Below are 144,179 nucleotides of genomic sequence, written 5' to 3' on the forward strand. Positions count from 1 at the left end.
TTCTACATCGTCAATGGAGTCCATATTTCCCCTGCTCGTAACTGTTTCTCCTCCATCTCTTCCCTTTCTTTTATCATTTCCTTTATTTAATGTGGGCGTGTGTATTCGTTCTCCCTGCCTGCGTCCAGGGAGGTCTCTAAGCCTGCCTGCATAGGGTGTCAGTTCGTGTGGGAAGGGCGCGAGTTTAGATGGGCATGTTGCACGTAATGAACGTGAGGTAGTGGAGCATGTGGGATGGGATGGTGACGGTGTGGCCGCACGTGTCTGCCTTTCCGCTATCCCTTGCTCTTCCTCCTCACTTCCCTCCAGTTCTTCCTTTCTCCTGCAGATCCATGGTGATTCTCCGTTTGTCCGGGTGATGTATAATTTATCTAAGCTTTCCCTTTCACTGTCTCTCCCTTCCTTCTCTATCCCTTCTCCTTCCTCACTGCAAAAGTCCTCCATTAATGGCAACCCCAAATCTGTCTTTTTCCCCTTAATCGTTACTGTTTTTAAGTCTATTAGATCCGTTCCTCACTTATCTTCATTGCCAATCGCTCCCCTTTGTGCTTAGGTTGTTGCTACTTCTGTGTCTCTGTATACATACCTCCTTACTTCACTCCCCCCTCTCCTTTCTTCTCTTTCCCCTTCATTTTTCTCTGGTATTTCTCTACCAATTTCCTCTCTTTTCCTTTTTAATTCTTCCATTACTTCAATACTCATCTTTTCCATTATCCTTTCTTCTTCTTTCTTCTTTTCCCATCTCGCTCTTTCCTGCTCTAATATACCTTCTATCATCCTTCCTTCTTTGTATTTCCTTGTCGTTTCTGATAGTAATCTCCTTCTCCATATTTCCATTTCCTTTTCTTTCTCTTCTTCTTCCCTTTTCTTGTCACGCAGTGCCGCTCTCGATACCCTTTCTGCTACTGCCTTCACCCTTTCTGCTTCTCTCTTTTTCTCCTCAGTTCGTTCCCTCATTCTGTCCAACTCATCCTTGCTTTCTTTCCTTTCCCGTGCTCTCTCTCTTTCCTCTCTCTCGAGCTGCTTGATCAGTGTATTCTGCTCATCCCTTAATTCTGCTAATCGTTCTTCCAAAATCTCTTCCTTTTGTCGTAACAGCTCCTCCCCCTTTCTTTTCCCCTCTTCCCTTTTCCTTTCGCTCTTCCTGGTGTTGTCCTCGTCCATTTTCCTTACTACCTCCCCCTCTTCTTCTGTTAATGAACCTCATAATTTTAATAATACCTGCGCAGCTACCCAGTCATCCTGTCCTATTCTTGCGATTTGCTCTTTGCCAATCCCCCCTTCCCCTGCAGGTATTTTCGTGCGAGCTGGTCCCGTCGTGCTACTCTGCTCCCTTTCTGTGTGGCTACCTGTGGCTGTATATGGTGGCGGGCTGTATGCCGGGTTCGAGTACCCCTCAGCCGCCCTTAATTGAACCATGTCTCGTAGTTCTGTTAAAGGATATAACCCCCCTTCCTCCTTTTTCACTACCTTCGCTAGGGGTATATCGTCGCTCTGTTCCTTTTTTATTTCCTTTTCTTTTATGTTGTTACTCTTTTCTCCTCCCTCTTCTCCGTTCCCCGTGTTCTGTGTGCCTTCACTCTCTTTGTCCCCGTTCTCTCCTTCCTTCTTAATCTTCTCTTCCGTTGGTTCCCCCATAATAAACATTCCGTTTGGTCCTGGTCGGGACCCTTGGAACATCCTCCATAAGTTAAACACCTCTACGTGGTGCATCAACTTCTTCCCCTTGTATGTGTTATGCAGATGGTTTAATAGTGAATGTTGGGTATATGGATCGAAACTGCCATTAGGCGGCCATGGTGTCGTCATTTTGTTGTCCGTCCCCTGTGTCCATTCTATGCTATACTTGATCAGTTTCTCCCTATGGGGTGACAGTGTTTTACATATGTGCTGTAGTGGGGTAGTGAGGGTGTTCCCCCACCCTCCCGATCCTGCCCCGTATGACATAGTAGCACTTCACTTGTTATCCTTCCCCTATTTGGTAGTGGTTATCTTACTAACAGTTTACACTATACAGCCTTAGATCTTTACCTGGCCCCGTAAGTTTGGGGACTTGCGATAGTCTGCTAAGGAAAATTAGTAAAGTATAGCATTTACATTTGTATATTCTTTTCTTTCTTTTTTTCCTTTACCGAACACCTTTACAGCCCCCTGCGGCCGAGGCGCACGTAGTCCCCTGCGGCTGCGTGCCCCTTGTGACGTTCTTATACAGCCGTCCCACTTTCTTATACCCCTCCTCCTCTTTCTTCACTTACTGTGGTCGGCGTTCTCCGTGCGCATCCACGTCCCCCTTTTCACCCTCCCCCAATCTACTTGTTACCGTTTATCTCCATCTCCACTCCCTTACCATAATTCTCTCCCCACCACTCTCCAAAACAAAAAAATGCCTCGTGTTCGAGATGTCCTATGAAAGCCCTACTGGTGACGTCACCGATCTCTTCAAACTACTGGTAAGTTCTTCATATGTTTTTTAAAAGTTCAAAATACGCTTGCAATCTACCCCCGTTAACCCCACAGCTGTCCTCCTGTCACGCCTGGAACAAGGTAATCAACAATATAATCGGACTGCGCACACTGCGTCGCCTCGCGTGTGATACGCCCCTCGACAGGAGGGCTTAACCAGTCAATTATCTTCCGTATTGGGCAACCAGCTAGCTACCGCCTACAGGGAAACGTCATCTATCTATCGAGTTTCCTGCTCGATCAATAGGGATCCTCATCTACTCATTGATCAATAATTACCAAATCGTAGGAAACCGTACACACACACACACCCTTACACGTGGTCGCGATCTAGGCCAATCAGTGTCTACGAGTGGTCGCACGTGATGTTTTCGTGCTCCGCCCCCTTTTCTCCCGTAACATAGCGGACTGCTCTCGCACTTGTCCAGCTACCATTCATTGCACCGTCAACACTAATTTATCAAACCTTCGCCGCGCGCCTGTGCAACACCTCCCGTCTCCCGTATTCAGTTCCTCCCCCCTCCCTCACAATTTCACATTGCTTGTTGGGCGTGGCATACTCATCAAATTCTCTTGATGCGGGGCCGCTCGACTGCGTGCACCCCTCCAAGCGGCTCGCCGCCTCCCCTCGTCTGGACCACGTCTGGACACTTGCCAACCGCGGGCGGGATACTTCTCAACCGGCTCCCGAAGGCCAATATCCGGATTGCGCTGTCCGGTCTTCTCCCAGTTCCGCGATGGTCCTGCAGTCCTCAAAAGGGGGCAGCGGCAGAGGGGGCCGCGCCGCCGGGCCTCCTCGCAACGGGAGCACTCGGAAAAATGAAAATAAAATCAGATCTTAAACAGATCTCAGCAGTGCCTCCAACTTGTCGGGGGGAAATTCTCCCGGGGTCGGCTGGGCCGTCCGCGGACCTCCGGGATGGGAGGCCCCAACCCCTCCCGTATATCCCAAAAAATGAGTATGAGACACACGCAAGAAGCAAGGTGATTCTGCTGTTTATTAAACAAAACGGCAGGGATGGGTCAAGGATCGTACGCGTCCGTCCTGACACTCTCTCTCATTGTGGGGCTCGCAGGCCCTTTTTACCTTAGTATGACGCGCTACTTGCGTCACCTGGGAAAGTTAGCAAAAAACCTATCGCCACTCTGGATTGGTTCCTCGAGTGGTAGGGTTAGTATAGCATACGTATAGAGAGCGATATTAGTGGTTGAGGGTTAGTCAGGTGGTATACTTGGGTTGTCCCTTCAATTCAATACATGAAAATTGTTACATGAAGACCCCTGAGGATTGGCTAATGTTAATGGCGTCAGTGATAAGAGCCCCATGTTCTGATTGGTCCATTCGCGAGCCCCCCAGTCTGGGACCATCGCTGTTCCCAGCTCGCGGTGCACCTGTCATTTGCAACAATGTTTCACTATGGGTATGTGCAGACAATGTGAAGATTTATTCATATGCTGGAAGGCCGACTACTCCCACCGCCGCAGATGTCCATTGAGTCGCTTAATTGTATCTGCCTGTGTCTTGAAACGGGGGATCCAGGCGCCTCCCTTCTCCTGGGCCTGGCTTAATTTGTGGGTGTGACCTTGGCGTCGGCTTGCGGCATGCAAGTTTGCAACATTGTGCCCTTGACTGTCTGCTCTCGCCGGGCTCATTCTGCAGGGTCAGCAAGTGTACTCTTGCTCATTCAATGTTCATGGAAGTTCTTGCTTGCGGCCTACTTGGGCCTGGTGCATGGGTGGAACCATTTGATACACAGCGCTTTAGGTTATGGTATCATATTGCTTTATCCCCAGTATCAGGTCTTCGTTATATTTCTCATTGTAATACATGGGTTTAGGAGAAGCGTGAGCAAGCGTTTTGGATGAGTTCATTGTGCGTCTTGCGTTTCTGCATTTTGAAAATCCTATGTGAAAAATAATAAAGATGCGCGTCGGTGGGTGTGTCCGTCACCTACGTCATAGCACTGAATATGTTCTTTGTGTGAATTGGTGTGGGAGTGTCCAGTGTGCATGTTTGCACGGTGTGCTGACCGTAGGCTGGGTCGTCATGGCATCTCTAACGATGTGTTGATTTAGTGTTGGATGGTTCAGTCGAGTCCATCCATGCCGCAGGTGTCGGCATGGGCAGGGCAGGCGGGTGGGCACATCCGTATGTTCCTGTACCAGGGTATTTGGTCGTCTGGTAGATGGGCAAACTCCTCTCGTGGCGGGTGCCTAGGCCGTGATCCTCTGGGCCAGTGGTGTGAGGGGATTGGTGGGAGCCTTTTGTTCCATTCTCCCACTTCATCATTATCATTTGGCCTTGGACGGCTGTTTGCCTTTACAGTAATTTGGTAATATTGGCCTATACACACTGTTATTAATGATACATACAGTCATCCATTCTTGTATGAAATGTATATCACATTACAGTGATATCATAACCATAGTTTTTTCATAGTGTACTTAGGACCAATACTAATTGATGCCACTTCATGTTTTGTGAAGGGGTGAAAGGTCATGTTCCATTGCCTCCCCTGAAGTCATTTCAGGGTGGAGTCAAATGACATCACTTCCTGTGATGTCATCAGAGTTCAACAGTTGTTTGATGTCACTTCCACTACCCCTCGAATTTTGGTGAAATTACATCCCTGGTGTTTTGCGGACTCAAGTTCATTTATTCTACAAAGTCTGCAGTTACGACTCTCCGTAGTCACAGCCAATCCGGCTCCAATTACCTTCCATACATCCACCAAATTTAATTTTCAGCTCAATTGAATGCAAATAAGAGTTTGGAAAGGCTATGAGATAATTTGCCATTCTTAGTTATGGTTCTTGATTTACCATATACGTGCTACTGCTGCTCTTTGTCACCAAGTCCGCCTAGTTTTGTTCACAATCCCAGTCCTGCATTTTCATTGTCACGAGATTGTTTTATTTCAGACTTGTCTTGTTGTTTGTGGTGATGTTCATTTTTTTGTTTCCAACGTGTTTCTTCTTCAGCAATTTGTGTGCTATCGCTTGCCAGCTTAGGATGTCTCGTAGCTTCTCTATAGATCTTAGTATGAAGAGAGTCTTCTTCCTAGCGAGCCAGTTTGTTTTGATATAATATATTGCAAGTTTAACACAATGTATGAATTCCACCCGTGTTATTGTCCCCAGACGGAGCAGTGATTTCAAGCAGGCGGCTTCCATCTTATTGATAAAAGTGTTTTGGTTTTTGCATGCCTCTATGCCATACATTAATTTAGGCACGATCTGCGACTTCTATATGGTGGTAGAGTAACCACCATGTTTGTTCAGCAGTCGGCGGGTCGCACCTAGAATAGCATTTTCCAGCGTCGGCAAGTGTGCTGAAGGAGTCATTTGTTCTGTAGGTCGTTGATCAAGTTTTCATTTTATTGCAGATTTAGTGGTGCCTTTCTTGCTGTTATTAAATTTCATGATCTTTGTTTTTGTGGTGTTAATCCTGAGGTTAAAATTGATGGCATAAGTGGAAAGTTGCGCTATCCAACTCGATAGGCCTTTCGGAGCATTCATGAAGGCCATTAACATGTGAATAGAGCTGACCTGGGGACAATGAAAGTGGTATGAGGCAGAACTGGGGCAATGAGAATGTCGTAGGGTTGGAGGTTTGTTATATTTCATGTGTTTCCCAATAGAACTGTTCAGACTTCTGGTGTCTTTTTTTTCTTTAAATACCAACTGCAGGATATTAACAATTTGTAACACAAATTCTTGAGGATGTCCCCTTCTGAACCCTGTGAATCACTGATGTTTGCTTTCTGATGAAACTGGGAACAACATTTGCCCAAATCATCAGCCACCACTGCCAGAAGTCTCATCCAAAGGATGCAGTCTTCAACAGAGAGGGTCAGACATCTTGCAAACCTAAACATGACATGTTCACAGTCAGGTGAAAATGTCCTGCACTTACCTCCAGGCCTACACACTCTGCCTGCATTACTGCGCTCGTAATACGTTCCATGAGAGTGGTACCCAACCTACACTTAACCCTGGCCCCTGCTGGACTGTGGGCACTTGTCCCCCTCCCTCACACTTCTGTCTGATCACTGCACAACATTGAATGCTCTAGGCTTAGCATGTTTGTCTGCCCTGTCTTCAGCTATCTCCCCTCCTCAGCTCTGCTGTCCTGCAATGCATAGGCGCATTGGTGAACAACCCTTTTGTCTTGTATGCTCCTCTGCCTCCCACCACCTCTTCATCCCGGCTCCCACTCTGTGCCATGCACTTATACTAGTAGAAATGCCCCTGCCTAGTATGCTAGTTATTGCTGTAAGATCATTCGGAATCTTCAAAGCCTAAGAATGATGATGATGTCTCTGTGTTCCCTTCCCGCTTTGAAGCGCTTCACTTGTGTATAAGCACTTTACAAGTAAACTATTACAATAAAGATTACAATTAGAAGTCCAAGGGTATTCCATTACATATGTGCAGGAGGATGGTGGCACTAGCATATTTCTATCACGGAGAGTCACGCAGTGGAAAGTAAAATGCATAATGCAGGTGCTGGCTTCAGAAGTGGGCCCACATTGTGATACTATGTAGTGCTCCAATGCTGCCAAGACATCACATTGGTAAATTTATAGAGATGTGATGTTAAACAAGATCTGGGATGATGTCCATAAGCAGTAAGTACACAAATAAAAAGAAACAAGCTCCAACAAACATTAAACATCATAGCAACATATGTTTGTATCGCATCTGTAGATGTGGTCGCGTCACCAAACGCTTAAAGTACATTCGTCCTTTCATCACTGCTGAAAACTGTGCGTTGCAATCCACTGCTCTCGTTAATTCGAGACTTTACTATTGCAATAGTCTGCTGGCGGGTACCACAGCTCTTAACATTCTGGCCCTGCAAGTCACCCAAAATAATGCGGTCCGAGCCACTTTGGGTCTCTCTCGACGCGCTCACGTTTCCATCGATAGAAAAGTATAGCATTGGCTTCCTGTTAAGCAAAGGATTTCTCACAAAATTCTTACATTGACTTTGAAATGTCACTCTCAATCATGCCCGGTTTACCTCTGAGATTGAGTAAAGCCTAATCCCAATATCAGGAACCTTTGTTCCTCTATGGCACCTACCTTCTTCCACCCAAGATTTAAACTTGCCCATTTTGGAGGTACCGCATTTGACGTTCAGGCACCCTTTTTGTGAAATTCTCTTCCTGCCTCTATGCGTCTAACCAGAAATCTCATCTCTTTCAAGAAAGTAATTAAAACTCATCTTGTCAACCTTAGTCCAGAATAATCTAGTCATCTCTACTGTTGACTGCTCTGGTTATGAATCGCTTTCCCATGATTTTTTGTTGTTTGTCATGTCACGTTTTCTGTGCGCTCTAAGGCCCACGGTAATGTGGCGCTTTATAAAAATTAAAATAAATGTATAAATAAATTAATAAACTGGGGAAATGAGTTACATGGAGCCAACATGGATCCACTGATCGTTGCATGGGACAGAACATGGTGCAAACATAGGGGCAGTGTGAGTGACATGAGGCAAAGATGGTGCAATAACAGTGACATTAGGGTGAATCATGAGGTAATGGGACCAGGCAATTGAAGCGTTGGAATATTTAATGTGTTTCCCAATAGAACCGTTCAGGCATCTGGTGTCTTTTTTTTTTAATACCAACTGCAGGATATTAACAATTTTTAAAACAAATTCTTGAGGATGTCCCCTTGAACTCTGTGAGTCACTGTTATTTGCTTTCTGATGAAACTGGGAACAACATTTGCCCAAATCATCAGCCACCACTGCCAGAAGTCTCATCCAAAGGATGCAGTCTTCAACAGAGAGGGTCAGCCATCTTGCAAACCTAAACATGACATCTTCACAGTCAGGTGAACATGTCCTGCACTTACCCCCAGGCCTACACACTCTGCCTGCATTACTGCGCTCGTAATACGTTCCATGAGAGTGGTACCCACCCTACACTTAACCCTGGCCCCTGCTGGACTGGGTGCACTTGTCCCCCTCCGTCACACTTCTGTCTGATCACTGCACAACATTGAATGCTCTAGGCTTAGCATGTTTGTCTGTCCTGTCTACCCCTATCGCCACTCCTCAGCCCTGCTGTCCTGCCTGCATAGGCGCATTGATGAACAACTCTTTTGTCTTGTATGCTCCTCTCCCTCCCACCCCTTCTTTTCTCCCCCAGACTCTGTGTCATGCACTTATACTAGTAGAAATGCCCTGGCCTAGTATGTTAGTTACTGCTGTTAGATCATTCGGAATCTTCAAGGACTAAGAATGACAACCATAACCCCTAGTTCCCGTCTAGCCCTGAAGCGCTTTGAAGCACTTCACTTGTGTATAAGCACTTTACAAATAAACAAATACAATAACAATTACAATTACTGGTCCAAGGGTGTTCCTTTGCAGAGCCCAGTGGTTCATGTGCAGGAGGTTGGTAGCACTAGCATATTCCTATAACAGAGGGTCACACAGTGGAAAGTAAAATGCATAATGCAGGTCCTAGCTTCAGTAGTGGACCCACATTGTGATGCTATTTAGGGCTCCAATGCTGCCAAGGCATCACATTGGTAAAAGTATAGAGATGTTAAACAAGGTCCTGGATGATATCCATAAGCAGTAAGTAAAAAACTAGTTCCAACAAACATTAAATGGCATAGTGTATCACATATGCAGATGAGGTGACGGCAGAAAAGCTGGTGCTGCATCAATACTGGTATGAGACCTGGAGGTTGGCATGGGAACTGTTGTAGGATAGTCTTCAGGTGCCCACCACCACTTCAAAGCTACATAGTTTGATCTGACAATCATACATTAAGAAGACTTGGACACCATATAGTGGTTCTTAATTGAAATAAGGCTTATGAAACCTCTGGCTCTGCCCAATTTAGCTCATGGCTCAACACAAATATGAACCTCCATATTCGGAATTTGTATAGGGTCCCAAAGAACATGACACCAGACAGTAATGGTTTTTGGACCTGTCCCGCACACAAATCAGAGTCACTGAATCACTCAGCAAAATACAGTGTGCTCTGGGAGGTTCGAAGTCCCTAACAGGACCAAACGACTTTGACATTCTCTTATGAGAACATTTTTAGTTTGTAGGTGCAGTGATAACAGTGTACACACACAGTTTGCGCATTCGTATACATTTTGGAGATTTTGGATGAGGTTGGCGATCTCTCTGAAAAGTGCATTAGATTTGGGAGCTTTTTGGTCTTTACATGCATCTTTCATCTGTTTGTGTATTTATTAGAACCCCTTGTCATTTTTCCTCTTTATGCTTAGTTTCTTCACCCCAGAATAGTTGTTTGTGTGTGTTTCCCCCTGATCCTTTTCCTTTGTGTAACCCTCAAAAAAGGTATCTGTGTATCTGAGAACCCTGTGTACATCTATGTGTGTTCCTTAGTAATTAGTCAGTTTTCTTTGTTTTTATTTGATATTGTGTTAGTCATTGCAAGAAGAATGGAATTCAAATGATGAAGCTTGGCAGGGATTTGGAGAAGAAAGAGGTTGGCTTCTTGCTAGGTCGATGTCTCAGTCGAGAATGGAGTTTCAGACACCCACAGCCATAGTGGATGTTTCCTAAGGCAGGTGTGCATTTATGAGACGGCACAGAAAGAGGAGCGGTGGGAAGACTGTTGGATTGTTTACCACTACCAATGGGGAGGAAACGGAAGAGGTCGGGTTAGCAACAACAGAAAGCTTGCCATTTGCACAAAAGGAGATGGCAGAGTGGGGAGTGGAGGAGGCAGGGCTGGAGAAAGGAGTCCTTAAGCCAGACGTGTTGAATATGACTAGAGAAGTCTGAAAGTTAATACTTGAATTAATGGAGGAAAGGGCCACTGTAATTTCAGAACCATTGGAGTAATTGCTGGTAATGCATTAAACAACTTTTCTTATTGTAGGGGAGATGGGTGAATTCATGCTCCCAAATGCTCACTTAACAAGAAATAATATAGCAGACCAAAGTACACGAAGAACCAGCTTTAATCACTTCAACTGGTAGAAGGTATAAGACATTCTCAAAAAACCTTTGTTACATCAAGTGTTAGAAACCAAAAACAATACATTGGCATCATTTGGCTTGTTGATTGGATGTTAGGAAGCAAACGCCTATATTATTCTATATGTTATAAATGCTCATTGGTCAGACCCTAATCTCTGGATCCGCCCATAGCCCTTCCCTCTAAATGAGACGTCACTTCATATACATCATCGGCGCAATTTTGATTGGCTGGCACCACAATGTGCTGACACTATTACAAAACCAGTGCACTATACGGCCTCGGATGTTGCATTTGTTCAGAACAACCCAAATATATTTCTATGTGCAGGGCGAGATGAAAACATTGCAGTGCATCTCGCTTTCTCAAGCCAGTTCCCCAATCTTCTCAGAAAGTTTGCTAACCTTGGACAGTTCATCATGTCCTCCCTCAGGGCACACTCTCTTACTGGCTGGTGCACAATACAATTGAATACAAATTGTTACTTTATCAGACTGCAGGGCCAAGGTGCAAGGCCCACTTTTTCCATTAATTCATCTTTACACAGTGTCCTTGTGCACACTAAACCTTTTCTACCACTCAGGGTCTCTGTGTATTCATCTTGCTTTTTGGCTATGCTACTGTGTGCACCTAGCAATCAAAGCTTTGTGTGTTGTACTCTGCCATCAACAGAAACAAACTAATTGTTGCATACCTAGGCTGAAACCGGGGAAGGCCAATTCATGCAGTTTTAGTTCCCTATCACGTCCTCCCTCTTTTATCAACTTTGGCATCGTCAGTCCTCCAAACACTGTTGTGGACCAGAAAAATCTCTATTCAGCAATTTAACCTCCAGCGGTGTGTGTTTTAGCTACGAATAATGTAGGGCCTTGCTTATTCAAAATGGCAGTCCTCTTGTCATGTGCAATATCCTCGTATGTACCCTACCTCGCTATGCCTGCTGCCATTTACCACGTTCCGTCACTGTGTATTCAGCAACCTAACCTTTGCATTCATTTAACCCTATCCTACTTGTGTTATATTTCGTGAAATAATCATGGCAGCCACAACAAACTATTTCAGCTTCCTTATTCTAAATGTCTTTTCTCGTTTGGGGACTGCCAGGGGTGTGGCCTTGTGCGTCACTGGTCGTATCTACACCATTGCATGGGTGAGGGTGCAGCAGAGGAGCTGCGTTGCCTGGAGCCAGAAGAGGAGAGGGTGTACATGGTGGTGCATGAGGAGATAGAAGTGGAAGTCCAGGAAGTGGATGAGACACCTGTGGGCCCCCAGCAGATGCCTGCAGCTCATTTAAATGAGTGTCAGTGTAATTAAATGAGTGTCAGTGTAGAGCTTGGTATATTGGTCCACCATTTATTAATGCAACTATTCTTTTGGCATTTGCAAATTAAATTCAAACAGTAAACAACATAGGTTTACAATGGGGAGTTCTACCAGGGAGGATAAGCTTGTCTTGGAAATAAATATATGCCAAGAAGCACAGGTTTGAAACCTGGTCACCTGCTTAGAGGCCAGAGTCCTCAATAGATTGAGATCCGGAATGGGGTGATGTGAAGGCATTTATTGGTGCCAGAGATCAGCTGTGTTGCTGGATGTTGTATTGTATTTACAGGGGAGGTAAGTCAGGAGGGCATCTGCATAATCTAGTCTGAATGTAACAATATCTTGGCAACAGGACAAAGGTTGAACTCTGGAATCAGTTGTTTACCGTTATTCAGAATGCAGAGTTAGAATTAGGTCCTTTTGCCACATTTTATTTCAGCTGAGGGTGCACTCGTAATTGTCAAAGGGAAACAACGTTTCCCTTTGACAGTAGTTCCCTAGCTGTGCAGGCTCAATGAGCCATGCAAGGCTGGGGGCGTTTTGCTTCCCCAGACTTACATGCCTCATTGGAAATGCTGGCTGGGGAATTGCATGTCTGAATGTGTAAGGGGGCTCTCCTACGCCTCCTCGCACATACAGACAGAGCAGGCTGGAATTGGGCTTCTCTACACCCACACTCAAGCCCTGCAGAAACCAGGAAGTTTCCCGATTCCTGTTCATGCTAGCAGGGTCCTGAGCACTGAGGAGGAAAGACCTGCAACAGAAGGTATGGTTTGTTTATGTTCATCTTTATGGATGCGTGCATGCTTGTTTTGTTAAGTGAATTATAGTATGATGCTGGTGTGAATGGGAGTGTGATTGCTGTGTGCATGTTGTGTAAATGTGATTGATTGATTGATTGATTGATTGATTGATTTGCTGTTTATAATGCGCCTATACATGCGTGTTTCAAGGCGCAGGAATGTTCATTTATTTATTATTTGAATATGTGTATGGATGCGTGTATGCTTGAGCTATGAGTGAGTGCATGATGGGTGCTCGTTTGACTGAGACAGAGCACTTGCATTGTGTATGTTGTCTAAATGTGTGTGTTTGTATGTTCATTTATTTATTTAAATATGTGCATGGATGCGTGTACGCTTGTGTTATGATTCAGTGCATGATGGATGTTGGTGTGAATTAAACAGAGAGTGCTTGCTGTGTTTAAGTTGTGTAAATTTGTGTGTTTGTATGTTCATTTATTTATTATTTAAATATCTCTATGGATGCATGTATGCTTGTGTTACGAGTAAGTGCATAATGGGTGCTCGTGTGAATGAGACAGCGAGTGCTTGTTGTGTGTATGTTGCTTAAGTGTCTGTGTGTGTGTGTGTGTGTGTGTGTGTGTGTGTGAGAACAGGCATGGTATTTTTTTTCCATCGAAATCTATGATGGATGTTTAGTAAAAAATACCATTCCCGCAACTAGTGCCCCCCAGCGCCTCGCATACACACAATCACATTCTGATGGTAAGTGGTAGTCTGATGACGGGCAAAGCCGCAGGTGATTTTCGTTAGGCAGCACGGTCAAAGTCCAACAATCTTGGCTAAGGTGCAGGTTGGAGACTTCGAGGGCGAGATAATCACTATCCGAAAGAAGCCCGGAATGTCCAGGAAGAGGAAGAGATCCATGACCCTGCGGAAAGCCGGTAGAGGAGCGTAGCAGCAGGAGCAGGAAAAGAAAAGCTAAGAGCGGAAAAGAAAAGCAAAGAAATGTCGGAAGATGCGGCAGATAGCAAGAGTAACAAGCTGCAAACAGGACGAGAGAGTAAGTAGTAGAAATCAGGAGAGGAACAAAGCGGAAACAAAGCAGAGGAAGAAACACGGAAAGCAATGCACAGAGGGACCTTGCAATACTGTGAAAGATACGGGTAGAAGATGCGGTAGGCAAAAGAGGAAAACTAGCTTTAGAACCCAAAGCTAGGTAGCGACGGGGTTGCAACGCGAAAACGAAAGTAGGATGCAGACCTAAGTACCCGTGAGCAAGGGGAAAGACAAAAAGACTAGCCCGATGAGCGAAGCTGCATGAACAATGCAATGGAACAAGCTAATGGCGGCGAAGTCTCCACCTGTTCCATAAGCACCAGGGAGGCAGGCGGGTGACACACTGGGCCTCAGGGGGCGAGCATGGTAGTTTTTCCTTGGCATCTATGCCCAATAAATATGCCATGCCTGTACACTCGGACCCCAGCTTCTGACACCCATCTGCCCTCTGGGCCACCTAGTGCCTCGCAATGAAACATAATCACATTCATCATTAATGTGATTATGTCTGAGTGCAATGTTATCAGGTAATATTATCCCCATATATATGGTCGCCGTACATAATATCGCCGGGAAAAGGTTGTGGCAATATTATATATGTTCCATGCAATAATGTCACCACAAATAACGACAATTTCTCGGCGATATTTTTGCATGCCGATATTTTTGTGGGGACATTATTACATGGAACCAGTGCAAAGCGCTGATGCACCGTGGAGCACGCTTGTCATTTTTTTACTAGGCATCGTTGATAAAGCTAGCATGATAAATGTTACTATATAGCTAGACCTGCATTTTAATGCAGCCAGCCTAGCCATTTCGTTTTGTGGCATGACATTTTGTATTGGGCATCTTTGTTAAAGCAAGCATGACAAGTGTTAATATGTAGCAACATTGGCATTTGTATGCAACCAGTTTAGCCATTTCTTACTGAGGCATGACATTTTGTATTGGCCGTCTTTGATAAAGCAAGCAGGATCAGTGGTATTATTCTTACCAGTTTTATTAGTTGAAGCCTTGATGTGGAGAAGAATACTTTGCCCCGCACCCCCCCACGCGGCAGGCAATTATTCAGTATGAATTGGGTGTAACCTCCCTCAAGGAGCGAGCATTTTGGAAATATCTATCTCTTTATGGGAAAATGCTGATACTGGTATCCAATTCATTGTGGTGCGATTTTGCAAAAGCATGCAATGAGGGGGGTATTCGTGCAATGCGTGAAATCAAAAGCATCACACACCTGCTTTTGAAGGAATTGGGATATACTGCGGGTGATTTGATGGGCAATCCTGATCAAATGAAGAAAGATCCACATGCCTTAGATTGGGCAAATACAGTGCATGAATTTCATGCCGAGGCCATTTAAAATATTACTATTACAAAATGGGAATTTTGGCTCCATATTTAGCAATATAGGCCAGCATATCCACGCATTCCATTTTTATGAGATTTCTTCTGAATGTATTGTGTAATAAGGACATTATTTTGAGATTTACTCAGGTTGAGTTGGAAGCTGTCAACTGTAGATTCTGTAGCCAATCCAATGAAACCTGTTGGCATTTCCTTTTGGATTGTGGAACTCTGGAAACAAAAAGAGTAAGAGCACTTTTTATTTTTAAGAAGATTCAGTTTTTAGCGAGTAATCAATTATGGAACTATTGTTTTCCAGTCTCAACCAAATCAATTGTGAACGCAGTGTGTATATTCTTTGAATCACTTCTTCAATGTAATGAATCCGAGTAATATTATTTTGATTTATATGTGGTAGTAAGGAACGAGATTATTTAAGTTTTGGTTATGCATTTTTTTACTTAGAAAATGAATGTTGTGGATGAAATGTTTTACTATGGATTTGTTAAAGGTTGTATTAAGTTTTAACCAATAAAACAAAACAAAAAAATAAATTATTCTTACTGTGGCATGGCATTCTGTGTAAGGCATCTTAGGTAAAACAAGCATAGGTGTTAAAATGTAGCTAGACTGGCATTTCATTGCAGCCAGTCTAGTCTTTTATTATTGTGATGTGACATTTTGTATTGGACATCTTTGGTAAAGCAAGCATGATAAGTGCTATTATGAAGCAAGACCATCACGTTTATGCAACCAGTCTAGCCATTTCTTATTGTGGTATGGCATTTTGTATTGGCATCTTTGATGAAGCAAACACGATACATGTTATTATGTAGCTCAACTGGCATTTTAGTACAGCCAGTTAGGACATGTTTTCATACTTCGGCATGCATTTTTAATGGTAAAGCCAATTGGAGTATGTTCTTACATGGTGATACTGCCATATATATTTGCAGAACAAACTTCAATACTACCATTATGTGCAAAGCAAACTTGAATATGTTCTTATATGGGAATACTACGGTATAATGGTGCAGTCAGCATGGAAATGTATGGGCACAGCCAGTGTGAACATGTTTTATACTGGCACATATTGTGCAAAAGGCATCATGAAAATGTATTGGAGAAATGCTCTAGTGCACTGTTGGTGACTTGCATCTATTGGATTTCTTCAGGAGTTACCATACAAAACCAAATGCAAACTGTTAGGCTTTTTACCCAATTTTTCTAAAAATAAGTGTGCTGTAAAATGCACCATTTTAACCCAATATTTTAAAAACATTCTAGAGGGAAGAACCCTCCCAAACCTCACTTTATTGGTGCGGGCTCCCTCGCTATAATCGGTTACTGTGGCATATCTGGGACATATGTTTACGCCTCACCAGTTAAAGAATTCACCAGCCGCCACTGCAGGTGAGTCAAACCTTTTTTACATTGCTCGAGCCAGAAATCAAGTCGAGGGCTTCAAAACGTGACCTTCGCTATTCAGAGGTGCATCCATTTGGAACTCTTTCCCAACACCTTTGGAACTTCTTCAACCTGCTCCTTTTCCACCACAACTTCAAGCCCTGGATTGTGACCCATGCACTTCACTAATCGCCCTTGTCCTTCCTTGTTTACATTCAACAAGGTGCAATGAAGTGTGTCTTGCAAAATCCCCAAATATATAAATAATGCAACAAGAACCAAATGCAAATGAATTTATTATTTGTGTCTAGTCAGAAATTGCAGACAGGTTAAGCCACAGGTTTACAAGGTAAAATATACACGAATTAATCATCAAGCCAGTCAGAATTGGATTATTTGCAGGGGAGACATGGATATTAGTAGTCCTACCGACTGATGAAAACACAACACAGATAATTTGAATCTGGCAAATTCAGTAGAGTTTAGCACCTTTTTCAGAAGTGTTTCATTTATTTCTAGAACATGGTATTATGAAGGATTCTTCCAGGAAGAGGCGTGCCTGATGTTCCCTTTGTGTTGCAGTGCAATGCAGAGTAGACACTATCTTCAAGGCACATATGTAAAAGTGGTCGACATTTTCTTCACAGGCTCGATTTTGAAATGTGTTTCAAGCAGTTTCCATGGGCACGTTCGCCTCCAACTAAAAGAAAAAAGAAACACAAATATCTGATGCAAACATGGCAACATGATCTGTTGACAAGTTAAAGGCATTTACTGAATGGAAAACAGGCTTTGTTTAACCTATGCAGATTTCGGTTTAATAAATACCTCTAAACAAAATGGCTTCAATCTGTTAATAAAATGTCTTCCCCCACTTCCTAGGATACAGCACCTGCATCAGCAGTGTATCCGGCATTCTATTAACAAATGGGCATCAGGCCCAGGTGAGTGAGTCTTTTCATGCACATCCGAAGGTGTCATTTAAAGTCGGACCAACTGCCCAATTAACAAAATAATGCCACCAAGAGATATACACATAATTCCGCGTGCATGTTAATACTCGAGGTGAATGTGAAAGTTTACACAAGTGTGGGTACAGTATTTGCGGGACCACGAGGCCCCACCTCAGACATTGTGGTTAACATTGACACTGCACACATGTCCTGGCTCTTGCATCTGTGATAGGGTCTGCACACATGCAGAGCATGCATGGATTTTCAAGCAGGCCAGGTACTCTCTCACGAGGGTTTTGGTGCAGTTCATTATCCAGGCCTCTCTGGGTCATGCTGTGGATGTGCACGGAACACCCACCTCCCGTCCATAGGCATAGATTCAGTTAACACTGAGTGCTTGTTTGATATTATAAGGAGACAGTCCGGGTTACCTCGCAGTTCTTCGTTCTTAGTGGTGGTCAGCCGACACGTGTTTTCACCTCTAGGGGTCTTCATCAAGGCAAAGGAAGGGTTGTTGTCCCGGGTCCAGTCCCCTTGGGGTTGGAGCGTTCAATTTTGTCCCAATATTGGGTCTTGGGTTGTCTGAGGCTGCTGTAAACAATCGCGAAGGAGCAATTCTGCAATGCCTCAGACAACTCAAGGACTAACATTGGGACACAAATTGAACACTCCAACCCCAAGGGGACTTGACGTGGGGCAACAACCCCACTTCCCACAACTCTTCCTTTGCCTTGATGACGGCACCTCGAGGTCGAAACAAGTGTCGGCTGATCACCACTAGACTATGAGTCTACACTGCAAACAATAGAGATCTCACTGAAAAATACTGCATTGAGTGTGGGAATCAATTTATACATAGGATTCTCTAAAAATGAAGAACAGCGAGTTAACCAGGACTGTCTCCCAATAACATCCTATAGGTGTGGGTCCACCTCTACCAACCTGTGACCTTGCACAGACGAATCCAGACTATAAAACTAATAAACACAGCCCAGTACAGGGGTGTTCAAAACTAGAGCCCACCTCCTCTCTATCTTGTTTTATGTGATATTATATGGCATTTATAACACACCTGTACACAAGTGTTTCTAGGCGCAACAAGACAGATAGGGAGAAACAAAGGGAGGACAAAACAACAATCTTACTAGGCCTTGTGTCATTCAGATCACACAAGTACAGGGATGACTCCTCGGTCAACCCAATCATGTTAATGGGCTGAGGACATGTCCTCATTGTCCGAGCGCAACACCACCATGCGATTAAACAACAACCGGAGGTGTGCATTTGTTGTTAGGGGTGGGGTGGCCCCAGTGGTAATACTAAAATGCAGCACGTAAAAATAAACGTCACTTTGGTGCCCTTATGCATCGTGGTGTTAAATGACTGTCTAGGTGTTGTTAGGACCCGGTCCTTTTTCATCTGGATGCTCCTGACAGAATGGGAAATGCGACATCTTGCCAGCTCTTTTAGGAGATACCGGAGGTGCCACCTGCCACCTCCAATGTGTTTGCGATAGGGAAGCTGAACTCACCATGGAGTCCTTCCTGCTTTGTACACTCGCAAAGAGCAGATAGACTCCATGGGGATGTATGTCATGCCAGCCACAATACACGTATATGGAGACAATCATCAGGAACTTGTTTCCTGGTTGGGCAATAAGAGGCTTGGTAATCCAGGAACCACGAAGATGCCTATTGTTTAATACCACCCCAACCCAAAAGTAATCAAAATACCCTGTAGAGTACTGCAGATCTGAATTCTGTAAAGTAGATGCCATCTGCTCCAGCAGATTATACAGCTTGATTAAAATGGGCAAATATGTGCCATGTGTGTAGGGGCAGCAGCTCTGTTAACACATCTACTTGTCCTTCGCTATGTTGTCACCTCATTTTTTTCTTTCTCTCTACACTTGCATGATTAATATTATTTTTCCATTCACTGTTCCCTTCCCCATTCTATTTCACCATCTATGAATTCTCAGAGGGCATGTTGTGTGCTGTCATCGCTGGAAATTTCAAGTGTTCACTACTTTTTGTTCAATTTCCCTTTAAAAGAATTGGCGAGAAATGAACACATGTTTTATGACAACAGTCTGTAGGAATGCAATTTGAAATCTTCTAGGCAGACTGCAAAGAGTGTGAAGTCAGAGCTAGCCAAGGGCCATCAACATAGGAAAAGGTGATTGCAAGCAGTGGGAGTCTTTAGATTGAATCGGAATGGTGGCTGTTTACACTCTGTGGGCCTGATTCTCACGGCGCAGCATTGGAGCACATGGGCAGATGCCATGAGCCTCTCAGATTCACGAAGATTACAACTGGCGCAAATCTGGAGATGCTTAGAGCACCTTTGAGCTACTCGCATGATTCAGACAGATTTGCTGCAGATCATCCCAGAGATGCTCCAGGAATCTCCAGAGTTCCTGCATGTTTAGCCTTAGTGACTTGTGTTTGTGGTCGCGGGAAGCTCTGTGGTGCTCATTGGAATCTCTGATCTGAAACAGGGCAAAAAGCTTTGAGAATCTGGCCCTATGCATCTAAACTAACGTGAGCACATCAGGAGCCGAAACATACATTCAGTACATGTTCTTTACCTTATCGTCATCCATCCAGCAAGCCCCTGATCATTTTTTCTTCTGAAAGAAACACGAATCTTGATTGAGCACACGTCATTTATTTTCTGTATACATGTGCGTCTTTAGTTCTACTTTTGAAAACTAATCAAATATGTTGCATTCACTCCCTAAGCATTTGTAAAGCAACTGCGACATATATGCATGAAATCCACCTCTTTAAGTACATTCCCAACGTATTTAATTATTTATGTATTACATTTATTGACAGCGCCTAGACCGGGATGTATCACAATGCTGTTGCAGAATTATTAAGCACAGACACAAACAAATGAGGAATACAAAGGCCCTGCACCATCTGCAATCAGATGACTGCTTTGTTTTATGCTATTGGGTTTGTGTAAGGTGCTAACCAAGGGCAGGGCAGTTGCCCAACCGAAGGTACGTGTGATATGCATTGCCTAGCTAGTGCATGTTCGCAATTACCTCTATAATATTTCTTGCATCAATGCAGCACTGTTGGGCAACCAGGTGGCAATGTACAACATGATGGCAACGGTGTGAGAAGGCAGCCTGGTAGCTGGGGAGGAGGCACAGAAAAGAAAACTCAGAATATGCTCCACTAGCTTCAATTTTCTGCGAAATGTTGCATGCTCTCAGAGTGAGTAAGAATGAACAACCATAAATGTTTCTCCATAGGAAACATACACATCATGGCAATGGCAAACGGTTGCCTGCCACAAGCGAGAGTGAGGAACCTGATCTATGTCTTTTCATGTGTGGTGTGCACTTTTCAGAGGCGTTGCTAGGGGGAGGGGGACTGAGGGAGCTATAGCCCCGGGTCTTTTGGTTGTAGCCCCGGATAGGAGCTCAGGGGTTACAACCAAAATGCTACCTAGCCCCGAGTCCCGCCAGTCCCGACATTAGCTTAGCCACTGATCTTTTCCAGACCTAGCAACACCCAAGGCTATTTTCATTATGTGTCTTTTCATCAATGTGTTCATTTGTTTTAATCTGGAGAGGATACACTGTGTTGATTTGACTTCGAGTGAACAGTCACCAATGAAGCACTCGTTTAGGATTTGGCTGTGAAAAAAACAAGTCAGAGAGAAACGTCACTACCAGCACCAGTATTCCTTGGCATCGTCATTGAAGTGGAGACAAAATGTAATTCTGGGATTTGTTAAACCGGTGACATCATTATCATTCTACAAGAATACTCAAGACCGACCACGCAGAACAGACCCAATGGAAGACGAGAGAGCCACACCCCTTTAACACGTGTACTCAGAACAATCACCAGCACAGGCTGGAGCTGGTGCACCTTGAAAGACTTATAACATGATGCATGGAAAGCTACAAGAGCCTTTGTATTTGTGACCCCTGTAATAGTAATGTCAATAGTCGTTCCAGAATGTTTAGGGGAATGGAACATTGGACAGCAGACAAAACATTCTTGGCTTATGACCAATGTGTGTTGTTTTAACAAAGAGGCAATTGTCTTTTCAATCCCGCGAGAAAGAGTAATTCTTTGTGCAGTGCCCTGTGAGGTGAAGGGCACTCTCTTTGGAATTACAGAACATACAAACCGTTCCTTTTTATAACGAGGGGTGAAGTCACAAAGACATTAGTAGGAGTATCTGTGAGTCGTTCCTCTTAAGAGACTATTCGATTCGCAAAGAACCTACCAGGTGTAACTTTGTCTCACTCCTGACTTAATTATAATCTTTCCAGAACTAAGTCAGAAGTTAGCCAGAATTACTCCTGGTAATTTCTTTATCAATTGAATAGCCCATGTCACCAATATCAAGCCAAGAGTAAACTCAAGTTACTACTGATTACTTATCTGCGACTCAGCCACTGAAAGTGCAGGCACTATTTCACGAGCATTGCAGTCAGAATGCAGATTAATCGAATGAGCATGGGTGCATGGCCCATGCAAGAAAAGAGAGATCCTGTTTGGCCTGAGGCATCTTCCCATCAAGTAAATTGCACTCTGGCATGTCACGACGTGTGGAAGAAGAACATTCCAGCAACTCCTCAGCGGTAATGTTGGACTCAGCACATAGGATCTGAAATAACAGACTTGATCATGAGGCATCACTAACACCCTATTTTAGACTGGGCCAGTAATTTGGGAACTTCCCAACAGTGCGAGTGCAATGAACACTGGGGCAGCCATTTTCCAAGAGCAAAAGCATATTCGTTCAATGCATTTTGCATCGGGGTAATGTTTGCCCTAGTCATTGTTCTTCGCCCGGTGCAAAAATGCATTGAAAGACTATGGGCCTCATTACGAGTCCGGCAGTAACGAGGCGGTAAAACTGCCTTGTTACCGCCGACTCGTATTACCATTCCGCCTCCGTGATTCCCGGAATTACTGGGGCATTACAACCCCGGTTTCCCGGGAATCACGGAGGCGGAATGGTGTTAATCTCCATTCCCATTGAGTCCTATGGGACTCAATGGGAATGGGGATCATGGAAACACCGGCAGCATCTCGTAATGCTGCCGGTGTTTCCTCGTCTGCCTGCAGTCGGGCGGTGTTAAACCCGCCAGGTCAAACCTGGCGGGAACATCACCTCCCGCCTGCAGGAGTCGGGATCAGGCGGTCCGGAAACAACGGTGGCAGCAGGTTTACCGCCACCGTTATTTCCGGACCGCCTGATTTGTAATGAGGCCCTATGTTTTTTTGCAGTAGAGCAAATCTTGGCCTAGTACTAATTACACGTGCAGCAGTGAAAGGTTTCGGATACACTGCAGGTGTTTCTGCAACAGAAGGGGGGAGAATGTGCAGATCCACTGATCCTTTCCCTGCATCAGTGAACATGGAACCTGTCTTTTGGGCAGTACAGAGCGTTGATGTCCTGCTGGGCTCCAGTCTTCCTCCACATCTGCTAATAATGATGCACAGCACAGGGCTCAGGAGTTATGCTGCTGCTTCATTATTGCTCACTATCCAGTACATTATAAGGACTACTCATCTTGGTCAATTCTTGACATATCCTATTTCATCCTCTCCCATGGTTTTTCTTGTCCAATGCTGATCACAGCTCTCGGGAGTATAGCTCAGGGGCAAAGTGCTCACCTTGGAAACAAGAGGCCATGTATCAAAATAGCAAGATGACACGGAGCAACACAGGTTTGATCCCTGGGTCCGCGCTTAGAAACCTCTGGGTATTAAGAGCGTTATAAATAACCTATCATATCATATCCCAAATAGAGGGCCAGTCCTATACGTCATCTTCCCAGCTCAGACCAACATCTCTCTCTTGTTCAGGATCTTCCATTTCATTTTGCATCTACTTTCAATTAAACATTCAGAGCATCTCCCTTGGTGTTCCTATTTTCACAGTTCATGTGAGTCCACCGCTGGCATCTTGGGATCTCCTTCAGCAGGGAGCAACTGTACCCTGCTGAAGGAGATGGAAGAGTGATGTATGCACATTAGTGACACATGATTCTTCAAGAATGATTAGTTTCTGGGGATGATGCGCTCTGGAGTTTCTGCCCTGACCAGTGTCCCTTTCACACGAGTTGTCTTCAGCGGGTTAGGATGAAATGGGGTGTCCAACTTGCGTGTGTGGTACTGTTTCACCAGCATGCGGGTGACCCTCTTCTAATGCCAGTCTTTTCCACTCTGCCCCGTTTCTTATTTTCTTCCCAGTCTTGCCTTCACATCCTCATGACTGTGTTGTATCTCTGGTCACCGACTTGGTATTCACATTCTGAGCTTCTAGCCTAACATGAGCTCGGATGACCACCTGTCTGCAAAGCTGGGGTTACCATTCCTATATGCTTGCAGCATGGCACACCCCATTGCACCATCTTCTTGATGTGCTCATTAAGCATTCAGATGGGTATGATCTTGATGCGTATGCTTCTCGTTTATCTTGCAGTCTGCACACGTGCACCCGTTAAAAGGTGCCCTTTGGCTGACCCCGTGGTCTTTGTAATTTACCATGCTGAACAAGCATCATGTATAAGGGAATCACCACTGTTGATGATGTCTGTGTTACAGTGAAAAATCTGGAGTACTCCTCCATCAGTAGAGGTAAATATTTGCAGAACGTCGAGGAACCAAAGATGTTTCATGTCGTACTCAGCAAGACCACCTCAAGCAGATCATTCGAAGAGGTCTCTGATTATCCTTTCTGCTGGTGCACTTACACAAGTGGCATGCTACTACCATTCTGTCAATCATGTGATCCAGTGTTGGGACCCTCGTGGTATCACTTATCTGTTTTGTTTTGCTAGTACTCTACTATGCCCATAATAGGTGATGTCAACCATCCTTCGGCACAATGTCTTGGGTATCACAATGTTTGAGTCACTGGGTAGTATTTATTGTTCATCTCTGTGGGTGTGCTTTGTACATTTTTAATGCTCACTTCTTCCTCAACCTCTGCGTCCTGACCTTGTGGCAAATCATTTTACTGTGGGGTCACTGCCTAGCTGTTTAACCACCTACACTTAAATGGTAATTGCACATGCTCAGTGCAACATTGAGTGTATGTATTCTTCTTCTAGTGTTGTCCATTTGGTGTTAAAGGGTGTCTTGACATGGATCTATTCTCTTGGATCTATTCTCTGCCTGGTTTCTGAAATATTTTAAAGTCATACTCAAGTAGCCATAGCCCCCATCCCTTGATCCGGGTGGCATCTCAGACTATGGGTTTCCGTATATAGAGAGAAAAGCCTGCTCATCAGTCACTGCGATGAACGGCTTTCGATACAGCAACATATGGTGGTGCTCACATGACAGCATAACAGCTTGGTTCTCCATTTGCGATTGCAAATATGCTCACACTGTGTCTGTCAGAGTCATGACCGGAATATATAAAGGGCGCCTGGCGGAATCCTGATATGCCCAGGAGGGTACCTGTGTACAAAATGCTAAAAATCAGGGTGAGAGATCCGTAGACAGCTGTCTAGTTTTGAAGCTATTTTATTTTGCCTCCAAAATGATTTTGCACAGATAGATAACTTTAAACATTTACAAGGCTTTCGATAAGCACAAATGTTTTTTGGACAGATGTTTGTTTTACTGGGGAAATACAGGTGAGCATCGTCCTCTTCTCTTGTCGAGGAACAATTTCCACAGTGATGCACGAGTATGCAGTAAAGGTAAGTAGTGACATAGAATGTTTTACAGGGTGCAGCCCAGGACTGTGGTAGGTCCAGGGGTACTAAATACAGTAGTCTACACAACACTATCTACAAACACATATACACAGGAGTTGTGCCACAAGACATTGACGCAGAAGTGTTTCGGCCAAACAGGGCTGGGTGAGAGCCCAAGGTGGTGGTGGCCTTCATCAGGATAATCACTGGTGGTGGTGCTGTCCGTTAGGGTAATCTGTGGCGGGAAGGGATAGCTCTAGATCTTTGACCAACTCAGAACAGATGCTGCTACAAAGAGGACTATCTTTTGTCCCAGCCACCAAAGCAGATCCTTTCAAAACCGAGGCAGAACTCAGAAGATTCTTTCGTACCCTCAGATTGAAATATTTTTTCGAAGTATACCTCCCGAACAAACCGAACTCAGAAGACACTGGTGCCGAAAACATCGAAAGGAGCCAAGATAACACTACAGGACTCAAACCTAAGTCCAGTTTTGTACCTCCTCCACACACTATCCCCAGTTAATTTGACACTTTCGAAAAGCTGATTACCACCACAATTAACACAGGCCTAACTAAAAATAACTTTTATCAAGAAAATCTCAGCATAGAAGAAAGAAAATCCCTGGGTGACTTGAACCTAGACCGATCTATCACAATCAAACCAGCAGACAAAGGTGGGGGTATTGTCTGCATGAACACCACAGACTACAACAAGGAATGCTTGCGCCTATTGGCCGATACCATATCATACAAGAAGTTAAATAGAGATCCCACCAAAAGACTACAAGAGGAGATCCGAGCCTCACAAAACACGCAGAAGACCAAAGTTGGATATGCGAGGACGAGCGCCATTTCCTCAATAAAACCCACCCAAGGATACCAGCGTTCTATATCTTCCCCAAGATCCATAAACACGCTACTCAACCGCCCGGGCGCCCCATTGTCTCAGCCTGTGACTCACATTTGGAACCTTTGTCACTATACACAGACTTTTTTATGAAACCATTCATCGGCCAGATGAAGTCGTACATCAAAGACAGCACCAACACCATTAAAGTCCTACAGAATTTAAACCTCTCCTGTAACACCATCTTGGCTACCATGGACGTAGAGGCACTCTATACCTCAATCCCCCAACAGGATTGGCTGGAAGCATTGACCATCTGCCTCAACAGAAGAACTGATACCACATCTACTCCCACAAACTTCATCTTGGAGTGTATTAGACTAGCTATGACCGAGAATTTTTTCCTCTTCAAACACCAGATTTGCCAGCAGATAAAAGGCATCAGCATGGGGGCTACTTTTGCCCCTGACGTTGCTAATTTATATATGGCTCAGTACGAGGACGACCATATATACAACGAGGACATCTTGCTATGGTGATGATACATCGATGATGTTCTCCTAGTGTGGGAAGGCAGCAAAGAGCTTTTGCTTGAGTTCCACGGATGGCTCAACCACAGACACTCTCATATAAAGTTCACCATCGAATGGGATTGTCAAGCTGTGGATTTTCTGGACCTTCACATCTACCACTCTGGGAGCTCAATAAAAATAGAATTATTCAGGAAACCCACAGATAGAAACACCTTGCTTAATTTTTCCAGCTTCCATCCCGAAGGATTGAAATACAACTTACCATACGGACAATTTCTCTGTATACGCAGGAACTGCACAGAAAAAGCAAAGTTTGACCATCACGCTAAACAATTCCAGACACGCCTAAGTGAACAAGGTTACCCCAAGAAATCCATCAAAATGGCTCGGAAAAGGGAAGCCAACACCGATTGCACCATTTGCTTGACTGCGATCACCAAGGACCCCATGGACCCGACGGTCTGTGTCACCACATTCAACCCCATCAGTAACGTGGTTAAGACCACTATAAACAAACATTGGCACCTGATAAAAAACAAAGGCACTCTAGACAAGAAACCTCTTTTCGCTTTCTAAAAGAATAGGAACCTTAGAGACACCCTGGTGCACACGTTCCTGGAACCAGAAAAACAACAACCTACTCTATGGGGCTTACCGCCCATAGTAGGACACAACTCGTGTGGTAAGTTTGTCACATGTCTCTACACTAAGACCAGCAAGACCTTCACCCACAAAAATGTTATCTGGACAATGCGAAATTACACAGATTGCGAGAGCAAAAACGTCATCTATGTGATAAAATGTCCCTGCGACCTCATCTACATTGGGAAAACCCTCAGACCCATAAAGCAAAGGAAAAGCAAACATCGATCTTGTATCAAGAACTCCATACAAGACAAACCGTTAGTGGAACATTTCAGCAAAAAAGGCCACACAAATGAGCAACTGACGTGGACTATCCTGCAACAACTCGAACAACAAAAAAGAGGAGGCGACATCAATCTAGCCCTCACCAGGCTCGAACAAAAATGGGTCCACAGATTGGACACAGTGAGAAGTGGCCTAAACATCACCGTAGAGTGGAAACATTTCTGGGACAGATCCACTCCTTACCTAGAGCTCTACAGTTGCATTAGACTCCCAATTGGGTCACCAAGCACACGTGACAGCTTTAGCAGTGCTCCGGCTTACGCCATCATGTGGCCCATACACACTAGTTATAACATGCACCACTAATGCCGCCTGCTTATGGTACATTCATTCTGATCTCTGGCACTGATATACCTTGCAAAGATAAACTGCACATTTATATGTCACTGATCGATTATACGCTATATGTGTTTTAGTCATTGACTTTTCTCATCTTTATTTATCCCAGAACAATGGCATGATCACCACCCAGTGACATCATGGTGTTCCTCTGAGTTATGTTTTGTTTGCAACATATGTATTGAAAACTGTTTTACCACCATAGGGTGTATATCCGTATTTTCAACCTTGTCACCATCAATCAGCTCGGATGTCACCCCCCACAGCACCCACTTGTGTTTGCCGCCTATTTTGTCCACCCACATGCTTCTGTTATCCATCATTGAAGCGTTGTTGCCATTCGGATGAGCCACCTACATACGAGATGTATGTACACATGATGTAGAAAGTCTATCCCTTTCCTCTCTCACTACTTTCCTGTGCTAAAAAAGTTAGGTGCACATCCATTGGTGGTCGGATTTCTACTTTAATGTTCCCGCCTCCAATGTTTGTGTCTTATCATTAAAAATAATTCTGATTCGGCCAATTGGTCGATAGATGGTTAAAAAATATATATATATAAGTGCTCTGCTTTTTGTATGTGAATGGGGTACTCAGATTTATATTCATTTGTATATTTAGTCCAGCCCTTTGATCATATATATAATGGGTCTTGGAGTCTGGGTCATCGGTCCAAGACTACTTATTGAACGTTCAACATTCAGTGCCCAACTAACAAAATGCCATTGGCCGAACACCCTCAACCAATTACCATGGGTGTCACTCACACCCGAGTCACACACTCATCCCAGCACCCAGCCGGCACCCCATTGGCTGGCTGTCTCACTGGGTAAGTGCTTTTAACAAATGGCAACTGCACTACTCGGCAGTATCCATTTCCGCGAGGAGTGCAGTTGCCATTTAGAGGCACTGGTAAATCTCGTTGCTACTCTTGCCTTTTTTGGTTGTTTTCTCAACCTAGCAGATGGTCCAAGCACCTCCAGCTCGCCCCACTTGCCTCACCGGCATTTTCTTAAACAGCTCGAGTGTTTCCTGACGCTTTTCTATGTATTTCCAGCACGATAGTGCGGCCGCGCACCGATGCAGCAACCGTGTCAAGTAAATGCTGTAGTTTTAAGATCACGTTGTTGGCAGCATGCCATACTTCCACACTCACCTGGCATAGAATTTTTAGATGCTATGTCATTACTTGACAGCCCCTGTACGGGCATACACCACGGCGTCACGGGAGTCCCCGGTTGACCGCCATTACACGAGACACGGGCACAATACCCCCACGTGTAACTGCCTCTCCCACCACGCTTACGCTGTGAGCGTTTTTAACCACCTTGCAACACCTCGTTCTAAAACACTTTAGACTATAGCAAGCGGCACCTCTCAGCTTTTAGTTCACCTCCGCTGTCAGGCTTGTTTCCTGCAGTCGGCAGGGTAGTCTCACAGTCAGCCCTAATAATAGCAGGTTGTGACCTTTTTCACCGCGCTAAGTAGACACCCACACCATTGATGTCCCTAGTTCGTGGTCTAACACACACCACCCCCGCACATTCCCACGCTGGATGTGCTTTGGACCATGCTTTGTACAGACAGGGTCCCCCCAGAGTGTGAAGATAACGGTTAGTGTATTTCAGGCTCTAATCAGCCTTTATTCATTTACATTTTGAACTAATCATTGATTTCCTCAGATCCTTACAGCTATCCCTTCCCCCACAGATTACCCTAATGTACAGCACAAATACCAGTGATTATCCTGATGAAGGCCACCACCACCTCAGACTCTCACCCAGCTCCGTTTTGACAAAACACTTCTGTGTCGATGTCTTGTGGCACAACTCCTGTGTATATGTCTTTGTAGATAGTGTTGTGTACACGACTGTGTTTAGTACCCCCGGACCTACCACAGTCCTGGGCGGCACCCCGTAAAAAATTCTACGTCACTACTTACCTGTACTGCATACTCGTGCATCACTGTGGAAATTGTTCCTTGACAAGAGAAGAGGACGATACTCACCTGTATTTCCCCTGTAAAACAAACTTCTGTCCAAAAAACCTTTGTGCTTATCGAAAGCCTTGTACATGTTTAAAGGTATCTATCTGTGCAAAATCGTTTTGGAAGCAAAATAAAATAGCTTCAAAACTAGACAGCTGTCTACGGATCTCTCACCCTGATTTTTAGCATTTTGTACACAGAATCATGACCGGCACATTAAAGCATTTTCCTTTTAGAGTCTCTCCCTGAAGTGTCTTCTAACAGTAATGTTCCAGAGCCACAGGCCTGGCATCGTAAGCCATGTGTTGAGCAGAGACTACACAACACTTATCTGCTTGGTATCAGGTAACCCACCTTTTGGGATAGGTCTGTACTACACAAGTTGTTAGTGTGAGTGAGCAGCCAGGCCTATCTCAAGAGGGGTAAATGTGAGCTGTAGAGCTGTACAAATGAAATCCATAAAAACAAGTAACCAAGTAACACTTACACTCAAGGTTTTTCTTATAAATAGTTATTTATTTAATTAAGATACATTTTTTTAATAATCATTCTTTAAAATGGCAATTCATTGTAACAATGAAAATATATTTTAAAATCACTTGTCAGAATCAAAACAAGTTAGTGGATAATCTTTGGCTATGCTTCTTATACAATTCCCGCACCGTGAGGTGACTTCAGTCATAAGGACAGTAACAGCATTTATATATCACACTAGTTATTACACTAGTAATACTTAGCAGATTCTGAGGCTGCAGAAAGGAAAGGTTAGGTAAGGAAAAATGTTAGACATTTTCTCAGAAGATGTGAGGACAGCTTAATCCTCCAATGAAGTCTATATAAGCCTTTCCCAGCAGTAACAGTTTACAACAAGCTATGACCTATGAGGGACAAACAGTATCAAAGTCAATGGACGAGAAGAGTCAATTGGAACACAGTCTATGGAGCTGAGGCACTTCTTAGGTCAAAGTCTTGAACAAAGTTAGAGAGATTGTTAAAAAAAATCACTTGTAGGGTCACAAGCTGTTAAGCCTGTGAAAAGAGATTTGGAATCAACTCTAAAAGGTAAGCCAATGCAATCCCCAACTGAGAGGAGAACAGCTAAAAGGCAATACGGTAAGTACCCCAAGCCTATACAGTACCTCTGGTTTGAAGAAGAGTGGGCCAGCTGGATTCCGCCTTGCTACACCAGTGCAGACCCTAGTTCCTGAGCCTCAGTCATGGGGACAAGAGGGAGGACATCTGGAGGGCTCCTGCGGTGGTACTAGGGAGGTCATTGACAGCTACGGCTCTTTTTGGTTCAGCGGCACTTAGTGGATTCAGCGCTTAGCAAACAGCACCGTTGCTGATTTTGGAGACCGGTTGGACTCTCTTCGCTCCCTCGGTCCCGCACTCTGGTGAGGGGACTCTGGATCTGGAGGACCTGCTTCTGGGTGGTCCTTAGGAGTCTCCTGGAGCTTCTAGCTGGATTTGTTCCACAGCAGACGTTGCACTCAACTACGGACACTCGACCCCTGGTATTGGGTTCTTACAGCAACGAAGAAGCACAGCCAATTGGGGATGGTGGTCCTGTGGAGTTTTTATCAGGGTTAGTTGGTCCCACTAACCCACATGGAGAAGTCATTACGGAGAAGCATCTCTGTCAAGGTGAAAAAGGAGTTCAGCACAGCAGCGGGGATTCACCAGGGAATTCAAAGGTCCAGGAGGTTGCAGCAAGCTTTTTTCACGGTTTCTTCCTTGGGTGTTTCTCCCACTGGTAGACTCTGCCTGGTGTCCCAAAACCCTTGCCTTTTAAGCAGGTTTCTCCCATTCATGCACAGATTAGGCTGTCAATCACACAGCAGGGTGGCTGTCCTGAAAGGATAGCTAGTCAGCCAATCAGGACAATTTGCATTCAGGCATTTCTAGAGACAAAAGACAGGGGAGATTCGGGACCATCCCTCACATCCTGTCCTTCCAGACACACTGGAGCCAGAGGTGTGCTTCAGGGCTGAAGCCCGCCAAAGGCAAGACAAACAAAGGGTTCAAACTGTCTCAAAACACAGAGTAAAAGCCAAGAAAGACCTCACAAACAGAAAATGGCGAAAAAAGAATACAGGGGACATTTTGACAAAATGGTCACCCATGGGTGAGGTACTGCAGCTGAGGGTTCAGCCTGTGGTAGAAAAGCACAATGATAGGAAAAAGTAAACCACTGCCACCAGCCATCTAAAGTAGTGAGGCTAAAAATGTTACATGATAATGTAGGATACGGGCCTACTAGGTAACCCCACAGCACTCCCCATAAGATGTTGTGTGCTGGACCTAAGTAAAGTCATTTTCACTTTACTATTCTTGGGAACAGTAGTACACACAAGAAAAGGTATTTAAACCTTATGAGAAATCAGTGGCATTGCACTGAAGGTGCTCTGTGTCTCCAGGCAAAAAGCAGATGCCTGTGGAGTTTGTCAGACTCCAAATACAGTGAAAAGAAAAAATCCAAATCAGGTAAAAACACATGAGAGAGTGAGAAAAAAGGTCTCGCTCCAGGGTTCAAATTAAAAAGTCCTAAATCCAGCAAAAGAGGTGGGGGTCTCCCTAACAGCTACCTAACGATGGTGTAAAACTAGAGCAAATCTGCAGAAGCCTGCTTCATTTCAGAGATGCTATAACGCAATACACAACGATTAGCTAATGGGCATCTCGGAGATGCTTTGGGCATCAGAATCCACTCCAGTTTTAGGCTTTGCAAATCAGATATGTAACAACACATACAAACAAATAAAACAGGTTTCCCACGGGCATCTACTGATTTCCTGCAGTGAAAATCTTTGCAAATTATGCAGGTAATTTACCTATATGGCATGCGTCCCTTTAGGCGATATTGCTAAAAAGCCACAACATCCACACATAAATGACTTAGCAAAATGCACTTACCCCAAGTAGTTTAGCAAGCTGTGGAAAAACACAAGATAGATTAGTTTTGTACACAAAGACATTGCATCAATGTTTGGAGCATGTAACTCATCTAACAATGTATTTAATTTAGGATCACTACTCAAAATGTATATTTTGACAGTCACAACCAGGTTGCGCTGCTGCTAATACCTCAGCGGGGCAACTTCCTGGGATAAGCTAAGCATGCCAGTACATCGTGTGTGTGTCACAGAGCCAGAGCTAGTAGGGCTCCTGGTGATCGATCGAGTGCTTTCGAGTGCATAGAGGGGGCCTCAGTATAAAATTAAATGAGCAGCTAGAATAGCATTGAGGGCATTTCATGATGCATGTGGAAAATCTCTTTGATTCACACACAATGTAGGGATTGTCTTGCAATGTATTCTGTTCTTCCACTTTTTGAAACGTGAGCCCAAAATCTGTGGATTGTTGAAATCACCCTCTTTGCCTATGCAGCATGAACGAGTTGAAAGGAGTGGCCAAGAAGAGGCAATGCACCTTAGGGACACCCCTACATTTGGGGCAAGTCACTCAGAATCATTGGCAGTTTACAAAACAGGAGCACATGTATTGCATCTGTTTTCCAATGCCACAAAAGTGGCAGTTACAATCAGTGGTATGTCAGGTATTGAAATGAGGCAAATAGGGAAAGGATTTGTGATGGCTGTTCTGCAGATTCCCAAAGAAGTTACTACAAATAACGCCTGTAGATGAACATTTCATTTACAAAGAAGTTACTGTGAGTAACTCTGAACTGACTTACTTATAACTTACTATCAGTAATTCTGACTTATTCCTGATGTATAAGGAGTATGTCAGTAGTACTCTAGAGGTATTCATTGTAGCTTTGTGAATTGAATACCCTTCTCCAACAGTAGCTCATAGTTTCTCATAGTAATGTATTTTGAGCTGATTTGCTACGAAGTTACTTAGAGTTACTCTGACATGCATCCAGTAACTGGGACTTGCTCATGACATACTCATAACTCGGACTTACTTACGGCTCACTTGGATAAAGTATCTTAGGAGTAAGTCAAAGTTATTCATACTAACCTCCTTGTGAATCTAATAACGCTGTGCATGTTTAAGCCCAGATAGAGTCATAGTTACTTGTAGTAACTTAAAGGGATGGTCTAGTAAAAATTTGTATTTAAAAAATAGAAAGGCCACATAAAAAAAAAAATACTAGCATCCTCCGTTTTAAAACTTCCTATGTAAAATTTTGAGCTATTCAAGCTCAAAATTCGAAAAAGCAAGCACAGGGGCGCAGCCATTTTGTGAAATGGAGGCCCTCCTGTGCTGGCTTTTGCTTTTGCGGCACTAATGAAGGAAAAGCCAGCCAGCTGTAGTAAACAAAGTCTACCGCTGGGTGGCTTTCCCTTCATTAGTGCCGGGACTCGGAGGACGCGGACCGGAGACCAGAGCAGGAAAGCTGCAGCTGAATCTCAGTAAGTGCTATTTTTTTTTTTTACAAAAAATAAGCACTAGCTGCGTTTTTTTTTCTAAGTTTTCCGGGATGGAGGAGCTTGGAAAACTTAGAAATAAAACCGCAGCTTTAAAAACGTTGTATTTATGTTTGCAGTCACTTTTGAAGCGACCGCAAACATAAATACAACGTTATTGTGTTGGAAAACGCTGCGGTTTTTCTTTCCAAGTTTCTCAGGCTCCTCCGGCTTGGAGGAGCCTGAGAAACCTGGAAAGAAAAACCGCAGCGTTTTCCAACACAACCACGTTGTGTCTGCCTGGCAGATTCAGGCAGACACAACGCGGCATTGCGGAAAACAACCGCGTTGTGTCTGCCTGACTCTGCTTTTCCATTTGGGGCTCTCGGGCTCCCCACGGGGAGCCCGAGAGCCCCAAATGGGAAATCAGCTGCAGGTAGAAACACTATGCGGCATGTAAACATAACTGCGTGTGTTTCTGCCTGCTGTGGCTTTCACTTTGGATCTCCGGTGCTCCCCTGGGGGAGCACCGGAGACCCAAAGTGATAGCCAAAGCAGGCAGAAACACACGCGGTTGTGTTGGAAAACGCTGCGTTTTTTCTTTCCAAGTTTCTCAGGCTCCTCCGAGCCGGAGGAGCCTGAGAAACTTGGAAAGAAAAACCGCAGCGTTTTCCAACACAATAACGTTGTATTTATGTTTGCGGTCGCTTCAAAAGCGACCGCAAGCATAAATACAACGTTTTTAAAGCTGCAGTTTTATTTCTAAGTTTTCCGGGCTCCTCCAGCCCGGAAAACTTAGAAAAAAAACCGCAGCTAGTGCTTATTTTTTGTAAAAAAAATAAATAGCACTTACCGAGATTCAGCTGCAGCTTTCCTGCTCTGGTCTCCGGTCCGCGTCCTCCGAGTCCCGGCACTAATGAAGGGAAAGCCACCCAGCGGTAGACTTTGTTTACTACAGCTGGCTGGCTTTTCCTTCATTAGTGCAGCAAAAGCAAAAGCCAGCACAGGAGGGCCTCCATTTCACAAAATGGCTGCGCCCCTGTGCTTGCTTTTTCGAATTTTGAGCTTGAATAGCTCACAATTTTACATAGGAAGTTTTAAAACGGAGGATGCTAGTATTTTTTTTTATGTGGCCTATCTATTTTTTAAATAACATTTTTTACTAGACCATCCCTTTAATTTGTAATCATTCAAGCAACCTGGGAATTTGGGCGAGCTATTGGAACGGCTGTGGTTTCTGCCAGTTCATTGGGGTCGTGTTTCTCATTTTCAGGGATAATGTTTCCTCTCCCCAAAACAGGGAGCGTCATAGAGTTTTAGAAGAGGAGAAAGCCCCGCGTGTGCATGCCCACATCCCAATGCACAGACACTTATGATGCTTTTTGCATACTTTCTAGTTCCATTTGTTTAGGTTCAAACAATTATGCATGCAGTTATCTATGTATACAACGGTTTGATTCTTGCAAATAAATAGCATGTTTTTTTAGAAAAGAATTGGACTCACCGCTGCTTGATTAAAGTTTGCAGGAAATGCCTAGAATTAACAAAAGAACATGTCGAGTTTAGTATTTGATGGCGTATAAGCACTAGCGTGAACTAGTAGATTGGTGCTAATTTGCATTGCAAACCTGTCCATTAATTATAAATTGGACTGTCTGTGTAATACTTTTGAAAAGCAAATATTTTGATCATGATAGATAGTGTATCGAATACCACATTAAGTCATACATGAACACACTATAGCACATTAACCTATCATATCATGTAAACTCATATTTTAAAATTATAAGTGGAGAAAACCCAAAATAACCAATCACGGAACTTCACGTGAAGACCTCATACTTTAAATACACCTCTCTTCAACTTCATCCCTACACTGCCTTGAACTACTGTATTTGCTCCTAACATGGAATGTTTTTTGCTTCTATTTTTACAATCATCTTTACTTTTTTTGCATCTTTGTTTTTGTGAACACTTTCTTTATGCTAAAGAAAATGTTAAACCTAATTTATTTTAAAAAGCAACGATATACAAAAGTATTTTCTTTTTTTGATTTGCAATACAAATGGCAGAATAAATAAAGTGTCCTTACAGCTACTCCTTGGTTTGCAGTTGCTGGTAGCCCCTAAAATAAAAGCAAGCAGTTGCATTAAATATTGCCAATATATTGTGCTACAACATAACTGTATGAATTAGATGCTGCCACCAACATCATTTGAAAACAGTAAACGCTTTGTTAGCCAGCTCCCTTGATCAGATCAATGGTGCCTAAACAGGCCAGATAATCGAATGTCTGTTATGAAGATGCTAGAGAGCCAGAGCCGAACATGTGGTTAACAATGCTTCCAGGGCCGAGATTGTCTAATCTTTGCCCTTGTGGAAAACATACAGAGCAAATGAATGGAGCACCAATTCTGCTAGTGGTATAACCGGGAATGGAACAAATCAAGGTTTTTGAGAAAAAACCTTGTATGTTTTTCCCCAAAGTGCATTATCTACGCATGTTCTCACTAGGGAAAAGATGAAGCAGACTGTTTCTTTTTCGTATCCTTTGCTGTGTAACATGAAAGGGAATGTAGTAAAAACATGTCTTTACATGTTACACAGCAAACATAGCACAAACAGGAGTTCTACTTAATTTTGCAACAGTGCAAATGTTTTTTGTTTTTTGATATTGTGGATTTGGAAAAAAACTTCACAAACACTTCATTTAGTATTACCCTAGGAAACAACATCAAGAATGGCGTGAATACAGTTTGAATCTATGCACACTGGAGTCGAGTTGTTCTTGGGCATTACCAGGGGCTCCAAGACAGGGTATGTCCTTCTTGCTCTGTGCTCCCACTCCAGGGAGCTTGGCTGGGAGCCTAAAGGGGATTCTTCACCTCCAATGAGGATCCTGTTTGTAGAGCATCAGACAGAGGGGCAGGACTTGGTCTTAACAGCAGTCACATAAACTGTTCCCTTGGGATTTTAAGGGGGGCCTTGGAAGTTTTCTATCTTCACCTAATTGTTGGAGAAATTTGGAACGGACTGCACTCCCAATAGAGATTCATTTACTTATTTTTGCCTTCTCTAAACTCCAATGATTATTCAAGGAAGGAGTGGGAGACCCCTTCCTTGTATAGGCAAACTGACTCTAGGTATTGGACAACAGCAAGCCTGCAGTAAGGGGTCCAATTCCTGTTACTGTAAAAAGCGACAATAACCTTATTACATTATGTCCAGAGTGCCATATCCTGCAGGAAATGTAGGGTACAGGAAGAGAAAGAGCCCCAACAGAAAGGTTTAAGTCCACCTTTCCCTCCCAGGCTACTTTAACTCCACCCGTTGCCCATGCCTGATGACTTCAGAGGCCCTCTCTAGTGCAGCACCCTGGTGTGAGGATAGATTGTTTTGTGAGGGATCCTTTGAGGTGGCTTTCCCAGGATAACTCCTGGTGAGAGCTCCTTTTGCCAGAGGGGAGGTGTTACCCGTCATCAAAGGAAGATAGCATCCCGGCTATTGTCACAATGGGAGCCATGGAAGCATCCAGCCTAAACATGAATATACATTCCTATACAGATGCTTAACATCACTGACTTGTCAGGGTTGACACTTTTATGATATCAAATGTGCTGTGTCTTTTAATAAATGTGTGCTCTTACTGGTCACCATACCATATAAGTAATGACGTATTATTTTAGATTATCCTGCCATCAGACCGATAAGTCAACTACAATTACAATTTAGTTCAGAGGTGCTGTCAAAATGTTATCTCTGGCTGCAATTACTTTGGCCCACAGCAGCTGTCAGGGATACACATGTGACCTTTGAACCTTCCTTGTGCCCCTGGACAGTAAGGGCTACATGAGTCAGGAGACTGATGCAGCAGAGGTACATGGATGCACCATGTTTTTGGTATGGATCTTTATGAGATAGACCCTGTTTCAACAGAATCCCCACATCATTTTATATTAATAGAAAATCAAACAAGCTAGGGCGTTAACACCCCCTAAGCACAGTACATTGATTTTGGGCTGAATCAAATGTATTGTTTCAGTCAGCGTCAAATCATCTGCAATTTGTGTTTCAGAGTTATACCATTAAGTGTGTCTAGGTTTAGTGAATGATGATGCCCTTTTCTGTACATAATATTTGGGAGACATTAATGTAGCTATACATGCCTAAACCTTACTTCCTCTTTACAAACATCACATCTTGCTGCAATCAAAAATGCAAATGTAGTTACGCTATTAGAGCTAAATAGAGCAGGCACAGCGCATCCTGCTCAGCTCCTACGACCTGCTTTTGTACCTCACAATCTCATGGGCAGAGATGATGCATACAACAAAAGAATCAAGAACATGGGAGAGGAGTTATAAAAAAAGAAATGGGAGAGAAGCAAAACACCATGAATGGAGAAATAATTAGACATAATTTGGAAAATAGGAAAAAGAAAGGAAAACATGAAAAGAAAAACACATTGAAAAGAGACAATAGCAAAGATATTCAGTGCTATAAAAAGGTACGTTGAAATGAAGAGCAAGAAAATACAAAGGGAAACAAAACTGTTAAGGAGGACTACACAAATGTATGGAAGAGAACCATGGATTTGGGAGCGAAAGGGATGACACCCAGGAATTGAAAGAAATAAAACAAACTTAGCTTTACACAAAAGGGGTATGAAAAATGCCTTTTGGAGGGAGCTTCTTAGTGACATGCAATATCCTCAGATATAGTTATACAATTGACCGTGTTTGATCTAATTCATAATACATGACTTCCCTACCAAAATCATGAGTTCATGATTATACTATACTGCCAGAAGTGGGGTGAGACGTTGCTGGATTTCTTAAGTCACAGCATCCTCTCTACAGTGCAAAAAATGGATCACCCTTCAAAATATCTTTAAACAATGACCTGGTTTTGTTGGAATAATATGCCATGATCTATTTGTAACATAACACTTATACAGAATTACGATAGATTGCTGTTACACAATGCTCTTACCAGTAATTGAGCTAAAGCAGTCTGCAAGGCCTACAAAAGAGAAAGAGCATGCCTATTAGTGTGCAAAGACATCATTATAGACACCAGCATGCACAATCCACATAATGTGCAATAACATGAGATTACAGTGGAGTTAGGACCCAGAACATTTTTCTAGCTCTCTACAATCAGGTACATAAGGAAATAATCAGAGAGAGCAATTGTCAGGGTTTTTAGAGTGTGTTTACTATTTCTTGCATGTGTCTGGTTCTCCCAGTCTTCCACATGAGTTATATTACTTTATTTCTCGTTCCTGATTCTATGTTCACCAATGAAGGAGGAGAATGCACACAGTTCACCGTTGTGTCTTTAATAAAACTGGGCACGTGTTCTCAAATAGAAAGCATAATTTCCACTTGAAACTGGACTCTATCCATAAAGCAAGCATCTCTGGCAAAATAAAGGAATTACTCACAAGAATTATCAGGCAAGTAAACAAGCTCTATTTACCCAACATCACCCATTGCACAAGCACAACAATGTTTTCTTCTGTTAGTGACACACAAATAAGTGTTGTGAACAGAAAATTCAGTTGCTTTCAGTGGTAGCACGTGTTTGTTGAACCAACTTCACTGTTCATGCGTAGAAGTGAGGCTAAGAATGCACAGACAAAGAGAAATGGTAGAAAGTGATTCTGCAACCTTAAGAAATACAAAGTGGCCTTACCGCTGCTTGCCCGAGGGCACCCTGGGGCGCCTGAAAGAGAAAACGGACACTTCTTACCTTACATAATATTACAAATGATGGTAAAACAAAGGAGGGCCATAGAATAATGGAAATGGAGAACATACGACGAATACGGGTGAACGAGATGTATCGCCCCCTTAAATGCTAAAGGCGTGTATGTGTATCCTGAATTCCCATAAGGAATCCTTTTAGGCTTCGCCCACTCCCGCAATTGAACAAAAAATTTGAGAACTTGGTTGTTGGTGCTAACATCCAGACTTGGACTGGCCTATAGGGCAATAGGCCCATTGCCGAACCAAAAAAAACTGGCGTAGCCCAGTTTTTTGGGTCTAAGTGGGCCATTTTTTGGCCAATGTGGGCCAGTTAGATGAGTTACTTCACTATGCGGCTAGTAGTTTTGGCCAGTGTTGCTGAATACATATTCTTTAAAAATGCACAATTTGCATCACATTTTATCAAGCTCTTCCCCCTTGGTTACTATTCAAACAGTGTCACAAAAGGAATGAATAACCATTTGCAACTGTGGACCACTTTTTCATTGGTGCCCGAGACAATTTTATGGCCCAGACCGACCCTGCTAACATCATATAACATATAACATTTCTATATGCGATCCATGAAACTGCAAACCAAGGAATCCCAAAGTGGTCTTACCCCTGCTTGACCAAGAGGACCCTGGAGCCCCTGAAAGAGAAAACGGACAACAGTTACCTTGCATGTAAAAGCTATGCTAAAACAAAGGAGAGCAAGGTAATGGGGCAAGCACATTACAAGTAAGAGATAGCAAAGTATGCTACCGGTAGGGTCCTTTATGGGTTTGCTGTTCTGAATGGAGACAAACAACGTTCCAAGAAACTCACTCGTATTCAATGGATTTATTCAATATCAGGAGTATACGGTAGAATATTAAAATCTACATTAGTCCAATTAACATAAGCGTTTTAAAATCGTAATTCTAAATCCTTTCAAGTCATTTTATCAAAAAGACATATTAAAAAACCTGGAGGTGATTAATTATAATAAAAACACATTTTGTAGAATCTTTGCTACAATCTTTTGAATTAATATTAAGAACTTGTTGCAGTATTTATGGATGTGGGCACCAAAGCATTATGTCGCTCTCTCAACTATAAAGCACCTCCTTGGAGTACAATGAAAGAACTTCTATTGGGTGATTGTTGGCAAAGACTGTTACAGAGCATAGAATCTAAGCAAAGTTCATCCATTGATACTTAGCACTTTCTGGGCCCATTTACCTGTTCTTGGGTGGATGGCCCCCGGGAGAGTCTCAGGGATATTTCTCCGCTGTGAAAGGGACAGTGAGCTAAAGACTTGGTTGAGACTCTCCCGAGGGCCATCCACCCAAGAACAGGTCAATGGGCTGTGTTTGTGCCGGTAGAGGGACTCCCAGAACCCCCCTTGTTTTGCATATTAAGTAGCTTTGGGTTTCATCCTAAATTACCAGGGGAATCCAGACATCAACCCCTTGCCCACTGTTCTTACAGAGGCACAGCTGCACCTCACTGATGAGGCCTGACTAGGCTGAAACCCATGTCTGAGGTTGTTGTTGGTACTCTTGTTCAGAGGAGAATTGCCTAGCATTTCGGTGCTGGACTGCCCGATGGCAGGACAAAGACTGATTTGCAGGGATATTTCTCCTCTGTGAAAGGGACAGTGAGCTAAAGACTTGGTTGAGGCTCTCCCGGGGGCCATCCACCTAAGAACAGGTCAATGGGCTGTGTTTGTGCCAGTAGAGGGACTCCCAGAACCCCCCTTGTTTTGCATATTAAGTAGCTTTGGCTTTCACCCTAAGTTACCATGGTAATCCACACGTGTACCACCATGGTAATCCACACGTTTACCCCTTGCTCACTGTTCTTAGAGAGGCACAGCTCACCTCACTGATGAGGCCTGACTAGGCTGAAACACGTGTCTGGGGTTGCTGTTGGTACTTTTGTTCAGAGGAGAATTGCCTAGCATTTTGTTGCTGGATTGCCCCTGGGCAGGACAAAGACTGATATGCAGGGATATTTCTCCTCTGTGAAAGGGACAGTGAGCTGAAGACTTGGTTGAGACTCTCTCGGGGGCCATCCACCTAAGAACAGGTCAATGGGTTGTGTTCGTGCTGCTAGAGGGACTCCCAGAACCCCCCCAGTTTTGCATATTAAGTAGCTTTGGGTTTCACCCTAAGTTACCATGGGAATCCAGACGTGGACCCCTTGCTCACTGTTCTTAGAGAGACACAGCTCCACCTCCCTGATGAGGCCCGGCCAGGCCGAAACACGTGTCTGGGGTTGCTGTTGGTACACTTGTTTAGAGGAGAATTGCCTAGCATTTGTTGGCTGGACTGCCCCAGGGCAGGACAAAGACTGATATGCAGGGATGTTTCTCCTCTGTGAAAGGGACAGTGAGCTAAAGACTCGGTTGAGACTCTCTCGGGGGCCATCCACCCAAGAACAGGTCAATGGGCTGTGTTTGTGCCGGTAGAGAGACTCCCAGAACCCCCCTTGCTTTGAATTCAGGATTAAGTCTCAGCAAGTGTCACAATTTATTGTGGACTGCGGGCTGAACATGATTTCAACACAGTGAATAGGTGGAAGGAGTTGCCCAACATCTTGATAAAGGTGTTGATGTTTTGTATGACCTGAAAAAATTGTAAGCTAAGGAATGTTGAGTATAAAAAGAAACAGAACAAATAGTGGAAAAGTCTAACGAAATAAAAGTGCAAAATAGGGATTGAATTTCTGAAATCTAGAGAATGTCCAGCAGAACAGAAACTAAAGAAAGCTTTGGAAAGGCAACAGCATCCAAAAATAAAGGCAGTGTGCTTATTTAGCTGCTGTTGAGCGAGGACAACTTATGGGAAAAAAGTCAAACTAATGCAGTATCGAACACAACCTACAGATTCTCAAAGCCGCCGTTCAAAAGAGTAACTCTACGGTTGATTGCACAGTGGTTTTTGTGTGAAGGGATGATCTACTACATCTCCAACACTACGTTGATGCTGAGATTCCCCATACTTGCCCCAGGGAGAAGGCATTCCATCGAGGTCATGAGGTCATTATTGCATACTCGGATGTAGTGGGGATCACAGGTAGAGGCATCAGTCAGTCAAAACAATACAAGGCCTCAAGTCATTAGTACAGTGGAGGCCCTGCTTTATGTTTACTATAAATGCTTTGGCCATCCAGTGCATCATAGATGGATCATGGTATTCAGTCGGGTTTATGATCTCTGCCACAAATAATCAGCTCATAGGGTTCCCAGCCACCGTCAAAGGGACAGATGCACAGCTCGCTGGTGGTGAAAGCACAGGTATTGCCCTTTCCCGTACAGCGGGTGGAGTGGTGACACGCCCCCTAGAAAGTGGATGTGCACTGTGCATGCCTATGACATGGAATGGCAGTGACCATTAGCAAATGCAATGGTTTTTCCATCAGGCTCTTCACAAAGGCACTAACCAACCATAAGAGGCATCGAAACCATGTTGTTCTTCTCATGGTCAGCTTGAAATGACAGGATCCAAATTCACCGGATATGAAATAGCTTCATTGGCTACCAATGAAGCAGTGTATCTGGTTGAGCTGCGTGGAAACCCTGTTCTCTCTTTTCCTGCTTTAGCCGTATGCTGAGGAACCATGCCGGCCAAGGGACCACTGCAGTCTGTCCAGGTCTTTGGACGAAAGAAAACTGCTACTGCTGTTGCTCACTGCAAGAGGGGGAATGGTCTAATTAAAGTAAATGGAAGACCTCTGGAAATGATTAAACCTAGGACTCTTCAGTACAAACTTCTTGAGCCTGTACTTCTCGTGGGCAAGGAACGTTTCGCTGGGGTTGACATCAGAGTTAGAGTGAAGGGTGGCGGTCATGTTGCACAAGTCTACGCTATACGCCAGTCTATTTCAAAGGCGCTTGTGGCTTACTATCAAAAGTATGTTGATGAAGCATCCAAAAAATAAATCAAGGATATTCTAATCCAGTATGACCGGACCCTGCTTGTGGCAGATCCTCGTCAGCGCAAGTCCAAGAAATTTAGTGGACCTGGAGCACGTGCTCGCTACCAGAAATCCTACCGTTAAATGTTTTACAATTGAAATAAATCTGAAGTATGAATTACAACAAAAAAAAGAAGCAGTGTATCTACTTCAAGATCTTCTTCCTTGCAAACCAAGCCATCCACTGAACCGCCCTTAGATAATTACACCAACTCTTGCTGCCCTCTGCACCTCCACCTCAACCGAAAGTCCTCAATTTACCCAATCAAGCATTTATTTCAAAGCATCTAAGGCAATTAATCAGCTGTGCTACCTGTTTAGTTAATGCATATTAACAATGCAAACACATACTTTTTTGATTTAATAGGGACATTTTCCACTAAGTAGCGACGTACCCATAAAATAACTTAAACATGTTCTTACCATTGCTTGAGCAAGATTTGCTGGGTTGGCCTGAAAGGAAACATTACAGTGGTTTAATATAAGGCTACAGAGTGATCAAACAGGAAATAAGTGTGATGGAGGTGTGGATCATAGGTACTTGATGTCCATGCCCAATTTTGATCGGCAGTCATGTTTGATAAAGGCAAGTGTATTACAATTAGACCTATGAGCAGAAAATCTGTGACTTTGTGTTGTTCGACAACAATATGGACACCTGGTCATTAACACAAGTAGGAGAAAAAAATGTAATCTTATTAATGGTGTGCCTGTTGATCTGAAAACACATTATTGTTTTCGTTGCGTGTACATTTATAAGGAAACATTGGTTTCTGCACTGATTCATAATACTATATTTGTTTTTAAGGGCGTATCAAGATATCTTTAAAGACAAAATTCAAATAGGCACAAACCATGCCTAGTCAAACTCTCAAAGCCAAGTGTTAGAAAAAAGACTTACTGCTAATTGACCACATGCTGCTTGAATTCCCTGCAAGACAAAACACCAATGACAAATGATCATAATGTGGATTTGTATGTATTCAATTATACAGTAGTTCGATCTGAAGCCTTCTGCTTTGTGTGACTATGCATAGGATGTATTATTTTGTTGCATAAAAAACAATATAGAGTATAGTAATAATAGAGCGCAAGGTGAGATGTTCATGAGAATCAGTCTTGGGTGGTGTGGGCATTGGTTGTAGCGGATGGAATAGTGTTCATGGGAATCATAGCCTTGGGTGGTGTGGGTATTGGTTGTAGCAGATGGAATAGTGTTCATGGGAATTGTAGCCTTGGGTGGTGTGGGTATTGGTTGTAGCGGATGGGACAGTGTTCATGGGAATTGTAGCCTTGGGTGGTGTGGACATTGGTTGTAGCGGATGGAATAGTGTTCATGGGAATCATAGCTTTGGGTGGTGTGAGTATTGGTTGTAGCAGATGGAATAGTGTTCATGGGAATTGTAGCCTTGGGTGGTGTGGGTATTGGTTGTAGCAGATGGGACAGTGTTCATGGAATTTGTAGCCTTGGGTGGTGTGGATATTGGTTGTAGCGGATGGAATAGTGTTCGTGGGAATCGTAGCCTTGGGTAGGGTGGCCATTGGTTGTAGAGGATGGAATAGTGTTTATGGGAATCGTAGCCTTGGGTGGTATGGGCGTTGGTTGTAGCGGATGGAAAAGCTTTCATTGGAATCATAGCCTTGGGTGGTGTGGGCATTGGTTGTAGTGGATGGAATAGTGGTCATGGGAATCGTAACCTTGTGTGGTGTGGGCGTTGGTTGTAGCGGATGAAATAGTGTTCTTGGAAATCGTAGCCTTAGGAAGTGTGGGTATTGGTTGTGGTGGAGTGTACAGTGTTAATTGGAATCACAATGTTAGATGGGTGGACATTGGTTGCAGCAGCTGGAGTAGTGTTCATGGAAATTACAGTCTTGTATGGTTTGGGCATTGGTTGTAGTGGATGGTATAGTGTTCATGAGAATCATAGCGTTGTGTGGTGTGGGGGTTGGTTGTAGTGGATGGAATAGTGTTAATGGGAATTGTAACCTTGGGTGGTGTGGATATTGGTTGTAGTGGAGTGTACAGTGTTAATGGGAATCACCGTCTTGGATGGAGCGGTCACTAGTTTCAGCAGCTGGAGTAGTGTTCATGGAAATCACAGTATTGTATGGTTTGGGCATTGGCTGTAGCAGATAGTACAGTGTTTATGGGAATCATAGTCTTGGATGGTTTGGGCATTGGGCATGGTTTGGGCATTGGTTGTAGCGGAAGGAACAGTGTTCTTGGGAATCACAGTCTTGGATGGTGGGGGCACTGGTTATAGTGGATGGAGCAATGTTCATGAATATTGTAGTCTTATATGGTATGTGCATTGGTTGCAGTGTTCACGAGAATCCTGCATTGTCCATTTCTACGCTGGATCTTAAATCAATTCTGTTAATTGGTTTACCATTTCATTTTCAGTCTGTCTGGTTTCTTCTTGTTCTTGCTCTGGCTGTTCTGTTTCTGTGCTATTTTGCCATCACATATCTCGATGTACCATCTCATTAAATAATTATAAAGCACTATTGATTGAAAGCGCTATGAAAGCAGCATTCAATAAACAATCAATCATCGTAGCATTCGCTGGTTTGGGAATTGGTTGTAGCGGATGGAACCCTGATGCAATATCGGTTCAGTAAGAATTAGCAGCAGTAGCATTCCCATCAGGCCAGATGAATTTAAGTTGCAAGCACTTCTTAAAGGTGCTTCACATGATACAACACTCTCTTTAGATATGAGTTTGCTAATTTCTCTTCAGCCTATCTGGACATTTCTTAGAAAACGCGTTAGAAGCCCGAGGGAGTGATCTTTGTACCTTGACATAATGATCTTGGTGTGAATTGAGGCATAGCCGACAGAGGGAGGCCAAATACTTTAACTTCCTGATCTCCATGGCAGGTCACATGACCCTGGGCCTGCAAGTGTGAGTGAATGGCCATTCAGGTGTTGTTGTATTGCCTAATGGGTCTACATGAGCGTGACACCCTGAAAAAGATGAAACACTCGAGCGACCTCACTGTACCTCAGGGCCGAAATGATGTTATAGGGACAAAGCAGCAATAACAGCAGCCATTTATTGTTCTACAAATGAAAAGTCACCCCAATCGTGACAATTGTTTAGAATTCCTTTCAAAGGGATTCACTTGTAAAAGAGGATATCAGCTTCTTTAAATGGTGGAGTCTAGGATAAAAGGCATCATATCTATAAATGTAGCTTTAAGACTTAAAAATACAGAAATAAATTCTCAGGGCAACAATAATTTTTAAAAAGTATGTCGCAATCCCATTGAAAACTGCTTTGACAATCAGGCCAAATGACTTGAAATACCATACTTTTGGTGTAGGTAATACAATCCTGCAAGATTCCTTTGCCTTCTCTTGCTACGTTGCGAGCCCTGTGGACATGTCTCTAGCACCTGGGTTATAATGTTCAGGGCCTTTTCTGCACCAGAAATGTAAAGAAAAAAAAAAGATCAATTTGCAGGGCTAGCAGCAAAATGAACTATTTGTTTTTCATTAACAAGCAGTTCTTTCACTCGCAGTTGAAATTCTATTTCCTTTGTCTAGTATTTAAATCTTTATATGGCCTTGCCCCTGATTATCTTGCCTCACTTCTTTCATTTTAATCTCCGTCTCATCCTCTCCGCTCTGCTGGACTCTTCTTACTTACTGTTCCACGTGCCCTCTCCACTAGAACCTTCTTCCATTATCCCTCTGATGCATCACCTCTTACTCTCTGTTTCGCTCCTCCCTTAAATCTTACCCACTACAGTCTCCTGTCTGATTCCTATTGGCTAATTTTGAACATAATTCTTTATACTGATTTTAATGTACTGTTGATGCTCTCTTTGTGAAGCGCTTTGGTAAAAAGCGCTACATAAATATCAATACAATACAAATAAAATACAAATACAAACAAATAAATACTCTGTCAAACATTTACCATAGGGGTGAGTGTTTCTTCCTCATGTGCAGTGCTCACAAGAACTCATTGCATTATCCTGTGTGCATGTTACTCATGTATTTTGTGCCGGGGATAATAGTATGTTTTTATCCGTGCTTGACATGTGACTACCTTTGCCCTGGCTGACAGACCTCTGCAAGGTTAAATGACTGCCATGAACTTTCCTTATTGAAAAATAACCAGCCTAAATTTCTTACATGGGAGACTTTTCGGGTAGGACAGAAGGCTACATCATACACACCTAAAAGTGATTGATTTTATGGCCATTTCAGAGGTATACGCATGCCACGACCTCTTCATGTTATTATATTGCACACCTCAAAAGTGCTCAAAGATACTCAATGTAGCACATTTCAGTAGGGAGTGTGATCCATTAAAATTCTAACATGTGATAAACATGTGATAAACTCAGACTAAGATCATGCAGAGGTGTAGGTCTGATAGGGTTGACATGAAGTCTCAAAAATAATACTGCAACCATACTCACGTTATCAGCACTAAAACTAAAGAAAAGGATGTGTCGTTTTCCCCAGTTTTCAAGCACAGGACTCGCAGGCTACACTCAGAATATTGCTGAAGGTACATTAACCAGAGATGCGTTCCTGCTGGTGTTCAATTTGCTGTCTTATCTGGTCAAAGCATATAAATACACAGCATTCTTTTTCTACTGGCTAGCTCCTCATCCAGTCTTACGTGTCGCCTCCCTTTGTTGCACCGCTCCGCTCCCTCCCGGAGGCCTTATGTCCCTTTGAAGTTATCCTTTGAACAATGTACCATGGCACCTTAATCAGAACTCAAGATGATCCAACCCAAACAACCCCTGGAAATGTGGTGGTATACGATCTGTCCGCAAACAATTTGTTCGCGGGCAGACTGCCTGCATTAAAACTGTTCGGCCCCCGTTTTTACCGTTCATTGGAAACGGGGCTGGAGCAATTTGCATTCCCCGCCTCCATTGTTAAGGAAAGCGGGGGGCACCTCTGCAACCACCTAGGCCGCAGATACTTGAACATGAGGAGCGGGAGACACCCCCGCAACCCCAGCTTCTCATGTTCAAGTAATAAGGTCAAAAAGAAACACGGTCAAAAGTAAGACCTACAATTAGGCACAAATGATTACGGAAATGTTTGGCTCTTACGCAGGATTCAGGCTGCAAGAAAAGATTGTAGGGGTCTGCTAACCAAACCCATATCTGATATGGAGAACTAGAGTTGCCCTCAAACTACTTCTTAAAACAGGTGCCCAGTCATAAAAGGCTGGTATATAGTCTTCGCCAAGCACTGTGAATAGTTTAGATCGCATGTTAACATTTCAAATACATATAACTGTACTTATTGTAAAATATAATTTTCAACAAAAGCAACAGAAAAAAAGAATGTAAATGATTATCTTACGGCTGCTTGTGGTAGGTTAGCTGGCTGCCCCTGAAATGAGCGTAAAGAATACCGCTGTTACATGATGCTATGGCTAAATTAATTACGATAGACATTCGATTAACATTTTGTTTTCCAACTTTCTATTGTTTTTATGATAAACATTATGACTATATATCCAAATGGTGCAATCAATCAATGAATGCAAAACTCATACTTGCTCAAAATATGCTAAACAATACTACTAATATTCTTCACCGTGCAACCCGTATTACGACAGTATATCCGACGAGAAGCATTCATTTGTAAGGAATGATAATGGATTGAACCAAATCATGGCACATGTGTTTGCATAGAAACTAAAATTAATGTATAACTACATTTCCCTGAAGTATCAAGATATCCAGAAAAATGTCTCTATCACTCAAATAACAGGTCAAGCATGCATAGCTTTAGTTCATGGAGTATAAATAAGGGGTAAAATGTCTTACTGCTGCTTGACCACACATTGCAAGTAGTCCCTAGAAGAGAAGACAAAAGTAATTAATTAAAATATTGAATACAATAATCTCTGAGGTGGCCTGTAGATAGTCTGGGCCTGATTCACAAAGCGTTTTTCAGTTGGATGTTCCAGTTAAAAAAGGCGTTGTGAATCAGGCCCTCAATGGTTTAAAAACAACACCACCCACCTAATACAGAAGGCAGTTGTAAAATATCCTTCAATGCAGGACAATGGCACATCTATTAATTAGGTGCTTTGTATTGTGCGACCTACATGCATAGATAGATGCTGCAGAGAGCACACATGTCACACATCTGAAATACATTCTGGGTGCATGCAGCTCTGTGTATGGAGCACCCTGGGGACTGATTTATAAATATCACTAGCTTCAAATCAGTGCAACTGGTTCCTTTTGTTTCGTTACTTGATCAAGAAGTGGGATGGAAAGCTGAACAACTGATGACATTCTGATCGTGTTTTCCTTGACCAGACATTATGTGTAAGTGGGTCGGTGCCTTCTATCCTCTTGAAGAGTTACCCCTCAATAGATATTCAGTATATCCACAGTGAACCCCAAAAGACAATTTTAAAAATAGAGAGCTAAAGTGAAGAAAATGTGCACATTTTTTCGATCTTCTGAAAGTCCAACTGGAGGTTACTGTTCAGCAAACCCAGCCCTTGCTGAAGGTAATACCAAAGTAAGTGCAATAACTTTGTTTTCTAATTTAAACAAACACACGTGCTGTTAAGTCGTTTTAATAAGATGTGAAAGAGCAGTAAACACTATTAGCACATGGGAATCGTTATTGACCTCCTCGCAGCCAACCAGAATGTTTACAGCACAGTAAATAACTATGGGTATTTACTCCATTCTGAACATTCTTCAGAAGCAGACAGGGAAACAATGGAATTTCCCGACAAGATTTAGTTTCAACAAATCAATTCCTCTCTAGGGGGACCTTTTGTTGCTCCAACATGCTACTTAACACACAAAAGGGAAAGAGAAACCATTGGATATTGCGTTCACTTTCTTATAGAGAAACAGTTTACATTTACATGACACCTAATGCAGGCACATGTTAAACCAGTTCAAGTTCAACCAAGTTGCAATTAGAATTCTTATTTTATAATGTAAACCATGTCTTACTAACTCAGTCTGCCTGTTTACTTTATTCACTCTTAAAGCACTTTGTTTAACATAACCACGAAAACTCCAAAGCCTGCATTGCTTCTACCACCATGTAACAATAGGCTTATAGACCTTACTATGGATATTGAAATGCAACCAAGGTATGGCCAAGGACTCTCAGCGTATCAAGCTGTATTCAAAATGGTTTGATTAATTCATCATCTGTCCAGTTCTAGATTTAATAGTGATTAATCACCCCTCACTTACTTAAGTGACCTTAGCTACTTCCAGTAACAATGGCATTTCGAAGTGAATAAATTCAGCAAGGATGCTTATGATCTGATACAAGAATCAGGCCTGCATGCCCAGTTATCCACACAAATAACTATTCAAGAAACCATTACGGATTGTATTCTGTGGTAAAAGCCTGCGTTCGGTGCAACCTAATAGCTGCAAGCCCCTCGCTCTGCAGCCTTTCTACAGATTGTCCCCCCCAGCTGCAAAGCACCCCATGAACATCTGTGATTCAAAGGTAAGGTTTTAAAGGAATTTTTCAAATGAAAATTAAGCAATTAAAATTACCTATAGCATCTGTGATGCCACTAAGCTCTGCTGATGACCCTTCTCCATGTTGTTTATAACCCCACAAACATCAGTGAAAACAGTCCACACCAGAGAGGTGCAATATCCCTGGCACCTAAGGAAAATGTATTTATCGTATGTATGAAAAAATATTTTACACCTGTGTCTTCAAACCATGGGAGCTAATGTTCATAACAATCACCAGGGCCATGCCATGCTCATCATGTTAAATTGGAAAGACAGCGAGGGAGCCCTGATGGGGCCGGATCCTCCCTCGCATTGAAGCTAAGCAGCGTTGGTCCCGGTTACTACATGGATGGGAAACTGTCCACAGTCCTGAAATGTGTGTGCCTTCCTAGTTTTAAATATCTCATTACACAAGGCATCCACATATTTTTTTTAAAACCGTGCTACTGTCAGTTCTTGAAAGTTTTGCACTCAGGGACAATTTTGGGGCGTTTGCTGATTTGCATTCTTGTATTTTTAGTCTGCCAGTCAATGGGCCGCGGGTAATGGCACAATTGTACAATTCTTTCCTAACATAGTTCAATAAGCATTTATATATTTTGGTGAGACTTTGGAATGTGTACTTGTCAAGTTATCTTTATAAAGCAGATTATTTTTGAAAGTCAGACCTGACAGTGAGGTGGGGAAATGCTGACAGGGCAAGTAAGTCACGAGTATTTGCCCAAGATGTGGCAAGAGAGTTTGTAATCCTGGACACTGTTGTAGTTATTCTCCCCTTATTGTGGCTGCTTTTCAGGGCACAAATAAAGGACACATGTCGGTGAATAGCATTACTTTTTTTAAGCATGCAGACGCAACACATGGGTGTTTTTGAAGTTGCCAAGCTTGCTCAAGTATTTGGCAACTAGGATTTTAATCAGGTTCATGTTCCCAGTGCAGACGCTTACCCCCAAGACCACAGCACTTGTTTCATATTGGGATTTTGTTTTACATGGAATATTACACTACAGATTGGTGGGTTTAATAGGTGAGCACTTTTTATACTTTTCCAGCAAATTTATTGGAACATTTTCTCTCTACGGTTATTTTTCTGGTGTTCACTGCTTTTTGTAAAAAAGTCCAAAGCTATTTTGTTGTGCGCAATTTCTTCTAAGAGGAAGGACAATCGGTCTACATTTGTAGATTTCACTTTAAGATATATGTTCACTTACTGTACGTATATTCATGGGTGCCTGTTTTTGCTATTAGGGCAAAAGTACCTAGGCATATGTTATTCTTTCAGCTGGTCATTTCTTTTCCCATGTCCATGCTGCTTGAATGTGGTTACTTGGGGTTGTGCAATGACAACAGTCAACAAGAGACCAGCCATAAAACAAGGGGCTTGAAGCACACTGCTTAACCAAAGTGTGTGGTCAATGGCAAATCATTTAATCTCACTGCACATTGCTAAAAACATTGTGAGTTCTCAAAGAATGCAATCTTTTATACATAACAATACTACTGTAAAATAGGACAAAATCAGTTTCTGATTGATGAACATCTTTGAGCGATGGGTTGCAAGTGTTTTAAAATATGGGGTGGCCGTACCCACCGGCCGAGGCCGAAGACCATGGCTAGTGGTTTTGAAGTGTTCAGCAGTGCTCACCAGCCATGGACAAAGGCCAAGCCTAGTGGTCTCGTAGAGTTTAAAAATGGACAGTCGGACTGACTATGTCCAAAGACCATGCTAGTGGTCTAAAAGCATTCTAAGCATCTATGGAATACCAATACCCTTGAAATTCAAGGAAAAAACTTTAGTTGCTGGGACATTAAGTTGAGAACTTAACGCAACAAAACCCCTGAAATTCAACTAAAGCCACCATAACTTTGCAACCCGTGTTGCACAGCCTATGACCACAATGATGACACAGATCACATCACTGATGACATCACTAATCACATGTTGTATGAGAACACTGATGACATTAGAAATCACATCAATGATGCCATCACTGGTGACAAAACTAATTACATTGTACTTAACTGATTACATCAATAATGGAATTGCACATAATATCATTTCATTAATAAGTTAGCACATGAAAACTTTGATTACCTTAATAACAATTTAAGCCGTGGACTTGGCCATGACAAAGTCTGGGGTCACTGGCCAGCAACAAAGCAATAGCTAGTGGTTTGTCAGTGTTCAAAAATACCAATGTGCATGGTTAAAAGCCCTGCCTAGTAGCACATCACTGTTTTAAAATATAAAGTGGGCAACGTTGAAAGCTGTAGTCAGTGCCGATGTCAGTGGTATTCATGCAGTAACTGGGACCAACCCTGCTTAGCTTCAAAGCGAGGAAGGATCCTGCCCTCTCTGTCATGAATCTACTTGTTTTATGGCAAATATCTTAATTTTTGTCATAAATGAACTTGTTTTGTCATGCACAGTTTTATTTTGTCATGAATACATTTGATTTGATTTTTCATTTTGACACACATCAAGGATTTTTTTGTCATCGCAATCATCGCATTGATGTTTTAACACATGAATACGTTTGTGCATGAATTGTTAATTCAAATTAATTCGTGTAGACCTACTTAATTGCTTTATGATTCACAAATGATTAATGCATTTGTTGTTTGTCATTAATTAATTCGTTTTCCATGCAATTCTTAACTGGCTTCTATGTATAAAAGAAACATTTTTCTTGGGTGACTATTTTTACAAATGTGGATATTTTGTAATTTAGGTAAACATTACTCTGTTCCCAAAGATAACCTTTTGCACATTTTATAGACGGCAAGTGTCCAGTCAGAACGGTAAGAGATACACTGAAGTGGTTTGTCATTTGTGAAGTTTGTCGTTGAGGAAAACTGTTGACATATTTCTATCATGCATGACTATTCTTACCCCTGAAAGCAATTTGGGCATGGCTTGATGGTGTAGCCTTGTCAGGGTAATCTGAATCAGATGCGAGAGGAACCTGCATTTACACACAGACATGATTGTAACAGCAATGCTACTGAAAAGGTACCGCAATGGAATCGACAGACAAATCTTCCTTGTCAATGTATACACAGGTGCTCAAGTGTAAAATGATGTCAGTGTTAACTTCAACAACTTGCAAAATATATGAGGTTTGCATGGAGCTCATTCTTCCAATTCAAGTGTACACTCTTTTGGAATACCCCACTGAATGTCTAGTTTTGTCATAATGAAAAAAAAAGGCTTTATCATGTGTCTTAACTTACTGGTTCCTCAGTATACATTTTTTTTTAAATAACTCAAAATCTGTTTTATTTAAATATTATGTTTTACTGGTGAATAGAGGCCAGTTCCCCCATACTCGCAGGAGGATAGCTTAGGAGCAACGTGCTCGCCTTGGAAGCAAGACGACACAGAGCAACACAGGTTTGATCCCTGGGTCCACGCTTAGAAATCTCTGGGTATTAAGCGCGTTATCAATACCCAATCATATCATATCATATCATATCATACTCGTGTATTCATTGTGTTCATAGAGTCTACATTGATGGCTGTGTTATAGGGCAAATAATATGTATAATTACAGTTCAGAATGTACATTGCAGATTGAACATTACAACTATCCATTTAAGGATATCATCCGTGATATCAGAAAACATTGTGACCTTACCGCTGCTTGAGCTAAAGTTGCTTGCTGACCCTAAAACAAAAGATTGAATTCATGAGTCAAGCTTAAATCAGCAACATTGTTATATTCAGACATGTGATGGGATGCACAAACAAAATGTGTATTATTCTTACCCCAGCTTGACCAAAAGGAAATAGACCCTAAAAGGAATACATATCATTTAATATTGGAAACAGCCCAAATGCGTGTATGACAAATTGCAGGCCATGCATGGATAGGGAGAAGAAACCATTCTAATTCAACAGTGTCTAATCATCTTTGAACATTAATAACATAATATAAGAACACCATACCACACCAGGGCTTTTCTTCATGATGTGCTCAGCTCTGAAGGAATTCTAGAAATTACAATTCACAAAATCCCACATATCACTGCTTCTGCCCCTCTGTCTCGAGGGCAGATGTCCTCATAAGGCATGTATGAACAACCACGTAAATCAATGTATAGAACTAGTTGTGTTATTTCACATGTCCTGGTGGATTGGGAAAAGGTCTTAAGAGTAGTCATTGATTTACATGTCATTTTCAAATAAATGCGTGCGTGTTTGCGTTTGAATAACGAGAAGACGACACTTATGTTAACTATTTAATGGGGACGACTCCATGTTGTGGAGTACTTAACAAAGTCTACGTTGGAGGTTAAACAAATATAATGGGGCCACAATTTCGAACAATGGCATTCATCAAAGCATTTGCATGTTTATTTAATCTAAAACAATAAAAACAACTGTACTTTTAGGACGATGTGCAGCATACGCTAATTTTCATTCAAAGGTTTCATAGATTATGGCAATTCGTTCGTTTGACGAACTTGCAATACACCCAAAGAGTACTCTCATTTTTTTCTGAGCTCACTTGCTACCTTCATAGAAACATTTATGATGTGTTATCTAATTCAAAATGTGATTGAAACAAGTAACTTACTGGAAATTAATCGAAGGGGAATGGTAAGGCCTGCATCAAAGAAGAATCATATTACAATCAATATTTTTGACCAATTACACTTTGAATAAGTATTGACTTATATTGTGCAGCTACAACAAGAATATCTAGTACAGTGATGTTCTGTAACTTTTGTATGCTAGTAGCTTACACACAGGCAGTAACATTATTTTGTATATATATTTTATACAAAGTAAATGTGAAATAAATGATATCCTTGTGCTAATATTGATAATGTTATATTTTATATTTGTTTTATGAGTAGGAAACTGAAATGATCACTGGTAACACTTTTTAACATTTTAGAGTGAACGGATTTTCAGAAATTCTTCTTTAGTAAAGAAAAAATATATATTTGAAAACCTAAATTCAATACATTCATGGAATATAGATGAGGGCAAACATCACACGTAAATGAGGAATGGTGCCATAGGGAGTGAGAAAAGGAACACCCCTTGTACAATATGTTTAATAGTTTATGCCCTTTTGGATCCAATGTATAATGTTTTTGCCTAGTATTCATCAGTTTTCATGTTCTTACTGTAACAATATGACTAGCCATAGCACGATTTGTGGGGATATGAAATAATTAATACTATTGCATTTAGTGGAACGCACATTGTGGGTATGATTGAACAGTGGAAATGGGCTTACTTCCTCTGTGCACATGTCTTTTGTTATAAGATTGTGCCACAGGGTCTTACACATGCCTTACATGTGTTGGGCCTGATTCAAAAATGTAAATATATATATATATTTAACTGTGTGCCATTTGCATGCAAGAAATAGAAAACACATCATTCTGAGAGTGAAATGATTTTGTACTGGCAGATTTCTATTGCTTGCAGCATGTGCAGCCTGTAAGCAAATAGACTTTATGAAACCGGGTCACCCAGTATGCAGGCACTGAGTAAAGAGGGCTGCATGAGAAGAACCACTTCAAAATGCAATCCAATTCTTAAGATCATGGGTTTTGATTTGCACCTCTTTTACATACTCTGTAGCATCACGGAACCAGGGAAATGTGCAATGCAGTCTGGGAACTCAACAGCCCTCTACAGCCCTCTGACAGCATTCATTTTCAAAGGACCAACATATACCTGCCTTGAAAAATCCAACATCTGGTCGTGTCCCCAGCCTTCTTTCCCTGCTGAGCTGATGTTTTTATGGAACAAGACTCAGCAATTTACCAAAGGAACTATAATACATTTTGCATCCTGAATAAGAGACACCGTGGGTTCTTGGTGTAGAAGTTTTTTTTTATTTTTTTTTATTTGTCTATGGTTCAAGTACAAGTGTAGAACCTTTACAAAATAATATACTAAAAACAAAATAAAAAATTACATTCACATTTGTTGTCATCTTACAATAAAAATACATTTTTGCTATCCTTAACATTTTTGACATCTGTGTCTCATGATTAAGAAGTTATTTTTCAATAGACTTGCACAGACTGACCAACTCAAAAACAAGAGGTTTGTGCACACCCTGCATCATCCGTGCCAAAAGAAATTGCAGGCATTCCTCGAAGTCGATGTTAACAAATGTCATCAAGCGATTAGAACCTATAGATTTAAAATGAGGACACTATCGAGAATTAGATGTTTCAAAGTTTCCAAGCGCTTATTACATCCAGGAAAGTGACAGTTAGTCCGTGGAGCGCCATTACTATTCCAATGCACAGTTCTTTCTCTGGTGTGGTACAAATTCATTGTAAACCATATATAGGCTTTCCTGGAATTATTACACGGAAACAGGGTAACATGATTGAATCTCGGTAAGCGAGGTTTGAGAAACATTCCATACTCTCTCGCAATTTGTAAAACGATATCCTTTCTATTGTCAATCGCCAATCTTGTTCAAATTCCATGGTGGATTGATATCGAACAAAGGATGCCAAATTAGTGGAGTCTATCAATTCATGAAGATCTACGTATAGAGAATTTTTTGGCAGGAAATGAATTTTTTCATATCTACACAATTGGCACCATTTCCAGCATCCGGATAGGGCCACAAGTCCAAACTCATGTCTGATTATTGCATTAGGAACTGACATTGGTAATTGCATCGCACTTTTGATCTTCGAACCCTGAATTCTATCTAGTATATCACTCATGTCTCAAAGACATGAGTGTGGGCCACAGCAAATTTTTCAAACAAAGAGAGTTTCTTTTGCAATCCCGCAGGTGTAGGATCAAAAATAACAATATCGTCTGCAAATGCCATCCATTTAATGCATAATGAGCCAACCTTTACTGCAAATAAATTGTTACATTCCCATTCTTTATCTAAATTTGCAAGGTAAAGATTAAAGAATGTGGCCGCAAGATTGCAACCTTGCTTAAGCCCAATCAAGGTTTTAATTGGATCGGTAGTTTGTCCATCCACTGAGATCTTAATCCTATATTAAGTGTTAGTATGAAGTTTGATAAACCAAAAGAGTAAAACAGATGGAATTCCCATAGTTCGCATCTTGTTCCACAGAAAGTTTCGGATAACATTATCAAACGCTGACATCATGTCTAACATAGCTACATAGACAGATTGAGCATTCCCTCCTCTTGTGCCCTCTATCATGTGAGCCATAATAGCAGCATTCGAGGAAGAACTCATTCCTCTCCTGAAGCCTGTTTGATATCTTGAATACAGATCCTTATCTGCTTTGAATTTTTCTAATTCATGTAGGAGAAGAATAGAGAACAACTTCGCGTCAGTGTCAATCAATGAAATAGGTCTGTAATTCTGGGGAAGCGCAGGATTACCCTTTTTAAATATAGGTACTATGTTCGCAGTGGTCCATGAAGATGGAATAGTTCCGGTATTAATAATGGATTCAAATTTAATTTTCAAGAATTCAGCCCAAATTCTGGGTCAGCTTTGTAAAGACACGGGGGGAGGCCATCTGAGCCAGCAGATTTAGAAAAATAAAGTTTCGAAATAGTCCATCTAATGTCTGTCAAAGACCATTCCAAGCGAGCAATCTTGCTATAGCAAAACTCAAAATCTGGTACAGCTTCAAAGTTGGCTGGCATCTGATATTTGGCTGTAATATAAGCTCCCCATTCTTGATTGGATATGCAATTATGCGTTACCAATATCGAGGACTTGTCACCACTTCTAAGTGCGCGCCAAATCACTCTGGTATCATGGGATGCTAATGCTTTTATGAGTTTGCAATTTTCCCTATTGTAATTTAGAATACGAGCATGCCTAAGATCTTGCTTATAGGATTTCAATAGTTGGAGACGCTTCTTTTGATAATGTAGCGCTCCCATTGAAGTTATTTTGAGTTGTCTTAAAGCCTTATTTTTCTCCCTTTTTCAAATTTTGCATGTAGCATCAAACGGATGCAGATGTTCTACCTTAGTATATTTTCTACTAAAGTGAGTGAGGGCTTTCTTAAACAGTTCCATAAGGGACTGAGTGATTAATGTTAAATTGATGGTATTCGAGTAAATAAGAGCGTGTGCCTCTGGCGACACATATTCAACAAATTTCAGGCACAGGCTTTGATTCCATCTAATAGACATTGATGGGCGATCACTCTCTACCAGAGTCAAAGCTGGTTCAATGGTTAATAGTTTGCATTCCATATTGAACATGCAAGAAATTCGAGCATGATCACTACCTGAGATTTGAAAGGTCTGTAAAAATGAAGTAAGGACTGTAAGCTTCCTCGTTGTAAATATAAAATCAGTAGTTGAAGTCTTACTTCCACGTGACCAAGAAATGTGTTGTTTACCATCCCCATTTAATATCATGTCCATGTCCCAATCACCAAATTTCGAGCCCCTTCCATACGATAGTGCAGAGGATTTGACAAAACCATGCCTGCTAGGGTCCCCACAATCACAATTGAAGTCCCCGCCAAGAATAATTTCTAATGACAGATGATTCTTGGCTATATTTGATAAACTATCATCAAGTTCTTCTAATATTACATCAATAGCTACTGCAGCTGGATTCCAATATAATGATAATATTAAGATGAGTGGAATGGTCTTCAAGTGGGTTTTTACTAATACACCCAGTACACTTGGATATTCCCATATCCATCTTGATTTTAGATTGACGGAATTATTCATTGCAATTGCAAGGCCCCCACTCGGGCGACCTTGTTGCGACCTCTTTGCAGGTGCGCAATATGTAGTGTAACCTGGAATAGTACGAATATTCATCTGCATTGTTTCCTGTAAAATCAAGGTGGTTGGTTCATCCCCAGGCAGTAGCAATGAGCGCCATGACATGAGATTAGAAAAACCACATGTATTCCATGAAAGAACTTTAAAAAGAGTTTTATCAGGGAGCTATGGCTTCACATGCTGTTTAGTTGACCCCAAAATAGCATTAAACAATGGTTCCAGCCATGGCAAAGCAGTTGACCTTGCTACCTGCGTTAATAATGCTTGCATATCAGGTTCAACATTAGAATTAGATGTCTGCATAATCTCATCAGATGGCAGTGTCTTGATAAGCATTGGATCTACATATGCTAGAAAGTCATCTGCTGTGGATTCCAATTCAAAAGTGAAGAGCCTACATCCGTTATTTTTTATCTCTTCACGATTAAACCAGAGGAATTTTAAGATAGTCTCTGAACTAAAATAACAGACAGCCCTATGATTGTTAGTCTGGGCTATTGACACTCTCAGAATATCCTCTGACTGAAACATTCTCATTTGGGGGATGCGAGCGGAAAGAGCCAAAATGAAGGAACGGTTAATACGCTTTCCATCGATGATGGTTGCATCCCCTTCAAAACCAACCAGGTAACTCCTTTCATTCATTTTATTTGCAGGTATCTGACTGTTCTCACCATTTCGAGGATGTAAACTTGAACCTGTGGGGCATGTATAGACAAAGTAGGATAAATAGGCTGTTGATTATTTGATAGGCCCCCACTATGGGCATATCCCTGAGTTTCCCGGGGCCCCTTGTCAGTGTTCTCAGCAATATTCCTTGCCAGACTGGGGTGCGATATACTTTCCATCTCTTCCACCTCCACTGGAATAAAAGTTAATAACTGCGTCAATGTTTCAGCATTGAGTGTACGATCTTGGAGAGCTTTAAGTAGATCACGAAAAATCTTAACAGCGTCCATATTACTTTTTTCAGGCAAGGCTCTGCTTAGGGCAGGGCCATGTATCGAAATGCGATTAGTAGCAAGAATCCTTTTAAGATCCTCCTTTTCAATGGAGGTTTTCATTTTGGAAGAGATGGTAGATTTCTTCACCGCATCCAAGTCTGGCATGCGTGACTTTTCACTAGCACCAGGAAATGCGACATGGTCAGATTCTTCTTTTGGAGGTGGAGCTTCTACTAATGTAGTTTTGCCCATATCATTAAAAATATTTGGTACATTATCGTTGTTACACATCGTTATTGTCAGCGGGAATTCTAAGCTCTGTGATGCCTGAGAGCAAGCAGCACTATATGATTTTGCCAGAGGCAGATGTGTAATCATAGTAGAAGTTTCAACAGAATGTTCATGTATAAATACCTTCCTAGCCGTACATCTTCTTCCTAAAATAGGAAAGTAACTGTTTAAATTGGGTTTTGGACCTGGATCAATAGTCGTAGTTATTTTAATCCCTTTGTTCCCTGCTTCTTTAGTTCTTGTTTCAGCATTGACCAGAGAGGTGCTCCTTGATGTATCACTAGGCTTGGAGTCAAAGCCTATCCCCTTTGTTATTTCCCTACATGTATTAGAGGGGAACTCTGCCTTTCCAGTTCCTAATAAAGTTTTTTTTTTCAGGTTTAGCATTGGTGTAAGTGCTTCCTGGCTTTCCCTAGATAACTGCTGAACATCATGCCTTCTTCATCAGAGACAACCATCACCTCTTCATGGTCTATAGTACGTGCAGGGTCAGGTAAAGATGGTAGCAAATTATTATCTAACTTATCACTTAACGTCTTGACCATAGCTTCTTTGCACCTTTTCAGGAATATTTTCGTTGCTCTCAAGTGTGCTCTTTTTACACAACGTGACATAAAAGACAAATTCTCTTCAATATGAGAGTCACCCTGATCCTTCTGCTGTTGCTCATTGATTATTTTCACAAGTGTTGAGGGGCTGTCCGGCGAGACCTCCTGTTGAGGCATCGAGGCAATGTGTGTGGAAATCATCAAATTCACTGCATCAACAGATGCTTTCAGGTCATTGATTTCCTGAGAACAATTACAGCTTTGACTAACAGGAATTGTAGTTGGATGCAAAAGAGACATATCTCCTTTAGCTATTACATTGTTAAATTGATTGTGTTTTTGGACTGCTCCGGAAGCACGGGCATTGCCTGACTATTAATAGCTCTTATTGTATCGGCAGCAATAATAAACCCTTCTATCTTGTCCATTTGAGAACATAGGTGCTGGAGTGTCATTTTAACATTTTCTAACTCTAGATGTGTCAAATCGTGTCCTTTATCCAGTAGATCAAGTATTTTAATGATCACTGGGAAGGTGCACGGAGATTAAGTAATTTTTTCCATATGTCGCGAATTTACTTCTGATAGATCTAATTGGGTAGGTCTAATAGATACATCAGTTGGTTCGGGTGAGTAAGATAGGCAAGGTGGTACCGTTTCATGGTTAATATCTCAGTGTCCGTCTATATCATATTCATTGGTAGGGCTTAAATCGCCTATCATACATGAAGTTGTCGCATGCTGTTTTTTTAATGGAGTACAGACAAGCGGTGTTAGCGTGCTTATAGCTCGAGATATTCATTCGTCAAGAGCCACCATATTTTCCGTAGTGCAATTATAAAGTTCATTAGAGGATTGATTAGTCAATAGAGATGGTAAGCAAGCCTCATGCCCCAACTCTGAATGCTGTCTTATTGGACTATGCATTGTCTTATGGCTAGAAAAGAGTGCCGGGGAGATGGTGGAAATGGGCTCATTTCAGTAGCGTGTATCGTCACAGCATGGGGTGCTGAGTTCGACTGATAATTAGGTTCCCCAATAATACTTGAAGTTACTACTTCCAACGTAGTAGGTTCAATATAAGATGTTCGACCTTTGCAAACCATCGCATCGATGCCAGTGGATGTCAGGGGGGGTGTATTGGAAAGCAAGGCTTATTCAGTGCATTTACTACGCAATCCCCCAGCCATATCTCTAATAGGCTACTGTGATTTTCTCTATGTGCCACACCCTCTATAGTTTTTTGGCGTCAATGAAACGGTGTATGAAAGATCAGTGATTTAATTGAGATATCTCACATAGTTTGCTCAAGGTCTCAAACGCGGACTATATATGCTTTCCACAAAACATTACAACATTGCAACCCCAGTCTCCTGCTCACCGCGCACCGCACAGCAAACAGCCAACAGTACTTCCGTACTTTCACAGGTGCGTGCGCATGGTGCGCAGGGGGCTGAGTTTTTAATTCCTCACAGAGTCGGGATGCAGTCGTCACTTGAGCGCGAGCTCGAATCTCTAAGATAGAAACAAAGGGCGGACTTTAGTGGGCGCGCTGATAAGGGAGTGTCGCAGGCAAACAACTAACACAACTTACACGGCTTGCACAATGCACCCGCTGGCCAACCTTAAAGGGTGCCGATATTAGCACAACAAAGTTCTAAGCATTCTTAGGCAATTACTTTTCTTAAAGGTCCAGTGCACTTCTCTCCCAAAACCTTCCACAGCCAATAGTACTTCCGTACTTCCACAGGTGCGTGCGCAGGGTGCGCAGGGGGCTGAGTATTTAACTCCTCACAGAGGCGGGATGCAGTCGTCACGTGAGCGCGAGCTCGAGTCTTTTTCTTAAAGGTACAGTGCACTTCTCTCCCAAAAACAGTGCAGCCTTAAAAACCATCCTCCGGTTCCAATTTCAATCGAAAATAGCAGAGTCCTTCCACAGCCAACAGTACTTCCGTACTTCCACAGGTGCCCGCGATGGTGTAGAATTGACAACATCCCACCAGAATTACACCACTGACATCACCTTATCATGCACATGTATAATATATGAGGATGGTCTGAGAGCTGAAATGTCTGTTCTATCTTGAGAATGAGCCAGTTATAGGGGGTATAATGATTTGATACAAGATCTAATTCGGTACTGTTCACATGATAATGTGCTAAGATTTTATAAACGATAGTATTAAATATTAGCACCCGGGGCAGGTGTCACAGCCAATCAGGTTGCACAGAACCTGGTCTAAACCTTACGGCATAAGCCTGCATTTTGAGTGAACTGACAGCTGCTTGTGTCCACCACGGTTGCTCCCACCACTGCCATCTCGCTTCTTCCTCCCCACGCCTCCCCACCCTCTCCACCGCCCCTTACCTGAAGGGGTTGTGACATCACAACACTGCAATGCCACTCCTCTCATGTCCACTGGCCTACCATATATATGTAAGAGGGTTTCCGATCTGAGCTTCACTTTCATTTCTATGTCAGCCATGTTAGGTTGTATTTCTTTGAAACCATTAAATATTTAGCTATTAGCACACCGGAAAGTAAACCCAGGCTGCTAATAGCAATAGTCAAGGGCTTCCATGGCTATGCTGGGTGGTTAAGTCCCAGGGCACTGCATTATCTCGGGCTGTAAGCCGTAACCCAGTACCACCCAAGAAACCCGTGATGATGACTATATTAACAACTAGGGTGGGTGCGCAACCTATCAAGTTGCTCAGAATGCACGCACAATCTCACGTCACGATCAAAGCATGCATTCTGCATAGGCTTCTTGGACAAGCTCACCATCTTTCTTCCCCGTCACATCTCTCACCAGCTCCACCTCCACACCCTTCTATCTTCAACACAAGACCTCAGGCCGCCATGAAAATGAAAAAGGGGCACCACACAAAGTCATGCCTTACATTTCCATGATGGCCATAATGGATGAATATTTGTTTCTAACAATAATTGACGGTTAGCGCGCAACTCATTCTTCCAAACAAATACATTGATGTCAGCACCCCATGATGCAAGTCACGATGCTATTAACAGTCATCACTGTCCCACAGGCTTCACCGCCCAGTAAATGCACCAAAGGCCAGTGCTAAAAAGACCTTGCTCCACTTAGGCTCATAACTGGGCAGCAGGCCCATTATCAGACTCTAAAGCAAATGCAGGGAGTGGAGGAGGAGAGGGGGGCGGGGGGTAATTCCGTTTAACTAAAGTATTGAATAATACGCGAAAACCCCAGCCTATAATGCTCCATTTCCAGCTACACCAATCTCGTCATGAAATGGTAGGAGTGGGTCCTGCGCATCATGCGAAAGCAATGGAATAGAAACAATATACCTTAACTACTTTGCAACAGCCCCCATGAAAGAGGACAATATCTTCGAACACATTACACTCAAATGCTTCAAAAAACGCATGCTTGTGCAGGTCGTTCTGCTGTGTTTGCATTTTCTGAAATACCTGCTTACACTTGGCTTGACCAGAGAGAAGCAACTGTGGATTGCTGTGCTTTACTTTTCAATAGCTGGCTTAATCATCATTTTATACAACGGTGCTGTCATGATTGGAAAGCAAAATATATTTACCTGAGCTGGACCACCAGGAACAGGAACAGGGACGGGGATAAGAATCTAGAGAAAATAGAAACTGAACCTTATAATGTGCCCTTTAAGATGTTTACCTCATCTGCCTATGTATGTATCTTTGTACTGTAAGCATCGGGTCACGCCTGTCTATCGATAGCTGCATGTATCAAAAGTTTAGCCCGTCTATTACTTAATCTGTTGGACGGTCCACCCTCATGATCCTTCTCCTGTGTTATATGTGAGGTTTGTAAGATTTCATTAAGTGCAATCAGTAATGTCATTATCAATATTGTTAATGGGCCACTGGGAAATCTACCCAGGATTGTCATCCTTGCACTGAATGTTTGATACACTTTCAACAGAATCCCCTGTCAATGTATGTTCTTCTTTTCCATCACTGTGGTGATCTCAGGAGACCATACCTATCCAGGTCCTTAGCCAGAACAGTATAACATCAGCTTCCATTGGCTGTCCAGCAACCCGTGCATTGGAAGATGAGGGACTGAAGTGTAGGGTAGCAACATGTAAATGGCGGCTAGGTGCATGCTGAAGCCGAGTTCAAGGTGCAGAGGTAAATGAGGGGAAAGTAGTGTGTGATGAGTTCACTAATGTTTAGGACATTGCTGTGCTTAGGATTGGTGCTTTAGTAATGAAGTGAATATGGAAATGTGTCTGTGTGCTTTCACTGGAAATTTTAAATTGGCTTAAATAATTCATTGTATGTAATAACAATATATGTTTGTTCTAATTGCTGCATTTTCAGGATAATGCAATGTTTACTACTCTTGAGTTCTTATATGTCTAATGTATTTTACCAATCCAAAAGCAATGCCAGGAAATAAATCGGATTGATTGATATTGTTACGTTGATCATTACTATGCATGATGTGTACATATATTTGTACAAACAATGTTTGATTTGAACAATAATATCATTTATTAATTCATAGCTTATGCCCTATTTGAAGCCATCAATGACTCAATCAAGACTGTTATTTGATGATGTCACGTTTAATATCAAACATGGTAACAGCAGAACATTATAGTGCACATTCGGATGGCTGTGATGCTTAATAATTGATATATAATGGTATTGGTGTTGACACAAACAGAGCTATTGATGATACTATGTTATAGTATTGCAGCATTTGTAATGTCACAGTTAATGCCATATATGCTATCTGTATCAACCCACTGGAGGAGTAAGATTCATAAAATGAATTTGAGAACATTTGAGAACATTCTAGTACAATTTATAATGTTTAAATACCCCATTGGCGAGGTTTCAAACAAGTTACCGACTGGGAAAAGGGTATTTACATTTGGAATGTATAAAACTATGTCTGAAAACGTTTTCATGGGAAATGTCATTGGTTTGTTAAACCAATCACACATTCAAAGTATGTTCATTTGTATTGCTAGCAACTTGCAAACACAATAGGGTGTTGACCAATGGCCGCTGTCATAGATACCCTCAAGAACACATACTCTGAGATTGAGTTCAAAGGTTTTTATTATTTTATTTTCTACTGGCCTGATAGCCGGCCCCCTTTCTCTAACCTAGGGATGGGATAGCCCACCTTAACTTGGGCTTCCCTGAATCCCCAGATTGGTTCTAGTGAGCGGTCACCCCTACTTTCTAATTGTGTCTATCTTATTGTGGTGCCTTATCTGTCTAGCCTCCCTAAGGGGACAATCTAAGATTCATATCAAGGATTTCCCCTAGAGATGATTAAGGGTCATGCCTTTCAGACACCCCAGTCTTCTTTATCTTCTTTGCTCTTTATGTCATCTCCCCCAATCTCTCTCTCACACACTCTCTTTCTTCTCATACACACCTCTGCCCAACTCACTCTCTCAACTCTATCTCCCTGATTCTAACTCTTCGGGCTCTCTGATGCTCTCTCTCCACAGCCTACTTCCAACCTTGGATTTCCTCTCCCCTTTTTTGCACTAATCCTACTCTCCTATACACTAATTCTCCCCATTCTCCACTCAACTACTACCCTCCCCTTTGGACTACACTATGCCTCTCTCAACTCCACTCTTACTACTACCACACCTCCCTCCACTACTACTCATTCTCTCTACCTTCACTCTCTGAGTCACCCTTTCATCCACTCCCTAAATTCCCACTACCACTCTCACTACTCTTACACACCTTCACCGCAGAGCACCACTATCTCTCACCAGCCGCTACCTCACCTTTTCTAGAAATCACCTCCACATTTCTCCACACCATACTTCCTACTTCTGTCCTCTTAGTCCACCACCTCTGTCTCCTCTGACCTCATTCAAACAACCTGCACCAGCCTTGGTTTTTATCCCCCCCCCCATACTTCTCTCATTTGTCTGCACCCCTGGTTCCCCAGCAAATTGTTCCCTATCTCCCTCACCCGGGAGTGTTCACAGACTGGTGAAGACATAAAAAGCTACTTAGACCCACCCCTTATGTTCTTGTGGGTCTGCTGATTTGTGTCAATGGCGTCCTGTGTTGAATAATTTACAAGTGTGTGCCATGCAGCCGCTGAGCTGCTAATCTACAATTGAGCAGCCTGCTCTGAACAATGTCCAAGTTCATGTCATGGCACCAGTAATCCACATGGAGCCTCTATATGGGTAATCTGCTTGTAAACAAGTCTGTATATGCTGACAGTGCATAATGATCAATGCTGCCGCTTACTATATTTGTTAAATGTGCTACATAGTGGTTCTCTCTCTCTCTCTGGCTCTGGTGGAAAGACGCTGGCAGGAGGAATCTCTCTGGATACACCTGTGGACTGCCTTGTTGCAGGTGATCCATCAGGAATGCTTTAAAATGTGGCTTTCAACAAGTACAAGAAGGTGATCTGCCTGCATTTTCGTACAGAGCTATAGGGTGATGAAGTACTATTATTGATCAAACAAGCACAGCATGAATGGATACGGACGTGGTCCCTTCAAACTGCCACTTTCACCCTCTGAGGTAGAAATGGCTTTGGTTTCCACCCTGGTAGGCCTCCCACCCATGCTGAGAGCGGTCATCATCCAATCCTGATAGGGTTAGATCACTGACCATGTCACACTGCTCTGTTGGTTCAGGGCTGCAGCTCAATCTGCTTTTTAGCGTAGTTTTGCAACAAATGAACAATACTTATCACTAAATGTTGAGCGTGCTTTCGAAAAAGAGAAATGTTATATTTTTCTGACTGTGACGCATGGTAGTGGCTCCAGTTTTGTGGCATATAGAGTGCAGAATGCATAGTGACACACACTGTGAAATGGGCTCATTAGGTGTAAAGAGGTTTTAATTGAGTTTAGAAGGCACAACCAACTGGGATTCCCTTTGTAAATATGGTGATCAATTCATTATTAATAGAATTGCACTGCAGCCTGTATTCATTTGTATGCCATACTAACATTAGTAAGCTTTTACTCAGTTTTAAACTATTGTTACATTTTTGCTACATATTAAGGATGCATTTAATACAATATTATGAAGTTATACTGAACAAAGATAAACTATCCACTCATGACTATTTGCAAAGCTGCCATGGTGGTTAGTTTACATATCATTTAGTTAATTGCTAACAGCAAACTTTTTATTGTATATGTAAGCATCTGTTTTTAATGCTTTTTCTCTTTAAACTCTGACATAATGCCTCAAGCATGAAATAAATGATCTAACAAAAAATGTCCTGGAGTGAGTACAGAGGACCCAAGTGCATTAAAGTTCGATGTAGCGTTTCACATTGTATGATGTTAGATATATCAAATGATGTCAGATATACTATACCTACATTGACCCTGTATAAGAGGTCTTCAATGACAATTTAGAACATAAAAGTAGAATCAAATTTCACAGCAAACATGAAAAAACTCTGATAATGTGCCTTTCTTTTTTGTGCAAAGCAAATATGTGCATTGGTGTTTGATCAAAAGGAAACACATTATTGCATTCCAAATGTATTCAACAAGAACGCAAACCGCATGAAGTAACAGTAAATCAATATTACCTTGAAAAAAGAAAGACAGCGAGAAAGAGAACAAGTAAAAGAGGGGGAGAAACGAACAGATCAAAAGTGAAAATCGTTAAAACTACCGCATATATCATCATATCTATTCAGTTGTTGTTTGATTTGGAAAGTCTCTCTCTCTCTCTCTCCCTATCTCTCTGTTGGAGAGAAGCATCAAACTATGCAGCCAATCATCCACAGTAGGACACATGTCGCTCTTCCACAACCTCAGAATGTGTTTTTTAGCCATCAAGAGAGAGAGCTCTATACACCCAAAAGTTCTCACTAACAGGCACATCAATAATGGGAGGGAACAGACCCAGCACACAGACCACTGGTGTACTGAGGAGGGAGGGACCTAACAAAAGGTCATGCGCAGCAAAAGTTCAACTCGGATCGGTCGGACCCTTGGGCATTGCCAAAACATGTGTAAAGTAGTACCCACAACACCTCTGAAGTTCGAGCAAGTTTTGTCTTGGATAGTTTACAGGACCACATCCTCCAATGGGACCGATATATGTAATGGTTAATCCTCTGTTGTGTGTAACAGAGATCTAAGTCAATCTTATACCTTGCTGGTCATGCACGTACCTGGTTATATTCCATACCCGACATTGTATAGCCAAGGCATAAGTCCAAATTATTCCTACCACGTTGAGAGGCTAGGCTGGATCCAGAAGGAGCAAGAAGCTTGTAAACCGATGAGGCAGAGAGCAGCATGCTTCCAGGCAATAACAAGATCGTGGGTAAACCATGCAAGCTAGCATGAGTGGGACATAAAAATACATCAAAGACCTCCCTAAGCACAGGATAATGGCAACTTTCAGATTGTCTCTGCGTATACTTAAAATGCAAGCTCTCAAAGCTAAGCATATTCTGACCATCATGAAATTGCGAAAACTTCCAAATGCCAGCCATTTGCCACAAGACCTGAGAAAGGATTACAGAGAAATTAGTCCCTACAAAGCAAGTATGTATCCCCCCAAGTTTCATTATACTTTTTCCAAACACGTAAAGCATGCCTACGGTGGAGTCAATCCAATCGGAAGCCTTTTTTCCATGTAAAGCAGACAATCAGTTGGAGTCGGGGAAACCGACTCCTTCTCAATGAGGACCCAGTTCAGACAGTCAACATTTCCTGATAGAAGCCAGTAGTGCAGTATACATAGCGTAAAGGCAGCTTGCTGTTTCCTCAATCTGGGATAACTGAAGCCCCTAAAATGCAACGGTTTGTGAAGAACATCCATCGAGATCTTTGACCTGCCCGCTCACCCCACACAAACCTGTTGAAAGACTTATATATCTCTGCAGCTAGTTTCTCTGAATGAGGAAGGGGAAGCATGCTAAACACATATAGTATCTTTGGAAGCAGTGACATCTTGATCACACTGATCTTACACCAGGGTGTTAAATTCAACCTTTCCCACTTCCAACACAGTTCATCTATTTGTGCAAGTTCAATGCTAATAGTGTCCATGAGAAGTCTATTGGTATCTCTGGGGGCATCTGGATACCCAGATACTTAAAACCACTGGCAGCCCACACATCACGATCCACATCAAACAAGTCTCTGTGGCATGAGAACGAAATTGGAAAGATTGATGTCTTGGAGACATTAACTTTATATTCCGAAACGCTGGCAGACAAATGTAAAGAAGACATTAATGCCCGAAAGGAGCGCTCTGGGTCCGAGATCATTACCAGAAGGTCATCAGCATAGATGAGCACATTCGAGGTACAGTTTCCAAGTACCCTTTATGTCTGTATGCATCCTAAGTGCAATAGCTAACGGTTCTATGAATAAATCAAACAGTAAAGGTGACAAAGGGTACGCGTACCCCTCTGAATGTCAAAGAACTAACACGTATAGCCATGCACAGACGTCGCCGCTCTGGCACCTTTATAGAACACTCTAAAGAGCTGCATTAATCGTGGGGCACAATTCGCCTTAAGTAGTACATGAAGTAGTACAGGACGGGGGGATAACCAGTTCACTCTATCAAAAGCTTTCTATGCATCAATGCTTTCAGCCGCATAAGCATCCACAGAGTTCTTCCTAAAATGATTCACATTCAGCAGCTCGCTCAGATTGTCCTAGTTGTTCCTACCACTCATGAATCAAGTTCTACAATCAGAGTGATTTCTCCAGTTTGCAATTACTTTAATATGATATTATATGATATGATATGGCATTTATAACGTCCCTGTACACAAGTGTTTCTAGGCACTACAAGACAAGGGAGGGAAGACATAGGAAGGACAAGACAAACAATCCTACTAGACCTTGTGTCATTCAGATTGTGCAAGTGCAACACTAGAAGTGCAAGGGGAAAAAGATGGGAAAGTGCAAGGGAGAGGAAAGGGGGAAGAGCGATCATAACAGCGTGGCTCTAAGTAAGGGTTGCCAGGGCAGCAAAGCTCTGGGTAAGTGCAAGGGGGCATGGAGGTTGTAGAGGTCACAGTTACAGCCACTAAGTGTGTGGTAGGCCAGGAGGCAGAGCAAGGGAACACTGGTCATGGAGGAGCCTGGTACCCTGGTACCCAGTGAGACCCTCAGGGAACCAGGCAAACCAGGCAAACCAGTTGGAGCCACAGACAGGTATGTTTGCATGGGAGCGAGAGAGAGAAGGCAGAGGAGAAAAGGAGGGTCGTGAGCTGCTTCCGGAACTTCAGGTGGTCCCGCTCAAGTCTGAGAGGGGCAGGGAGGCCGTTCCAGAGAGAGTCACCTGCAGAGAAGAGAGATCCACCCCCACTCTCTGCCTGGAGAAGCATCTGACCCTCAGAGAGTTTAAGTTAGTTGAGCGAAGGGCTCTCGAATTAAGGTATTTCAGAAGAGAGAGTTGGATGTAGTGCGGGTCCCGGGCCAGAGAGAGTCGAAGATGATGTCAATGTTTTTTGTCTGAAAGGGAGGCGAGGGTAGAGGGCCCAGGAGGGCAGCCAGGGTGAGAGAGGGAAAGCAGGAGCAGGGGTCTCAATGAGAAGGATCTCTGTCTTACTGGCATTAAGGCAAAGATCGTTGGAGGCACACAAATCCTGAATAGCGGAAAGACAGTCAGGAATGAGCGAAGGAGGAGAGGAGGCAGAGGGCAGCCTGAAAGACAGCTCAGTGACAACCACATAACACTGAAAGTGTGATGAGAGGTGGAGATCAGGTGGGCCAAAGGGGGCAGATAGACATTGAAGAGCCATGGTGAGACGATAGAGCCCGGGGGGATACCACATGTGTAGAGAGAGAAGGTCCCAAGTTTGACCTTGTAATGATGGTCCAGGAAGAAGGAGGTCAGCCACGCCAAGGCCTGATCCATGATGCCCAAGTTCACCTGGAGACAGTTGATTAGGGTGACATGATTGACCTTGTCGAAAGCAGAGGGAAGATCAACGAGGTTGAGGACAGAGGGAGAGCTGGAGTAGAGGTTAGAGAGCAGATCTTCACGGGTGTTCAGGAGAGCAGTTTCCTTGCCACTGGTTTCTCTGAAGCCAGACTGGTGGTCATGGAGGCAACCAACAGATTTAGTGTGAAGGGTAAACTGGAAGATGGCCAGCTGTCCCATGAGTTTGCCCAGGAAAGGAGTGATAGAAATTGGGAGATAGTTTTCCAGACATGTAGAATTGGCAGAAGGCCTTATTAGGAGGGGGTGCACAAGGGAGTGCTTGAGGAGAGAGGGGAAAGATCCAATGGCAAAAGAATGATTGCAGAAATCGGCCAATGCTGCAGAGAGGGTGGCAATATGGTCCTTGATGGTTCTGGAGAAGCAAGGGAGCACCTGTTTGCATGACACTTTAATAGATCGGACTTGTCTAGAGACACCATCAGGTTTTGTCAGAGTGTAGAAGGAAAAAGGTAGAGCAGAGAGCGAGGCAGCCAGCAGGGGGGCAGGGGGGGGGGTCTGAGAGAGGCAGGGGGAGAGGAAGAGGAAAGCAAGGATAGGATGTCCTGAGTTTTAGTGGTACTGGGATGAGAAAGATGCCTGCAGGGGGCTCTGAGGGTCAGGCATGTCTCTTTAATGATGGTCAGTCAAGTCTAATTATGAAAAAGAACAAATATATTTATGAGTCCACACCTAAAACCTGTCAAGAGGTTTTAGGTGTATAAAGGGAGACCCCTGAACAGCAGGAAGACCTGTGTGGGAGAGACAAGCAGGGGATATGTGACGTGAGGAGACAGCCGTGGTGGGCCCTCAAAGAGGCAGGATGCTGGCCGATCCCGGAAGGACTTGTGGAGCCCCAGGCAAGTTAAGCCATTAGGCTACCACAGGAGTGGGGTCCTCAGTGTTGGGAAGTGTATTGCTGATCATGTGGGCAAACAGGAAAGAAGAAGTGGCACTGTCTGCGTTCCTACCGGGGAAGCAAAGCCACCAGCGTTTGCGGGCAAACACCTCAAGTGCAAGTGAGGCCTGCATAGGATGGCCCACTGACAAAAGAAGCAGAACGAAAGGCAACTGAAGCTGCCCGAACAGGATGCTGAGAACCGGTTAGTGTCAGGGAGCTAATTCGAAGCTGGGTTGCCTCGAGAAGGCTATGCATAGGTAACAAACTGCTGTATAACGCTTATTGAATGCCAAGCGGAATGAAAACTCAAAACAAAGCTAAAATATGCATACCAAACACCGAACTGAATGAAAGCTCGAAATAAAGCTGACATGTGCATATTGAATACCTAACTGAATGAAAACTTGAACCAACGCTGACAACTGGAAATAAAACCAAGTTATGCATATTGAATATGGGCAACGCTAATAATTGATGAAAAACAAAAGGGATAGTGCCGAATTGAAAATAATCTGCATAAAAGAGCTCACGTGTGAAAAAGTGTAACAGAAAGATGGGTCATGAACCAGACCACCACAACACAGTGAACTTAATGAATGGGTACAGTACTAAGAAAAAGCTAAAGACTGGCAAAGAGATGTGTAACACATAATGGCAAAGCCAAGAGGCTGACAGAGAGAAGCCAGGAGAGTGTGAACCTGAATTTAAAGACAATATGCCGACAAAGAGAAGCCAAGGGAAGGTGAATTTGGACACAGTGATAAATACAGAAGAACATGTGTGGGCTGAAGAGCCTAGGGTTCCTGGTTGCACGACCTGTAATGGGTGGACTGTGTGATCTGACAACTGCGGCTAGACCAGTGACCCCTGAAGTGTGCAAGCCAATGACATTGTGAAATTTACCAAGAAGGAGCATTACAAGTAAGCTGGTGACGCAGAAGAAGGGCCAAGTTGGCCTGGATTTGTGTTGAACTTTGAAAGACTGAAACAAAAATCAGTTGTTGCATTGAAGTCTTGGGGAAGGGAACCCTGACACTTGAGGAACTACAAATGCTGTCTTGAGGATGGATCCTGAAGACCCCTTTCTTTTGAACTGTATTGCTTGGAATTTGGGGAAGGGAACACCAATGATTGTGTGGAACTGTATTGCTTTGAACTTGAGAAAGGTATTCTTGAGATTTTCGTGGAACTTTCTTGAACTTGGCAAAGAGGACCTGAAAAGGAGACTAAGAGCTGGGGGAAACTCAGAGTTTTTGTTGAAAACCTTTTCTTTGATTATTGACATGCCGACTCGTTGTTTAGCTTTAGTTGTGAGGGCAGCTGTGTGTTTTGGACACCGACAGACTTTCAAGTTGAACTCTTTGATTCAGACTTTCATTAGTATTGTCGCGGCAGGGAAATCAGACCTTAGCATAGGGTATGTTAGGCCTTCTACCATCCTGACTGAATTGAATAAATCATTCTGTTTTGAACTTTGAATGTATTGGATGTGCCTTGCTTTATGATGCCTTCACAATGCCCATATGCTCCAATCAAAAGGTTGGCATGACAATACTTCTCTGAGGATCCCTAATTAGGGTGACACCAGGTATGTAGTTGTCTTGAGAGCCTTGCAAGATGTCTGTCTTGGGTTGGTTTACCTATGCATAAATGAGCACTGCCCTCTAGGAAAAGGGACATGTCCTGGAAGAAAAAGCTTACATTTAGGCTAATATGCATACTTACAATGCCTTGGTGAGATGACTCAGAATTGGAGGTGAACTTCCACCGATGGCTATTAGGTAGTGTTGTAAAATGTGTGACTTGGCAAAAAATTGACTCTCCTACTTAAAGATACACAACAGGTACATGTACTACTTTACCTGAGAGCTGTCTTGAATTAGTTGAGTCTATATCTGAAGAAATATTGGGCATCATTACCAGTTGAGCATTGTGAGTAAAAATGGCAGTAAAGTGGAAGTGATTCTATTAAGTCACTTAACTGCAATGATGAACTTCGGGTTTGTAAGTGAAGTGAAGAGTTTACCTCTGGCATGTAGCTGGGGGTAAACCCTCCCCTTCACCTCCAAGAATCATTAAATATGCAGTAGTAGATTCATGGGTAACCGTCAAATCTGCCAAAATCCCCATGGAGTCCCATTGAATTAACTCCACATCTATCCCACTCCTAATCTCACAGTAAATGTTTAGCTTCGAGTGGTAGTAACAAAATACAAGTTTGGCAGTAATTATGATGAATTAACAGCAAACCATGTGCAATGAGACCCATTGTCTCAAAATATGAAATTGCACTGTGCTTCAGATAAGGATGGTGAAGCAAACATTGCTGTTCCTTAGCGGATGCATTTTATAAACCCACTTGTGGGAGAAATCAGATATGAAGCATTTCAAGAACCTTTGAAAGTGATGTTTGCATGGATGTAGTAGTAGGTCTTAGTTTGATGGTTTGACACTCATCTTGTCTCCATGAAGCTCCGCTGATGCCTTTCAGGAGCATTTAGAACCCTGGTGAGAAAAAAGTCCTAGGGGGGAATTCCAATAGGGGTCAATTGGAGAGAGGGAGCGAAAAAATAAGGAGCCATGAACTTGGAGGCATGTTTGCGTTGTGTAGTATGCTACATACTCCTTGAATAAATGCACACTACAAGGTAAGATTTGGCTCCAGAATTGCTTTGTCACCGTGAGTACATCCCTGCATGCGCTACATTACGCAATAGAATTTTGGGATGAGTTGGCCAGGCCCTGGTCCCTCTGTGCCTACCCCTCCCTCAGGCCTTATATGGGGTGTTGCATCCCCCCACCATTATTGGTGATACTTCTACAATAAACTACGCTTCATGCACAATATTTCTTCTGGGACCACATCCCACATCGAGCTCGCTACACGACTCCAATGTCGTTTCCTTTTCTCTAAAAGGCATGTGAGATCACGGTTATGGCATGCTATCTATTTTGAAAACAAGCCAACATAGAAATACAAAAGAAGCACATTTTACTTTGTGGTGTGAAATACCAAACGTTGCACTGGAGTGTCAAATTGCCCCTCGCTCACACTACTGCCTCAAGACCTGTGACGGCATACACATCACACGCACAGAGGATGAAACTAGTGAGGGCGCTAACACTCTGCAGAGGAGAAACATCCCAAGTGGCGCCTCATGGCATGGATGCAGAGTGCTCAGGAATGCAGCCAGTAAATGGAAGTGCTCACCCCACAAGGTGTCCATTGACAAGGCTGCAGAGCATGCAGGAAAGCAGTCAGCAAAAAGAAGTCCTTCCATTCATGAAGAACTTGGAAGACAGAAGTGGGTGGAGCACACATGGGACAACCCCACCCCTGTAGAACTTAAAAAAGAAAAAGGGGACTTCAACAGCAGAAGCTATGGAGGTACTGACAACTTATTTCGGAAAGAAATGTCAGGACAGGCACTATGTACTCTACTCAAATTAGAAAATGCAGAACAAATGACGATACTGCTATCACTATTTTAGTTCAGCATTATCTTTTCTTTTTTTTTTTTTTTTTGTTGAAAACTACAGTTTTAACATATAGAGAGAACTTTTGTTTCAAATGGTCACTTCGAAGATTCAGACAAAACAAAACAACGTCCCAAAGATTCATCACAATTAGTTCAAGGTTCAGAAATGTCTTTGAAGTGATTAATTTGAATTTTCTAGAACTAAAACTAGCACGATTCTTCCTTCGTGAGTAGACTGAGGTCGACAGAAGGAAAATACGAGGATAAAGAGCAAAATTCAGATGCAACATAAACAAGCTTAGTCTCAAACTGCCAACAGACCAATTTCTAATCTATCAAAAGCCTAAGTACAAATGCTCTCAACAAGTCAAGTCAGAAAGTGACGAAGACACGTCACAAGCCCTCGTGGGGCACGCCTAACTTGCAAGCACGGTTAGCATGGAGACTGAAGCAATATATTTAAGTAATTTACGATGGCACATACGTGTTTAACGTTATTGCCACTGGAAATTAGTCGCCACCAAGCCTCCATATCTCCATCTAAAGGCGCAAATTGGCTCAGATGCTTTGAGCGTAAGTCGCAGGTGGCTAGACAATCAAGAATTAGATGTTTTAAGGTTTCAGTGGACCCTCGACAAAAACGGCATAAATTGTCCTTCAGCGAGACATCCTTTCTTTGCCATAGAATTTCCTTTGTTCTCAAAATATTTAAACGAAATCTTAGGAATTGCTCGCGATAATGTCTCGAGTAGCACCGCAAAAGATAGGAAGATTGTACGTTTAATTTTTTGTGATCGGGACTCAGCCATTTTGAAGAGGCCAATTTCTCGTGTGCTTCCAGGTTGATAGCCCATGCCCAGATATCAAATTTTCGTTTTGCATGTTGTGGTCGTTTGAACAGATCGTAATTGCCAATTTCCGCAGCATCGACCCAATGTTGGACTCTTGAACGCCAATGGTCTAGTAAGCAGGCCCTGGTGGAGTCATCCTCACCTGAGAAGATACAGTAGGCCGCTGGTTTGCTGTTTTCTTTCATCTTTCGCATCAGTGCAATTGATTTCCAGATCATATGGCTATAAAGGGAGTTCAAAGACAGTTCATGTCTTAAAGTGATAACAGGGACACACTTCGGAAGGTTTAATGCACGTTTCCAGAAGCAACCTTCAAGCTGGTTCCAGGTGTATTCATTTATGTGCCAGCTAGCTTCTGCACCAAAGGTCAGAATCGGTACCACCTTTTGTAGATAGAACATTATGATCGGAGTTAGCGAAAATTTGCCGAAGCTTTTGTTTATTTTGGCAGCTTGAAGAGCCAGTCCTAGACATTTTACTTTCAGGGCGTCCACCCATGAGTTTTCGCAGAGCGAATTATTGAACTGCACTCCAAGGTACCGTATTGAGTTAACTGATGACAAGAGCTGGCCACCGACCGCCCACTTGAAGGCTTTATCTTTCTTGCTTCTCACATGGCCAATTGTCACGATTTTTGTTTTTTCAGTGTTTATTTGAAGCTCATTAGAGGATAAGTAATCGTATAGACAGTGAAGTAGTCGCTGCAGTCCAACTTGTGTTCGATCCAGCAGCACCAGGTCATCAGCATAGGCGATGTATCATACAGAAGTCCTATGTAATTTCGGAGGGAAGCAGTGGGCTTGATCTAAGTGAGGCTGTAGATCTGCTAAAAATAATTTAAACAGATCAGCTGCCAATGGGCACCCTTGCTTTACCCCTCTTGTTGTTGTGATTTTATCGGATAGTTCCCCAGCCTTATTTAGACGTACTCGAATTGAAGTATTTGAATGTAGGGCCATGATAGGATTGAGTATACCAGCTGGACATTTCCATCTTAGTAATTTTAGCCACAGCAGATTACGATTTATACCATAAAAGGCTTGCTTCATGTCAATGAAGGCTAGATGTAACTTGGTATTTGCTTTTAAGGCTTCTAATTTCAGGATGGTTAATATTGAGATGTTTACATCAACGCCAACGCCCTTTGAGAATCCAGTTTGACGGTCATCTAGAATACCAACCTCACAAGCCCAGGTTGCCAATTTTGATCTTAGATTTGATCCGAAGATTTTACCGATCGAAGCAAGTAGGGCGATCGGGCGATAGTTATCAGGAGAATCCCAGCGCCCCTTTTTGTGGATGGGAACAACAATTGCAGTTAACCAAGACTCAGGCAATGATTTGTGTTTGGTGATATTCTTGAACAGACATTCAATGAAAGGCGCCCAATGCTGCGTGTTTTTTTTTAGCATTACGTTACTGATCAAATCTGGGCCGGCTGCACGTGAGTTCTTTAGCAATTTAATAGCGTGAGTTATGTCAACAAGCGACATTTCTGTGTTCCATGGCTCACCTTTGGACCTAGACTGTAGTTCCGGTTCAAAAGTCAGGCTGTTAAAAACTTTAGAGAAATGTTCGCACCAGACGTCAGCTGAAATGATGTTCTGTGTCGAATTCATGCTATTTGCCTGGCCTATGTTTAAAATTTGCCATATGTCGCGTGTGTTTTTAGTTAGCATATATTTCATCATTAATTCGGCGCGGTCTTGCTCTATTATCATACGATTGGAAGTAACCCAATTTCTGAACAGCGTACGTCTGTTTCTCACTTCCACTGATAATTTTTGCTTTGACATATTTCTTTTTTTTTTTTTTTTTTAGACACCTCAAGTCTCTTCTTAGCTCTTGTTTTTTCTCATGCAGGAGCTTGCAGAACAGATGTTTATGACTTTTTTGTTGTGTTTTCGAACCATTAGGATCGGTTGTATGTATCGATAGAAGGGGTGTATAATTTATCCCAATAGGCAATCTCATGAGCTTCTCAGTTAAGCAGCCAATCTGGTTAAGACTAATCCGCAGCCGATTTCCGCTCCTGTTTGTTTCGACGGGCAAGTTGTATAAATCTGTAGGAATGGCAGTTGACAAGAGACATTCAAGGTTTAATAGTCTATGGTCGCTATTGGACATTTGTTTGACGTGCAGTGAGTTAATCTTTGGCTCAAACACTCTTGAAATCCATAAATAATCGATGATACTATGTAGCTGCTCTCTATGCCAAGTTGGTTGTGCTGGATTATCACCTTTGACCGCACCATTAACCATTATACAATCACGTATTTTCATTGCCTTTGACCATTGTTGAGCTCTGACTCCAATCTGATCTTTGGGAATCAGATGGTAAGTCTGATCCTTTGGAGCATATTTAAACCAGGTGCAGTTTAAGTCTCCGCAACAAATAATTGTTAGATTGCTGTGTTTTAAAATTGCGTTATCCATTAGAGAGCATACAGCATCTATGAGTACCTTCGAGCTGATATTAGCCGCATTCCAGTAGCAGTTTATGATTAGAAGCGATGTCCTTATTGGGTCAGCATTGTCGCACATTGCGTGAATAAGTGTACCTTGAACAAAAGGATTGGGATTAAATGCTTCTGGTGTGGACCAGTTTTGTGACAGGCGAACCATAGTTATAAGTCCTGCGCTTGGGCGCCCATGGGCATTTTTGATGGCTGGATTGATTAAGGTAGTAAAGCCATCTCTCAGGGGGGCCTCAGACAACCAAGTCTCCTGTAAACAGATGGCAAACACCTTTTCGAGTGGAAATTCAAAGTCATTAAATAAGTGGCTGAACCCTCGAGTGTTCCAAGAGAGAATTGAATGAGGAGCCTCCACTGTTGTCAATCATGGCTAAACTTGAGCATGTACTCTCGAACGGCTCACATAGTTCTTCTTTTGGTGCTTTATGTGGCCGTGGGTACCTTCTGTAGTTAGATGCTTTCGGAAGTTAGCAACGTCTTCAACTTGTTTAGCGAGCAGTTGCTTGTCGGACTTCTTATCGGAATTGTTTACAATGTCAGTCTCAGGTTCACTTGAAATTTCGAAGCCAAACATCAAGAGGTCATCTGCAGCTTTCAATAGAGTATTATGAACTCCCCATGAAGCGATGTGTAACAGGACGGAATCAGAGCATTGCTCTGTTACATATTCAACTATTTGGATGTCCTCAGTGACAATCAGCCGCAGAGGGGGAATGTGTTTGAACAACCTTAGCACATTAGACCGGTTGAAATTTAACTCGTTGTCATCGCCCAGAATGTTTTGTAATCTCAATTTAGGATTACTTTTTGATGTTTGCCGGGAACTTTTCTCAGCATCCTTGAAATTAGAAGTGAGCTGCAGTTTGCGCTGATTTAGCGTTAGTTTTGGGTTGAGACTGAGACTCGCTAGGGCAGAGTCGGCAGGCCCTCCTTCCGTCGCACTCCGCCTTGAAGAGAGCTCAAGATTTCGCCGATTGGATATAACACTCTTGGCCGGAAAAGACTTATGGCGTGGAGGCTGAGGCGAGGGCAAGCTTGCCTCGCCGCACAATTTAGACCTTTCGTCATCACCTGAGATCGAATAAGTTGACAAGTCACATAGGTCAATCGAAGGAGAATTAGCTGATGTGGCGGAAGAACGGTCTTCTGAAATTATACGCCGCCGCTTCACTACAAGTTTCAAGGAAGAAGGTTGGCCAATGCGTTGTGTCTGTACATTTTCAGTACAAGATTTCATGTTACGCTTAAATAGGCCTAATCTAGGTGGAGTGGATAGGTTCCTGATGAAGCTTTTGGTGGATGAATGTATGGCTTGCTTTGGATTAGGGCATGATGTCATGGTTTTTCCCTTTCGCAAAGGGACTGTAGCTTTTGCATTCTGCGTGCCAACATTCCTTTTTGGCACCGCACCCAGGTCACCTGTTTTGGCTGGACCTGAGAAAATGCCGAATGATGAAAATGGATTATTAAGTGGGGCTAATTGAAGAGCTGGAGGCTTTAAAGAGTCAATGTCCTTTAGAGGGCCTGCGTCGGTAACTACAGATGACTCACTTTCTAGTAAAGGTTGACTTGCATCAAATGAAGGTTGTGGGATTACCTTTGCCAAGTCATTTGTGCTTGAATTTGTTGTACGTGCACTGGATATAGAAGTATTTGCTGCATCTTTTGAGTCAGAGTTCTGTGAGCTTACAGCCAAAGAAGGAGACATCAAATGAGTATTCTTAGCCAATGAACAAGTGTGCTTACACACATTAGCTTTTCCGATTGTGGTAGGTGGTAGTAGTCTATTGGCTATATCTGCAGTTACATCCTTGAGATCTGTTAACAGGGTTTCATTCCTCTTTTGATTAGATGAGATGACCTCGCTAATATGCGATTGCCAACGAACTCTTAAGCCTTCTTCCGCTTGCATTTGATCTTTTGAAAATGTGATGAAGTTATCAATTCTTTCAAGTTTTGACATAAGGTTCAATAGCATCGCTCCTTGATCGCGAATGGTTTCATTTATAGACTCATACAGTTTTACAAAAGGAATCATTGCTTGCGAGGAAGCACGTTGTTATATTTGTGATAAGTCCTTGCTTGGAGTGTGCAGTGCAGGTAACGACACAGGAGTCGTAATAGCACTCACTCTTTTTTTGCTCAATTTCCCATCTAAACAGATGCCCGCTTGTTGCGGTATATGAGATTTCTTTTGCTGACCCTTCTGAGGCGAAAACTGCGTCGACAGTCGTGCCGGAACTGAGAGTGCACTAATGTCAGGATCTAAGGGCTGACCACTCAGGTTCAGTGCTGGGATCCGCACTGTTAGACTGGGTGTGTCCTTCATCAGGGGAGCATTCAGAGATGCATCGGAACTGTTGGTAGGGAAGGTTTTTGGTGGCACTTTAGGAGTGTGGCTTATTTGAGGAGCATTGGGCCTCTCCGGGCACTCATGTTGAGATGAGCGAGCAGAGCCAGAACTGGCAGTAAGAGAGTCTGCACAGTTAGAGTTTACCGAAGTGATTGTGCCACAACGTGGATCTGGCTGTGGCATCCAGTAAATATTGGAGGCGGAAGCTTGCGAGAGCATTCTCGACTCTTGGGTTGAGTCGTCTTTTGCACGTGGACCTTCAAAGTGAAGAGCAGAATTCTGTGAACAGAGCGTGATGGAAGATGCTGCTTCAATATTTTCTGCATGTTTTGTCGGAAGGATAACTTCGTTCGATTTCGCAGCTCGAGAAGGGGCAAGAAAAGGAGCAGTAGATGGTTGTTCCTGGACTAAAGTGTCTGCACACATGATTTCCGCATCCGTTAAGTCGAAAGGGAAAAGGGGGATGTCACTAGAAACAATTTGCATAGATGGGAGTGCATCTTCCGGGCCTTCCTCCACAGGCGGCGCTGGATTTAAATTTGCGAGAGAAAGTAGCGGTATTGGGCGTAATACCTTTTCATGAATTGCATCACTGTGCGTATTACTCAGTGGGGTATCGGTAATTGAGGGTATTGAATCACCGAGGACAAGGTCATGGTTTGCAGCAAGATGTACTTGAGCGGTTATGTTGTGAGAAACTACAGGTGCAATTAGATCAACCACTTGCTTGCTTACCTTTGCACCAGTCTTAATTTTGCCTGGAATGGCCATCCAGGGGTTCAACATTCGTCGCTGTTGTAGTGTATTGAGTCTTGTCTGAGGGCCACGAGCCGGAGAGGGCCCCGCTACCTTTGGGGAGTCGACCATGTTCCAGCGGCGTACCAGCGAACCAGCAAACAGCCAAACAGCCGCTGTAGAAATGCACTCGCCCTTCACACACGAGGGCTTAACGCCGCGAGGGCGCTTGGGTCTTAATTTTGTAGATTTCTTCCTGGAGGGGGCGGGGCTAGATCCACGCCGCACGCCGCGCGCCGACTTGCTCCACGGCAACCAGACAACCAGGAAGGCAAAGCGTCGAGGAACAACAGTGACTGGGAATTAGTCACGCAAACGCCAAACAGCCGCTGTAGAAATGCACTCGCCCTTCACACACGCATTATCTCTTGGTATGTTTTTGTTTTATAGACTCTACTAAGTAAAAGCAAAATGTCAAATGTTGATGGCCCTCTCAATTCCTACTATCACCTGGTTGCCCCCTGGTGAAGTGGTCAACCTTGAAAGATGACTTTCAGGACTATGTACTCGCTCTAGAAGTCCCAAATTACAGCATCAAACATTAAAAAGTCACTCCTTAGGCACATGTTAGGATTCGTAGGGCACAGAATCGTCAAGAGTTTACTTGAACTGCAACACGGAGCTGGCACCCAGGGGTTTGGAAGTGGTGGGAGTGGTGAGACATATAATGCATTTTTGATCATTAGACTTATGGATCTTCGTTATGAGAAGAAGTTGAATGTCCTTTTGGAGTGGTATTTCTTTAGCATCAGGGAACAAAGGGTGGGGGAATCATTGGAAGTTTTGAGATGGGCCTTAGGGAACACACCAGCAAATGTAATTTATCCTATTACTGTAAGGAGCATATCAGGGATCAGTTTATATGCAAGATTATAGGTCTGAAGATTCGAGAAGGCATTTGGAGTGAGGGTGATGTCACCGTAGTGTAAGTGAGACAGGACTGGACACATATTTCAGGAGCATAGTACAGGAGATTGAAAAGCATGAGGGAGAAGACACAAGAAAGGTTTGCCAATAAAAGCAGAAGGGCATTCCTTGTCAAAGAGACAAGGAGGGATATTTGAAAGCAGGTCATAGAGACCATACATGTGGTCGAGTAGTGAGCATCATGAGAGTGCTGTGGGGGATGGTAGGAGGCAGCGAATGAATCAGGGCCCTTAGTTTTTGTAAGGGTGCAGTGTACACACATGCTTTAAGGTGTGGGAGAGCAATCCATTTAGTCAATTACAAAGACTGGCCAGGTTCGAACGTAGAATGCAGAATTTGAAAGAAGAGGAGGCATTTTGCCTGTTGTGAGAGGAAGCATCAGGGAGGTTGCTCAGGGTCGCAGTGCCTCTTAACTTTACTAGGAAAAAGTTGAGGTGGAAGAGGAGGTGGTTTATTCCATGATTGGAGTGGCAGCAAAAAAGTACAAAAAAGGCAATGCCTCAGACCCAAATCATGGTGAATGGGAGACAGTTGAATAGTTGTATCGATTTAGTCTCCGACTATGCCATAATAGAGAACTCTGCATGGGAGGACACCTTTACTGACTCTTGCTTTAAATTGGGTTGCACTGACATATGCCCCCATTCAAACAGGTCATTCACCATTGATGTTTTAGGAGGACTTGATGAAGAGTTGAAGTACCAGGTAGGTTCAAACAAGCCTTTGTTTATGTGTCCATAGGGGATGGTTACAATAGAGTTATCATGGGATTGTGCTGAACCCAACCGTGATTAGAGTGGTGGCACTGGTATATAAATAACAATGCAAGGTCTGCTGGCTGGACCTTTTTGAAAGGAGACTAAGATGCTTGAAACTGTTCCAATATTTGTGTTAGACTAAGGGGAGGTTTGGTTCCTATTGTAGGAAAGGTCTGCACTGTCCATTAGTCCAATGCCAGAAATAATAGAGGATTTGAAGAAGTCAGAGTAGAACATGTTGAGACAACAGAATGGGTTTGCCTGATTGTGGTGGTGAGAAAGCCCATGGGTGGGAAAAGGCTGCCTGGACCTCAAAGCTGTAAAATGGTTGTCATAATGGACTGCCATCTAGTACTAAACAAAGGTGAGATGGCAGTACTCACAAGCAGAGGGAAAAAATCCTAAGTGCTTTAAATCCATACTAACAGACAAAGCTGCTGACCAATGGTTGTGGCATTATAACATTCAGAACACCAGACAGAACAATTTGTTACAAGAGGATCCTGTTTGGTCTGGTCTCTGTGGATGACATATTTCAAAGGGTGATGCACAGATTGACATGAAAGGGGTTCAATGCTGTAAAGATGATATTATAGCCTTGATACTAAATAAGCATGATCACTGAGCGGAGCATGTATGGCAGATGGAGGACTAGCATCCCACTAAAACAATGTTGTTTCAGGGTTTCTTTGTGGGAGTATTGGAGCCACAGGCTGATTGGGGATGTGTGAAGCTGAAGCAATCATGTTGAGGGTGATCAAATATATGTGGGGGGGGCACAGAATCACCAAGAGGTGCTGGAATTTCTATGTTTGATGGAATTCTTCTCAAAATGTGTCCAACACTTTGTAAACAGAATGAAAGCAATCAGAAAGCTATGCAAGTAGCAGTGTGAATTCAACAGATGCAGTGACTATGATAGTTAGTTTATGGATGTCAAAACGGTGATTTTGAAGGCCCTGGCATAGGATAGCTTTGACATAGACAGCCCCACCATCATCATGATGGATGCCAATGACAGTGGACTTGGTGCAGTTTTGCTGCATACTAATATGTAGCTGATATGCCTTTGCCTCGTGTAGCCTAAGTAGGGTGGAGGTGACTGCATGTATTCTGTTGTTCAAAAGGACTCTCTAAATTATGGCCGGACAACCATCAAGTTTCATACATTTCTCTGTGAAAGGAGCTTAATAATTAAGACTGAACATAAGCCATTTGCAGGAATCCTTTCAGGCAAATCTATACATAGGCATCCAAGGAGGATAACGAGATGGGTCACTGTAATGGTTGGATTAGACTTTGAGGGTGAGCATGTCCTAGGCAGTGAGAATGTGATTTCAAATGTATTGTCACATAAGGGTATGAAGGTAGAGGGAGAGGATGAGGCTGTGAGGTGGGAGGATTGATGGCTGGATGACGAAGGGGTATTTGACATATAGGAGGTTGTTATGGAGAGACATGGGGCAATGATACAGATAATAACTTGATCTTGATGGAAGTCATGGTACAGGTGCAAGGTGGTCCTAAGAATTCTATGGTGGAAGAGAGACTGAAGAAATGTTGAAGAGTGAGCGGTGAGAGAATTCCTGAGATGTGCCATGAGGTCCACGTGGGCATGGCAAATACAAAATGGGGATTAGGAGATGATTATAGGTGGTCTGGAGTGGATAGTGGCATCAATGCCCCTGTGAAATATTGATTCATGTGGCATGTGAGGGATGGGACAACAATTACACTTCTGGGGAGGCTCTGGGAATATATGGGACCTCTCCATGGGGATGTTTTGGGACCTCTTGATGGGGAAATTAGCAAAATACCTATAGACCTGTCCTCCAAGTGGATGTACATAAAAGTAGTGTTTGTAGTAGATACACATCCACTGATTATGCTCAGTGATGAGTTATTCTAACGGGATGCGTACCCTAGCAAGATGCTGACAGACAATAGGGTCTAATTTGTGTCTGGAGAAATTGACTCTTGTTTGAGTCCAATTGGGGTGGCACAACACAAAGCATTGCCATGCTACCTTAAGATCAATGGTGCAGTGCGCACATTCAACCAGACCTTAATGGAAGGTATGTGTGATGCAAAGGCTAGGGACGCATCCTGGAAAGAGGAAGTGGTAAGGAAGGCTCGAGCATATGCTTTGAACCACATGCCACCACAAGTATATATGTATTTTTAAATCTTGCAGAGGGGGATACTCAGAAAAGCTAACACGTTGGTGTGTCCCACTTGGAAGTGGCAGTCAAAGTATGTTGAGCAGGATGACTTCTACCTGCCTGTAAGAGTGGAGTAGAAGAGAGAGAGAAGATAAAAGAAACATATGACCGCCTAAAGTGTGCCAAGCTGCACAATAGTTGACAAAGCCAAAGTAAAAAATATCTTGCAAAAAACGGGGCATTAAGTTTTTGGGAACCGCAAAGGGTGGAATATGTTCTGTGTGATGCTGTCAAAGGTAGAGTGTCCCAGGCCTCTGGCTTCTAGCATTGATGTTGGGGGGAGAAGTGTAGGATAGTCTAACCCCCATCCTGTCTTCACCCCCCACCCCCTTTGCAGTTCAAGAGCATTTGGAACACCAGTGGGAACATTGTTCAAGCTTCCTGGGGGGATTCCATCTGGGGGACAGCTAGAGAAAGGGAGCCAGCGAGTAATGACCTTAGTACTCAGGCCTGTTTGAACCCTGCAACCTGTTACATGAAAACAAAAGCACACTACAAGACTTACTTCCAGAGCCGCTTCTTTATGGTGAGTACAGTGTGGTACCAGCAAATGTACGAACAGATCATTTCTGGTCTTATGTTTGACAGAGTGAGTAGTGAGACTGGTAAGATCTTTATAGGCATTTGAAGGTAGGGTGGATGCAGTGAATAAGACGGACTAATTGGAGAAGCCTGAAGGACCCCATAAAAATGACAGCAGCATCCACTACTGCTTTGCTTGTACTTCAGTTGTAAAGGAGGCATTTTATTCATATGCTGCCAATGAAGTTGTGTAACGCTTTATAATTTCTAAGGACAGTGTATTCAAATAAGATTTTGCATGAGCCTTTGCAGGTGCTATTTTACAGAAGAGTAGGTGTGGCTTGGCTGTGAGGTGAGAACATCTTAATATAGGACAGTTACCAGGCTTTGTATTGCATGCTGTATCACAGCCAATGTTATTCCCTCTCTCATGGATAGAGGAAGTTAGTTCATGGGAAATTTAAAAAACTGCTATGTTTGAGCAGCTCTCACAAAGCATCCATCCAGTTTAACAGGGTCTAGTACTGAACCGGTCAAGGACCCCTTTCTACCTAGAGCAGGAGGCCAGGGTGTTCACCAGAGCCTGTTCTGCCTGAGGCAGGGTGCGGGAGTGGGGACTTGTCCCACTCTCTGTCCCTTCTACCTGTGCATGGAGGAAAATGGCAAGTAACAAGTGCTACTACCCCATACCTGCCATGCCCTATTCTGGCCAGTGTTATTTTTCCTCTTTTTCCAGGAAAACAACGGCTAGCAGTGGAGGAGGGAACAAACAACCCAACAGCACAAGAACCAGTGATAAACAGGAGGGCTATAGAGTCACACAAGCTTTCAGAGCAGAAATCAGGAAGCTCCACAGACATTTCAAAGAACTTTGACAGACAGTGCCTGACTGTGCTTGTCTTGTGCTGCAATTGCACAGCTCTGGTGGACCTACACTTGAATATCACACACATACGAACTTTGACTATGTGTGTCATGGTCCGCCATTGCAGAACTCTGTCGGAACCACATTAGAGAAGGCAGCTCTACAAAGAGATTTTAAAGTTTTTCACCAGTTTGACATGGCCCCGCGGAAAGAACAAACTATGGACTGGGCCTGGGCGAGAAGGTGCATAAAAGATGACTAGGGAAACAGGGCAATGTGGGTTGTTCAGATGAGGTCAAGTCAGGAGAAGGTGGGCCGAGAGACCAGGTAGAGGAAGGATGTAGCAGTGGAGCTTGGAGAAAGATTACAGAGATTGTGTGCAAGGTGTGGTATCAGTTGATGAGAGAAAATGTTGCTTGGGTGGGATATTACGTGTATGTTAGCAAAGGTGATTGACAGACAAAGAGGGAGGGTAGGGGGGTGAGGCTGATTGACAGTGGAAGGAGGGATGGAGTATAGTGTAGTGTAGTGTAGAGGGAGGAGGGAGTAATAGAGATTTCTGGCAGTGGAGAATAGTAGAGTGGAGGGTAGTAGAGTTCAGAGGGGAGAGTAGTAGGGAGCAAAGGAGAGTAGACGTTGATGAAAGAATATCTGAATGGCAGAGAGGGAGGACCAGAAGGGAGGAGAGTAAAGAGAAGAGAAAAGACAAATGATGGAGAGAACAAGAGGGGGAGGAGTGCAAGAGCATGGAAGGTAAAGACCAACTGGGACCCGGGTTATTGAAAGAGTGGGATACACCTAGAAATTCCCAGAGGGAGCAAGAGAAACAAGGCTATTGCCTTTAGGCCCTCACTAGTAGTCAGTCAGATCCTAGATAATATGGGGTATTGATCTCTAGTGACAACCTTGGGGTTTAAGGATACCTGGGCTAGGGAGGGAAAAGCCGGCAGGATACAACCCTCATCATACTTGTTAAGAAAAACCCTTGAACCATCTGTGAGAGTGGGTTAGTTCTGTAGGCCATCTGTGACAGCAGCCGATAGCTAGTGTTTCATTATTGCTGGGCTAAATCAGGGGTAAGCAACATTGCTTTTCACTGTACTTGTTCACATTTAGTGAGAATTGCCGGAAAGGATGAGCATATACTGCCCTTTTATTTAGTTAAAAAGTACAAATTGATTAAAACAATATATTATAATAAATGCAACAACTGCAGTTTGTCCCCTTCTTATGTACTGTATGTGAATGTAATGTTTGATATTTGATAAAGTAATGTAACATGATGTAATATAAAGAGGTCTTGTGTAGTGCAACATCTTCCATGTTGGTAGCCTCTTGGTGCTTTGCTGCCTTATGAACATAGGCTATGGCTTAAGGAAAAGATCTGCATGCAGTTTTCTACATTGAAAGTTTGATTCTTGGAATTGGTCTTACCTCAGGCCCCAACGGGTTCATGGGATTCATTGGGTTCACTGGGTTCATAGGGTTCATGGGGTTCACCGGGAAGAGGGGATTTAGTGGGTTCATTGGTCCAGCTCCTGGCATCGGGACAACCGGCGGAATATCCACCTAAAAGACACACAGATGGCCTATGCATGTGAACAGCAAATGCAAACACAAAGAAGACTTACACATCGACAATAATAAACAGCACAGGAAACAAAGTAGCATTATGTATTACCTCTGCACTTGAACTTGCCCCTGGGGCTTGTGCTTTCTAGAAAAAAAGAAATAGAAACAATTATCTAATGTTATTACTCCTTAATTGCCATTTGAACTGGTGGACAATGTTATAATCTGCATGTGATAGGGTGGGGATGTTGGGCCGTATTAGGTCAAGGCACATAGCAATGTCCTGCAGATAATGCTAAATTGCAAAGTTATATTCTCTGGGCATACAGGAAATGTTATGACAATGTGCTTTAGGAGGGCAATACTGGCATGCACCCATGGAAACAAAGATTGGTAATTTACATCCGGAAACCCTGAAATTAGTGTGCTTGTTTTATTTGTGGGTTTTTATAATGCGCCTATACATAAGTGTTTAAAGTAGCAACGAGACAAGGGGGTAGCAGGGATGACACAACAGAAATGGTCCTACTAGGTCTAGTGACATTCGGATCGTACAAGTGAAGTAATAGAAGTACAGGGGGAGAGGGAAGTGCCAAAGAGTTAAGCGAGTGCCCGGGGAGGCTAGGAGGACAGAGTCCAGGGGAAAGAGAGCGCAGGGCAGAAACGTCCAGGTGGAAGTGCGAGGAACGGGCTGGAAGCGCTAAGGGGGGTGAAGGCACAGCCAGGCTAGTGCAGGGGGAGGGAGACCAGAAGGGCAAGTGCAGGTTGGGGGGCAAGGTGACAAGTGCAGTGGTAGACTGGAAGGGGAGGGCCTAGTGCCCTGTTAGAATCTGAAAGAACCTGGCAGATAGACGGAGGGGTAAATTAGCTGGGGGAGAGAGGGAATGAGAAAGGGCAAAGGAGGGTCTTGAGAAGCTTCTGGAACTTAAAGCGATCTGGCTCAAGTCTGAGAGGGGCAGGGAGGCAATTCTAGAGGACCACTGTGGAGAAGAGATATCTACCCCCACTCTCTGTTTGGAGAAGAGTCTGATCTGCAGAGAGTTGGAGCTAGAAGATCAAAGTGCTCTAGCAGGGAGCTATTTAGGGAGGAAAGTTGGATATAGCGGGGTTCCAGGCCCCTGAAAGCTTTCTTTGTGGATGATGCAAAGGGTCTTGAACTTGACCCGCACATGAACCAGGGCCAGTGGAGAGATTTTAGGGCTGGAGAGATGCGGTCCCTGGGCTTGAGGCCAAGGATAAATCTTGCTGTCCTATTCTGTTTTAGTTCAAGGCGGGCGAAGGGAGGGGTTAGGTAGGTTGAGGAAGAGGTTGTTACAGTAGTCAAGCCTGGAGGAGACTAGAACTCTGGAGACATTGAGCTTCTGGGGGTAGGTGAGGAAAGAAAGAATGCCACTGAGGAGGTGAAGCTGATTGTGACCCTTCTTGGCATGGTCTGTGATGTGGGGAGAGAAGGGGAGGGGTTGAAGATAACATCAAGTTGGTTTGCCTCACAGGAGGGTCAGGGGAGAAGGACCATGGAGGGTGGCCAAATTGTAGGAGGAAAGGAGGGAGTTGGAGTCCCAATGAGAAGGATCTCAGTCTTACTGGCATTAAGGCAGAGATTGGCAGCAGTGCACCATGTCTGAATAGCAGACAGACAGTCAGGCATGAGAGAGGAAGAGGAAGAGGCAGAGGAGGGTAGCTTGAAGGAGAGTTGTGTGTCGTCTGCACAACACTGGAAGTTAGAAGACAAGGCAGAGATCAAATGGGCTTGGGGGGCAAAGTAGATTTTGAAAAGCCAAGGTGAGAGAATAGAGCTCTGAGGAACACCACAGTTGGAGAGTCAGATGGATAAGAGAAAAGGGCCCATTTGAACCTGAGATGGTAATTCAGAGAGGAAGGAGGTCAGCCAGCCCATAGCCAGGTCTGTGATGCCGAGGGTATCACAGAGCCGATTTATAAGGGTGGCATGTTTGTCCATATCAAAGGCAGAGGAGAGGTCAAGAAGGATGAGAACAGAAGTTGGAGTCGAGATTAGAAAGCAAGTCTTCATGGGTATTCAGGGGTGCAGTTTCCATGCCTCTGGCAGCTCTAAAGCTAGACTGGTGGTTGTCGAGATAACCAGCAGATTCAGTGTGGTGGATAAGCTGGGAGATGGTCAGCTACTCCAAGAGTTTGCCCAGGAAGAGGGTAATGGAAGGGTAGGCAGAAGGATTTTTGAGGAGAAGGTACACAAGGGCGTGCTTGTGGAGTAAGGGGAAGGATCCAGTGGCAAAGTAATGATTGCAGAAATCAGCCAAGGCTGGAGCAAGGGAGACAATGTTGTCCTTGATTGTTCTGGAGGATCAGGGGGCACCTCTTTGGATGAGACTTTCATAGAGCGGAATTGTTTAGAAACCTCACCAGGTGATATTCGAGAGAATGAGGAGAGTAGGAGGGTAGGCGGGGCCAAAGGAGTCCTGAGAGCGGGATGGGGAGAAGGTGAGAGGTCAGAGAAGTGCAGAGGGCCAAGGGAGACAGAGAAGAAACAGAGACTGCAGTAGGATCGGCAGGTTCCTTGCAGATTTTGAAAAGGTCAGCTGTGTTAGTGGCCCCAGAGATACAGGCTTGGATATAGTCCCTCTTCTTCAAGCAAATTGAAAGACTGTATTGCCTTTGGAGCAGGCTGCAGGTTAGTTTGTCAGAGGATGTTCTTGAAGTCCGCCACTTCCGCTCAGCTGCTCTGCACTTACATTTCAGAGAGGCCAGGTCAGAGTCATACCTGGAGTTGCACTTCGAGGCAGGTTTAGTGCAGATCCTGATGACAGGGGCAAACATATCCAGAGTGTTGGAGATGGGGAGTGTTAGGTTAGTAAGGGTTGTGTCAGAGTGAGAGTCAATGGAAAGAGTAGGAGGGGGTGTGAAGGTGGTATCAAATGAAGCAACTGACACTTGCTTCATGGGTAGAATGATGGAGAAGGAGGCTGGCATTACGGGTGGGGTTTAGCCTGAGTAGAGGAAACTTGGGGGTAGAGGCCAGGAGAGCAGAATTGAGGTCAGCCCACTCTGAGAGGAAGAGTGAGGACTGGCCATGGGGCCTGTAGATGATGGCTAGAGTCAAAGAGAGGACAGGGGAGACACCAACCCTGAAGACGAGGCATTTGAAAAAGAAATAGGCTGAGTGGGTATGGTAGTGGAAGGGACCCAATCAAGGAAGATCTGGGCCACTCTACTCCCTGTTAGGCATGGGCTTAGAGAGGATCTTGTAGCCCTCAGTAAGGAGAGTGTCAAAACTTGTGACAGAGCTGGCAGTGAACCACATCTCGGTGAGTGCAAGGACGCCAAAATCAAGGTCTTCAATGAGGAGACAAATGTCAGGGGAGTGTTTCACGAGAGAGAGAGAGAGTTGAGGGTAGCTAAGTGAAGCAGGTTGTCACTTTTTAAGGTCTTTGTAGGAGTGTGGTACACTGGAGGTAGCAGAGGGGCCTGAGGGGAGGCTAAAGGAGGAGTGGCAGGTGAAGGGAGCAAGTTCATGAGAGACAGAAGATGCCTATCAAGAAGGAGGAGGTTGGGCTGAGAGTCCTGGACCATAACAGTGTCATTTGTGTAGACAGATGGGCCTTGGAGACCAGGAAGGATGCCAAGAGTACTTCCCAGCAGATACCAGCATTAATGGGAGAGGAAGAAAAAGGGGAGAGCACTGCGACCATATGGGGGGTCCCTAGGTCAGGGGAGAGGACGACAAAGAGGATGTTGCTGAAAGTCTGACTGGAGAAGCGTTGACATAGGTGTCAGCGATAGGCAAGCCTGGATTGTAGACCAGGAGTCCATTGTGGGCATTGTACAAACCGTTATAGACTGGCAGGACAATGTTCAATTTGGCATGCCAAAGTGAAAAATGGCAGGTTGGCTCATTGGGCTAAACATATTTAAGAGCATTGAACTTAATTATGATTTTTTTTTTTAAATACCACTAACAAACAAAAGGATAAACTAAGGAAGGATATACTGAATTTTTAGATGTAGTATATCTATAACTTCGCCCTGACTTCACCGGTCCACAATATCGGAATGATTCGAACATTCAGAGAACACAACCAGGACAACATCTCCAAAGAAAAATAATTAACTTTTCAGATGCCTCCTCAGAAGAGGGTGATAGCTGTAACTTAAGAGGACCTAGAAATTACCGTCAGAACACAAGACCACAGGGTAGAAAATATGGTCAAGGTAGAAGAAGAGGTGACCATTTCCAACTAAACTATCAACATCATAGTTATCCCCCAGTGTATCCACTGCAGGTTTATCAACATCAGGATCCCCCCCTCCACCCAGAGCAAGGGGATCCACCGATAACAAACTTTTTCGAGACTCGGAAGAGGGCGTACAGACGTTAGAAATACCAAGAACAGTATTCAACCTCTCTGAAAGAGTGTTGTCTGAAGAGGATATTAATGTCTTTTAAAAGGCTTCTTGTTTACTCCTATGATAAACCCCCAAAAAATAGATGTCGAAATTGAACTTTGACAATTCCTCAGAAAAGTATGATTGAAAGATTGCTTTGGCATGGAAGACAATGATGACATACCAGATATAGGAGGTAATACCCCCTTTAGACCTAAGTCCTCACTCATGCCTTCTCTCTATGATTTCCAGAGAAACAGAGACCATTGAGAGAGCAGTCCTTAAAGAATGTAATATGATCTATGATAACATGGATGGAAGACAGAATCCCAGCTTTACTTTATTAAAGCGGAATATCATGTTTTACTTACACTATGAAATGAATCCATTCAAATTAAAAAGCCTGATTATGGTGGAGGAATTGTAGTGTGCAATATGATTAAATATGATATGGAGATGGCTAGACAATTGAACAACAGTGAATGTTATTCTAAACTGAGAGGTGACCACACCGAAATGATACAAAAAGAAATTGACCTTATCTCCAAAAGAGCATTGGATGTTGGTTGCCTTAATAAAAAAGAATTACATTTTTTGAACTCTGCTAATGTTAGGACCCCGTTATTTTATTTTATTCCTAAAAATCACAAAGATTCACAAAACCCACCAGGAAGACCCTTAGTTTCCCTCTGAGGTTCCATACTAGAACCTATTGGACAGTTTGTGGATTATTTCCTAAAACCAATGGGAGCGAAATCCGATAGATATCTGGCAGATACTACGGATGTTATCAATAAGATAGAGGGCATTATATTTGACCAGAGTACTGATGTACTTATTACTTTAGATGTAGAATCTTTGTACTCTAATATCCCTCAAAGGGAATCATTAAGCATCATGAAAGATTTCCTTGATACAAGGGAAGGTTTACAAAAAGTCCTGAGTGAATTCCTGGTTGAACTTTTAGAGGTTGCTCTTAATAAGAATTATTTTTGTTTCAAAACCTCGTAATATATGCAGATTAAGGGGACGGCTATGGGTGCAGCTTTTGCTCTGAATTTTGCCATGCTATGTTTATGGCGATTCAAGCAACGCTGCATTCTAACCAATACCAACCTCTTTAGAAAAACATTAAAAGTATACAAATGCTACATAGATGATATTATTATCATTTGGCATAAAAAAAGAGGTTGATTACAACCTTTTCCTCAATTGGATTAATGAACAGAACACTCATTTGAAATTTACTATGCGTCACAGTAGCAGTGAAATAGCTTTTCTGGATATACAATCCATGCAAATACCTCCCACCATTTAGGATTGCATTACAGAGTGGAAAAACAATGCACCGAACCCCAGCTCCTCCTGGATTTGTATGCATTGATTGTGTTCCATAGTTCAAACAATAAACATTGCACAGGAAGGGCTGCTAACACGAATATTTTAGGGTGAGTGTTCCTTTCTATGCAATAAACAATTACCCCCTATATGCCTTTTTGAACCTCCTTTCTCTCAAAGCCTGTCAACATTTGTACACCACAAAACTGGTGCCAAAACATGGCAAAATGTGTCTGTAATTGATGAACACCTTTGAGGGATGTTGCCATTAGGCAGAAAGAATCAAGTGAATGACTTAAGAATACACCGTGATAGTGAGACTTTGGTTGAATCACTGACTGTGATGTTTCAGTATGCCATGCTCTCAAGGACCATGCTCTGAGAAAAAGTGATTTACACAGAGAGTGAATGAGAGGATGTAAACATGATTGAAGTGGGGACAGAATGCAAAGTAGAAAGGGGTAAATTGAGAGCGAGACGCAAAGAGTGAGACACAGACACAAAGTGAACCAATTAGAAAACTGTGCCAATGGACGGGGAGGCACAGAGTAAAATGAATAGTTATGAGTGAGAGAGACCCGGCAGTGCCTGGATGTGAGAGCAGTTTTCAGCACTTAACAGGCTGAGCCCTATCACACTTTAAGCCTAGACTGGTGAGCACCTACACTTCTTTTTAAAATGTAAAGCACTGTGCCTTTGCATGGTGTTGTTCCAAGATGTAGGTGGAAAGCACAGCAGAAGGAGGTGGAAAGAACAGCAAGTTGCAAACTGTGCTTCATTCCCCTCCTATGTTTTGCAAAATGAAGGCATGCAATCATCATTCCTTGCTTTTGAGCTTTCATTTTGCAAGTGCAATTTGATCTGTCACCATTCGCACTAAACACAATTGGGCTCACTTTCTGCCTTACTTAGCTTCAACAGGAAGAGGCTTGCAAGCCTGTCCAGGCCAGGTAATCTTCACTATTGTAATACTTTTTTAAGAAAGGGTTCGCGGATTTTATGCCTGAAACATGGGATGAAGAGAGTAAGTTGAAGGTGGAAACACAGCGAAAGAAGGAAGAGACAGACAACAAGAGAGAGAGACATGAGGAAATCGGAGAGAGCAAGCTCACAAGAGGGACTGAACAAAAGTGGAAGGTGAGAAAGAGAGAGAACAGAATAGAAATGAGGGGGAAAGAATGAATCTTAAACGTGATAGGCGGCAAAAGACAGAAGAAGACAAAGACAAGGTGCATAGGAGAGAGATAGAGGGACATGGACAAAGAGAGTGTGTACAAAAGAGAGAAATTGCAAGCGAGGCGAGGTAGGGAGAAAGAGTAAGAGATTAATTGAAAGAGAGAGGGTGTGCAGAGAGAGGGAGGCGAGGAAGAGAGTTAGTAAGAGTGGGTGTGTGCTTGCTTGAGAGAGAGGGATAGTGGAGAGAGAGAGAGAGAGAGAGAGAGGGAGGGAGGGAGAGAGAGAGAGAGAGACAGAGAGAGAGAGAGAGAGAGAGAGAGAGGGAGGGAGGGAGAGAGAGAGAGAGAGAGAGGGAGGGAGAGAGAGGGGGAGAGAGAGAGAGAGAGAGAGAGAGAGGGAGGGAGAGAGAGGGGGAGAGAGAGAGAGGCGAGGAAGAGAGTTAGTAAGAGTGGGTGTGTGCTTGCTTGAGAGAGAGGGAGAGGGGAGAGAGAGAGAGATATAGAGAGAGGGAGAGAGAGGGGGAGAGAGAGAGGCGGATGCTGTGATGTTTGTTGTCTTCAGAACACAATAATGGCATAGAAAGCGGCCATATTGTGTGGAGGTAAATGGATTCCGGAGATTAATTCGGGTCAGCTGCCACAGAAGTCTAGAATGTCACATTGTGCATAGTTGTTTAGGTTCACTCGTGCTATCATGGACGCATTCACAATAAAAACATGTTTAGGCTACTACTTTAACTCATCTGTTGCATTTATATCGAGAGGGTCTTTTCAGTGCTGAATACAAGTCTGATTTTAGTTCGCGTATTTTCCTTTCTTTTTAATCAAACACCCGTTTATGGAATGCTCTGCACTCATAGAACATCTAGACATTGCTCATGCCACGTTTTGTATTACAAACACGCACACGCACATACCTTAGCTGGTGCAGCAAATGCCGCACTCACAACCCAAAGATACAGGATAGTATTCATATTTGCAAACAGTGCTGAAAAAATTGAAATGCACAATGTTATTACGCCGTGGTTTTAGTTTTTCAAAACAATTTGCCATTACATTAAAAGAAACATTTTTCATAAGTGTGTTTTTTTCTCGTTTGCTTGAGTCATGAAACGATTGCAGACAGTAGCCTGAGTAGCTGAGCGTTCAAAATCACAGAGAATTCATCTATAGTGTTTGATGTTAATCGTAATCATTCCTTTTGTAAATTCCAGATGTATAATCAGAAAGTACAAAACACGTCGACTGCAATGTACCTTGTCATCACCTTTCTGAATGCCACTAGGATCAAACACGCTTGATTCACTCACAACTCATATGCAAGCAGTGAACGTCGGTTGCAGAGGCGAGTCTGTATAACGTTTTCAAAACCAAATCGATCCCTTCACACATCAATACAGAACACAAATGCTTAACCCAATACAGATGTGACCCACAAGCGGGGGTGCTGTGTTCTTGCTGTGCTTTTTATAAAGGATCCTTTTCATCTGGCTAACACACCATTCCCCCACCACACCACAATTGTCTTCGATATTGCGCACTTACCTCTTTGCAAGTGTGTCCGCATTTATTGTAAAGGCCCCGAGAAACCAAGACACTGAGATGCGCAGTGCGAGGTCACTGTCCGCGACCAGTATTTAAAGTCTGCCCCAAAGCCTGAAGATAACGCGGGAACCCAACGGCACCTGAGTCACGCGCCTGAGCGCAGGCCCGGGTAAGCACATTATCTCCCTGACAATGGCCGGCCTGCCATTCAGCCCTCATGCTACCCACCACAGGCTACGCAGGAGACTTAGGGACATGGGGGAATTAACTAGCAGACCTCGTCAACAACGGCGATGACGGCGTCCAAGTCCCTTTAGGAAGAAGAGATTAGAAGTACACGCAGTGTAATGCCCTGAACGGACATACTCGCAAGACGGTGTATTTTTTAAAAAAAGTATAGCCGACTTGAAGCCGCCATGTGCACGCCCTTATAAATGAGCGTGCTATGACAATACCGGTGCACACGCATAAATTAGAGCAAGGAGCTGGAACTTTGCACCACATTAATCGAAGCTCCAGAAGGGGAAAAAAAGCGTCTTTCATTTGCTCACACAAAACAAAAAAACAACTTTGCATGCAGGTGCCCACACTGCGTGTGCCCAGGTTGTGCCACATGAGTGGTAACTGAACTCACACGGTAGGAGGGGGGTGGATTGCTAATTACTTGCAGTTTCCATACGCAAAATTGGTGTGATAGAAAGGGTGGACGAGGGGAGGCAATGCCCATGAGGGACACGCCTACAAATACTGGCAGCAGGGCACGCCGAGTCACAAAAGTGTACTAAGCCCCCTGCCGCCTTTTCCCTCTGGTCTCATTCAATCAAAGTCACACTTGGACAGACATGCACACGCTGAAACTATTGCATTAGAGCACGGATAGGGAAAAATGGCTCATGAGGAGGGACACACATCTGGTGGGTGTTGTTTCGTTATTTGCCCACCCATTGACTGCCCCTGGCCATGATAACACCTATGGCCATTCCCAGCCACTTTCTGCCACACCCAAACTATTGAACAGAGATCCATGGCAGCACCCATGACCTTTCTGTTTGTGTGTCTCTCATCACCACGAGGGTGGCCACTCACATTGCAGATAGAGTCGCGAATATGCGAGCGCGTGCCTTGCTTTCTTCATCACTGAGACTAAAGCTCCCTTCAACGTATGTCCAAACACGCTCAGGGCCGGTATCCTCCACAAAGCATATGTCATCATAACCCACACACCCCCTGGCAGCAATAATGGGCTCGTGCAGCCAATAGGTGAATCCAATTCGCTTTTCAAAAGGAGCATCAACAAGCAGACGAACTTTCTTCGAATTAAAAAATGGCTTTCATGCATTTTCTCCCGTATATTTATTGTGGATATCTGGAAAACCTGTAAAGAGGACAGGGACGTCATTTCACCAAAATGCCAGGGGTAGCAGAAGTGACACCACACGACATGATCACAGGAAGCAATGTAACCTGACCCACCCCAAAGTGACATCACGGGAAGCGATGGAACACAACCTTTCACCCCTTGACAAAACTGCAATGGCATCAAATAGCATAGTTTCTAAGTACACTATGAAAAATATGGTTACGGTATCACTGTAAAGTGATATACATTGTATACAAGAACGGATCACCATATGTATCGTTAATATCAGTGTGTAAAGGCCCATATTACCAAATTACTGTGAATGCAACCAGACGTCCAAGGCCAAACGATAGATTATACAGCACTTATGCTTAAGCGCTTCACATAGAACAAATATACATGCAATATCACCCAGCCTGTGTTGGTACTCATTTATCAACCTCAGCAGGAAGGTAGGCTGAGTTGACCTTGCCAGGAATCGAACCTGCACCCTGCAGATCACACACACATTGCAGCAGCAAGTGCTCTACCCACTGAGCTATCTTAGCAGCTATAACTATCAGAAAACTAGCCATTCCAGAAACAAAGAGCCACATGCTGCTGGCCACAGCTGAGGAGCCGCAATATTTGTTTACATTTCTCTTAGGGGTAGCAAGAGAAGTCACGGGGTAGCAAGGGAAACAACAGGGGTAGCAATGGAGACTACAATGGTCGCAGTTGCGACCCCCAGAGACCCCTAAATGACGTCCCTGAAAGAGGATGCCATTGTTGGGCCTTATTTAGTTAGTAAATGTATAGTTTGCAATCAAAATAAATAACGAGTCAGTCCTTTTAATGACATCCTGATGCATGTTTAGGCTTCCGAGGCGCAGTTGCTGGGAGTGGGCTATCGAGGTTCGCCATGTTGTTCTCCCCTACATACAATGCTGAAACATAGACAGGAAAAAAACATTCTTTTTAATAACTAAATTGTTGTATTCCATTCGAAAGCAGTTGGTGCTACTCTCAACAAAAAAATTGGCCAGTGCTGTTTGAACATTTTGGGCATTTCTTGAGCATCAATAGTTTTCTCAGATGTTGCCCTCATGTACTTAAGCTGAAATCTAAGGAATTCATAGATTTCTTTTTCATTTATAAAGCGCAAAACAGACAAAGGGCATCACAGCGCTGCTACTGTGAACAGTTGCATACAGTTTGTGGAAGTTGTGATGTGTCGGTAAAATACACTCATGGGGTGTCAGACTTAAAGATCATACGGGATCTGTCTAGTTAAACAGCAAGTTTTTAGGGCTTTGTGGAAAACCCAGTAAGATGGTCCGGCTCTCAGGAAGGGGCGGCAGGGAGTTCCACTGTTTGGCCACGATGTAGGGAAAGCTAACACCTCCCATTTTGGCCCGCCTAACTTTGGGTTGTATGAGACGATGGGAATAGGGGGTTCTAGTGGGTCGGGACAAGCAGGCACTCATGATCTTTTGGGAGTGATACAGGGGTCCTGTGTTGGAGAGGCACTGGCCGGGGATGGCCATGATTTTGAATAGCGCTTGACGGACAGCCAATGAGGTGCTCTTCTGGCTCCTGATATGTGTTCTCTTTTAGGGATGCTGAGGGCAGCTGGAAGCACATTATTTTGAATGAGTTGTAGCTTCTGGATGTTTTAAGCAGAGGTTCCAGCGAAGAGGACATTGCAGTAAACCAGACACAAGCCTCTGACAACCCTGGCGAAAGTGAGGCAGCTGTCGGTGGATAGGAAAGGTTTAGCCGTGTTTAGTAGTTTGGTTGTGTAAGCTGCCGAGGATGCAATGAGAGTGGCACCTAGGTAAACCCCGAGGGTCTTGACTGAGGATGAGACGGACATCCAGATGTTCTCTATTTCGAAGGCTGAGTATTGGTCATTGAGATTTTTTAGTAATGCAGTGGGGAGGAGCAACCAGCAGGATTTCTGCCTTATACCCATTTAGGCAGAGGCGGTTAGTCGCCATCCAGACCTGGATAGTGGAATAAGCCGCGTTGAGGGTCTTAAAATCTTCTACATAATTGATGGTGAGTGGGAGGGGGACTTGGGGATTATCGACATAGTTAGTGTTAGACTCCGATGGAGTCAGGGATGTCAAAGAGTGGCCTGGTGAATATATTATAAAGTGTGGGGGAGATGCAGGAGCCTTGTGGGACATTGCAGGATATGGGAGTGGGGACCAGACTTGCCTGTTCTGCAAACATTCTCAAGATTCTTCCTTCAAGGAATGAGAAGATCCATTTTGTCACCTCATGAGAGAAGTGGGCCGAGCTAGTGAGGTGGTGGCAGAGGATTTTGTGATCCACTAGGTCGAAGCGGCTGACAGATCCAGAAGGAGGAGCAGTGCTGGCTTGCCATTGTCCCTGATCTCGGCTATTTGTTTTTTTTAAACCAACAACATGGATTCAGTGCCATGGCCGGGGTGGAATCCGGATTGGTGAAGACCCAGTATGTGGTGGGTTTCTAGGAATTTTTGAAACTGCAGGTATGCGGCTCTATCTAGAATTTTCTGTAAGAAAGGGACTGTTGTTATGGGGCTGTAGTTATTAGGGACCGTAAGGTCCAACATGGGTTTTTAAGAAGGGAATATAGCCATGCTTCCTTGAGGCTGGATAGTACCACTCCTGAGGTGAAGGAGGCGTTTATGAAGTTAGTGATGAATGGAGCAATGGCTTCCGCGCAATCCTTGATGATTGAGGCAGGACAGATTTCCCCTTTGCAATTACAGGGTTTTAGATTTTCTCAGATAGAGCATACTTCTAGTTGCATGATCTCTTTGAACTGGAACATAGGGACCTCAGGAGTATGCAGGTTAACTGTAGCGGTTGTGGCAGTAGTGAGGCGGGGTGTGGTCAAGTCACCTTTATTGGAGGTGATTATTTTTATTTAGCATGTCAATTTTGTTAAGCATCGCTGTTTGGATGTTGGTACCTTAGGCTTCATCGTTAGTGATGGTCTGAAGGGGTGGCAAGGGTGTCAAATTCTCTAAAGATGGAGAAGATCTCTCTGGTGTCTGACTTTGTGTTGGCGTTTCTCAAGTTGAAGGAGGTGGCTTTGGCCGAGATAATTGCCTGTTTACATGCTTCGGATGTCTTAGAGAAATCCAATCTTGGTGAGACATCATTTTTTTTTGTCAAGTAGATTGGGACAACCCTTTTTTGTTCTGGAGTTCGAGTAGGTCTGGGGTGTACCAGGAGTTAGAGTGTCTAACTGGTTTTGCTCTGCGTGGTGTGAGGGGGTCACTTCCATTGCTGGTGTTGAGCCATATAAGTCTGCAGGACATTGGGGTTTTTGGGGGGGGGTTGAGATTAGGGATGTCGAGGAGGGGTAGTAGGTGCTCTTTGGTCAGCTTGCGTGCTAGTGCCAGTGGTAGTGGAAGCGTCAAAGGCTTGGGTTTTGTGGTTTAGGGGATGGAGAAGTGGACCACGTGGTGGTCAGACCAGGGGCAGGGGGTGTTAGAATTGATTGTGATTGGGCAATTGAGGTCCACAATCCAATCCAGTGTGCAATCTTTGCAGTGGGTGGAGTTGTTAGTGTGTATCCTGAAGCATAAGGTCTCAAGTGCTTTGGATAGAGATATGGTCTGGGAGTTCTTGGGAACATTCAGGCCCAGGTTTATGTCACCCGTTAGGATCATTTTAGAGGAATTCTTGATGTTGTCACTAAGGATCTGGAAGCGATTCTCATGGAAGCTTATCAAGGGGCGATAGACAATGTGGATAGTGATGGTGTAGGTAGTATTTGTTGTCAATTTAAGCAAAAGAATGTCACTGATCCCATCAAGGTAGGTGTTAACTTGCCTAAAGGGTAGGGATTCCTTAGCCAGGAGGGCCACCCTCCCTCCTCTGCCAGAGGGGCGGTCTCTTTGACAGATCATATAGCCAGTGGGAAAGGCTAGGTAGAGGATGGGGCCGGAAGCGTCTTGAAGCCGGGTCTCGGAGATGGCTAGGGCATCAAGGTACTGTGTGGTGAGTGGGTCATTAATGCCTAGAGCATGGGATGGGAGGGAGCGGGCGTTGATGAGGGCCCTGTTTAAAGGAGGATTTTTGGTGCAGGTTCTCTTTTCTAAATGACCAATCTGCAGTGGACAAGAGCATTCGTTAATGCTGCAGAGCTAGCCGAGGGCAAGGAAACAGATGCGTCAGTGGCAGCGGCAGCATTTGCATGAGAAATCATAGGCCGGGTGGCAGTTCTAGAGGCATTGTCATAGTAGGCATTTCTGGCATTGGAAGATGCAGAGACAAATCAACATTTGCACTGATGGAGCTGCTAGTGGCGTTTCTGGCTTTCATTTCCCCAAGGCAAGTGACATTGTCAATACAATGAACAGTGGTAATATTAAAGGTGTCGGTGGTTACATACACATTTGCATCATAATTTGCATTAAATGTGGCATTTCTGATATTTGAAGACACAGGCCCGGTGGCCTTGCTAGCAGGGTGTGAAGGGAATGTGGGTATAGAAGCAATAGTTGCATGAATCTCATTAACTGGGGCATCAGTACAAGGCACATTGATAGGGATATTTATAACATGTGTAACTGGCTGCAGGGTGCCATTCTTGACTACCTTGGTGTAGATAGTGTTAGAGTCTTTGGTAGAAGCAGGCAGGAATTCACTTTTAACATTGTTCTGGCTGATGACAAATTTTGCAGAGGTAGTCCAGTGCGCATACATATTAGATGAACTATTGATAGTGGCCGACCTGTGGAAGGTGAATGGAGGGATCACTTTTGACAGGCTGCGGGTGCGTGACCTGAGCAGGCCATTTCAGTCTTTTGTTTCCCTTGGGACGGTAAGGCACTACACAGGGCCGGTGCAAGCCCTCAGTGAGCTGTTGCAGTCATGGCGGGGTAGCGTGGTGTAAGGCACAGAGATTGTAAACCTGTCGGTGAGCACATGAATAGATCAGGGGCACCTGGGAATGGGCTTATGCGGTGCTTGCGGTCTCAAATTTGGCAACAGTCTTTGAGACGGCTAGCCGCCAGGGTGCTGACGAAGGGTGCCAACGGGACTTGTGCCAGTTGGAGCAGGTCATGCACGCAATAGGTGCAGAGTTTGGATTCTGTAGTGCTATGTGTGATGGGGAAAATAACGCTACCGGTGTAGCGTAGTTTGCTGCAGCGTACTTCACTCATTTTGGAGGCTTTGGGCATTCCGGTGCTCGGGGGTGACTAGGAAGAGGGTCTGGGCTGCCGGAAGCAGCACAGCTGGGATAGGATGTAGATCTGGATCCAGGGATGCACAAGGTGCTGGCATAGTGGGTGGGAGGAACGAGGAGGGGGGAAGGCATCGGGGTGAGGGCAGCGCAGAGATGTTCTGAAGAAGGTGGCCAGAGCGTGGTGGGGGAACTGGGATGAGTAGTCTTTGTGTATTTTGTCTTTGTATTAGGCAACCTACTCTCTTGTTTATTGCATAACGTTGTTAATGCATGAATGCCTGGTGACTCATGTTGCATAAGCAATGGCCTCAGACATAGGGCACGCCTGTATGTCAAAAGTCTAAAACCTGACAGAGATAATCCGTCAGCTCCTTGCTTACTGTCTCTAATGCTCATGTTTTGGAAGTTCATTCCTATCTAGTTGAGAGGGCACTCTATGTATGATCCTTGAGGAATAGCAATTCAAATGGAAATGTAGGTCCTAACATTATGATTCCAGTCCAAAGGCAAGCAATATGATTTTGTGCACAATGATTACTGAAAAGCCATATTTTTCTTGAAGATGAATAATGTTTGTGTAAATGGCCTCCGGGGGCTTACTCAGACGTTAACGGACTGATAACGGGAGGTTGGGACTTCACCAAGGGCTTAGGGCCATTACAGGCTGTGTAAGCCCACCCCCCCACAAGCCATTGGTATTGTTAGCAATCCACCATCATGAACCTGTCTTCTTTTAAAAATGTGGTATTTCTTGCAAGCAAGGGAAAAGATGGGCACCATGAAAACACAAGATGTGTGCTTGCGTGTGAGCTCTTTTTCGATTGAGTGAGGCAGGGGGCATACATGCAGCACAGATTGTCTTCCATTTTCCGTCGTTATGGATGGCAGATAGTGGCAGAGAGGCAGCAGGAACATGAAGCAGGATAGGTGATGGCCAGGGTTGGGATTGCGCTGTGTCGTGCAAGTAGGCGGCTGCCATCCTGGAGGACACTTGCAGGGAGGCACAAGTGATAGAGACACTGATGCTGGCAGACAAAAGAGGCCAGCCTGTGGAGGCCGAGACGTGGCGTGGGACCCAGCCCTGGGGTAAAGGCTGATTGAGATATGTGAGGAGGACTAGCCCGCTGCCTTTGTAAATAGTTATTTCAATATAGGTTTCCTTTTTTATTTATTATTTTCCTCGGACTTGGCAGACTTTCGTGCCCAGTTTTTCTTGTGTATGGTTCGTTAGCTGTAGGGTTTTTATTTATTTTCTTATTTTCCCCTGGACTGCTTTCACCTTCATTCCCCATTCTTATAGTAAATATGTATATGCAACACATATTTTATTTTGTTACATTCCACGCTTCAAGCAGTTCATTTGTGTGTCGGCAACTTTGATAGTTCATCTTTCAGCCAGTGTATCTCTCCATTGCAAGTCATGTGTCTTGTGGCATCCATGCATGCAAAATTGCTTTTATTTACTTTAAGGCCACTACAAAGTAAATAGTACCTGCTGCTACTAAGATGGCCGCCGCCTTTTCGTAATGACAACCCAGCACACCACTGCCACCCCGATCCAATTGGGTGCCTGCATCTACATCTTCCAAGAGGGTGGACCGGCAGGCGTAAACTAGCACCCTCACCAAAGGCACCTCACAAAAGGCGCCTGTCCTGTGCCTGTCCAGTGACGTCGATAGGCCAATGCCAAGGACCTCTGCCCAAATCAACCCCCCTTCCTCTGCTGTAACAACATCAGTGCCGCCCCTTCTATTCTATGCATGAAGTACCATCCAGTGCTCAACTGTAGGTCGCTGAACCACCGTGGTCCACCACGCTGAACCACAGTGGTCCAACATATGGTCTGGTAAGACACATATCACTTTGACTTTTCCTGTCTCCACAACAACTAACATTGTTTGCTCTCATCTGACTCACTATGCCTCACTAGGTCTCCGACTGAATAGCGAGTGGGCCCGACTCCAAGAACCAGTCACTCGCATATGTCTCCGCTGCATCTACACTGTTACCTAGGCGGAACACCCGCCAACACTATCGCTAATTACAGTATGTACAACTATTAGCACTGCTTTGCATTCATGAATGCATAGCACAGAATACCGGTAAATATACCCAACAATGCATGCGTCGCTATTCAAAGTATAGCCAGGCACTCAACACTGCCTTGCTGACTGTTTTTGTATATGATGACCTGCCTGCCTTGATCAGTGACCAAGTACACTGGGTGATTGTAGTGTCTACAATACCTGCCTAGAATACCTGCAAAAATACCTAATTATGCATGCCTCATTATTCAAATTATAGATACACATTTGAGCCTGCTTCTTGACTGTTTTGTCTATGAGTGCCTTGATTACTGACCAAAAACGCAACCATCAGCCAGCCATTTACTTTAGACTTTACCTTTAGCAGCGCCCCAATGCAACAGTTCACCCACACCAGCGCCTACGCACCACATACCAACACCATCCCAGGACGTAGCATCAGTCAAATGTATTCCAATGGTTCCAAACCACCCTGTGCAGCATTCATCGCTTTGAGAATCACTCTCATACCAACACTTCACCTCCAATACCAAGTCTTGCCCACTCTCACTAAGGCCATAGTCACACAACATTATCGACCAACAATGTCCGTCCAACAGGGCACTAGCTCCACAAACATCATAGCATGCACCTACCTAGGTTCAGGCTTAGCCAGTATCCACTGCCGTAGACACCACCCACTACCATGCCCTACTTCTTTCCTGCCTAAAACAGCAGCTTTTCCAGTTACACCACACAACTCTCTCAAATCTCAGTCCACCATTCCTGAGGCACGTCACGTCGGGCACGCCTCTCCTCCAGAACATACAATGCATTCAAACTCTCAAGACCCATACTAACAGCCACTAGAAAAGCAAGACTTTCCTCACACACATTTCATCCTCCTTCAATTACCAACACACAAACTTCCCAGCACCCACAAGCCTGCCAACATCAGCACTCCATCGCATCACAATCCCATTAACATACATCATAAAACACAATGTGACTCCATAGCTCGTCCACAGGTCCAACCAGCTCCAACCCCTTGCTCTCCCCGGTCCAAAGTACATTTACAAGGTCCCCTACTTAATGTAAGATCCGTAGGCCCTCACGCCATCGACGTACACAACCTCATTCTAGAACTCCAATTAGACTTCCTAGTAATGACTGAAACTTGACTTCACCCAGCCTCCGGTCCACTGCTTTCACTAGCCATACCATCTCAATGTACTTTACTCAGAGCTGACCGCCATGAGGCCACCGGAAAACCACTCTCCAGTTCAGAGATTGTAAAACAGAAACCTTAACAGGATACAAACTTCAATCCCTTAAGTTAGCTACCAATCCCAAATCCACCATTAATGTCTTAATAATATACAGAGCCCCCAGCTCATCCAACAACCCTGACATCGACCTACCACTACTTATTGGTATCTGGTCATTGAACAGAACACCAAACCGTCGAATGCCATACCATAGAAAAAAATGCATCGAAAAAAAAGCATTGAATGCATATTTTTAAATGGTAAAGTGTTTAGTTTAATTATAATGGCTTTTAAAGGTTCAAAACAAGGTGGGTTTTGGGGGGACCTGGGGGTGGGGACCCCCACATTAAACACCATTATAATTAAACTAAACCTTTTACCTTTAAAAAAATGCATTTGCTGCTTTTTTTCAATGCATTTTTTTTCTATGGTATGGCATTCGACGGTTTGGCATTCGATGCAATGACTAGGAACCCTACTTATTACCCCTCTCCTTAAACCCAAAACTAAATTAATTCTCCTAGGAGATATTCATCTGGGCTTTAATGGCATATCAGACCACAAAGGGAGATAAAAATATATGGGCGAAGGAACCCTCTTTTTTAGGGGGCCTGACTCTTGAGGGTAGAAATGATGCACAATTATAGAGGGGTAGAGTCAACAGGCTTCCCTAGCCAGTAGCGTGATGGGTGGTCGGTAGGACCTTGCAAAAGAACTACTGTATTGATAGTTCATCCTTCCCAAAATTCAAGAAACTACTAAAAACCTGGCTCTTTAATACATTTTAACCCCACGCCAAACACTGCAGACTACTTTACTGATCCTCCTGACCTCCAGCATTGAACCAATATATATTACCGCCAAATGTTTATATTACATACTCGCTGTCCCCGGCCACGTGTTGCTGTGGCTCAGTCTGGTTAAATGGAAAAGAAAGAAAAGAGAAAGTGCACGTTTGTAATATGTTTAATTTTACAATGCTTGTGGGTAGTATTTAATGGCTCTGGTGGTTCTCCAAGTTGAGGCAGTTTAATTTTCCCGGCGGCGCAACACATTCCTTTCATTCCTCCATCCAATTTCAGAGCCTTCCAATAAGGACATACTTCAGTCATGGTGCCGATGAGAACATGCCGGCTCAAACTATAATCATCAGCTGGGTTGTACCGGAATGCAAGGCGATTGTAATCACGTGATTGCTGAGCACGGAGTCGTGTTTGATGCACAATGCTTGTGGGTAGTTTTTAATGGCTCTGGCGGTTCTCCAAGTTGAGGCAATTTAATTTTCCTAGCAGCGCAAGACATTCCTTTCGTTTCTCCATCAAATTTCATAGCCTTCCAATAAGGACACACTTCAGTCATGGTGCCGATGAGAACAACCCTTAACACTTTCCCTTAACACTGATAAAACTGAAGTAGTTTTCCTCCCCTCCAAATATCTTCCCCCTCTGCCTCCCCCTCCTTTCATTCATTTTCCCCCTTCTAATCTCCCCATCTCTGACCACGCTCAGAACCTAGCTATTCACTTTGACTCCTCTCTCACCTTCTCATAACATCTCTCTCACTTCTCATGCCTGTCGCTTCCACCTCTTTAATATTCGCAAAGTCCGCCCCTCTCTCAATTTCCATGCTTTTAAACTCTTAATCTCCTCCCTTATCTTCTCTCGCCTCTTTTACTGCTCCTCCTTACTCTTTGGACTTCCTACTTCTCATCTCGCCCCCCTTAAATCTATCTACCACTCTGCCGTCCACACCCTCTGTCTCCTCTCCCCCCCGTGATTCTATCTCTGCTTCCCTTTCATCCCTTGGCTGGCTTCCCTTTCACTCCGAACTTAAATTTCAATTTCTCTGCCTAGTCTTTAAATCTCTCCATTTTCTTGCTCCCCCTTATCTCTCCTCCCTCCTCTCGTTCTACACTGCTTCCCGCTACCTTCGCTCTGTCGACCACTTCCTTCTCACTGTTCCTCCTTCCCCTTGTGCCACATCCTGTCTCCGCTCCTTCCATCTCCTAGCCCCCTACACTGGAACTCCTTACCTCTCTCACTCGGCTCTATTTCTACCTTTTCCTCATTCTGAACTTCCCTCAAATCTCTCCTTCTTCATTCCCTGCCATGAAACCACTCCCCCTTCCGGCTCCCCTCCCACCTTCCCTTATCTCCTTGATCATCTCCCCCCTCCCTCCATTCTCACCCTTCATCCCATCCATTTCCCTCCTCCTCCTCTTCTCCTCCCCTCCCTCTCCCTCTCAGTTCTATTACACTACTCTCCTTCTCCCCTTCAGTTAATTGCTCTACTTATTGTTTTGTTTGTCTGATTCTCAATTGTAAAATGCTTCTACTGTTACTGTTATAATGTTATTGTCATATGTTTCCTGTTGTTAATGTGTGCAGCGCTTTGGTGTAAAGCGCTATATAAACAAAAACAAATACAAATACAAAAATACAAACATGCCAGCTCAAACTATAATCATCAGCAGGTTTGTACCGGAATGCAAGGCGATTGTAATCGTGTGATTGCTGAGCACGGAGTCGTGTTTGACGCTGATCTGCTCAGCCACTCTCAGACTGTTGCGTTCGAAGCAGATCTAAAGCAACTGTGCATCCTAAAGGCTGGCTGCACGTCACTCTGCTGCTTCCTCGGCACATATTTCAGCCAGCATGTGTTGCCTTTAGGTCCAACAGATTGCGCTGGTTTGCAGTAAAATGTTTAGTATAGCGTGTGTTGCTTTTACGTCCAACAGATGGCGCTGTTTTTCAGAAACAGTATGTTTTACCTGTCACGGGTGTGACATCTATGTATAGTAGGTATATAAAAACACGCGCCTATTCGAATGCAACGTTGTGTCAAAATTTCAAAGCAATCAGTGAAGAACCTTTGGAGATTTGAGGTTTTGAACAAACAAATATTTACATTTTTATTTATATAGATGATTCAACTATGTCCACCGTGCATATTTCATATTTGGAACTGTTGTAAATACCCTGTAACCAGTTCCCCGAAGCAATTAAGTCTTTTGTGCATTTTAGTATTATTGTTTTCACTTTGTAACCATTAAGACTGTAAGTATATTTGTAACCTATGCCGTAATACCCCCGGGTTGTTATACCCCCGGGTTTGGGTGTGTAATCAAATGCAATAAATAAATAAAATTAAAATAAATGTGTGTTGCTGTTGCTGTGATGGTTGCAGCTGGAAGGATGCATATGTGCCTGACATGTGGGTGTGGGTGCATCAGTTGGCTGTCTCTGCACTGTATGTTTTCATTTGCTTTTAGATGTGCAGCATCACAGTGTGTTTGCCATCAGTGTGGGTGGGGTGGAGGTAGGTGGGCTCACTGTGGAGGTGTTTCATGGCCCCGTTAATGGAACTTTTGTTTGTCAGTGCTGTGTCAAACTCATGTCATGCAGACACGCCCACCAGCATATTCAGTCACACACGGCCTTCTCTCATGTGTTGCTCCACTTGAGACACTGGAATGCAGTAGTGAGCCATGTTTTCTCTTTCTGGTGGCAATACAATTCTCTGGTCTCTGACTCATACACTCTCTGACTGCCCTCCCCTCACCCATGCATGGCCATGTCATGTTATTGTTCCCTGTCGGGTAATTTGCCACCCATTCCACCCAGGTCACTGTTGCTCAGGCGGTGACGTGCCTGGCCATTGTTTGTGTATATTTCATATTTATAAGTAGGCTTGCTTCTGTCGTGGGCACACATTTAGTTAGTGTGCTTTGATGCCTTGGCAAAGTGCCATGTCAAACATGCACATGCCACTTGCCATTGCATTCACTTGTCACATGTGTATGGGGTGGGCCAATTGAAGTCTTGAGTGGTGTGTCAGCAGATCTTCCAGTTCTGGGCGGATCTCCTGTGTTTCCTGTTGAACATGTTTGCAGTGGGCAAATTGGTCTTCCACTTAATGGAACTGGCAGGCCACAGAGGTTCAGGTAAGCAGCAGACATGCATTAGATTGGTATTGTGGGAGACTGTCAGGGGGCTCCCTGGGGGGTGGTGTCCAGTCTGGAGGGGGCTGCCAATGGGGGGTATCCAGTCTGGAGTGGGCTGCCTAGGGGGATGCCACAGGTGAGGGGGTATGGGAGGTGGTGCCCAGTCTTGAGAGTGTTGCCTGTGCGGGGTGTCCAGTCTGGAGTGGGCTGCCTGGGTGGGTGTCACATGTGAGTGGGAGTGGGAGGTGGTGCCCAGCATGGAGGGGGCTGCCTGCGGGGTATGTCCAGTCTGGTGTGGCCTGCCTGAGGGTGTGTCCAGTCTGGAGTGGGCTGCCTGTCGGGGTGTCCAGTCTGGAGTGGGCTGTCTGTGGGGGTGCCACAGGCGAGGGGGGCTAGGAGGTGGTACCCACTCTGGAGGAGGCTGCCTGTGGGGTGTGTCCAGTCTGGAGTGGGCTGCCTGGGGAGATGTCACAGGTGAGGGGGGCTGGGGTGTGGTGCCCAGTCTGGAGGGGCCTACCTGTGGGGGGTGTCACAGGTGAGGGGGGTTGTGGTGCCCAATCTGGAGTGGGCTGTCTGTGGGGGGTTTCCAGTCTGGAGTGGGCTACCTTTGGGGGGTGTCCAGTCTGGAGTGGGCTGCCTGGGGGGGTGTCACAGGTGAGGCGGCTGGGAGGTGGTGCCCAATCTGGACGGGGCTGCCATTGGGGGATGTCCAGTCTGGAGTGGGCTGCCTGGGGCAGCGTCACAGTTGAAGGGGGATGGAGGCTGGAGCCCTGTCTGGAGGGGGCTGCCTGTGCGGGGTTTCCAGTCTGGAGAGGGCTGCCTGTGGGGGATGTCACACGTGAGGGGGGCTGGAGGGTGGTGCACAGTCCCGAAGGGGCTGCCTGTGGGGGTGTCCAGTCTGGAGTGGGCTGCCTATGGGGGGTGCCACAGATGAGGGGGCTGGGGGCGGTGCCCAGTCTGGAGGGGGCTGCCTGTGGGTGTTTCCCAGTCTAGAGGGGTCTACCTGTTGGGGGAGGTGTCTGGAGGTGGCTGCCTGTGCGGGCTGTCCTGTCTGGAGTGGGCTGCCTGGGGGGTGTCACAGATGGGGAGGGCTGGGAGGTGCTATCCAGTCTCGAGGGTGAGGCCTGTGATTGCGAGGGATGGCCCGCATTTTCGCTGGGGTGCAGCATGGAGTTGCGAGGGAGGACCCATGTTTTCGCTGGGGTGCAGCCTGGGCTTGCAAGATGAGGTGCCCCATTTCGCTGGGGTTCAGTCTGGTCTTGTGAGGGAGAATCCGTATTTTCACGTGGGTGCAGCCTAGGCGTGCAAGGTGAGGCGTGCGATTTCGCTGGGGTGCAGTCTGGGCTTGCGAGGGAGGACACGTGTTTTTGCTGGGGTGCAGCTTGGGCTTGTGCGGTGAGGCACACCATTTCGCTGGGGTGCAGTATGGCTTTGCGAGGGAGGACCTGCGTTTTCGCTGGGGTGCAGCCTGGTCTTGCAAGGTGAGGTGTGTGATTTTTCGGAACTGCAGCCTGGGCTTGCTAGGTGAGCAGCGTGATTTCACTGGGGTGCGGGCTGGCTTTGTGAGGGAGGGCCTGCATTTTCGCTTGGGTGCAGCCTGGCCTTACGAGGTGAGACGCGCAATTTCGCTGGGGTGCAGCCTGGGTTTGCGAGGGGAGGCATGCCTTGTCTCAAGCGTACTGGATGGTGGGCCACGGGTGGCGCAGACACATTCGCTGTGTTTTGCTTGCTTTTAGGTGTTCTGGGGCCGTGTTGTGGGCGTTCCTCGCACAGCTTGTTTTTACTTGCACAACAGCTAGTAATGTGTCTGTAAATCCATGAATACGCGTGTCGCCCAAAAAAATGTCAGCGCCATGGCTCGCACAGGGTCCTTCTCGGCACGTGGACGTTTCATCATTTCTGAGCCACATTTTATGAATCAGGCCCTTTGTGTTTTACAATACACTTAGACAAGAGGCTCAGACACCTGATAAAACCAGAATTTGAGCTTTTGTTAGCCACCATTGGAGTCTTATTTTGATTAGATTAGCGAGTTCCCCATGGGACAGTAACTTGTTAAAGCTGGGTTTTGGCATTTTGTGTTACAACTAACAGAGTACCTATGGGTGTGACGACAAAACCAACCAAAACTGCATTTTATCTTATACTTATCTTGCACCTTTTTGAAGTTGTCACTTATTATTTCTATATCTAGCCTCTAGACCCTTTAAGCATGTATCCATCCTGCCCCCACTTTGTCAACTTCTAAATATAAATCAAACTAACACCTTGAACTACAACTCTTGTGCGTCCCTCCTTGTCATCCTCCATTACCCCACCCCATTTCCAACCAAATCAAAGAGAAAGGGCAGTAACAACATTACCTATCATCATCCTAGGACGAGATTGGTTGGTGACTGTGAGAAACAAGAGCAGTTGTTCAAACGTTGTTTTAATGCTTATGCTGTGCTTCTGACTATAATCTCTGGCAACAATGTAATATGCTAATTAGTTTTGCAATGAGTACCACCATATGAAGGTACTCAGTTTAAACTTGAGGGTTTGTTCATTGTACTGTATTGTATTTGTCATTTTTATAGTGCCCTTTCCCCATTTGTAAGGCCCAAATGCGCTTTGGGGTTGGAAAGCCCTCGGTGATGGTAGTCCGTGTGTAGGAGGTTCTGAGTGTTTAAATTAAAAGATACATGTGTGCATTTTTGCCGGGTTAGGATTTAGGTGGGCCGGCTAGGCTCCAGTAAGCACCCCAGAGGCCAGGCAAGTGGGTGAGTGCTGTTGGTGATATAGGAGAGAATGCTAGTGCTGAAGATTCGATGTGTTCCCAGCTCGACTGATTTATTTTTTTGTTCGCTGTTGCTGTATACTGATGGCAGAGGTGTGGATGTGCATCAGGGGTTTCAGTGTTGACGGCTATGTGTGCTCATAAACCGGAATAGCATAGTCATAGCTGCATTCTAGGGTGCATTGAAGGTTGGCCATGCCTGTGGCCTGTGTCCACAGATGTGGTGTAAGGTATACATACTGTACGTTTGGATGGAGTTCGACTGCAGTGTTCTTTTTCTCGGTCCAATGCGATTGGCTGTTCTCGCTATTTATGGTCTTCCTGGAACGAAGGTCTGAGCAGTGGGAGAGGGGCCTGGAGGGACAAGGGATGCAGGGGTGGGGGTAGGACGATAACTTGTTACGGTGTGCCTCTGCGAATGCTGCCAGCATCCATGGGATATTGGTGGATATGATATGATAGGTTATTTATAACGTACTTAATACCCAGAGGTTTCTAAGCGGGGACGTGGGGATCGAACCTGTCTTGCTCCACGTCGTCTTGCTTCCAAGGTGAGCACGTTGCGGCTGAGCTATCCTCCCGTGGATAGGAGTGTTGCTGTGTTTGGAGAGGGTGATAGTTTGTCACAGTGTTCTGCTGCAAACTCTGCCAGCATCTGTGCGGTATTGGTGGATAGGAGAATTATTGAGTTTCTATCAGCATTGCTGTGCGCCTATCGAGAGTTTAGAGCGCAAGAGGGTTTCAAGAGGAGGGAGGGATAAACCAGGTTTCAGGGCCTTTCTGAATTCCAGGTGATTGTCAATATTGCAAATGTGCAGAGGAAGGGAGTTCCAGATGATCGGCGTTTGGACAGGGAAAGAAGTTCCGCCCAGTTTGGAGGAGTTGCAATGTGTGACAACTAGGAGAGATGTTGTGCAATATCTGAGAGTCCTTGGGGGTTGGTAGCCAGTGACTTTGTCTTGAAGGAATTCCTGGCCGTTGGTGTGGATGCCCTGGTGGGTGATGCACATTGCTTTAATGGTAGTGTGTCGACCAATAGGGAGCCAATGGAGAACTTTTAGTATAGGGCTGATGTGTTCTCTGGGGGGTGGGTTAATGAAGAGGCGGGCTGCAGCATTTTGGATTCTTGGCAGTTTCCTTAGCTGAAACGCTGGTGCGCCTAGGTAAAGGCAGTTTGAGTAGTCTAAGCAGGAGAGGATGATGGAAATGATGGCAAAGAAACAGTGAGGATAGGAGAGGTAAAGGGAGATACGCCAGAAGATGCGTTGATGGAAGAAACAGGTTCTGGATAAAGAGTTGATGTGGGGGTGAGAGGTATTTTACACACTGCGGTTTTACCCTGAGGTGGAGGTTGCCGGTGGGGGCCCTAGGGATTGTGACCAGGCAATAGGTTTGGGGAGGAGCGCTGTTTTACTGCAGACTGGGAGTTTAGTTTTCAATGGGTTGAGGATGGGGTGGTTGGTTGTCATCCAGTAGTCAATATCCGAGAGGCATGATGACAGATCTGGACGATTGGAGCCTGGTGATTTGGGGATTTTAAGGATGATCTGGGTGTCGTCTGCATAGTTGTAGCAGGTAACTTTGTGGGAGCGGATGAGTGCAGGCAGAGGGTTTAGATAGATGTTGAAGAGCAGGAGAGGTAGGGATGCTCCTAGTTGTTACTGGTTGGTAGGTGGAGGTGAACGGGTGGAAGAGCATGATTTGTGAGGGGTTGGAGATGAAAGTGGAGATTAGAAAACTCCTATATGCATTCAGGAATCATCTCATGAGAGAAAGATGCAAATTGTGAGTGTTTGTGTGAAGACCCTTCCATGTGGGAGTGCAGCAGACATTGAGTGTTTATCCCCTTCCCTGAAAAACTTTAGCAAAAACTGTGTTGTGCTCCTTTCAATGTGTTATGTTATGTTATGTTATGTCATGTTATGTTATGTACCTGCTTGTAATGCGCTGATAGCCCAAAGGCATCAGGGCGCGGGAACCAAGAAAGACCAAATACACATAGTTCTCTGCTTTGAACTAAGGTAGGATACTGGAGAGAAAAAGTCTGCTCTACTCATTGGAACAAAAAGGTTTTAAGCAATATCCTGAACCTCTGGTAGTTCACTTCTTGCCGTAATACCATCTGCATTTTGTTCCAGTAGTTTACTGTTTTCACCGGGAAGGATTTACCTTGCCCGAGTGCACACTTGGCACCAGGTATATTCAAGGTGCCCCTGTCGGCTGATCTTAAGCATCTTCCGGGTCTATAAAAGGAGAAATGGTTTTTAAAATAGCTCGGAGCCTCTCCGTATAAGCATCTATGGAAGTTTGTCATGGCCTTAAAGTTAACTCTGTCCTCCACTCTTAACCAATGGAGTGCTCTTCTCCCTATTGATACATGTTCTCTGTTTTTAATATTCTTAACTATGCAAACTGCATCATTTTCCATGACTTGGTACTTTTGGATTTCCCTCTTCGTAGCTCCCAGCAGTAAAGCATTGCCATAGTCAAGACGCGACAAAATGATAGCTCTAGCAATTGTCGCGGAGTTAACTTCATTAATGAAGGGTTTTATCGCTCTCAAGAGGCGCAAATAGTAGGCGTGGTTTTCTGCAGGTAGTTTACCTGTACCTCAGATCCCATCAAAGCTTCCACCATCATCCCGAGAGTTTTAACATGCAGCATCTTTAATCTGGCCTGTCGTGTACCGAAGATCATCAATTCGGTTTTGGTATTATTTAAGCACATGCAGTGATGTTGCATTAAAGGATCTATAACCTGATATACCTTTGTAATTTTTGCACTATCGGTGATATAATCGCCCTTGAGTTCGAAAACGAGCTGCGTGTCATCGGCGTAATTCGTGAAGAATACGCCGATGTGTCCCAGGAGTTTGCAGAGGCTTCTCAAATATAGATTAAACAGTAAAGGTGACAGGCTTGCTCCCTGCGGGACTCCATATAAAATGGGAGCAGCCTTAGAGAAATTATCACCCCAATGTACTCTAGCATTCCGATCTTTCAGAAAGGATGACAACCAGGCCAGCGCCTTGGGAGAACAACCTGCAATTTTAGACAGTGCCTCCTGAAGGAGCTGGGGATCCACCAAGTCAAAGGCAGCGCTTAAGTCCAGTAGCATGAGAATACTGGTTTTACCTTTGTCTCTCAGGCCCAGCATGTGCGTCTGAAGGTCCAACATGGCAGATTCAGTGCTATGGGAGGCCCGGAAACCTGATTGTTGATCTTGCAGTAACTTCAGATCTTCCACATGATTTTGCAGTTGGTTTTTACAATTTTATCTAGCACCTTCAAAATGAAGTTTGAGTTTTGATGGGCCGTAAGGTACCGGGATCTTTAGGATCCAACCCTGCTTTTTTGACTAGTGGGGTAATAGTTACCTCCTTAATGTCCTTGGGCACCACACCTTCACTAAAAGATTCATTAACTATCTTCGTCAAAACCAGGGAGAAAAGTTCTTTATGCTCCAAGATGATTTTGGTGGGCAGAATATTCTCTGCACACGAAGTTGGTTTCATTTACATTACCTTACATAAATCGTCCTCAGATATGGGCGAGAACCTAAAACTTCCTCTTACTTCCAAGTTTATGGTTTCAACAGGGATAACAGGTCTGTCTCCTTCGCTTCTAGCTGTGATATTGTTTTTTCTAGCCTTTTGAATCTTGTTTGCAAAAGCTTCCTGCACCCTATCACAGTCTTCACTGGTGGGTGTATGTGGCGGTGACGACATCCTCGGTTTTTCCATTCCCTTAAGCATATCAAAGATTTTGCTGGATGTGTTTGAGGCTGCCTCAATTTCTTTATTTTAATAATTCTTCTTAGCCTTCCTGACCCCTTTCCTATAGTTGGGATCAGCCCTTTTCCAATTTTCTTTATTTATTTGGATTGGGTTCTGACGCCATATCCTTTCTTTGCCTCGTTTCTCCTGTTTTAATGTATTAAGATCTCCACTGTACCATATGCAGCGGTAATTAATTTTTCTCACCAATTTCTGTTTCAGGGGGGCATTTTCTTCCACCAAAGCTTGCATATGTTTGTCGTATTTCTTTAACATGCTCTCACAGTCCTCCTTTTCAAGGAAGGACTCTGCGATCTTCTGTAGGCATGGTTTCAGTATTTCAGGGCCTATGTTTTTAAAATTTCTACTCCACACCTTGATATAGGGATTATTAGTTTGTATGGACGGTGTGTTCAGTTTTATTTCAAAGTGACTAAGTAATGATCCAACCATATACATGGTTTGGTAATAACCAGGTATATGGTTCGGGAATAACATTATGAACCTTCAGGTTGTTGGTAAAAACCCAATCTAGCTGATTCCCTTGGGGAGTTGTGGGTTCTTTATTTAATACTGGGAAACCCAAATTCTTCATGGACTTCTCCAGCAGTATTGCTTCTTTGTCCTCAATATTCCCTCTCCATCTATTCATATCTCCTACTAACAGCGTAGGTGTGTTAGTCGAGATTAGCTTAGTTACTTGAGAGGTGACTTCGTTTTCAAAGTCCGAGACTAAGGAGAGTGTTCTGTAAAGAGCAATGATATTAAGGCTATCATTTGGTGAGTATGTGAGTTTTAGTTCGATTGACTCACAGCCTGAGCATGCAAATTCAGCCTTGTATAACTTCAAGGTGTCTCTGGCTATGATGGCAATGTGGGAATGTAGCTACAAGTATGTAAGTGCTGTCTTCCCTGTGAGAATGAAGCAAACATTAGTTGTGTAGGTGCTCCCTTCCATGCAACAGTGTGACAAAAATTATGCGTGTGACCCCTTCACTCAAGAGTTGCGAAAAAGGTATGTGTGGGTCTCTTTCCCTGCAGGAAAGCAGCAAATGGGAGCACACCAAATGTTATGTGTGCATCTGCTTCCCTTCGGTGTTGTAAAATTGTTGTGTGCCCCCTTCCGTGCTCCAGTGCGGCAGAAATGAATGATGCTGTGAGAGTACAGTAAACATTGTGTGCCTACTCTCTCATGTGTGGAGGATCACTAAAAACTGTGTGCATGCCCCTTCCCTGAAGAAGTTCAGCAAACATTGTGTTGTGCCACCTTTCATGCGGGAGTGCAGCAACAGTTCGGTCTGAAACCCTATCCCTGTTGAAGTGCAGCAATAATTAGTCGTGCATCCTTCCCTGCAGCAGTGTGCAAAAACGTGTGTGTGTGCCCTCTTGCCTGCAGGACGTTGGCAAAAACATCAGTGTGACCCATTCCTGTCAGAGTGTGACAACAACTGTGCACGTGCTCACATACATATGGCAGCGCATGCAAAAAAAAGGTGTGCTCACATCCCTGCAGGCGTCTGGCAGACATGTGTGTCAACCCCCTTCCCTGTGAGAGTGCCGCAAAAATGTTGTGTGTTTCCCTTTCCATTTGGCAGTGCAGCATACAATATGTGTGTACCCCACACTGCTTCGGACTCCAGAAAAAAGTAGGTAAGTGCCCCTTTACATGCATGAATGCAGTTAAATATTGTTTATATACCCCCTTCCAAGTGTGTTTTTCAAAATGTGTTGGAGATGTACCATATGATCATGCAAGTGGCCTTAATTGCAGAAACTGCAATGCATGTATAATCAAGCCGCTTCAGTGCAATGCGGGCAGGTGACATGTTGCATCACACATCCAATCACTCTGCCAATAATGTCACCGCCTCAGTGATCAGCAAGACTTTTACCCTTCCCTTAAAGTGTGCTACTAAATTTTACAAGAAATTCAAGTGTATGTGTGTCAGGTTGTGCACTCAATCAAGTCATGTGGAAGGGCAAGGTACCTGGCAAAGTGAAATATATAACACAACCAAAACTCAAAACCCTTGGTAAACTTTGCCTAGCATGTCTTAATTTCTATGAAAGGCAGGTAATTGTTTAAAAGACAGTTTTACAAAGGTAGCGGGCGCCCCTCTCTCGCAAGAACAGACATGATAACCTGTTCAGTGGTTATTAACCACTTGAGAGTTCGCAGCCACTGCTTTTACTCACTGTGCCTTTCACAGATGGGAAATATCCATTTGCATATCAGTCTTTGTCCTGCCCAGGGGCAGTCCAGCACCGAAATACAATGGCAATTCCAATCTGAACGAGAGTACCACCAGCAACCCCATAAACGTGTTTCACCCTTGTTGGGGATCATCAGTGAGGTGAAGCTGATGCCTCTCTAAGCACAGTGAGAGGGAGACCACGTCTGGTTGCCCCCAGGAAACCTAGGGTTACCAATCCCAGGTTCCTTAACAAATAGTTTTACAAAGGTAGCGGGCACCCCTCTCTCGCAAGAACAGACATGATAACCTGTTCAGTGGTTATTAACCACTTGAGAGTTCGCAGCCACTGCTTTTACTCACTGTGCCTTTCACAGATGGGAAATATCCATTTGCATATCAGTCTTTGTCCTGCCCAGGGGCAGTCCAGCACCGAAATACAATGGCAATTCCAATCTGAACGAGAGTACCACCAGCAACCCCATACACGTGTTTCACCCTTGTTGGGGATCATCAGTGAGGTGAAGCTGATGCCTCTCTAAGCACAGTGAGAGGGAGACCACGGCTGGTTGCCCCCAGGAAACCTAGGGTTACCAATCCCAGGTTCCTTAACAAATAGTTTTACAAAGGTAGCGGGCGCCCCTCTCTCACATGAACAGACATGATAACCTGTTCAGTGGTTATTAACCAATTGAGAGTTCGCAGCCACTGCTTTTTCTCACTGTGCCTTTCACAGATGGGAAATATCCATTTGCATATCAGTCTTTGTCCTGCCCAGGGGCAGTCCAGCACCGAAATACAATGGCAATTCCAATCTGAACGAGAGTACCACCAGCAACCCCATAAACGTGTTTCACCCTTGTTGGGGATCATCAGTGAGGTGAAGCTGATGCCTCTCTAAGCACAGTGAGAGGGAGACCACGTCTGGTTGCCCCCAGGAAACCTAGGGTTACCAATCCCAGGTTCCTTAAAAAATAGTTTTACAAAGGTAGCGGGCGCCCCTCTCTCGCAAGAACAGACATGATAACCTGTTCAGTGGTTATTAACCACTTGAGAGTTCGCAGCCACTGCTTTTACTCACTGTGCCTTTCACAGATGGGAAATATCCATTTGCATATCAGTCTTTGTCCTGCCCAGGGGCAGTCCAGCACCGAAATACAATGGCAATTCCAATCTGAACGAGAGTACCACCAGCAACCCCATACACGTGTTTCACCCTTGTTGGGGATCATCAGTGAGGTGAAGCTGGTGCCTCTCTAAGCACAGTGAGAGGGAGACCACGTCTGGTTGCCCCCAGGAAACCTAGGGTTACCAATCCCAGGTTCCTTAACAAATAGTTTTAAAAAGGTAGCGGGCGCCCCTCTCTCACTCCATTGATATGCAAATGGATATTTCCCATCTGTGAAAGGCACAGTGAGTAAAAGCAGTGGCTGCGAACTCTCAAGTGGTTAATAACCACTGAACAGGTTATCATGTCTGTTCTTGCGAGAGAGGGGCGCCCGCTACCTTTGTAAAACTATTTTTTAAGGAACCTGGGATTGGTAACCCTACGTCTCCTGGGGGCAACCAGACGTGGTCTCCCTCTCACTGTGCTTAGAGAGGCATCAGCTTCACCTCACTGATGATCCCCAACAAGGGTGAAACACGTGTATGGGGTTGCTGGTGGTACTCTTGTTCAGATTGGAGTTGCCATTGTATTTCGGTGCTGGACTGCTCCTGGGCAGGACAAAGACTGATATGCAAATGGATATTTCCCATCTGTGAAAGGCACAGTGAGTAAAAGCAGTGGCTGCGAACTCTCAAGTGGTTAATAACCACTGAACAGGTTATCATGTCTGTTCTTGCGAGAGAGGGGCGCCCGCTACCTTTGTAAAACTATTTTTTAAGGAACCTGGGATTGGTAACCCTAGGTCTCCTGGGGGCAACCAGACGTGGTCTCCCTCTCACTGTGCTTAGAGAGGCATCAGCTTCACCTCACTGATGATCCCCAACAAGGGTGAAACACGTGTATGGGGTTGCTGGTGGTACTCTCGTTCAGATTGGAGTTGCCATTGTATTTCGGTGCTGGACTGCTCCTGGGCAGGACAAAGACTGATATGCAAATGGATATTTCCCATTTGTGAAAGGCACAGTGAGTAAAAGCAGTGGCTGCGAACTCTCAAGTGGTTAATAACCACTGAACAGGTTATCATGTCTGTTCTTGCGAGAGAGGGGCGCCCGCTACCTTTGTAAAACTATTTTTTAAGGAACCTGGGATTGGTAACCCTAGGTCTCCTGGGGGCAACCAGACGTGGTCTCCCTCTCACTGTGCTTAGAGAGGCATCAGCTTCACCTCACTGATGATCCCCAACAAGGGTGAAACGCGTGTATGGGGTTGCTGGTGGTACTCTCGTTCAGATTGGAGTTGCCATTGTATTTCGGTGCTGGACTGCTTCTGGGCAGGACAAAGACTGATATGCAAATGGATATTTCCCATCTGTGAAAGGCACAGTGAGTAAAAGCAGTGGCTGCGAACTCTCAAGTGGTTAATAACCACTGAACAGGTTATCATGTCTGTTCTTGCGAGAGAGGGGCGCCCGCTACCTTTGTAAAACTATTTTTTAAGGAACCTGGGATTGGTAACCCTAGGTCTCCTGGGGGCAACCAGACGTGGTCTCCCTCTCACTGTGCTTAGAGAGGCATCAGCTTCACCTCACTGATGATCCCCAACAAGGGTGAAACACGTGTATGGGGTTGCTGGTGGTACTCTCGTTCAGATTGGAGTTGCCATTGTATTTCGGTGCTGGACTGCTCCTGGGCAGGACAAAGACTGATATGCAAATGGATATTTCCCATCTGTGAAAGGCACAGTGAGTAAAAGCAGTGGCTGCGAACTCTCAAGTGGTTAATAACCACTGAACAGGTTATCATGTCTGTTCTTGCGAGAGAGGGGCGCCCGCTACCTTTGTAAAACTATTTTTTAAGGAACCTGGGTTTGGTAACCCTAGGTCTCCTGGGGGCAACCAGACGTGGTCTCCCTCTCACTGTGCTTAGAGAGGCATCAGCTTCACCTCACTGATGATCCCCAACAAGGGTGAAACACGTGTATGGGGTTGCTGGTGGTACTCTCGTTCAGATTGGAGTTGCCATTGTATTTCGGTGCTGGACTGCTCCTGGGCAGGACAAAGACTGATATGCAAATGGATATTTCCCATCTGTGAAAGGCACAGTGAGTAAAAGCAGTGACTGCGAACTCTCAAGTGGTTAATAACCACTGAACAGGTTATCATGTCTGTTCTTGCGAGAGAGGGGCGCCCGCTACCTTTGTAAAACTATTTTTTAAGGAACCTGGGATTGGTAACCCTAGGTCTCCTGGGGGCAACCAGACATGGTCTCCCTCTCACTGTGCTTAGAGAGGCATCAGCTTCACCTCACTGATGATCCCCAACAAGGGTGAAACACGTGTATGGGGTTGCTGGTGGTACTCTCGTTCAGATTGGAGTTGCCATTGTATTTCGGTGCTGGACTGCTCCTGGGCAGGACAAAGACTGATATGCAAATGGATATTTCCCATCTGTGAAAGGCACAGTGAGTAAAAGCAGTGGCTGCGAACTCTCAAGTGGTTAATAACCACTGAACAGGTTATCATGTCTGTTCTTGCGAGAGAGGGGCGCCCGCTACCTTTGTAAAACTATTTTTTAAGGAACCTGGGATTGGTAACCCTAGGTCTCCTGGGGGCAACCAGACGTGGTCTCCCTCTCACTGTGCTTAGAGAGGCATCAGCTTCACCTCACTGATGATCCCCAACAAGGGTGAAACACGTGTATGGGGTTGCTGGTGGTACTCTCGTTCAGATTGGAGTTGCCATTGTATTTCGGTGCTGGACTGCTCCTGGGCAGGACAAAGACTGATATGCAAATGGATATTTCCCATCTGTGAAAGGCACAGTGAGTAAAAGCAGTGGCTGCGAACTCTCAAGTGGTTAATAACCACTGAACAGGTTATCATGTCTGTTCTTGCCAGAGAGGGGCGCCCGCTACCTTTGTAAAACTATTTTTTAAGGAACCTGGGATTGGTAACCCTAGGTCTCCTGGGGGCAACCAGACGTGGTCTCCCTCTCACTGTGCTTAGAGAGGCATCAGCTTCACCTCACTGATGATCCCCAACAAGGGTGAAACACGTGTATGGGGTTGCTGGTGGTACTCTCGTTCAGATTGGAGTTGCCATTGTATTTCGGTGCTGGACTGCTCCTGGGCAGGACAAAGACTGATATGCAAATGGATATTTCCCATCTGTGAAAGGCACAGTGAGTAAAAGCAGTGGCTGCGAACTCTCAAGTGGTTAATAACCACTGAACAGGTTATCATGTCTGTTCTTGCGAGAGAGGGGCGCCCGCTACCTTTGTAAAACTATTTTTTAAGGAACCTGGGATTGGTAACCCTAGGTCTCCTGGGGGCAACCAGACGTGGTCTCCCTCTCACTGTGCTTAGAGAGGCATCAGCTTCACCTCACTGATGATCCCCAACAAGGGTGAAACACGTGTATGGGGTTGCTGGTGGTACTCTCGTTCAGATTGGAGTTGCCATTGTATTTCGGTGCTGGACTGCGCCTGGGCAGGACAAAGACTGTTATGCAAATGGAAATTTCCCATCTGTGAAAGGCACAGTGAGTAAAAGCAGTGGCTGCGAACTCTCAAGTGGTTAATAACCACTGAACAGGTTATCATGTCTGTTCTTGCGAGAGAGGGGCGCCCGCTACCTTTGTAAAACTATTTTTTAAGGAACCTGGGATTGGTAACCCTAGGTCTCCTGGGGGCAACCAGACGTGGTCTCCCTCTCACTGTGCTTAGAGAGGCATCAGCTTCACCTCACTGATGATCCCCAACAAGGGTGAAACACGTGTATGGGGTTGCTGGTGGTACTCTCGTTCAGATTGGAGTTGCCATTGTATTTCGGTGCTGGACTGCTCCTGGGCAGGACAAAGACTGATATGCAAATGGATATTTCCCATCTGTGAAAGGCACAGTGAGTAAAAGCAGTGGCTGCGAACTCTCAAGTGGTTAATAACCACTGAACAGGTTATCATGTCTGTTCTTGCGAGAGAGGGGCGCCCGCTACCTTTGTAAAACTATTTTTTAAGGAACCTGGGATTGGTAACCCTAGGTCTCCTGGGGGCAACCAGACGTGGTCTCCCTCTCACTGTGCTTAGAGAGGCATCAGCTTCACCTCACTGATGATCCCCAACAAGGGTGAAACACGTGTATGGGGTTGCTGGTGGTACTCTCGTTCAGATTGGAGTTGCCATTGTATTTCGGTGCTGGACTGCTCCTGGGCAGGACAAAGACTGATATGCAAATGGATATTTCCCATCTGTGAAAGGCACAGTGAGTAAAAGCAGTGGCTGCGAACTCTCAAGTGGTTAATAACCACTGAACAGGTTATCATGTCCGTTCTTGCGAGAGAGGGGCGCCCGCTACCTTTGTAAAACTATTTTTTAAGGAACCTGGGATTGGTAACCCTAGGTCTCCTGGGGGCAACCAGACGTGGTCTCCCTCTCACTGTGCTTAGAGAGGCATCAGCTTCACCTCACTGATGATCCCCAACAAGGGTGAAACACGTGTATGGGGTTGCTGGTGGTACTCTCGTTCAGATTGGAGTTGCCATTGTATTTCGGTGCTGGACTGCTCCTGGGCAGGACAAAGACTGATATGCAAATGGATATTTCCCATCTGTGAAAGGCACAGTGAGTAAAAGCAGTGGCTGCGAACTCTCAAGTGGTTAATAACCACTGAACAGGTTATCATGTCTGTTCTTGCGAGAGAGGGGCGCCCGCTACCTTTGTAAAACTATTTTTTAAGGAACCTGGGATTGGTAACCCTAGGTCTCCTGGGGGCAACCAGACGTGGTCTCCCTCTCACTGTGCTTAGAGAGGCATCAGCTTCACCTCACTGATGATCCCCAACAAGGGTGAAACACGTGTATGGGGTTGCTGGTGGTACTCTCGTTCAGATTGGAGTTGCCATTGGATTTCGGTGCTGGACTGCTCCTGGGCAGGACAAAGACTGATATGCAAATGGATATTTCCCATCTGTGAAAGGCACAGTGAGTAAAAGCAGTGGCTGCGAACTCTCAAGTGGTTAATAACCACTGAACAGGTTATCATGTCTGTTCTTGCCAGAGAGGGGCGCCCGCTACCTTTGTAAAACTATTTTTTAAGGAACCTGGGATTGGTAACCCTAGGTCTTCTGGGGGCAACCAGACGTGGTCTCCCTCTCACTGTGCTTAGAGAGGCATCAGCTTCACCTCACTGATGATCCCCAACAAGGGTGAAACACGTGTATGGGGTTGCTGGTGGTACTCTCGTTCAGATTGGAGTTGCCATTGTATTTCGGTGCTGGACTGCTCCTGGGCAGGACAAAGACTGATATGCAAATGGATATTTCCCATCTGTGAAAGGCACAGTGAGTAAAAGCAGTGGCTGCGACCTCTCAAGTGGTTAATAACCACTGAACAGGTTATCATGTCTGTTCTTGCGAGAGAGGGGCGCCCGCTACCTTTGTAAAACTATTTTTTAAGGAACCTGGGATTGGTAACCCTAGGTCTCCTGGGGGCAACCAGACGTGGTCTCCCTCTCACTGTGCTTAGAGAGGCATCAGCTTCACCTCACTGATGATCCCCAACAAGGGTGAAACACGTGTATGGGGTTGCTGGTGGTACTCTCGTTCAGATTGGAGTTGCCATTGTATTTCGGTGCTGGACTGCTCCTGGGCAGGACAAAGACTGATATGCAAATGGATATTTCCCATCTGTGAAAGGCACAGTGAGTAAAAGCAGTGGCTGCGAACTCTCAAGTGGTTAATAACCACTGAACAGGTTATCATGTCTGTTCTTGCGAGAGAGGGGCGCCCGCTACCTTTGTAAAACTATTTTTTAAGGAACCTGGGATTGGTAACCCTAGGTCTCCTGGGGGCAACCAGACGTGGTCTCCCTCTCACTGTGCTTAGAGAGGCATCAGCTTCACCTCACTGATGATCCCCAACAAGGCTGAAACACGTGTATGGGGTTGCTGGTGGTACTCTCGTTCAGATTGGAGTTGCCATTGTATTTCGGTGCTGGACTGCGCCTGGGCAGGACAAAGACTGATATGCAAATGGATATTTCCCATCTGTGAAAGGCACAGTGAGTAAAAGCAGTGGCTGCGAACTCTCAAGTGGTTAATAACCACTGAACAGGTTATCATGTCTGTTCTTGCGAGAGAGGGGCGCCCGCTACCTTTGTAAAACTATTTTTTAAGGAACCTGGGATTGGTAACCCTAGGTCTCCTGGGGGCAACCAGACGTGGTCTCCCTCTCACTGTGCTTAGAGAGGCATCAGCTTCACCTCACTGATGATCCCCAACAAGGGTGAAACACGTGTATGGGGTTGCTGGTGGTACTCTCGTTCAGATTGGAGTTGCCATTGTATTTCGGTGCTGGACTGCTCCTGGGCAGGACAAAGACTGATATGCAAATGGAAATTTCCCATCTGTGAAAGGCACAGTGAGTAAAAGCAGTGGCTGCGAACTCTCAAGTGGTTAATAACCACTGAACAGGTTATCATGTCTGTTCTTGCGAGAGAGGGGCGCCCGCTACCTTTGTAAAACTATTTTTTAAGGAACCTGGGATTGGTAACCCTAGGTCTCCTGGGGGCAACCAGACGTGGTCTCCCTCTCACTGTGCTTAGAGAGGCATCAGCTTCACCTCACTGATGATCCCCAACAAGGGTGAAACACGTGTATGGGGTTGCTGGTGGTACTCTCGTTCAGATTGGAGTTGCCATTGTATTTCGGTGCTGGACTGCTCCTGGGCAGGACAAAGACTGATATGCAAATGGATATTTCCCATCTGTGAAAGGCACAGTGAGTAAAAGCAGTGGCTGCGAACTCTCAAGTGGTTAATAACCACTGAACAGGTTATCATGTCTGTTCTTGCGAGAGAGGGGCGCCCGCTACCTTTGTAAAACTATTTTTTAAGGAACCTGGGATTGGTAACCCTAGGTCTCCTGGGGGCAACCAGACGTGGTCTCCCTCTCACTGTGCTTAGAGAGGCATCAGCTTCACCTCACTGATGATCCCCAACAAGGGTGAAACACGTGTATGGGGTTGCTGGTGGTACTCTCGTTCAGATTGGAGTTGCCATTGTATTTCGGTGCTGGACTGCTCCTGGGCAGGACAAAGACTGATATGCAAATGGATATTTCCCATCTGTGAAAGGCACAGTGAGTAAAAGCAGTGGCTGCGAACTCTCAAGTGGTTAATAACCACTGAACAGGTTATCATGTCCGTTCTTGCGAGAGAGGGGCGCCCGCTACCTTTGTAAAACTATTTTTTAAGGAACCTGGGATTGGTAACCCTAGGTCTCCTGGGGGCAACCAGACGTGGTCTCCCTCTCACTGTGCTTAGAGAGGCATCAGCTTCACCTCACTGATGATCCCCAACAAGGGTGAAACACGTGTATGGGGTTGCTGGTGGTACTCTCGTTCAGATTGGAGTTGCCATTGTATTTCGGTGCTGGACTGCTCCTGGGCAGGACAAAGACTGATATGCAAATGGATATTTCCCATCTGTGAAAGGCACAGTGAGTAAAAGCAGTGGCTGCGAACTCTCAAGTGGTTAATAACCACTGAACAGGTTATCATGTCTGTTCTTGCGAGAGAGGGGCGCCCGCTACCTTTGTAAAACTATTTTTTAAGGAACCTGGGATTGGTAACCCTAGGTCTCCTGGGGGCAACCAGACGTGGTCTCCCTCTCACTGTGCTTAGAGAGGCATCAGCTTCACCTCACTGATGATCCCCAACAAGGGTGAAACACGTGTATGGGGTTGTTGGTGGTACTCTCGTTCAGATTGGAGTTGCCATTGTATTTCGGTGCTGGACTGCTCCTGGGCAGGACAAAGACTGATATGCAAATGGATATTTCCCATCTGTGAAAGGCACAGTGAGTAAAAGCAGTGGCTGCGAACTCTCAAGTGGTTAATAACCACTGAACAGGTTATCATGTCTGTTCTTGCCAGAGAGGGGCGCCCGCTACCTTTGTAAAACTATTTTTTAAGGAACCTGGGATTGGTAACCCTAGGTCTCCTGGGGGCAACCAGACGTGGTCTCCCTCTCACTGTGCTTAGAGAGGCATCAGCTTCACCTCACTGATGATCCCCAACAAGGGTGAAACACGTGTATGGGGTTGCTGGTGGTACTCTCGTTCAGATTGGAGTTGCCATTGTATTTCGGTGCTATACTGCTCCTGGGCAGGACAAAGACTGATATGCAAATGGATATTTCCCATCTGTGAAAGGCACAGTGAGTAAAAGCAGTGGCTGCGAACTCTCAAGTGTCTGTTCTTGCGAGAGAGGGGCGCCCGCTACCTTTGTAAAACTATTTTTAAGGAACCTGGGATTGGTAACCCTAGGTCTCCTGGGGGCAACCAGACGTGGTCTCCCTCTCACTGTGCTTAGAGAGGCATCAGCTTCACCTCACTGATGATCCCCAACAAGGGTGAAACACGTGTATGGGGTTGCTGGTGGTACTCTCGTTCAGATTGGAGTTGCCATTGTATTTCGGTGCTGGACTGCTCCTGGGCAGGACAAAGACTGATATGCAAATGGATATTTCCCATCTGTGAAAGGCACAGTGAGTAAAAGCAGTGGCTGCGAACTCTCAAGTGGTTAATAACCACTGAACAGGTTATCATGTCTGTTCTTGCGAGAGAGGGGCGCCCGCTACCTTTGTAAAACTATTTTTTAAGGAACCTGGGATTGGTAACCCTAGGTCTCCTGGGGGCAACCAGACGTGGTCTCCCTCTCACTGTGCTTAGAGAGGCATCAGCTTCACCTCACTGATGATCCCCAACAAGGCTGAAACACGTGTATGGGGTTGCTGGTGGTACTCTCGTTTAGATTGGAGTTGCCATTGTATTTCGGTGCTGGACTGCGCCTGGGCAGGACAAAGACTGATATGCAAATGGATATTTCCCATCTGTGAAAGGCACAGTGAGTAAAAGCAGTGGCTGCGAACTCTCAAGTGGTTAATAACCACTGAACAGGTTATCATGTCTGTTCTTGCGAGAGAGGGGCGCCCGCTACCTTTGTAAAACTATTTTTTAAGGAACCTGGGATTGGTAACCCTAGGTCTCCTGGGGGCAACCAGACGTGGTCTCCCTCTCACTGTGCTTAGAGAGGCATCAGCTTCACCTCACTGATGATCCCCAACAAGGGTGAAACACGTGTATGGGGTTGCTGGTGGTACTCTCGTTCAGATTGGAGTTGCCATTGTATTTCGGTGCTGGACTGCTCCTGGGCAGGACAAAGACTGATATGCAAATGGATATTTCCCATCTGTGAAAGGCACAGTGAGTAAAAGCAGTGGCTGCGAACTCTCAAGTGGTTAATAACCACTGAACAGGTTATCATGTCTGTTCTTGCGAGAGAGGGGCGCCCGCTACCTTTGTAAAACTATTTTTTAAGGAACCTGGGATTGGTAACCCTAGGTCTCCTGGGGGCAACCAGACGTGGTCTCCCTCTCACTGTGCTTAGAGAGGCATCAGCTTCACCTCACTGATGATCCCCAACAAGGGTGAAACACGTGTATGGGGTTGCTGGTGGTACTCTCGTTCAGATTGGAGTTGCCATTGTATTTCGGTGCTGGACTGCTCCTGGGCAGGACAAAGACTGATATGCAAATGGATATTTCCCATCTGTGAAAGGCACAGTGAGTAAAAGCAGTGGCTGCGAACTCTCAAGTGGTTAATAACCACTGAACAGGTTATCATGTCTGTTCTTGCGAGAGAGGGGCGCCCGCTACCTTTGTAAAACTATTTTTTAAGGAACCTGGGATTGGTAACCCTAGGTCTCCTGGGGGCAACCAGACGTGGTCTCCCTCTCACTGTGCTTAGAGAGGCATCAGCTTCACCTCACTGATGATCCCCAACAAGGGTGAAACACGTGTATGGGGTTGCTGGTGGTACTCTCGTTCAGATTGGAGTTGCCATTGTATTTCGGTGCTGGACTGCTCCTGGGCAGGACAAAGACTGATATGCATATGGATATTTCCCATCTGTGAAAGGCACAGTGAGTAAAAGCAGTGGCTGCGAACTCTCAAGTGGTTAATAACCACTGAGCAGGTTATCATGTCTGTTCTTGCGAGAGAGGGGCGCCCGCTACCTTTGTAAAATTGTTTAAAAGACGTTTGCAAAAATAAAGCATGAATTTATATACTGTTCACTTCTGCCTAAAATCAATGGCTGAATACCCTGCCTGAAGTAAAATGCTCCAGTTTTCAAACAGCCATACACATCACCTCTTCTCTCTCTGAAAGAAGATGCCCAGTGTAAGGGAGGGAAGGTCCTTTCGACCCCCTATACATTCTGCATGGAATTTATCTTATGTTCATCTAATCGCGGGAGATGCCCCCACATTCTGCCCTCAGAAGACAGAGGGCAGGAGCCAATGAACGACACATAAAGACTCCATTTTATACATCTCCAAACTCCATCTTTTTACTAGGCTGCACAATGATTTCCAAAAGCCATTTCTCCTACTGTCCAGTGCCGCGCACAACCTGCCCAGCTACCCCCACCACCTCCTCCTCTATCTGCATCACACAAGCTCTTTTCTCGCGGAAGCCCAGGCGTGAATTGTTGCAAACAGATACAGTATTCTTTCTCTTCCTCTGAGCTCACTGCCCTGTGTGTGACCGGAGCAGAATCACCACCTGTGGCTCATCCGTCTCCACAAACCTGTCTATGGCCTCTCGACCCCCACCTCAAGAAGCCACAGTCCCCCAACCTTGCTTGATGCAGATACACCTCTGACCCCCATTTTATGAACAGGCCAACCACCCATCCCAGGTCTAATACCCCACTGTTGCATTTCACTCGTAAGACTAACACATGTTGGCTTATATCATGAGGCATCAAACAGAGCAAAACATTCACGGTGGGCACCTAGGCCCGGGCATCAGAGTTTAACAGTCCTTAAGGCTCGAAGAGCTAAATCGAACAAAATGAACTCCACAGCATCCCCACGACTGTCCATTTTTTTTTATTGTTATTTGTTGCATGCCTTCATTCCTGTATTGCTAACATAGATTAGTTTGCTATGTTTCATCGTGTGTGTCTGACCTTCACCCCACAGAGATGAGCCCAGCTGATCCACATGCTGCACAACAAACATCCAAGCCTCGAGCCAATCCGATGCAACTGTCGCTTATGTATCCATACTAGTTCTGCACGTTGAGCCTATGACATTCAAGTATAATGTACCTATATCAAATCGTCAGTAGTGACGCGTTTCAATCTTATAATGTGCTGCTCGTGTAATGTTTGGCAAAGTGCTCTCAGAGCAGCAGAGTTCTCAGTGTGCATCTTTAATCTGTTATAAAACTTTGTTCAACTTGCAATCTATTTCCTTGTCTCATTCAATACTGGGGTGTGTCAGTTTATTCCAATGTTGGGATCTATGTTGGGGGATGAGCCCATGCTCCAGTTACTGCAGAAGAGCTCAGGGGGCAGGTTGACCATGTAGAGAGGTGAATGTGGCTGTCAGGACTCAATTACTCAAATCTTTTACAAGTTCCAAAAGTTCAGCAAATTCCACAGACATTCAAACATTGGGTGATGTAAGGTTTGTCTAAATGTACTAAACCATGTTTACTCATAGTCCACCTCGTGGTGTTCAGTGATGGAGGTGGCAGAGCATGCTTCAGTGGAAGGGGAGGTGACTTGCGAGCTGCAGGTGCTGTAGCATTGTCCATTTTCTATATATCCGTCTTGTTCCTTGGCAGTGGTGCTGTTCGTGTAGGTGTCATGATGGTGTTGGGTTCGAATTGCACAGTCTTAATGCACTGTTTCTCAGGTCCAGTATCTTTAAATGCATGTCCTCCTACCTAATACCTTGGCATGTATTCCCAAAGCACTCCACTTCCACTTCAATGCCGGGACAGACTGATGCTGTAGTTTTTGTCTGTCACGTGAGAAGAGGTGACTCAAAGGTGCTTGTGTTCGGCATGTAAAGTTTGCTTGCCTGTGAGTTTGCCCTTTTATCTGGATGCAATTTCCTAAGGATGACGTGTCCTCCTTCTGTATTCTGGTGGGAAAGCACTCCTTCGTACTATGACACTGGTGGGAAAGCACTCCTTGGTGCAGGGTCGGACTGCGACAAGAAATAGGTCTTGTAACCCAAAATAAAGTGGCCCATCCCTCGCCTCAAAAAAGTGGCCCACCCCCTCGCCTTACGACCCTTGACCTCTGATGACATCACCACAAGTGATGTCATTTGACCCCACCCCAAGGTGACATCCCAGGAAGCGATGAAACATGACCTTTCACCCCTTCACAAAACAGGAAGTGGCATCAGATATCATTGTTCCTAAATACACTAAATCACTGTGAATCCAAGCAGACGTCCAAGGCCATATGATATGTTATTGTATAGCACTTACGCTTAAGCTCTTTTTTATAGAACAAATATGCATACAATATCACCCAACCTGTGCTGGTACTCATTTATCGACCTAAGAAGGATGAAAGGCTTTTTGGAAAAAAAAAAAAAACAATATATATTTTGTTCAATTTCTTTTTTCCAAACCGGCCCAGGCATGGCCAGAAACCGACCCCCACTCCCCAGGGACGATTTCGGCCCGGTCACGATCCGAAAGGCTGAGGGGCCAATCCGACCCTGCCTTGGTGTTATGACACATTCCTGCGCACCTGCCCCCAGAAAGCAATACTTCGACCGTCGCATTTCCAACCAATGAAAGGCAAATCTGCGTACCGTTCTGTCTGACTTAATGTACTTTGGTGAATCAATATCACAATAGTAGACGTAATCCATAATCTACAGAAGAGAAAATATAAGTATCGCAAAATCAGTTTATCAAATAAGCAACATCATGAGTGAAAAAAGAAGCTAGCCAACAGGATCACGTGATTCCGTTTGAGCTATCCTACCCGCCAAAGTGGGCTCAGCCAGCCAGGTAGTCTAATCGAGTGTGTTACTTCCATAGTCAACAGATCAGGGGAGAGGGTGAAGTTTCGGTGTGTAACTCAGCAGCATAGTAAAAAAAAAAAGATAAAGAGATAGCAGAACCTGGCGAACCTAGGAAAGTGAAACCAAACTGCTCAGAAGATTTCAAAAACTCTTGAGGAGGAACGAATAAGAAATGGGAAGACCAAGGCATATCATTATGGCGAACAAGTGATGGCCAATCCCTTTCAACCACTCACTACTTTACAAGAGCAGAAGCAGTAACTCACTACTGGAAAATTGATTATGAAAATAATGATGCACGCTGTATAGTTTGTAATGTCACACGTGACTACGTGCGTGACTCCCATGCAGGGCCAACTCAACAATAAGGGATTTTTGCCAAAATGCAATGCCTGGGGTGCAAAAGTGGTCTTCTCATTGGGCGGGCTATGGGGCCCGGGAAAAGGCATTTTAAACCACTCAGGCAAGACGAGTACAAACAGAGCTTTCATTCTATTCGTAAATTGTTCAAAAAGTATTTAATGCGTTGCAGTGTTTATCATGGAGGGTACACAAAACATCAGCATGTTGTGATCTTGCTTCTGCTAACATCCAGGAAATATACACGATTCCTCATACTCATTAGTTCTGGGCTTTCACGTGTGCTTTTTATCCATGGCGTCTCCTAGAAAAACGGTAGCATCGAAGCTTTGACGAATGGCAAATCGCCAGGTGGAAATATTCTCTTTACTTATACATCTGTAAAATAAAATAATATCTGGTTCAGGCAATACAGAAGAGATGGTGGCTTTGTTTCCTATATTAGTAACACATTATTAATTTCTGTTGCAAAATATAAACCCCTCTTGCAAACACAAACCTTAGTACTTACAAAAAAGAAGGGCCAATGAGTAAAAAGGCATATTTTTCAGTCGAGGGGTCTCATTATGAGTTTCTCAGTGACTGGTTTGGAATTGCTGCCAAACTTATATAAGGTTACTGCCACTCACTCCTGCAGATTTACCGCTGGATTATAAATGGAGTAGCGGTTACTGCCACTCACTCCTGCAGATTTACCGCTGGATTACAAGTGGAGTAGCGGTTACTGCCACTCACTCCTGCAGATTTACCGTTGGATTATAAATGGAGTAGCGGTTACTGCCACTCACTCCTGTAGATTTACCGCTGGATTATAAGTGGAGTAGCGGTTACTGCCACTCATTCCTGCAGATTTACCGTTGGATTATAAATGGAGTAGCGGTTACTGCCACTCATTCCTGCAGATTTACCGTTGGATTATAAATGGAGTAACGGTTACTGCCACTCACTCCTGTAGATTTACCGCTGGATTATAAGTGGAGTAGCGGTTACTGCCACTCATTCCTGCAGATTTACCGTTGGATTATGAATGGAGTAACGGTTACTGCCACTCATTCCTGCAGATCACTGGCGTAACGGGGGGACCCGCACCCCCTGCAGTGCAGTGGGCCCCACCAGCACATGTCCTGGGAGCGGCCCCATTTAAAAAAGAAAAAAAGAAAAATATTTTTCTTCCCCACAAAAATTATATATTTTTTTCTTGTTGAATTCACTCTGCATTCATAAAGAAATTATTTCTGTAACAGAAATAATTTCTTCATGAAGGCAGAGTGACTACAAAAAGAAACTTTCTTTTTGAAGTCTGAGGGCTCCCCCACCCCATGGAATGGAAGACCCTAGGCTGGAGGCCTCCATGTCTTGGGGTGGAGGGAGCACTATGACTTCAAAAAGAAATAGTTTATTTTTGAAGTCACCCTGCCTTCACAAAGAAATTATTTCTGTTATGGTTCAGTCCTTAACCAAAATAATTTTGTTATGAAGTCAGAGTGATTTCAAAAAGAAACAATTTATTGTTGAAGTAATAGGGTTCCCTTTCAACCCCATGACGTGTGCGTGTGTGAGTGTATGGTGAAAGGGTGCACACTTAAATGTATATGTGAGTGTATGGTGAAAGGGTGCACACTTAAATGTATGGTTGGATGCCTGGGTGTGTGTGCCTGTATGGTGAAAGGGTGCACACTTAAATGTACAGGTGGTTGCCTGGGTGTACCTGTATGGTGAAAGGGTGCACACTTAAATGTATGGATGGCTGCCTCCTTGTGCCTCTATGGTGAAAGAGTGCACTCATAAATGTATGGATGGCTGGGTGTGCCTAAGTGTATATGGTGAATGGTGTGTGTGCTTGCGTTCAGGGGCGCACCAAAACCTACATTTTGGGGGGGCTAACCCTTCAAATGTTGGGAGAGGCGCTATCTTCATGTGCGGTGGGGTAGGGGCAAACTTATTTGTGTGGGGGCATCTAATTTCTTTACGCATTTTAATGTGACTATTTTAGTGCAGCTTCAATGTTACAAGCAGTTAACTATATCCTTTAAGGTTGAAAGCACCCACTTATGGACTGCCGTGAGAATGAATGGTCTCCTGTTCCCTCTCTCCCCTTCCAATCACTCCCCTGGCACGCAAGAACTAAACCCCCATCACGATTTCAATTGCACAAAGAAATTGGCATTTGAATGGAGTTACTAACAGTGAAAGGCTTTATGTTAGTATTGGCTGGGATCTTTTTAACAGCGAAACCCAGGTGCCATTTAACATCTGTGTCCTTTTCTGTCCGGAAACTGCTCTGAAAGTCAGCCAGGTCGAGTCAACATAGCCCAAAATTTCAGGGAGGGAGGGGAGAAGTGCGGAATCCTAGTCAACTCAATGGTGTTGCACCACTACTTGTGTTTAATGGCCTGATTACTTATTGATAATATTCATTACTCCTAGCCCGATTATTCCTCGTCCCAGTACTTGTGTATGAGGCAGAACTTGTGTATGAGGCACTGTGCCTCATACATAAGCATTGGGATGAGGTAGTGGTACATGGAAGTAATGCCTGACTTAGCTACCTGTGATCTTCATTACTCCTAGTCCTACTCTTTCTCATCCCAGTACTTACCAATGTAGCAAGGAGCCTCATACGTACGCTCTGGGAAAAGGAAGAGGGCCGTGGAGGTAATGCTGGGTCAAGGTGCTGATTTTGGAACTTGGGGTAGAGGTGGGAGGGAGTGGGGATGTGGGGGGTGGGATTGTCCAACAAGTCACAATGGTTGTCCATGTCCAGGCTAAGCAGGCATGATATGTGATATTAGTGGCTAGAGAGGCATTTTGGTGCAGCCAGTCTAATCATTCGTCAGTTTGGTGTGACTTTTTTTTAACTGGGCATTTCTCATAAAGCAGTCCTGTTAAGTGTAATTACCAGGCTAGACTGGCATTTGGGTGCTGTCAGTCTAGCTGTTTCTTACTGCAGCATTGTATATTTTTCTGGGCATCTGTGATAAAATGGTATGAGTCTTTTATAACGTGCCTGTACACACGTGTTTCTAGGTGCGACAAGACAAGGGAGGCAAGATAGAGGGATGACAAGACAAACAAGCTTACTAGGCCTTGTGTCATTCAGAACCAGAAGTGCAAGGTGAAAAAGAGGAGGGTAGTGCAAGGGAGAGGGGAGGGAAAAACATGGCAGCAATGCTCTGAGAAAGTGCAACTAGGGCAGCATGGCTCTAGGTAGTGCAAGGAGAACAAGGGACTGTAGGGTTACAGTTACAGCCCCTAAGTGTGTGGTAGGCCCAGAGGCAGTGCACGGGTCACTGATCAAGAAAGAGTCTGGACTCAGTGAGACTCTGAGGGTAGCCAATCAACCAGTCAGTCCAGCAGACAGGTAGGTCAGGTAGGACAGAAGTGGAGGGAAAGAGAGAAAGCAGAGAAGAGGAACGTTTTGAGCTGCTCCCGGAAACTTCAGTGTCGTCCAGCTCAAGTTTGAGCGGGGCAGGGAGTCCATTCGAGAGGGAAGCACCTGCAGAGGAGAGCGATCTACCCCCCACTCTCTGCCTAGGGAAGCATCTAACCCTAAGAGAGTTGTAGGTAGCTGAGCGAAGGGCTTGAGAAGGAAGGTATTTTGGAAGAGAGCGTTGGATGTTGGGCGGGCCCCGGGCCCAGAAAGTCTTGTGGACAATGCATGAGGCTTGAACTTGATCCTTGTAGCAACTGGGAGCCAGTTCAGAGATTTCAGGGCTGGAGCGATACCATCCCTGGGCTTGAGGCCAAGGATAAGTCTTGCAGTCCTGTTCTGGATTAGTTGCAGAGGGCGGCGGGTAGTGGAAGGCAGATTGAGAAAGAGGCTATTGCAGTAGTCCAGCCTTGAGACAACCAGGGCTCTGGAGACAGTGAGCTTCTGGGGCAAAGTGAGAAAGGGAAGAGTCCCTTTGTGGAGAAGCAGCTCTTAGTGGGACTTCTTGGCGACATCAGAGATGTGAGGAGAAAAAGAGAGTGGAGTCAAAGATGACACTAATGTTGTTTGCCTCGCAGGAAGGTGAAGGAAGAGGGCCCAAGGCGGGTGGCCAGAGTGAGAGAGGGAAAGCAGGGGTCCCAATGAGAATGATCTCCATTTTACTGGCATTAAGGCAGAGATCGTTGGAGGCGCAACAATCCTGAATCTTAGATAGACAGTCAGGAATGAGCGGGAGAAGAGAGGAGACTGAGGGGAGCCTGAAGGAAAGCTGAGTGTCATCTCCGCAACACTGAAAGTTAGAGGAGGAGCTAGAGATCAGATGGGCCAAAGGGGCCAAGTAGAGGTTGAAAAACCAGGGTGAAAGAATGGAGCCCTGACAAACACCACAGGTATAGAGAGATGTGGCGGAGAGAAACAGACCAAGTTGGACCTGGGAGGGGCAGACTAGGAGGAAGGAGGTCAGCCACTCAAGGCCCTGATCCGTGATGCCCAGGTTCTCATGGAGTCGATTGATCAGGATGGCGAATTGACAGTGTCGAAAGCAGAGGAAAGAAGGAGGGTGAGGACAGAATGAATGCTGGAATCAAGGGTAGAGAGCAGATCTTCACGGGTGTTCAGGAGAGCAGTTTCCGTGCCTGTGGCAGCCGTGAAGCCAGACTGATAGTCATGGAGACAACCAACAGATTTAGTATGGGGAATAAGCTGGGAGATGGCCAGCTTTTCCAACAGTTTGACCAGGAAAGCAGTGATGGAGATTGGGGATAGTTTTCCAGGCAGGCAGGATCAGCAGACAGCTTCTTGAGGAGTGGGTGCACAAGGGAGTGCTTAAGGGGAGAGGGGAACTTTCCAGTGGTGAAAGAGTGATTACAGAAATCGGCCAAGGCTGAAGCGAGGGTGTCAATATGGTCCTTGATGGTTCTGGAGGAGAAGGGGAGCACCTGTTTGGACAACACTTCCATAGATCGGAATTGTCTAGAAACCTTGTCAGGTGTTGTCAGAGAGAAAGAGGAGAAAGGAGGAACAGAGGTAGGGATGGCCAAAGCGGGGCAGAGAGAGGAAGAGGGAGAGGACAAGGAGATGGAGGACAGGATGTCCTGTGTTTTAGCAGAGAAATGAGAGGACAGAGCCGTACGGAGTGCCTGGGAGGGAACAGGAGAGGTAGAGACTGCAACAGGATTGTCCAGTTCCTTGCAGATTTTAAAGAGTTTGGCCGTGTTGTTAGAGGCCACAGAGATGTGGGCTTGAATCTGTGTTCTTTTCTTGGTGAGTGTTATTGCTTCGACTGGCATTTTGGTGCAACCAGTCTAGGTATGTCTAAATGTGGCCTGGCATGCTTTACTGTAATGGTATTACGTGTCTACACTGGTCTACATTGTGCAGCCAAAGTTTGTGCATGATAATCTAGGTCGGCCCAGAGTGTGGCGCGACCAGTGATTTGTTGCTGAGTCAGGGGGGCTCGGTCAGCATGGCTAGCAGGGGGGCCCCAACATTTTGTGTTATGCCACTGCGGCAGATTTACCATGGGATTACAAGTGGAGTAACGGTTACTGCCACTCATTCCTGCAGATTTACCGTGTGATTACAAGTGGAGTAACGGCAGAGTTAGTGCCGATTTTTGGAATCCATAGGACTCTATAGGGGGCTTTTCAGATTTACCGCAATCGGGAATGATGTCGCTGTAAATCCAGCGATTTGTGAAGGTGACGTGGCAGGTTTACCTCCATTGCAGGTAAACACTCCACTTCATCTGCAAAGTTAGTGTTCGATGGTTTTGGAAAGTGGCGGTAAAGTGCCGGTAGTGGATTCCTGCCACTTTGACACCCTTTTTTACTTGCACCTCCTGTCTAACTCCTGGATAACTCTAATTTTTAAAGCAAAGGCCTTACAACAGTTGCTTCAAGCTAGGTTACAATCTCTTTTGGAGTTATATGCGTGCTGTACAAGTGCCAGAATTCTTTGCTGTCACGTGCTTTTATCAATCTGAAAACCATCTCCCAGTTTGCCGAGTATCTGTCTATTTTATGTTCTCTCAGCCATTGCTTGTAATGTATTCTAAGTTGTTTCAATTCTTTATTTTTCCCATTTTAGTTAATGTCACAGAGCATTTCATACCCTATGTATCTTTTCGATTCTGCTTTTTTGTTTTATGTGTTTCAATATCAAAGACAGAGGGATACCTTTCCGGTGAGATAACACTATAGAGAAGTGGTCATGTTTTTTGTTAGTACATTCAAGTTTTATTTTAGATCTCCCTTCGGGGTCGAATGCCTGGTCAGTACCATGTGTACTCTTTCCACATTTGCCCCTGACTACCGAGTCCTGTTCCCCTGAAGGGTAATCGAGGCCTGCACCATTTGCTCTCCCAAGGCTGCTTTCTTATGAATTGGTAACGTGACCATGAGGAGCCAGTCAGATAGCACAGGGAGTAGAGCGCTCGCTTTGATAAATGAGCACCACACACTATGGGAAATAAGCAGCGCTCAGTGTTCGTAGCACTATATAAATGCACAAACAAACACATAAAGAATGTGTTCTTCCTGACTCTTAGGAAAGATTTTATGTCCGTTTGTTGTTAGGTTTAACTTCTTTTTTTTGTAGTTTTTTTTTAACCTTTTATTTATTGGCAAAACATATCAGAATGCAAGGGTGCATATTAGCAGTTTAGCGGTCATACAGTCGTACACGATATAAAGAAGAGCCTTAAATGCACTGTTTGGGTCCAAATGTCCTTGTGCCGAAATCCACCAATGAAAAAGTGTCCCACAGTTGCAATTGTCAATTAATTCCTTGTGTCACTGACTGTTTAAGTAGCACCCAAGGGGGAGGTTTTTGATAAAATGTGATGCAAACTGTGCATTTCAAAGAAGTTTTCATTCAGTGACACTGGCCAAAACTATTAGCCGCATGGTGAGGTAACTCATCTAACTGGCCCACATTGGCCAACAAAGTGGCCCACTTTAACCAACAAAAACAAGCCCGCCCACACTAGCATGTTGGGTTTTTGGTTCGGGCATTGCCCTCCACGTGACCCCCAACCCTAGATGTATTGGCCTTGATTGCTTCATTCTTCAGTGTAATATGGGACCACTTTGAGAAACATTTCAGGGACCACTTTTGGTTCCCAGTCCACCCCTGTTGCCAAGCCTGAAACAGCCCTCTGTTTCTGCTAAATGGGGCAACATGAATTACTTTTGTGACAAGCTCTACCGCCGTTCACCGCCATTCGAGACCACGCGAACATTTCTTTTATGTTACAGGCTACTCAGAACATAAATACACTGGGCGCATGTTTACTTATTCAGGGAAGGGCAGATGAAACATGTTGGCCCTCATTACGACCCTGGCGGAGATCGTGGTGCAATATGCACCATGGAGCACGGCGGAAAGCTGCCGATACCGCCATGGGGGTTGGCGGATTTACCGCCCCATTCCGACCTTGGCGGGGCGGTAAATCCCCATTCCCCATTTTACCCTTCCCCATTCCCATTTTTGCCCCATAGGGTATAATGGGAGTGGGGAAGGCGTTAATTACGCCACCGTAAAATACGGTGGCGTAATTAACAACAAGGTCCCGTAGCGCCATGGATTTCTCCGCCCGGAAAAACCAGGCGGAAACCGCTCCATGGCGCTACGGGAACTCGTAGTAGGGCGGAAGGGTCCGCCGCGAATACCGCTGGCGTAAACCCACTCCGCCAGGGTCGTAATGAGGGCCGTTGTGTTTAAAGCAGCGGCTTGTGATCAAGGCACTGGTTGCCAGAAAAATAACACCGATTTGGATTCACAAAAGGACAAACAAGTACACAATGTTTTAATGAAGTTTCAGATTACCTATTGGAAGAGTTTTGGGGGAAGGTGAGTAATTTGCACTTCCGTTTTGTTTTGTGACTCGGTTACAGTTTCTCAGGTGTCAATTAAACATCAAAACTGCGTGCGCTTTTTTGAGAGCAATCATTCCTTTTGTAACTGAAACATGAAAGCATTTCTAGCAGGTGTCTTATGCCGTATTCTTCCCGCTTTCATGGGATGTAAAAACAGGTGCAATCACTACCCAATTTCTGTGAAACTAAAGTCAAATGATGAACATGTTAAGAAGACGTGTGCAAGCCTGCATGAGGTTCGGGTAAGGGTGAGTGTGTTATTCGTCCGAAAATGTGATGTGTAGCTGCCAAAGCGTGTATCCGTTCACATTCAGATGAAGTGGCAGTTTTGCCTTGTAAGACTTCGTGGCTACCTGCTAGCCATCCTTCTGAAAACACCATTTTGTTACAAGAAGAGCAGGAAATATGTTTCCCAAACATGTTGGGGAAAGCATGGCTGGTGCAGGAGCGCTCCCACTTCAGTCTAAATATGGCGCTCCCATTCCCCAAGCCAGGGTGTTTATGAGCTCACTGGGTAAACTGGATGGATACAGAGGGAACACTTTATGTGTTACTCACCGGTAAAGTTCGGGTCCAGTAATCTGCTACTTTATCCACGTTCTTACTTCTGGAAGAAAAAGTAATTAGTCATGTCACCAGAGCGAGAACTAATTGCACGGTATTTTCATTGTCCATCTGTTTTGATTGTTC

At 44.4% G+C, this 144,179-nt stretch overlaps 1 protein-coding gene and 1 pseudogene across 2 annotated transcripts; one reads left to right on the top strand and one right to left on the bottom strand.

The window, feature by feature from the left end:
* Positions 1 to 16,612: 16,612 nt before the first annotated feature.
* Positions 16,613 to 98,964, bottom strand: LOC138515844 (decreased expression in renal and prostate cancer protein-like). 2 transcript variants are annotated; one of them, XM_069630589.1, is made up of 19 exons: positions 98,811 to 98,964; positions 98,183 to 98,253; positions 90,500 to 90,535; positions 90,253 to 90,387; positions 65,306 to 65,350; positions 54,974 to 55,000; positions 54,843 to 54,872; positions 49,516 to 49,545; positions 49,046 to 49,075; positions 44,606 to 44,635; positions 44,128 to 44,157; positions 40,364 to 40,393; positions 39,689 to 39,718; positions 38,984 to 39,013; positions 36,084 to 36,116; positions 35,496 to 35,525; positions 32,532 to 32,549; positions 19,878 to 19,919; positions 16,613 to 17,034 (listed from the first exon to the last, which is right to left on the bottom strand). In XM_069630589.1, exons 1-18 carry the CDS (start codon positions 98,830 to 98,832, stop codon positions 19,908 to 19,910), a joined length of 669 nt encoding a protein of 222 aa, XP_069486690.1. In that variant the 5' UTR covers positions 98,833 to 98,964; the 3' UTR covers positions 16,613 to 17,034; positions 19,878 to 19,907. The 2 variants fall into 2 exon arrangements, with proteins under 2 accessions (XP_069486690.1, XP_069486691.1); XM_069630590.1 differs by lacking the exon at positions 65,306 to 65,350 and having other exon boundaries at positions 16,811 to 17,034.
* LOC138515845 (small ribosomal subunit protein uS9-like) lies at positions 43,294 to 43,792 on the top strand (annotated as a pseudogene).
* Positions 98,965 to 144,179: the final 45,215 nt, after the last annotated feature.

This window comes from Ambystoma mexicanum, chromosome 6q, assembly GCF_040938575.1.
Source record: "Ambystoma mexicanum isolate Mex_15411 chromosome 6q, UKY_AmexF1_1, whole genome shotgun sequence".
Classification (NCBI taxonomy): Eukaryota; Metazoa; Chordata; class Amphibia; order Caudata; family Ambystomatidae; genus Ambystoma; species Ambystoma mexicanum.

Excerpts from the sequence above, each read along its gene's own strand:
- LOC138515844 (XM_069630589.1), bottom strand. The coding sequence starts at position 98,832 with ATGCGGACACACTTGCAAAGAG. Across the intron at positions 90,536-98,182 it reads CATTTGCTGCACCAGCTAAG|AAAGCACAAGCCCCAGGGGC; the intron begins GTATGTGCGTGT and ends CTTTTTTTCTAG. Across the intron at positions 39,014-39,688 it reads GTGCCCTCGGGCAAGCAGCG|GCCTTGCAGACTGCTTTAGC; the intron begins GTAAGGCCACTT and ends TCTCTTTTGTAG.